Raw genomic sequence first — 144,179 nt, 5'->3', positions numbered from 1 at the left:
AAAATGAACTGTTTCCGGGTCATAGCTGTTTTCAACGAAGCAGACATCAACAAACTTTCGATTCGAATGAAAATTATTCTTTTAAATATGTATTTTGTTTTTTTATACCTAATTCTATTATTTTTGATAGTAACTGTTAACTGCAGATCGAAAATCTTCTATTGTGTATATTTTATTTCGTTTGATCACCTTGGTTTTTGGTGCCATTCATGCAAGTTTTTTAATGAACCAATTGCGAACGTTTGTGCGACATATATTTATTTTGCTTCGTCCGAATAAATATAAATCATCAATATAAATTTTTGCTAATAATTAAATAAAGCATATATGTATCTATTTGGGAAAATAAATTAACAAACTTGTTACGTTTTTTTCTGGACGCGATCATTACTTGTAAACAACTGATGTCGCCGCTTGAGGAATTGTGCAGCTAAAATCAGCTGATTGTTACGTGCTGACGTTTACTTAATAATAGCTCTTCAAAATTCCTATTCATTTTGTAATAATAAATATATATTATGCATATGTAATAATATGTAGATTAATAGATTTTTTGGTTTCTATTTTTCAACATCCTTGCCAATGATGCACGTTACAAATGTGCCACGCCCACTTCACATTGGCGCGCCCTGTTTAATTTTCAAACCGTGGAGAACCCTGCTACAGTCTTTGACACGTCAGCTATTGTCAGATTAAGTTTCCTTTCCATGTTCTGCTTGGTGTCCTGCAGATAGCATCAACATTAGTCTTGAATTGAAAACTCCATCCATGTAGTTCATGTATGTTGGAATGAGAAGTGATTCAGAAAATCTCGAACCACTTGTCTGACTGTTTTGGAACTGCATGTTGACTTGAAAACCTGCTGGCCATAAATCTTTAAATAAATGATGCAACAGTACACAGTGTTACATCCTATATTCAGTGAATTATGTTACTATAGTTACTCTGTATTTTCCTTAACAACTTTGTAGTCATAGAGGAGGTTATTCTTCTGCTGCTGCCAGTGGTCATCCTGATTATCGTATACAAGGCTACCCACAGGTAAGTTATCTTCTATTCTAGAAAGTCCTTCTTCAGGCCTACGTCAGTTCAAAAGTCGTATTCTACTTTGAGAAAGCGACAGCCGTCCAGTGTGTGTTCGAAAAGATGATGTAAACAAACATGGAATCTATATTGAAATCAGCATGCGATCAAGCCTGCTACCCAGTTGCTATTTTAAGCAAAGGCTAAATTTATTGATAAGTGGTTAAAAGCTTTACGTAAATTACTTTTGTATGGAAGGCCAGAAAAGTGTAAATGTATCTTAAGGTTGCATCATATTTTAGAATATTTTTAGGAGTATTAAATAACAGCAGTATTATCGCATTCATAATGTATGTATTCATGATACAGGACAGATCGATGGTTTGGCATTCCATACTGCCAATGTTACTCCCATTGTACATGCTACCTAGGCTTCCGGGTTTATTTATACAGTTGGATAACTGTTGATTGTGGTTCATTTTGACGTGTATAAAGCATCTTATGCTTTCATTAGTTACAGACTAAGTGTTTTGTCATTGCATGTTATGAGGGAAAGAAGTACATGCATCGTATTGAAAAAAAAAGTGTAAATTGATTTCATTTTTCTTGTTATCACTCAACTCTTGTGCTGTGGGCATTAGTGGCATAATAGTGGTAGGCCTGAACCATAGTTTTACTTGTTTGTATTTTGTTACAGCAAATTCCACCAAGACAACATTCACCAGCTGCTCCCCCTACTAGTGGAGCTCCTCATGATATGAACAAGGGTCAACCGCCACATTTGGCACAGACTCCTCCACAGTCAGCTGTGCAATCACAACAGCCCCAGCCCCAGGGTGGGGTGGTGCAGGGGACGCAACAACATACAATTATGTATCAACATCAGATGCCTCGGCAACAGCAACATCAACATCAACATCAGGTAGTGTATGGTTGGTTATTCATTTGAGGTGCATAGAACTGTTTCTTCATTTTGATATTTTGATACTGTTCTGTTTCTGTACTTCTGGTGACTGTCAAAAGATTGTTAATAAGATAAGCTGTGGATTCAATTTTTACTTCTCTATCATTTTGTTATCTCTATGGTGGCCAAAGTAAATTTGATTTGGTATTTACAAAATTACAAGGATCAGTAATGCCTTGACCAAAAATAACAATCCAATTTTGGTTCTTTCAAAGTTGCGTCACTGTATTATGTGCAGAACACTTCTCGCTGATTATTGTGATCATGATAGAAATGATAGAATCTTAAACCTGCCTGCACTTAACAAAAACAAGGCCATTGTATCTCATCAAATATTGATTTTCATTATTATCCAATGTTTGCATTTTAATGTTTGCTTAGCTTCTTCTATTTTAGGTGTTTCTAAGTTTGTCAGTGAAATGCACAGAATCCAAAGCCTTTATGAGGTTTTCTCCATGTTGGGCAAAGTGAGAATGGAACACTGAAGTTCCAGGTTGAAACATGCAGACTGATTGTCCAACTTATTGCTATTCATTTTTTGTTAGGCATATTACAATCCCAGACAAGGACCACATCAGCCTAGGCCTGGAACTAACATGCAGAGACAGGTTGCTCCCACACAGCAGATGTACTCAACAAGTCCTGCTGCCACTGCTCCACAATTTAATGTCCAACAACCAGCTCTCTTCTTGGCACAGCCCATGAATGTAAGTCATCCCAATATTCAAATCTATGTCTACTAACCCCCCCCCCCCATCCCCATCCCAGTTTCCACTCTACTTTTTCATAAAAATGTGTAAACTGCATGATTTTTAACCTTTCCTAGTTTGTTGAAATCATGCTGTCATGAGATTTTAATATTGCTAAGTCTACATTATGTGTAGTAAATGTAAATAATCAAATATCATTCAAATATCCAAATTCCATTGTTTCCATTAAAAACCTGAAGCTGGTTTCCATGGAAATGTACATAAAAATTGCATTAAAATGACATTTGTTGTATACTAATTCATTGACTTTTGACCTTGCATTTAAACAAGTGTGTATGCTTCTTGTTCTTATAAGCAAATGTCAGTTTCCAGCCTAAACAGATAATAAAAAACCTTACTAGATCATTCATTGATTTCAAATCGATTATCTTGTATATGTAATAATGTCTTAATTTAATTTCTCGATAAAATTCAGTGGATTTTTTGGGGGTAGTGTTTCCAACCAGCAAAAATGATTAATCTGATTTATTTGTGAGAAATTTTGTATAGGCGTGTCTAATACCTGCAAATTTATAAAAAATAATTTAGAGGTATTTGAAATATACATCAAACTCAAATTATAGTTAAAAACGAATCGTTTTTGTTTGTGTACGTTCAAACATTTCAATGTAATTAGTAAAATCGTTTTTGGTATATTTCGAACATCACCATAAAATAGAAAAATAAGTCTTTCTTTCCTTTGTCTATTTGCTTATTAATATTGCCAGAGTGCCGCTGGTGTCTACAGTGTGGGACCATCTGAAGATGGGTATAGTATGTATATGACCAGCAACAGTGGTCCAACACACACAGTATGGACATCGTCAAATGTACGTTTCTACGCCTCCATGCTAGATATTGTATCTGTTGTATGTGTGTATTGTCATGTTTAATGTGGTAAAAACAAGTTTTTTCAGCTAATTGTTATTCTCACTGCTATCTACTTTGTCTTTTGTTAGTGAATCAGTTGTCGGTTTCATTAGTAAACACATAGCCTGCTGACAGGCCTCAACAGATGAATGACAGGTCTTGTGTAAAAGGATGTTCTAGATCTGGCCCACTCTCTCAGAACTTTTGGTCCATGGATATATCACATGATATTAATGTTATAAATATCACTTTTCTGCTGTCACCTTATGTATGGTGAATTGAATAAAGTTTGTTTTCTCACAGCCACTGTGACAAAACATAGTTTTGTTTTGGCATATTTATTTTGATGATTATAAACTATAAACGCAGTTGTCATGCATTTTGTGTGTAGTATTTCCAGACCTTGCGGTGACACTGATGAGCTTTGTTTAATACATAGAGATGAATATCCATGGATCATTGCCATTTGATACATATAAACAGTTGTATTTGACACTGTTTATTTGTACTTTATTTGTACATTAGTCATCCCAACCATAGCGTTAGGAGCATGTGGTATGGTATATTTTGCAATTTTCTGGTAATGCATGATTTTTTTCCACGTAAGTGTAGATGTACATAATAGTTGTCATAGCGCAGCATTGGTAAGGGTGGTGTAATTTTTCTGTCTGTTCAATTTTTCAGTTCAATCAAAGTTATTTTCTGCTCAAATAATAGATACTATCAGGAAATTAATAATTATTTATTTACTGCTCAAATTGTGGATTCAAAGAATTCAGTGAATACTTGGGTCGATGTTTGGTATAATTTGCATGACTCATCTTGAAAGTCATTTCAAAAGACGTGGGATCGTACGTCTTTGACCTACTTCTATTACTTCATGAGAACTGTCCAATATTCTGTCAAGACCTTATAGATTATTGGATATATGACCATGTTGAAATGCATAAGCTAGTTGTGTTGTATGTGGTTGGTTGGGGCTAGTACCAAGTGCTTTTTATATTTTCTCATTATGGAGGTGTGTGGTTATTTAATAAGAAGCTATGTCGGAGCTTGAGTTTTATGAGGCCACTCAGTGTCACGGTCAAATTTGATGCAATTGCCTTTGCATATGGTTAGTACAGCACAAATTTGCATTTTTGAAAGGACACCGAATTAAATTCTTTGTGAATCATTTCATGTCCTTTTAAATTTCAAGCCATGGTTTATGATTGTATGCTTGCAATAAGATTTAATGATTGTTGGACAGTAGTGGTCATCAACCAAGTATTAGGACCAATGGTTATTGTTCAGTAGTTTACTATCACTGATTGTTTTATATTATCATGTGCACTTGTATTGATTTTGATAGTGCAGTTTAATAGATCATAGGTACAGTTCACCACAGAGAACTTGTTAAGAACAAGAGTCATGTGACTGTCATGGAGTCCATCGTTTCCCTGACCATGGAAACCAGGGTATTTGGAACAGTTGACATGACTAGTAAATGAAACACTGGTTGAGTTGTCAAAACAGTCACATGGCTCTCGTTCTTTCGAGATTTCGGCTGCCATTTTAATCACAATTTTATAACAAGTTTGAAACATGATCTATTATTGCATTGAAATTTTATTAAAATGAATGTACTTTGAATTTTTTCTGATCAACTAGTCGTGATAATATACTAAATGCAATCAGTTCTGTTGATATACTTTGTACCCTGAAATTTAAAACAAATTTATTCATTAGTTTCCAGCGACAAGGCCGCAGTATCAACATGTACAGCAACCTCAGCAACCTCAATACGTGGCTCAAAACACAGCACCGTATTATACACCATCACCACCAAGTCAAAATCCTGGTAAGTGACTCTACCACTCTACTCTCTAACTTTGATCTCTAAAAGAAGATTAATCTTGCTAGTTATAGATGAGTTTGTTGGCTCTTGTTCAATTTGTCTGCCGCACCACCCATCATGCTAAATAGCATGCTAAGACGTTATGGCTGTAGTGCAGGTACTACAAAGTCGCTGCAGAAAAGAGAAATTTCTAGATTGATTTGAATTTATTAGAAGGATCACTCACTATAGACAATCCTGACTGAGTTTAGGAAGATTTTTTAGTGCTTTCAAATTTTGATTGCATCATAGTACAATAAATAAGTACCAAGTGCAACAACACTGCTTAGTGGTATGATGTGGTGTTTTCATCTTCCTCATCACAGCTGTCAAACTGGTTACATGCCAATGAATCTTCTAATGTCCTAATATTGCTTTGCTTGCTTAATACATTAAACCTAGCATTGAGAGTTGTACACATGGCTGCATCCTTGTACTTGTGTGCTAGATCGTATGCTCTCCTCTAACCGATAAATTTCCTGATTTTTTTTTTTTTAACAAGTGTTCAAGGATGTTGTTTTGAGGCACGCTATACTACTCGCACTGTGTTTTGCTGTTTGTAATTTGCTTTTCTGACTAGTGACGTTTGCTGTATTCTGTGTCTTTGATATCTTCTGCTTCTTAACATGCATTGTCTTGCACATTTAGATTTGCACAATCACATGCTAAGTTTTAAGGGTTTAATTTCTGTTACACTGCAATATGGGTTCCCGCTTTACATTGTTTTACAAAGGGTGTTTGCTCTTAATATAGTACTGCATTATTATAAAAGTACATTATCTAGTCATTAGGATAAAAATCATTCCAATGCATACTACTGCAATATACTGACCCCCAATACTCCATTACTTATTGATTTTGGGGGTACTACTCTACTCACAGAGAAATCAAATATGGCTGCTACCAAACTACCGATGTGATTATTATTCGCTTAAACATCTCAAATAATCTTAAATAATTTAATATTTCCAGATTTGGCTCGTTTCAAGATTAAATAGATTTTTAGAAAGATGTTATATCATGACAATGGGAAGTTGACGACAACACTTTTTCCATATTAGTTTTTTAAGGACCATCGATAATATCACTGGGGGTGGGGGGCATACAATATTATTGGGAACTTGCTTGATATACTGGTTTTGCCTTAATTACTTACTACTACTACTGCATAAAGTCTATTTAGTAAAAATGTTATTTTAATGCTTACAAGTATTGATGAGAATGAATACAATACAGAAATCACAGTATACACATAGAATTTAATTCAATGTTTCTTTGTGGTGTTTTTCTGTTTTTCTTTTGCTATGTTTGTTTTGTTTTGTTCTGTTCTAGTTGGCCAAGCAGCCTCCCCTTCAGGCCCGACTCCTGGTAAGTGCGTGTTCCATGAAAAAACGATTAGATTTCTATTCACGCTGATGACCATTCAAAAAATAACCATATTAAGAAGGGAAAACTATGCAAAAAAAACAAAACAATGAACATGTTCATAGAATCTTCATGATAATGAACAAACCTTTTCTTATTGTCCAATGCTTTTTTAATCATTTTCAGCGTTGCTGTCTTTTTGTTTTTTCTTTACTTCAGCCTTATGCCTTTATGTTTTATCAACTTGTTCACAACTCTTTGTAATACAATATACAAGTAAATGATTTAGTAATACTTATCCCAAATAACTATTCAAAACATGCAGACATTTTGAGCAATGGACTCCTCATTTGTAGCTCACGATGTGATAGTGCATAGGTAAAACACAAGAACATGTGAACACTCGTATTGACTGCAAAACTGAACCATAAAGATTTCACAATAGGGAAGCATGCATTTTGAATAGTAAATTATCAAATCATCTCTTCTATATATACCGTACTCGACTGCATTAGCGCTCATGCCCGGGCAAGCGACAATCTGTTTGAGATTGAGATTCTAATGGTGGGTACCAGATGAAATGTTCAGAAAGTTTTTATTGCAGAACATCTACTTTTTAGCTCCGCTGTCGACTTTGTCGAGCGAAGCTTATCATATGAGTGATTGTCCGTCGTCGTCCGTGTCAATGTTTTACTTTTTCGACTTCTTCTTGAAAACTACAAGCCTGAATGCTTTGATACTTGGTGTATATGTACCTTGGGTAGACCTCTCTCAGATTTGTTCATTTCGTGATGATATCTTCAATTCTCTAATTTTGGTGAATATTTTTGTTATTTTTGGTAAAAAGTGATATTTTCGACTTCTTGTTGAAAACCGCAAGTCCAATTGCTTTGATATTACATATATAGGTACTACATGTGGACCTCTCTCATATTTGTTTGTTTTGTAATGATATCTTCAATTCTCTATTTTGGTGAATATTTTTGTAATTTTTGGTAAAAAGTGATATTTTTGACTTCTTGTTAAAAACTGCAAGTCAGATTGCTTTGATACTATTCATATTGTTCATTTTCTAATGATGTCTTCAGTTCTTTAATTGAAATGTGCATTGCTAACAACGGAGCTATCTCAGCCGATAGGCTGCTTGTTACTTTTTTTTTTACATTTTGCATCGTTATTTTGTATCCTTCCAATTATTTAATGTGAATTCTCAACAGGGCAAAGTTGTAATAGTTGCGCTATGTTTTTCCATGTCCGAGACTTCCTTGAATTTGTTGCATATTGTCTTTAGTGTGCATTAACATAGACCTTAACTTTCCTGTATATTCAAGGTCAACTTTTCAAGTGCAGGATTCCAGAGTATTGGATGAAAATGCTGTGTAAATGGCATTAATGCTAATAATGGTGTCCATGATAAGCTGTACTTTACAACTTGTATGCTTGCAATTGCTTACACTTAATAGTATTTAAATATGCTAATTTGTTACATTGTTACGTGCAGCTGCAATTTGCTAACCTACGACTCTTTCTGCTCTTTTCTTTGATTTCTTCTTTTCTTCATTAGAATATTTATACTCTGCAGGGTACTACCCTCCTCCTGCCCCCCAACAACCCATACAACAGATGCAGTATAACAGGCAGCAGCATTACAACACGGCTGCACAGCAGAACTATATGAGAACTGATAAACCAGTCCAACGAGAGAAAAAACTTATAAGAATAACTGACCCGAATAAAGGGGTCGATATCACTGAAGAAATTATGAAAATAAGTGGTGGCAGTGCGAGTACCGTTAGCAGTAGTGCTACTGTTTCAGCGCCTCTCAGTAGTGGAAATGTTGGCGCCATGACGAATATAACCGGCGGAAGTGCTAATGTTACACCACCGGTCTCCGGTAGATCAAGTGCAACAGGAACGCCACCTCAGGTATGTACAGTAGCTGTTCTCTTGTCATTAAAATGCAGAGCAAGTACGCGCATACAAGGAACGCGTAACTAGTTAATGATGAATATAGTAGCTATTATGGTATTTTGGTGAACCAAAATTTGTGGGAATTTTAACATGAATGGTATAACAATCTTTGCTTGATTTTTTACTACCTCAAGATGAAAATTCAAGACTTGCGGGACCGGATGGGAGCAGCAGCATTAAAAAAAAGTAGACTGTAATGAGTGGAAGAGTACACAAGGCTTTAAATAGCTTTCTCAGAAAACCCCTGAAGACTCATCTGTTCATGTGATTAACAATAAGTTTTACATAGTATGACCTTCAGTTTTTGTGTTAGTGCGCTTTGGAATATTCAAAAGACTGCTACAAAATGTCATTTTTTGTTTGACTCTCTTACTCAGGTCACAGCTACCCCTCCTCCTCAACCTCAACCGGTGCTGGGAAATTCTATTGCTGCTCAGTTTGCCGCTCAAGTTGCTGCAACTCTTGATAGCGATGTAAGGACTCCTACACCACCAAAATCTGTAGCAGTTGTAGCAACTGCTTCAGAAGAAACTGTGGTGGAAGTGCAGCCCTCTGCACCAGCCCCTAAGGAAGAGGAGCCAGCAGTTGCCACTGCTGCCCCTCCTGTTGTTGCTGTTTTGCCGGATAAGGATGCTACAGAAAATGTGGTTGAGGACACAAAACCAGAGGAAATTGCATCAGTATCTTCCACTCAAGAAGAAACAATTGTTTTAGACACTAATATTGCAAAACCAGATTTACAAACTGTGCAAATGGACATTAGTGAAAATCAAACCGAGAAAATTGTGTCGTCGGATTCTGTTACTGAAATTGCTGTGTTACCTGAATCTGTTCCCACATCTGTGCCTGTACCTGTTCCTGCACCAGTTTCTGTGTCTGTTCCAGAACCGGTTTCTGCGTCTGTTCCAGAACCGGTTTCTGAGTCTGTTCAAGCGCCGGTTTCTGCGTCTGTTCAAGCGCCGGTTTCTGCGTCTGTTCAAGCGCCAGTTTCTGCGTCTGTTCAAGTGCCGGTTTCTGCGTCTGTTCAAGTGCCGGTTCCTGCGTCTGTTCAAGCGCCGGTTCCTGCGTCTGTTCCAGCGCCGGTTCCTGCGTCTGTTCAAGCGCCGGTTCCTGCGTCTGTTCCAGCGCCAGTTCCTGTGTCTGTTCCAGCTCCTGCGTCTGTTCCTGCACAGGTTCCTGAGTCTATTCCTGATGTTAAGGATCAGACAAAAGTAGTTGCAGAGGTAAAAGAACAAATTGAGGACATCAAAAGTGAAGTAAAAAGTGAAAAAAATGTGGAAAATGGGGAGAAGTCTGTTGAAACTGCATCAAATGTGGTTCCAAGTGACAACATTTCCCAGATAGAAGTTACAGTTTCAAAACAGAACCTTGAATCTGAACCAGTTAAGGAACAACTGAAAGATGTTCAGGCTGAAGAAAACAAAGTCACTGATAATTCTGACAAAGCAAATACAGGTAAGAATGTCTTTAAATTACTAAGAGTTTGTCACCTTTTACAAAATAATGTTGATAACATTTGCAGGCAACAGAGAGAATTGTTTATTTGGTCCAAAATTAACAAAGAAAATATGTAAAAATGTAAAAAAAAAAAATTTGGAATGAAAAAGTATGGCATTTACAGCCTGTCTCAGCATTGCTGACAACTTTGGTTTGAATATGCAAATGACCTACATTTTAATATTTTTCTTTCATTCAATCACTACCAATTTCAAGTAATCTCTTTAAAAAAATATTTTAAACAAGTTTGAGGTTTTACAAGACTGAGCACATGTGTTGGTATGCAGTCTGCTATATCAAAATTAAAGTTGCCAGTGAATTAGTGAGAACATTTGCTAACTTGCTGTTCCTGTGCTTCTGAGTGTTTTATGTAAATAAGTCCAGCTAATATGACTGGCTCAAGTGATTAAAATACATTGAGTTTTGATTACTGACAAGGCAAGAACTAGATTCATAAAGCTGAGCCAAGGATTCTGAGTGGCTCAAATAATCCACAGAAGTAAAATGTAGCTCCTTGGACTCCAGGCCATACTGATTCATAAAGCAGTTATATGTTCAGCATGTTATGTCTTGGAGCTGCATTTTTAGTCCCAGTTTTAGGCACAGCCTGAAAAGGGAGTATAGTTTCTTGTTTCCGTCTCGCGTCTCTAACATTTTTCAGAAATTCCGCAGCAGATATTGTTGAAACTTGGGAGGTTGACGGGGATCTTGCCACGCTGGTTGGCAGTTAGCGACCACCACGGGAAATGGTTTTGACCAGGACTATTGTTAGATTGTTATTATAATTATGTACCGACCGACACGCATCCTACCAGTTCTGGATTATAATTTGTAAACAATAAACATCGCACGATCCGTAGCGGCTCGTCAATTTTGTGAAAGTAAATTGTTTGTAAGTAAATACTTTCTGCGATAGACAGTCTTTAGATTGAAAGCTAAAATTCTTTCAAAATCAATTTCATCTCGATATTACATGGTTAAACCGCAGTTCACGATCTGACAGTTTACGCTACTCAAGAAAAAAAATCAACGTGTTTATTGCGTGATTTGGAAAAATACATTTGAACTGTTATCATCGCGATTCATGTAAAAACTCTTCTTTCAAGACCTATTTTACCTTTTAAAAATTGCTAATCACTTCTTTCGAAAACCACCATGCAGTTTTCAACTGAAATCTATGTCAACACATCGTGCTATGACATCACCTCACTTCTGCAATGTAATTTTTATGATCACTACCATTCGGGAAAACTACGGATTCTACCGGCATTACTATACGGCCTTCTGATTGGTTAATGGAATTATTGACCCATCGGGTCAAAGGACACTTGCCGGACAACTAATACGTCACAAACATCACGACGGGCTGTGTTTTTGACTGAAGCGATCGAGTGATCAAAAAATGTCCACTCTCGGTAAATCTAAGTCAAATTTTACTTTTATTTCATATCAAAAAAACGAAGTAACATTTTTTTGCTTGGCATCATGACTGAGTAAGAGGAATTATTGGTATAAATCTATGTATAACATCGCGAAGTAAGTTATGTAACGTCGTAACTTTGAAAGTTGTTTGTTCATTAGGGAAGAGTAGGAAATCAAACTCGCGGTTTACCGCGGTCATTACCGCGGTGGTGGTGGGTGCTCGCCGGTCGACCGCATTTTATGCAAATTTATGCATAGATTCCATGACCCCGGTTTACCGCGGTCATGTGCGGTCGGCTCACATGGCAATTTACACCCTATTGTTAAGACTATGAATGGACACAATAGACTGGGAAACTAAAGGTTACTTGCCGCCAAGTTCAAATAATAAAATCGAGTGGTACCAGAAGATTGGAAAAATCGTCTATATTAGTTCGCAGAAGAACACTATTTTATTTTCACGAGTCTTGGTATAACATCGCAAAGCAACCCAGAATAATGTAGACCCCACATAATGTAAAATATTATCACATTATTTTGAATTTACATCATGTATAGTCTCAGGATTTATTTTAAAAGATTAATGTTTCGCGTATACCAATATTATCGGGCGAAGTATAAATTCCGAGTGTACAACACTCGATGAGAGGCCGCAGTTTACGTTACCTTGAGACCATGCACTAAGTAGGAGAAGCAAGCCGAAGTCGAAGAGGGAGTGTCACACACTTGGTGCTACAATATATACTACAACAACTGGGTGATCAGCGAAAAAAATAGCGCACTTCTTGGCGAAACTGACTAATCTAATAAACCTTAACCCCAAGTCACGCGCTGAACAAGTGGGTTGTTACCTTGGTGACCATTCGCGCTCTGCGCGTTGACCTTTTTATTATACACATCCCATTACGCAAATTTTTACTGGCTCTGCGTTGCCTACGTAAAAATTGTTACCGTTCTGGTTGTGAATATTTTACCATTGCCAACATGATAATGCGTTGCCTTCGTAATAATTACGCAAACTTATTTTCCATTGCTTACGTACTGGCTGTGAATATTTCAACTTTGCCGACTTGATAATGCGTTGCCTTTGCAATAATTACGCAAACTTATTTTTCGAGTCAGGCTGCTATCACCCTTTCTATTTCAGTAATTGACGGTCTGTAGGTGTTAAGTTGTCACCTCCAACTGATTGAGCGGGCAATTAAATACGCGATAATACCAGACTTAGTTTTTCTACTTTAAAACTGACGGCAAAACACAATACAATCGTCCGGAGCCATCGAACTACGCGACTTAGTCGAAACCGCGACTTACTGCCTCAGAGACGGGGCCACTGAATAACTGTTGTTGATAATGATATTGTAAACAAACACGCACACACAAAACATTAAAACCAGAAAAGTCAAGTCAAGAAACAACATTTCAAATAATAATTATGGTTTGACATCTATATCATTTTGAAATAAACTAAATTTCATGTAAATAAAATCCATGCGTTACAATTTACTGTAATTTCAAACTCGGGGCAGCGTACTTTGAACGCAGAGTATTCGATCGCTTACATTTCCAGTGAAAAAAAACAAAACAACGTCAGGTACTTTTGAACTACGTGCGGTTGACACAGTAACGGGCAATGACCTCAACGGTTCACACGCAATGAAATTCTAATCAAGCCAGCTAGCGTTATCGTACGGTATCATAAACTCAATAATTATTCATTCAAAATGCCTTTCACACTCACGAGTACCATGGAACACGAACATGTAACAGAAAAATAACGTCTTTTGTTTAAAAAAGATTCTGTCAACCAAGAATACATGCGCAAGGCAAGATTTGTGAAACGAAACAGAAAATAAATAATCATGTCATTGTCAGTGCAATGCAGACAGCCTGACCTGTTTTGATTAGTTCGCCCGTTTCTCGTTTGCTGGCCATTTTTTCTGGAGTGGACACAAATGGTGAACATGATACTGCCAAATAAATCAAGAACCAGGATACGGCTTGGATACGCTAAAACTTTGTAAATCGTCCTCTTTTCAATTGTAAACTTTATTCCAGTGTTACGCTAAATACATGTACTAAATACTAAACAAGCGCGCATATCGTATTCATTTACAGCATCGGATTTTAAAACAATGACTCGTGGAATCACAAAGAAACTGTTAAGTACGTATTTCACACATTACCGAGGACCGCGGTAGAGACCGGTACAGCGGTAGAGACCCCTAATTATAAGCAGTCCGCGGCTCTCCCCGGCGTTCTGCGGTACACCGCGGTAATGACCGCGGTGCACCGCCTGTTTGATTTCCTACTCTTCCCTTACTGTGAATATATACGTTTTAGAAGTTGATGGTACGAATAATAAATTACGACAATACTCTAAATAATTACGTGGTTGATTTTTTTTTGAAGGAGAATGTATTTAGAGTAAATAAGATCGGGAACATATTCCTGGCTGAAACGTTTCAAATGAGTTTTATTTAACTTTTTACAATAGACATTAATATTGCAACAATTATTTGTTTGTTTTTAGTCTGCAGCATTCGCACTTCGAATATATTTAATTTTTAAATTCAAACTCTTCTAAACTGTGAAACATAATGTCTTAATTCCAAAAATATTTGGACTGCGACCGAACTCATTAATATTCATTGCTTATTAATATTCATATAGCTCATTAATATTCATGACCGACCGGCACTTGCGTTGTGCTGGCGAGATCCCTGAGTTGATGAACAAGTCTCTGCCGAATATGCATGTAAAAGTGGGTCTTTTTCATGATTTTTATCCAAAATTACCACTCAACACCACTGACAGAACAACTGGCCATGCTCAGAATAAATAATTAGCTTAGATTGTAATGCTAGGGTTTTTAGTGATGTCTTTGATCTGAATCAGTGACAGATGGGTTGTACCATTACCATGGGAGTTATAGTGATGATACTGAAACAAACCCAGGTCCAGGTAATGTCTAAAGACCTGAATTAACAAACAAGTTTTTATTAAAGGTACATCAGGTTTACTCAGATTCATGAATACAGTTTCTTGAGTGCATGTATGAGATATAGTTTGGTTGCACTGAATGAAAGTTTTCAGTTATCAGTACAATACTAGATTAAGAGAAATCACTTTATGATGAGTTGTACCCACATAGTACATATTAATTCAACTGTTGCAGATGTATTTTATAATTAAATAACTGGGACTGTGACATTCATGTCTTGTTAGATTTTGTTTAGGGACTGTTACACAAGATTTCAAGAAATGAATTTGAGGGGAATGCGTACTAAATGCTTGCAGGTGTTCTGTACATGTTTAGCAACCATTTTGAACACTTTTAAATTATTGTATGAGATTCATGTATGGAGATCTGCTTTTGTTATAACTTTATTACTGTAAAATCAATACACAGGACTTTGACCCGGAAACTTGGGCGAGTAAGATTTAATAAATTTTTGTGCACATGTTATCCATCAGCTAAGGAGACAAAGAAGAAAACTGGAAAACAGCGAATGAAGGAACTTAATAAAAGCACAGAAGATGGTGATATCATGGCTGCCTTCAAAGACAAAGATGAGGTATTAATGTACTATAAATCAGCATTACATTTTATGAAGATACAATCCTTTATTGCAAATACAAATAGATCCAAAATTTGTTTAATACTAATGAATTGCGAATTATAACATTACAGCAAGTCTCAGAAGTATTGGGGCAGCCAATTTGCAAACTCGCTAGCGAATTGGCTATCTGCTTGGGTTTTGACTAAAACGTTGGCTTACGAATCTCACTGGCGTCAACTCGTGGTGTGTCTGAGTTGCATTAGGGACATGCTTTTACGTAGCCTGGTAGGTACATGTCTAGATTCCCCTGAATGATTTACTTTATTACGAGGCGTGATAATGTAAAAGTAGTTAACCTGGTAAGCCTGAGAATGGCCACAGTCAGCTGGCGTAAAGCGATATGATAAATGCGATTAATCCGCCGCTATTTACTATATGGGCTTGAAACTAAATAAACACATTGATAAACATTTCTACAAATCGGGAAGAAAATGACAAACTTTCACATCTAAATGACCCGTCGGTGTAACATTAGCCAACAGCTAAAAAAAATCGACCTCATTACACATAGAACACTTTCCCTGGTATATTTGAAAGCGAAATCGTCATCCAACTGTGGCTGATTAGCTCCTAAAGTATGACGGCCGTCCCCTGCTGTTATATATAGTCAAAACCCAAACAGTTAACCAATTCGCTAGCAAGTTTGCAAATTGGCTGCCCCAATACTTCTGAGACTTGCTGTAATCTTTTCTTCCTCCCCTCCTTCCTTTACACAGGTGTATTGGATTTGAGAAAAGTCTGGATGTAATATCATGGCTTTGCGTTATATTTTCTTGCCATAGAGCCATAATATTACTGTGGGGGATTCTTTGTTTAAATATGGTTCATCGTCTTGATTATTAAGCATTTTTTAGATATGCCTGGTGAATGAGTGGAAGATGTGCTTTAACACTGAATTTGCTCTATCATGTATTGGTTATTATGTAGCAATATTAGGTTTTCCGTTATTTCCTAGTGTGATTGGTACAATAGACACAATATGTTAGGGCGTGGTATAATACAATGGGTATTGTCATGAAATAGCCTTAACTACCCTGGTTACAATCAATGCTTTCTAACACACAACCTCAAATATAAGGTTGCTCAGTGTTCTCCACAATCCAAAATAGCTGGTAGGCGGCCTAATTAGCAAAATTTGCATATTAATTTGCATACAGCATTCTAGCATTTATGTCATGAACTGCAATACACATTAAGTTATTTACTATTCTCTTTTTAATTTAATTGAAGCATGTTACAGTTTTTTGAAATACAAACAGATTGGTCACTATCAATATTTACGAAATGCTAAAAGTTTGAAATCGATGATTTATACGTTCGCAAATTATTCTGCGTTCATGAAATGCAATTCGAGTAACCAAGAGCAAGTACAAAACATAACTGAGTTATAATGTAGAAAATATACGAGGTGATTTGTCCCCGAAGCCAAAATGGACGATTTGTCAAAACAAAAAACCCATAACATTTTTATTTGTGGCATGCTAACGAAAACATTGTTTGTTTTCCCACTGACTTCCTGTTCCGGTCCGTCCGTCAGTAAGAAACAGTACTCGCCCGTGCCGACAGACGGTAAGATGCATTTACGCATGTACGGTCCACAGGCGCCTGTGGTACGGTCACGATACGTTGCGTTTTCATACGTTGTTTTGGAATTCAAGAAAAAAATGCTAGCAATCGGCAAAATAACAGAATCTGTTACGTTCTCGAAAGATTAGACATAAAAATGGATAAATTGAAAAGTATGTGGATAAGATAACTAAAATATTAATCAATTACAAATACTCGCGTTAAACTAATCCGGCAGCCATGTTTGATGTTTATTACCGCTTTCCGAATTCAGTACACGAACACCCAGAATGCGCTGTTCCCCTATGCAACTTAGATACTAAATCGTTACAGCGCCAACAGCGGTGGGTGGCCGGCGGTCGTTGAATGGGGTAGGCCAAAAGGTCACTAGTTTGCCTTCTCCATGCTGTTTTCAAAATAAGTGGCAACAATGTCGGGCGACAACACATTCAGGTGATTGACACATTGCCATGAATACACTTGATAACTGCTAGGTCTAGGTTGTTTCGACTTTTACGTTAATGTTATTTACAAGCGTATCAACATACAAACATTATGGATGTGCGATTGATCGAGACAGGCATTTTGTTTAACTGTCTAATAAATGCTGTTTCCAGTACTGCACTGTGCGGCGTGCAAATTATTCAAAGTATAGATGCTGGAGTATGCAATCTTGAGTTCGTAGGGTGATGGTGGAAACATTTTCATCCATGTATTCACGGGGCTGCACTGGCAAAACATGGGACAAGTGTCACAGGAACACTAAGCAGATTGTTCACAGACTTCCGTGTAATTTGAAATAAAACTATCATCCGAACAAGGGGCATCGTCGACGATATACTCTCATCACTCACACTGGACTGATCTGAATCTTCACAGTACACCGTACTTCCCTGATCATAAGCCCGGAGGCATGAACATGCAAGGGAAAAGTAAGGGATGAGCTTGTACTCGAGGACCAACTCAGAAAAAATGATTTTGTTTTGGGGTTAAACATTGTAACCATCTTGCAAACAACGAAAAATTATCCAAAAAAGTTATTCGTTCACCACGCCGGGCTCGGGAAAATAATACTTATTTTTTTGAAAATGATTCATTGATTTGAACGACACTTACAATGAAGAAACAAACATGTTCATAAAAACACACACATTTTATTACAATACGATTTACATACCGTGTGAATTTACGGTGAAATAACGGGTAGGGTCTGTGAAGAAACAGTGGACGAAGGCACTTATCATTATCTTCGTTTTGGTATGTTTTGGATCGTACACAAACTCTCGACACAAAGCAATTTTCCACCATGAGGTTTTTCAGCACGATTTGACCTGGAACAACTTCCTTTGACATAACAGGTCATGTATTTCATTAACCAATCAAAATGATGTGTCGTAATGATGACATTTTCCGATTATTGACGATGATTTTTTAACGCAATGCGGAAGTGAATTACCGCAATGTTAAAATGCGATCTTTAGTACTGATTGCAATGAAAAAACGATGATTTTTCCCTAAAAACTGGCGGTTCGCAATTTCCGAAATATAAATGACGGTTAATAGTAACCGTGGGTAAACTGAGTGTGGAGGAAGAATTTAAACACCTTTCTCGGTCGCCAACATGTCACACCGTTCTCAAAGTAAACCATGCCCAATAACCAGGTACACGACTTAACGATCACATTTTTGGCTTTTCGAAAGCTACTACTCAAAGAAATATAGGAATGGGCTTCATACTTCAGAGGGACTTACGATCGGGGTACGGTACTTTAACGCAATTGGGCTTTCACTCTCAGAATACTGTGTTTCAAACGCATAAGGCTCTAACCCAAGTTTTAAAAAGCACATTGTGCATATAAAAGTTGAGTTTATACTAATAGTACACAATGCTTGGCAGCATGAACGGCTATGTACAATGGCGTATACGAATGCGATCAGATACTAAAACGTCATAGCTTTGAAAAGTACCCGGATGTTAAATATGTTCGTTCGTTATTTATTCCCCTCCATGAATGGCCTCCATGGTGTTTAATTGAAAGCACTTCAAATGCCTATCCAAGCTACAGTTATAATTAAAACAAAATTAAACCACTGCAATATTATTTCAAATACAGTTTAGAATATACACAACTATAAATTAAGGCTGCATTTAGGTTCGCTTTAAGCTTGGGAAGAACAATGCAAGCTTTTTACAAATAATTTCAGCTGGATGTACGTTGGTGGGCGGGTGTTGAGTTACTAGACGGCCATAAAACCCCTTGTGGAGAACACTGTTGCTTATTCTCAGCCTAACCCACCAATGCTGTAATAATATTCCGATGGAAGGTTTTTTTTTAGATAGCACTTTACTGTCAATTCAATGACGACCGTAGTAGCAAGTTGTGCCTAATCTACTTAACCCCTTATCCTGCCAGCTTCTTGTACTTTTGCTAAGATAAGGGTTAAATAAACTATTCAACAAATGAACAAATTACTGTCGATTGGGGAAATATTCACTGGAGTTAATTTTAGCAGATTTTATGCTATTTTGTGAAAGTAAAAGTAAAGGATGAATAAGTAATGAGAAATCAAATTATAGAACTGGTATAATAACTGACATTAATATCTCGTACAACTTCACACATTTTCTGAAACAGGTAGTTGTCAATGTTAGATGCACGTAACAAGTTGTAATTGTGTCTATTTCCATTGCGTAGCAAACTAATGCAGAGATTTCCTTTCGCTGTTTTATTCTTAGACGATTCGTTGCCATTGTGTTTCTGAAACCCTTATCTTTCACATATTAGTTCTGCATGAAGATGTTCCTTTGTATGATTTCTTTGTTTTCTTTGTATGGATTAAACAAAGTTCAGATTACCAGTAATTAGACAATATTGTGTATATATCATCAGTAACGTGTACCAACAATTTGGAATGAATGACACTGCACTTCTGACAAGTCATTAACTCAGGTTAACACCATATGCTTCTTGCTTGCAATACAATTCAATGTTAACGTTAAATGAGCTTAATATCACTTTGCTTTTTTTGGTGAAACATTTGTAACTGTTGGTCGCAAAACTGACATAAAATGAAAATGTGTTGTGCACGGTCAATTACATAACAAACGATTCATGCCAAAATCATTTTGGTGGTTTTCTCTGCTGCAGCCGAATACTGCAATGTATTGGTGATTTAGTCACAGTATGATAGTACGGTTGAATACGATGAGTACTGTAATACAATTGCTATGACATAATTCAAATGGTTACGGCTGAATTTGGTAACCTACAATATGATACTAGTAGGGTCGTATTAAGTTTTGCGGTCTTGACTACTTTTTAGCTCCGCTGTCGACTTGTCGAGCGGAGCTTATCATATGAGTGATTGTCCGTGTCAATGATTTACTTTTTCGACTTCTTCTTGAAAACTACAAGCCTGAATGCTTTGATACTTGGTGTATATGTACCTTGGGAAGACCTCTCTTAGGTTTGTTCATTTCATGTTGATATCTTCAATTTTCTAATTTTGGTGAATATTTTTGGTAAAAAGTGATATTTTCGACTTCTTGTTAAAAACCGCAATTGCTTTGATATTACATATATAGGTACTACATGTGGACCTCTCTCAGATTTGTTCATTTTGTAATGATATCTTCAATTCTCTAATTTTGGTGAATATTTTTGTAATTTTTGGTAAAAAGTGATATTTTCGACTTCTTGTTAAAAACTGTAAGTTCGATTGCTTTGATACTATTCATATTGTTCATTTTCTAATGATGTCTTCAGTTTTTTAATTGAAATGTGCATTGCTAACAGCGGAGCTATCTCAGCCGATAGGCTGCTTGTTTAATGTAGCAGTATTTTATCTAAATGATTCCAAATGAGTTGAATACATTTTTGAAGTGATGGTACCAACTGTGTCATTTATTTCATAGCCATCATGTCCCACTGAAAATGAAACCAAGAATGAAAATGAGAAAGAAATCAAAGAAAAAGAGGTCTCCTCTGTGGAAATCACAACACAGAAATCAAATGAAGAGAAAAAGAATGAAGAAAATGAACAGAAATCCAAAGTGGATGAGAAAGTGAACAATATCACAGATTCTAAAGATGACCCTGTTGAACTGAAATATAAATATAGGGAAGGTATGTTACTTTATCTTTCTCATCAAATTATGATTTGCTAATTTAAATTTTGGCTGCGACTAGGTTTTAGTCCCTGGTCTTAAATGGTTTGAAAAAAAGGGACTTGTAATTTAATGTTCATCTGCTTCTGTATCTGACTTTCCTCGGTCGATCATTCAAACTTGACACGTTCATCACACATCGTATCATACATAAGCACATGCATTTGCTTCATTATTCGATTCAAGACGACTGATTGGTAGCAGAATTGCATGTTGGACATGTTTCATTCATTCAACATGTGCACATTTTTTTCTCCCAGATTTGATTAAAATGGCTGATGGCCATATTGTTTTTTTAGCAAATGCTGTTTTCGGAGCATATTGCTAACATCAAAATTTGACACATACATTGGGTAACACATTTACACATGCATCTGTTTCAGAATCTGATTCAAGATGGCTTATGATCATTGCCGTGATAGAAATGTATTATAAATGTCATAGGCAGAATAAAGGATTCACACAAATAAATTGGCTCCACTTTGTATTATATTTGTCACACGAGTTTAAATAATCATTTGGCACTAATGTTGACAATCACTAAAAACTCTGCATATTGGGTTATATCCTGTCAGTCTCTGGTTTTCATGAATAATTGCCACCTTGCAAAATTAATATAGAAGATTGCTCTGTGAGAGTGATCGCATGTGTTTATTGTATATTTGCTTGGGAGCAGCAGCAATTCAATTCCATATACGTCTTCTCAAGTCTGCAATATCTGAGAGGTTTAATGACAGGTTGTGTTCTGTTTTCAGACCAGTGGAGTCCGCTTAATAAAGAGGGCAAACGACAATATGATAGGGACTTTTTACTGCAGTTTAGATTTGAGCATACAGCTGTTGAAAAACCTGAAGGGCTTCCAAAAATAGCTGATGTCATTTTAGATACGGTGAGTACAGCATTTCAGAAACTAACTTCAGTCATGACTAAAAGAAAACACTTGAGATTACAGAGTACATTCACTTGGTCATACTGGTCATAATTTATAGTGTTTCCTTCCTTACACAGTGGTTCAGTATCTGCAGTGAGACTATTAAAAAACAGACTATCACTGTATTCCTAGGTTAATGTCCTGAGTGTAAATTTCAAAGACTTCCTAGATGTGAATAAGCATTCTGGCATCAGAAAACCAAAATTTACAATATTGGGTATTATCATTTTCTGTGCTTTAGACAGTGAACATACAAAATAATTACTAAAGTGGACTTCAGATACACTAAATGTTGCTTTCTAAAGCAAGTCATACCATCGCCTTTCACTCGTCTAAATCAAGACCTAGAAGAATTTTTGACAGATTTAAATTTCAAAGCTGGCCCACTCGTCGGGGATTGTGTAGCAAGTCCTGATAAGATAATGAACTGGAACTTTCAATATATTTAGGTAGTAGGGGGGTCTCTAATATTGGGGATCTGGGAAGCATAATATGGGGTTAATGTAATTCCTGTCACTAGCATTACTGTATTTGGGAGTTATTTTTTGCTTCCAGGCTTTTATCAAAAGGCAAGAATGATTCAAATTTGGCAGAATCAGCATTGGTTGATGGGATTTAAAATCTTTGAGTGCCAAAGTTAACTTTGGTCACCATTCATATATTTTCACAATAGACAATTTTCCCCATCTATACTGAGAACATGCATTATTCATGAAATTGAACATAAGTTGGTCATTTCCACTTTCAAAATCAAATCGTTGATTACTGTGGCAGACGTTTGAGCCATGACGTACATGCATTACGCGAGGTCTCGCAGTGATTGGAAAATAATCATTTTTTTGTAAATTTGCCAATGAATATTAATGTGAACTTAGTTTTGAACCATTATTATACATGCAGGGGAAGAAATAAAAGTGTAAATGGCTGATCGTTGTTGTGTTGATGACTTTTTCTAAATATTGTTTTGTATTAAATAGGCTATGACAAGACCAAGTGTAAATACACTAGATTCAAGCATGATGAATGCTCCCAAAACAATGGATCTTTTACTCCCCAATTACATTATGAAATCAGCCAGACAGGGAGGAGGACCTTCTCCAAGTAATACTCGTCGCAGAGATTCCCGTAAAGAGCAGAGGAAGATCATTCCAAGTGCGTCGTCAGGGCGTCATGATGTGCAGCTTAAGAAAGCAGAGAATGCATGGAAACCAGGTCATAAGGCAGGTGATGACAAAGAACTCCCACAAACTATGGTAAGTGTTTTTGCTACACAATTGTAAAGGGATGCTTTGGGATAACTTGCAAACATAATCTCACCTGAATGTCTTACTCATGGCTATGTTTACAACTGCTGTATTTCAGGAACTCTACAGGAAAGTTACAAGTATTCTTAATAAGCTAACTCCACAGAAGTTTCAGACGCTCACACAGCAGGTCTTAGATCTACCCATTGATACTGAAGAGAAGCTCAAAGTGGTGATTGATCTTGTATTTGAAAAAGCACTTGGTGAACCATCTTTCAGTGTTGCCTATGCAAATATGTGTCGCTGCCTTATGTCAGTAAGTTTTCACATTACATTAGTCATGTCTTGTAGCACTACAGCAATTTGGCCTCTTTTGCCATTTGAACCTCAGCCTTTTTTTGTTGTCTTTCACAAAGTTAAAACTTTCCAAAAATGTAGCTTGTCGACCTGGTCCAAAATTATACTTATAAAAAAAAATGCATATACATGTTGCAGAACATTTTTGTTACATACAATCTTGGCTTGAAGTGGTTAATATATAACAAGCTTGAAAATATATATGCCCCGAAATATACTGCGCCCAGGGGCCTGAACATACAAAATCAGGGAAAAAATAGGGATGGGACCACCCCAAAAAAGATTTTAAGAAGTTGTTTTTGTTATCGTATGATAAGGTCAAATAAAGGAATGCTTTCGTACACTTTGTACACATACTTATTTCTTGATTTATGCGAGGTTTCAATAAACGTGAGCACTCCGTCTGTGGGACTGTGGGAACACTGACACGGGGTCGAATTTCAAGAATAAAACTTGTTTTATGTCAGTGAATGAAGTTGTATTACTCACTGAAATTGGCTACAAAGTATGGTAATTATTAAATCAATGCACGGTTACTTTTTTAGTAACCGTGATCAGTGCATGCAAGTCGAAACGGCCGGGAAAAACTACCGCTTGTAATCTAAGATGGCGATGACCTCATTAGCATAATTTTGTTCATGCACGTATTGATACATCGCATCGTAATTGCTGAAGAATAGCAGACAGGGTTATGAAACAAATAAACCTTTTATCACTGACGTGAAATGTTTACAAACTATTGTGAATACATAAACATATCCAAATGGCAATACATAAAAAACAGACTGAAAATAAACTCGACCTCATTAACATGATTTATTCACGCACCCACACACGTGACAAAATTACAAAAATAACGATGATGCAACAAGTTCCCATCGTCGGCATGCCTCATTATCGTTATCGTAATGGACTTGAGGTCGGCAAAATGTTTTTTCTTCAACGACAGAAAAATAATACACATGACTGTAATGCCATAGCTGAGATGAAGGATGGAAAGAAAGTAGCAAGTTTACGACGTGATGTCTCAAAAGTGCTACAGTACAGTTCTCGCGGAAGCTTTGGCTTTTGTGGCCTCATTGTCGCATACGCATGGCTTCATTGTCGCCTCAGCATCGCATCATTGTGGCATCAGCTTCGCGTCATTGAAAATTGAAGCTGTGTTCGCCTCGCTATTTTGTGGCATCATCGTGGCCTCAGCTTCGCAGTCTCATGGCATCAACATGGCATCAGCTTCAAAGTATTGTGACATGAGTATGACCTCATTATTTTCACATGGAAAGGCAGTAGAGAAAAACACATGTACAGAAGTTCGATATGTAATCAATTTGAAATTCAAAGCGGTAAGGGGAATAAAATAATATGACCAAGAGTAAAACGACATTTTAAAAAGATATCTTGTTTAATTATTTAATGTTGCGAGTATTGGGTACCAAAAACTATGTGAAGTACATTGCAATCTGCAAGGTGACGAGTGTCATATTGACTGCAAGGAAAAACGTGATAAATTTAAATCACACGATGCAATCGTCGTTCGGAAACAACACAATTTGCTATACAAAATGAAACTGTTCTTGTTATAAAATTACCTTATTTTCCTTAATTTTATTTGCTGGTAAGAGAACAGATTCAGATTCCTCATTTTGGTGGTATTTTTCTGTGTTTCGTTTAGTTTTAGCCGAATCCGATCCCATGCCCGGACTACTAATACATGCCAAACACGTGAACGCCGCCTGGCGTTGTCGCCTGCCATCTTGATACAAAGTTCCAAAACAAGTGCGTACTTTTCCAACTATGATTGAATGGTTGTGGTGGCGTCAGTCTGGTAAAATTTTACATCCAATTTTCAAAATTAAGTCACAATCAGTGACCTGAGCTTGATCTATACGTACTTTAAAAGTATTCTCACAAAAAAATATTTTTGAATAAAAACGAGCCACAGGCCTGGTAAAAAATTGAATAGCACTTGACATGCAGAAATAATTTATTGGGCTTCATAAAAAAGTGTTCATTTAGTTGTAGCCATAAATATTTGGTGACCAGTCGATGAACAATTTGAAACTCATTTACACACGGAAGTCCTTCGATACTGAATATCATCGACCCCAATCTGGTTTACCTTATTTCCCAACTTGCAAAACTGATATGTATCTCAGCCCAGTTTTTCTTTTTTCTTTTTTTGAACCGTGGCCAAATCCCAGCCGTTTGTCAAAATATACTGATGTTTTTCAGTGAATGATTGTGAAGCCTGTCACAGCACAGTGAATCGACGCCGGAGATTGGACAGTACGACGACCCTTCAATTAGCGTCAAATGTGCTTTGTTACAACATCATTGATTTGCTGAAAGTCGCCTGATCGGAGCACGACCTGGGTCACAGACCCATATTTGTCCGTATTATCAACGGGACTTTGCGAGAGAACCACACCCACATTTTCAACCATTTTTAGCGCAGAAGTTGCCAACAAATGTCGAAAAACTCGTGAATTTTATGGATTTGAATAAAATAAAGCTAGCGATTGGCAAGACTGGGTAATAATATATCACCCGATGCTCTTCGATTTTTTTTAAATTTTATTTCAAGGCGAGAAATGGATAATTGAAGTTCCATCGATTTCAAGGCGACTGTTTCGCCGCGACAACTCTACGCTGTGTTGTAGTTTCACGAGATAAAAAAATATATATAATAAATAGTACTTGTTTAATTATTTGGTTTTACAGCCCGCAAATTACGGGACATGATTCCCATGAATTACGATAAATAAATGCTGATTGTGTTGAATAATGGACGTCGGGACAGTTTGGAGAAACCAACGGGCATCGATATTCCAAACAAATTATTGGGACACGGTCGGTAGACATTTCAAACAAATGAAATTATTAACGAAAGACGAGATTTTTCCAGATATTTACGAACATACTGTCACACCAAATACATGCAAAATTGACAAATACACAAAGAGATATTAGGTTTTATTTTAGCCTTAGAAATATTTTCTTTCACTCAGTCCATGCGTGTGACTTCTATTTAGCTTCATGGTCCTTCGGCTTGTGTTCTCCTTGGGGGAAATAACAATAATTATACAAATCGTAAACTCAACACAGTCAGGAAAACAAACCCGGACAACCATGTCGTACTTCTGTTGAAATACATTTTGTAGCAGTGCGTCACGTCAGAATATTGTTTAAAATAAAATAGTCAATCCCAGCCAAATCTAGGTCAAAGGGTCAGATTGCGTGCATATAATTATAGATAGTTAAAACAAAAAAGTATTTGAACTTTTGACAGTTGTTCAACATCTATGCACGGTTACTAAACTAGTAACCGTGATCTATGAAAACCAGAAAATTTTTAGTAGTCCGAAGTTTTGCACAATCGAAAATAAAGCGGAACTTCAACAAGCAGTCGCAAAGGTGCGCGATTGAAAAGCGGAAGCGGGCGAGAGTAGTTCTGTACTTCTTTGTTTGATGAAGCGATGCTGATGCCACATTGTCGCCATAATGAGGCCACAATGAAGCGAAGCGAAAACCGCCTAACTTTTTAATGTCGCGACATTGATGCGATGCTGAAGCCATAACAATGCCATAATGATGCGATGCTGAAGCGAAGGTGAAGCTGAAGTGAAGCCAAAGCTTCCGCGAGAACTGTACTGTAGCTCCAGTTATGGATTCACAGTCAGCGAAATACTACGTTTTGAAACCAAGGCTAAGTGCTTCAAACCACTCACCAAGGTATGGATCGTTGCAATATTGGATTCATCGTGAATGAAGAGAAAGCAGAACGTGTGCACCACATGCTGCGTGGTTCATCTTGCATCGTTAAGTTCCAATGAGTTTTTACGTAAAAACACAAACAAAGCGGCCCTTTTCAGGGCCACCACACACTCCAAAAAGAGAACTACCGTAACAAACACACTATTATATAAATCGAACGCGATCGTTTTTGACAAATAAAACTTTATTGTTGACCCCGTTCTTGGCTAAAAATCACCCTGGGCGTTTAACCGAGGATGTCCCCAACATGTAACTTTTGTGAAAACAGGGGGTGGGCGCTTGCCCAGGGAGGGGCGGATGCCCGGGGTAATACGGTAGATATTCAAATTAAAAAAATGTGTTTTAGAACTTATTACTATTTGTGGTGTAATTTTTTGAGAGATGTGCTAGGTCAGAAGAAGTTCTGATTTTTAGTAGCCACAGTTTATTACTAATGCACACTTTTATGGCTTGTGGTTTTACATACATGAAATAAATTGCTGTTGAACCTTGTTGTAAAATGTCGCTTTCAAAAACTGGATTGGATAAAATGCATCGTTTTTTTTTGGTAATTGACACTGCTTTATGAAAATTTGATGGTGTAAAAGTTTTTTGTGCTAATAAATAAATTTTATTGGTAACTTCTACAGATGAAGGTCCCAACTGATGACGGAAAAGGCGTTGTCAATTTCAGAAAACTCCTCCTCAATCGATGTCAAAAAGAATTTGAAAAGGACAAAGATAAGGACGATGTTCTTCTTCGTATGAAGAAAGCTGTTGAGGATGCCGAGACGGTAAGTTTCCTAATCATGTGTTAAATGACATAATTCATTAGGGTATTGGTGTACTTGGCACCTGGCTGACATCTAGCTTGTGTTCTTGGATGGGCGAGACAGACATCTCATTGTGTTGTGGGGTGGGTCAGGCATATATTGAATTGGCAATGAACAAAAGTACTGATCAACAAACTTTGAAAATTTCATTTTCTACTGGCTAAAAGATAATACACTGTATTATGGCTGATTATTTTCACAATGTGCATTTTTGTTGGCCCACAGGAATCACAATTTCCTCTGAATCAAACAGGTTTTCAAAATTCTGTGATAGGTGAAAAATATGGATGCAGTGCCCTCTAGCATTTGTGGAGCAACGTCTTGTGTCCAGTATTCAACAGTTGATTGGTAATAGTGTAGGACAATACTGTAATTTTTAATTTATCCACTTTTCAACTGTATTTTTTTTTTTGTCACCTTGCTAAAACATTGTGGGAAGAAGACATCGCTATCACAAATAACCATATTTATTTTATCTTTGTAGGCCGAGGAAACGAAAAAAAAACAAGAAGAGTACAATGAATTAGAAACCAAGCTAAGGAGGAGAACGCTTGGAAATATTCGGTTTATTGGAGAGTTGTTCAAACTGAAAATGCTCACTGAGCCAATCATGCATGATTGTGTTGTGAAACTACTGAAATCACACGAGGAAGAGTCACTGGAATGTCTATGTAGACTGCTCAGTACAATTGGTAAAGACTTGGACCATGAGAAGGCCAAGGTCAGTCAATGGGTTAATGTGCAGGAATTGAATGCTCACCATTACATCGCCTTTCTTAGGAGCTTATTGTAAAAATATTCCTAGTTAAAACTATGATTACAAAAGCCTCAGGTAATAGATTGAAAAATAAAAGCTCATAACTCGATGTAGTGCTCCCTATATCCAGTTTGCAGGCCAACTGAACATAGAGGCTCTCTTCACATTTATTTGTTCCCAAATTACATGTATATAACTAGACACAAGTATGGGAATAAACAAGGGGAAGAAGCAACTAGAAGTGCTTATCATAAACAGTTCTTTTTGTGTCCCAAACTCCTATTGCAGCACTCGCATTGATTATATATGCCCCTCCTAAAGACTCCCTCCTACTAGTATACAGTTAGGAGGCATATACATTTGAATTGTGGGATTGAGGTAGGGGTAAAAAAAAGAACTATTTGCCTTATTGAACATTCCAAATTGTATAAAATCACCCATCCTATAATAATAATAAAATAATTACAAATACTGAAGTCTCTGTATGATAAGTGTCTTTTATTTACAATTATTTGTTCACTGAAAATTTGAAGGTGTGCTTAGAAACAACTATCACTTAAAAAGCAGGCCATTTATTTCACCAATCAAGATTTGTCACAACAGTCATGAAGGGCGACTTGCGGCTTAATTGTTTATGATCAATAACGATTTTTTTACAGTGACACCAATATCTCGTCTTTTCCTTTCTGTTTGCATCAATTGTCAATCATTTTGTTTTTCTCTAGCCACGAGTTGATCAGTATTTTGCACAAATGGATAAGATTATCAGAAGCAAGAAGACTTCAATACGAACAAGGTTCATGTTAAAAGATACACTTGAACTTAGACAAGTAAGACTATAATTTGTGTTTTTAGAAACATTGTACTCTTGTGTTAATGAATTGTTGTATATGGATGTTCCTTGCTGTACTTGTGTATTATACCATTGTGCAGGCGTTGTGGTTTACGATACAAAGCACTCAATATAGAAAATGTTCACTAATGTACAACTAGCGTCACGTTGTCTTATTTTCAAGAATAACTGGGTACCCAGGAGAGAGGATAATAATCCGAAGACAATTGAACAAATTCACAAAGAAGCCAAACTTGAAGAACAGCATAAACAGATGATGCTTTCAAAAGAACCATTGCCCAAGAATCGCAGTCGAGGTGGAAGAGGAGGACCACCTGACAGAGGTCAGGGTCAATCGGATGATGGCTGGAATATGGTACAAACAAACAAAAGGCCTGTTTTCGATCCAAATAAATTCAGAGTTACCAAGGTAAGGAGAATTTACCAACATGATGCATGTTTAGAGAGAACTACAAAATCATCACATCTTGCTGAGTAAAAAGAGAGAGAGGTCCATTAACTAAAACTAATAAAAACAATATGTGAATTGCTCTATTTTGAATTGAGAATTGTTTAAACCATACATAGTTCAAAAGTTTTTCTCAAGATTTCAAATTCTGTCTCAGAAATCAGTCCAATTGTTCTCCGACATTTCTAATTGAAATGCTTAATCCAGCCAACAGTTGATGAAAACATTCAATTGGGACCTGGTGGTCGTCCTGGAGTATTTGGTGGCTGGGGTCGTGGTAGTAGCGGTGGCTCTGGTAAACCACAGACAGATACCCAAGAAAGCAGTAGACCATCTACCCCTGGTAATAGATACTCTGCTTTGGCATCAGGAGAGTCACAGCCTTATGATTATGCAAGGCGAAATAGTAGGCAAGTACATTGCACACCTACCCTGTATTTACTTTAAGTAGAAAATGTTTCGAATGTTATTTGCTAGAGTTGCAAGTTAAATGTTGTGGGTCAATGTCGTTACAAATTAGCATTTTTAAGCGTGTCTATTAGGAATGAATTCTCATGCATGTGAAGACACCTTCGTTATAATCAAATATTGACAGCAGGTACATACTGCTTGCACAACTGTAAACTCATTGACAGGCATTATTATCATTTTAGGGAGCTGGGTAGAGGACGGGACAACAAGGTGCGACAGTTGGGTGGTCCACGAAGATCATCATCAAGAGAAAGTGCACGAGATGAAAGAAATCGTGGAAGGGAGCAAGCCATTGCAGCTGCTAAAAATTTGCACTCCACATCAGTGGAGAGAAGAAGAGATGAAGAAAGGGAACGAAGTGAGTAGTGTATTAGTTCATTTTAGATGTAGTATGATTTGACAAATTTTGTTCCAATTTTGCAAGGCAAGGTGTTGAACGTTAGAAAATCTGTTTGTGAAATTTGAGATGAACTGGTGATCAGTATTGTTTCTCAACAAATTTTCAGTGCGGACACCTGAACCTAAGCCTGTCGTCTCTATGCCAAGAACAGTGCCCCCTGTGCAGGATAACAAATCTGCTCTTACAGAAGAACAGATGGAGAAAAAGACCAAAGCTATTTTAGAAGAATATATGCATCTCAAGGACTCTAAGGTTAGTTGTGAGATAATAAAGAAATATTTCTGTTATCTATTTTGCACAGCCTTATGATTCCAGACAAAGCTTTGCCGCATGCAAAATTTGAATGCACAGTATGAGGTACACATGTTTACATACATTATAGAATCTTGCAAGGAAAACAAATTGTATCTATTTTTTAAGCTAACATGTTTGTGTCAATCATGATCCTGCTACTCCTAAAACAAACACATTTTAGTATCATAATGATCATTTTTATATTTTTGGGAATTTTGTCAACAGGAGGCATTAACTTGTGTTGAAGAATTGAACTCGCCAAACATGATGTACGTGCTTGTACGAGTTGGTATCGAACAGTCTCTAGATAGGAGTGAAGGTGCCAGGAAAGTTACTGGTGAACTCTTTTATGACATTCTTCAAAAGGGATCTATGACGATGGAGCAGTACGAAAAAGGGTAAGTACTTGCATCATATTGATGCATTTAAGTTTATATGATTATTTCCCGGGGCATATTGTGTGGTTAGGGGATGTAGTGTTCCCAGCATCTATTCCTACAGAGTCATATCAGGAGCATTTTTACAGATAGACATTCAGTGTTATATTAAATACATTGTGGTCTAGATCTGGCAACATAATAAATGACCATATGTGTCATGTGATCTCATTATAAAGGTATAAATATATCTGGAGCACTATTGCAGATATTCAACTAGTTCCTGCAATAAAGATACCGGGTGATCTGCTGTATTTGACGGCTTTTTGTTGGTCCCTGTTCGAAGTTCAAAACATCATGTTATGATAAAATGACAGTTAGTTCCACAATCGGATCAAAGATGGTTGACTGCCTGTAATCTTGCTTTTTGACCATACAACTATATCGCTGTACATGAGCTCACAAATATTCAATTTGAATACAAAAATGCATGAATAGCAGCATATTTCTGACCATGTATTTCAATTTGTAATTTAATACACCTAATTTCTGTTGATACTAAATCAGCCAATTATTTACTCTAAATTACTAACTATGCTTTTGGTTCGTAACATTAACAATGACTTGTTCTAAATGTGGTCGATCAGCATGGTAATAAATGCATAACCATCAATTCGTGTAATAGATTTAGAGTTGTACTCGTACAGTGCCAGGATTCAGTTTGAAGTACACAACAAAAACATGACCGGAATATCAATAGTGACTTTTAATGTCCGGAATGTGCACAATGATGTCCTAAACATTGCACATACTAATCTTCATCTTTTGTTTTTTCAAGATTGGGCGAAATCCTTGAATTTGCCGAAGATATGGCTATTGATATTCCTAAATTCTGGACGTACTTAGCTGAAATTATCTCTCCACTAATCCAGAGCGGCAAATACCCAATGACAGTGCTGAATGGACTTACAAAGCCACTGCTTAGTATTGGTAAAGCTGGTTTTCTTACAGCTGAGGTGGTATTAGTGGCTTCCAAAGTCATAGTAAGTAGTCTTGTTGGCTGGAAACTGTCATAAATCATAAAAAATGTGTTTGAATGTTCATAAGTCTCAATGCTAGCTGGATAACAGTATGATGGGGACTATGATGATTCAAAAATATTTATAATATTTCTCATTGAACCTTGCAATGTTATGATAGCCACTTCATTACTGTAAACATAGTTAGGGGAAAGCGTGAAATGCTGTCTTGTGAATGATTTTGTTACCGTAAAAACTCAATCAATTCGGCCATGTAAAAATAAATATTTTTGGAGGTGGGCCAATTGATTGAATAAATATAGAAAATATGTTTCCGAAGTGGTCGATTTTAAAACTAGGTTCGAAGTGTGTATCACCGGTAACTGAATAAATATATCGTTTTCCCGAGATTAGAGTAAAGGTGTAGTACTAGTCTGAGACTTGACCCAATTTTAAAACAAACTACAAGCGCGTTCAAGAAATCTGACGCAACCAGGCCACCTGCTGTTTTGTTGCCGTGGAGACGACAGTTTTATGTCACGCTCCCGTAAATGTAAACAAACATGGTAACGTGAAAAACTCACTGGAATAGAATAGAATAGAGTAGAATAGAATTATGCTTTATTGCTAATTGCTGTAAAAAATTTTTGAAATTATCTACAATTAAACTATACATACAATACAATAATATATTTTAAATAAACTACAATAAATAACACTGAAAAACATAATACGAGACGACACTGATATTTTGTTACGGTATCTCTTTTTGGAGGATGCGGGCGGGGCGGGGCGGGTGGTGTTGTTCGGTACATAGAAGCAGGTACAGCTGGGACCTCGGCAGTTGCCTTAGTAAAAAATGAATCGATTCGAGACATGGCTAGTGAGCGACAAAATAAGTACTAATAGCTTGTGGGAAAACTAAAAGTGAGTGTCTTTCCTCAGAGAAATCGCCACTTTTATAGCATGATACTGACCAGCCACAACATTATCACATATTCTTTTGAAATTAAAGGATGTACATCAGTCAGTACTCGGTCTGACGTACAATGTCGAAATGATAGGCCCAGGATTCACACCTCACGTCGTCTCGTCTGCCACTTTACCGTAACCACGCACTGCTACTGAAACCGCTATGAGAGCGCAGTCTTCACTTCACGGTCATGTTTTTTTACCCACAGTTAAAACAAAACAAAACAAAAAATCCACCCGACTTTTAAATGAACAACGTTGCAAGAGGAAGTTTAGAACATAACTGGGACGACTGTGTCGAAACAATCCAGCTGGTGATTTTATTTGGGTCAACCAAAAAATAAAAGATATTTTGACGTGCTGCGTGACTGTGTAAACAAAACCATGTCCAATAAAAATGACGCTTTCACGCTACACATTGGCGACTTTGTATCGACTTACTGGAAATGCCGAATATGATACAATTTGCAAGTCGGCATTAATTAATTTTTTACCCCGTTAACATTAATAATCTACTTGACTTTTAAACAAACAACTCTGCAGGACAATGTTTCGAACATTACTGAAACGACTGTGCTGAAACAATCCAGCAGATAATTTTATTTGGGTCAACCGAAAAAAAGAAGATATTTTGACGTGCTGCGTGACTGTGTAAACAAAACTACGTCCAATAATAATGACGCTTTCACGTAACACATTTGCGACTTTGTATGACTTGCTTGAAATTCCAAAGACGAGAGTCAAGTGTCGGCCTGAATTTTGTTGTCCCTAAACCATGGAGCTTCGTTTCGTCAGTGATTGCTAGCAATGACTTAAAGTATTTGTTCGTTGTCGATATTTTTGACGTCGTGATGACAATTTTCTTAGCGATTATTTACAACTGATGTACTGGGTAATTTGTAATGACAATCAACAGAGTATATTTCACCATGGACGTACTAGAGATTTCACACGTCTTTTGTACAACCACGGTTGACACCATGACAGCACATCTGGCGGATATCCCGATTGCTTATACCATGGATGTAAATGCTTATACATGTACATTGTATTTACGTGATAGATGTGTGAAAATATACCTTTGTTGAGAGAGTGACGTAAAAATCGGGCGGTGTCATCACCGGGCGAACTAATTGAATACAAACAATAGACTGACTGGACAGATGGCCGAACTAAACGGATACATTTCAAAATTAACCATGACGCAAAAAATAGGTGGCCGCACTATTTGAGTAGTCGAATTGATTGAGCTTTTACGGTAATACAAATGCTTCAACTTCCCTTACTTGTGTGATTTTGATTTTATAGTTTGTGGGGAAATCTTATCTAACAGAATCCTTAAGTCTTAAAAAACTTTACAACGAAAAGTTTTCTTTTGTCATTTCTGTGCAGACTAGCTTCAGTGTTGCCGTACCAACTTACTATACCACTTTCCAGACTGATCAAAAATTATCAGTGGGAGGTGCTCTGCATGTAATACACCAAGATATTGCTTTGACAATGTATTTTAAATATCTTGCAGGGTAAAGAAAGAGTAGCTCAACTTTGGCAATCTTCAAAGATGGATTGGAGGCCTCTCTTACCGCCGGATGAAGATGTACAAGAGTTCCTTCAAAGGAAGGTGGGTGTGACAATTATAATTGTAAATCTGACTGTAGTTTTTTCAAATTCCATCAAAAGAATGCTCTCTGACAGGAAGATACTGCATCATGAAATGTTCGTTTCTTACTTTTTTTAGCTCCGCTGTCGACGAAGTCGAGCGGAGCTTGTAGTATTACTGATTGTCCGTCGCCGTCGTCTCCTTTACATTTTCGACTTCTTCTTAAAAACCACAAACTGTATAGCTGTGAAACTTTCTAGGAAGGTACCTTGGGTGCTTCTCTCTCAGATTTGTTAATTTCGTGTGGATATGTTCAATTGTCTTATTTATAGCGAATATTTTTGTCATTTTTGGTCAAAAACACCGCTAGCCCAAATGCTTGGATGGACCTCTCTCAGATTTGTTCATTTTGTGATGATATCTTTAATTCACTAATTTTCATGAATGTTTTTGTCATTTTTGTTAAAAAGTGATATTTTCGACTTCTTGTTAAAAACCGCAGGTCCAATTGCTTTGATATTACATATCTTGATACTACATGTGGTCCTCTCTCAGGTTTGTTCATTTCGTGATGATATCTTTACGGGGTTTTTAAAAATAGTGTTTCGATTTGGTAGTTAGATGCATGAATGTAGCATTATTCGACAGTCAAACATTGAGACAAATCAGGTTGCACTCTTTATAATTTTAACCAAAATGTGATCACATTGTAACACTTCGTTTACTTGGCGTCTTTACTACAAACTACGTGGACAAGAAAGACCAATCGTGCCCGCCGTCTGTGTCAGTGTTTCAGATTCTGATGTACCGGTAATATTGGTTATAATTGTCACAACAGACCCTACCAGAAGGGAACGTTACTCAGCGATGATTTATCTCAAATAATCATAAAGGAAATCGTGGAGAGTGGTGGTAATATGAATACCAGCTAGGTACCAAGAGCAGTGTTCCCTTCAGTAGGGCGTAAGTTTTCAATAACCGCGGCCGGGGTCCGAAAAGTATGGCTGAGATACGTACGAACAAGTTCGACAAAACCATCAGTCTTGAATAGGGGGAGACCCACCAAATTACCACATGGAGATTTAAAATTTCTTGAACCTTTTAAAGCGCATAGGCCATCAAGCACTTATCGTGAGATGCAGGAGAGACTTCAAGAAGTATCGGCAACAAATGTGTGTGTTTACGTTTTTCAATGCTGTTCGCCACAGATTTACAGGTAGAGACTGGACATGGAAGAGATTAAATACTCCAGCCGCAGAAAGATTCACCGAACGTGTTGATTGTACTGAAAGTGTTGATTGTACCAAGGTACTGTCACAATGTAGCAATATGTACGAGTGCTGTAATATGTTGCAATAAATAAGGCAGTTATGGTGTTATGTAGCAATAGCATATACTTCATTCTGTATACTGCCTCGTACTTAATCGAAACACTCTTTTTAAAACCCCTGTAATTCACTAATTTTCATGAATATTTTTGTCATTTTTGGTAAAAAGTGATATTTTCGACTTCTTGTTAAAAACCGCAGGTCCAATTGCTTTGATACTACATATCTCGGTACTACATGTTGTCCTCTCTCAGATTTGTTCATTTCGTGATGATATCCTTAATTCTCTAATTTTGATGAATATTTTTGTCATTTTTGGTAAAGTGATATTAAAAAGTGGTTAAAAACCACAAGTCTAATTGCTTTGATATTATATATACTACATAGGTACTACAGGTAGACCTCTTTCACATTTGTTCATTTCGTGATGATTTTGTTCTTCAATTATCTAATTTTAATGAATATTTTTGATAAAAAGTTATAAAAAGTCTGATTGCTTTAATACTATACATATTGTTCATTTTCTAATGATATCTTCAGTTCTTTAATTGAAATGTGCATTGCTAACAGCGGAGCTATCTCAGCCAATAGGCTGCTAGTTTAAGTTTTCTCATTCTTTCATCTCACTCGCTTCTTCGCAACATTCTTCTTTATTGATCTGTTATTGCAGGGTGTTGAATTTACAGTGCCATCTGGTTCAGGTAGTGTTAGTCAGCCTACAAGCACTAGTGTTGGCATCTCAATACAGAAAATACAGAATCAGTTAGAACATTTACTACTAAGAGAAAAGGCTGTTAATGATAAAATATTTGATTGGATAGAGGTAAGTCTGATGTAGAAGTTTTGATAGTTTTTCTTCAGGGCATTAAGTGGCGCATGCTAATGCATTAATAGTAATTAGTCCCCGTTCAGGCGCAGCCTGAAAAGGGGACTACTAATTCAGGTTATGTCCATAATTCCGTCTCCAACATTTTCTCAGAAATTCTACAGCAGATATCAGTGAAACTTGGCAGGTTGATGAACATGTCCCCTCCGAGGATGCACGTAATTTTTTTTCCAGATCTGAAAATCCCAAGTGGGTCTTTTTCACGATTTTATCAAAAATTGCCTCTCCCGGCAACATTGACAAAACGTCTGCGCATGCTCAGAATAAATTAATTACTGTAAAATACTTTATTTTTGCTTGCAACATTTTTTTGCTATTTTCGCTGAAGGAATGTTTCAGTTAAAATAAAATTCAGCGAATATACCCTTTTCTTATATTTTACAGTCAACTTGTCAAAAATCAATGAAAATGAATTCAATACAAAACACCCAGAAAAAGTCTTTTCAGCGAATGATAATTCCAGCTGAAATAAAATATTTTACAGTAGATTAGATCTGTGAGTAAGGCTGCTGTTATTACGGCACGTGATTTCTCCATTGCGTGCAATTTATTATAGTACTGTTTATACATGTATTCTGTTTGGCTCAGTGGTCTCATTCACTCGTTACTAGAAGAACTAGTAACTTTATTTGATTTCAAGAACTTCAAGAAGGCGGCATAAGAGACGTGTTTGCAAAGGTAAGTTTTCCAGTTTATTGGGGTACGATTGGTGTACATTTCGTGACGTACGGACGTGAATATTATGATGATTGCCAGCTTTATATTCTTGTGAAAAACCAAAAAAAGCAAACAATTGTCTCTAATCTACGAAACTAGTTTGTGAATTGTATACCCTGTCAAATTATTGTACACGAACGATTAATTCACGAGGACATAGTTTTCAAGTACCGGTAAATCGTTTTCCGGTCTTTTGCTTGTGTAGCGATTTCCGAAATATTCACAACTCGGGGGGAGGGGAGAATTTCCCTGTGTCGATCAATTTATTCATTATATAATAGCAGGTTGCCTATGATTATATTCGTATTTTTTATGTTGTGAGCATTGAACTGTTAGTTGCAATGAAGATTTTGGCGATCTTGTGCGATTCAACATGGCGGATGTACAGTGACAACACGTGTATGGACGGTCGGTCGAGCAGTCTGCAACGGACCACAGTCTGTGAACGGACCGTGAAATCGCCCGTTTTTTCGGCAGTTTTTTTTTTTTATGTTTTGGATATTTCATTCACTCCTGATGCCTAAAAGAGTCTAATTTATATTTTACCGTAGTCATTGACACCTATTCAAGAGTATCATGTTTATTGTGAATAGCGTGAATGGGTAAGCTTCGTTTCGACAATGGGCTGTTATTTCTGTGAACAATGTTAAATTATTCTTTGAATGCTCAGTTTATTTTTTTGAAAACAACTAATTTTTCGATTTAAAAAAAATCATGCAGTTTTCCCCGTCAAAATCAAAGCATAAAGATCTTGCTAAACATCGGTGAATCCCCTGTTGCGTTCACCACGAGGTCACTGAGCAGTCATTAACATATTTAAATGACCACGTGTACTGAAATAACATGGCGGATATCGCATCGCATCGCATTTACATTCGACCGAAATCATTCGTTTACAATGAAACTAAGTTGAATATTACTTCCAATTCATAAAAATTCAACGAATTATTTTTTTGTGCGTATTATAATCATTACTGAATAATAATAAACAATTGCAATACTTCGAAAACAAGTAAGTTATTCACTTGCGAAACACAGAATGACCAGATTGTGCTACCGTGATCATTTGCTACCGGTACTAACAACTAAGCAATGTATTCGTGTTTGTATTTATTCGAAACTTCTTTTAGAAAATACTTTACTTTTCGTAAACTTTACTGAATTTTTGGGGGGATTCAATTCCAACATTTCGCGATGCCAAACCAAAGGCCTTTCACTCTTTGAGTGTGACACCTAAACCAGAAGTTTTATGGTGTATAAACTGGCACTAAATGAAAAAGCCGTTGAACCTTATTCAAATTTATAAGTACATGTTATGTAATTATGAAAACTGACTAAATTAAATGTGATCTTATTTTTAATTTGAACAGAATTATGATTTATATCGGTAATGACGTTTTCATCCAATATTAATAGTGCAATTGTTAAAATGCCTACCTACACATTTATTGTTTTTGTTTCTGTTGCCCTGAAATAGACATTTGTAAAAAAAAAAATTTAAAAATCATGCTTGATTCAAATTCAAAAAAAAAAGATGTAGCCATGTAGCCCCTTCCTGTTATCTGTTTCCAACTTCTTCCAGAGTAAAACTGGTGAAGCCATGTAATTGCCATACAATCTTATACAATGTCTTATGAACCCACATGTGTATATCTTTAACAATACTCATTTTAAACTTTTTTTTTTTTTTACAGTGGTGCTGTGAACTGCTTCAATTTTGCAAGGCAATTTTTTCTGGGTTCCTACAACATGGAGTGTCAGGGACTTTATTGAAATTTCATAGAATCCTGAATATATCTAGAAGTGAAAATTAAATGGTTTACAGTATTTTATACCCATTAATAATGATGAAATGCAATAATATCACTGCACTAAAAAGACTTCAAACAATTATTGTTACTTCTCCATTGAAGGTTATGAGCAGACCAACCTTTACTGGCTTCCTTAATTATTACATGTACTTGCTCTGAAAACATAGCTTTTACAATTGTTTAAATTAACAGATGTTGTTCTATGTACAATGAATACATTTTAAATAATAAACCTTACTGTATTAATAAAAAATTGTATTTGACAACATGAGAATGATTCTGATGCCCAGTGGTGATGTTGAAACAAACCCAGGTCCTGGTAATATACTAAGACCTGATTAACAAAGAAGTCAGGTACATCAAGGTTCACTCAGATTTATGAATGCAGTTTCTTGAGCAAGTATACATGTATGACAAATAGTTTTGTTGCACTTGTGTACTCTGAGATTCTGAACATGGGTCAGTGGAAGTTTTTAGTTGTCAGTACAAAACTAGATTATGGGAAATCACTTTATGATGAGTTGTACCCACATAGAGTACATATTCATTCACCTGTTTGCAGATGTTCCTTGTACTACTTTAAAATCAAATAACAGGGACTGTGACATTTCATGTCTTGTTATCAAATGTTTTACATCACAGTATTGCTCCTTGATCAAATTTGAATTTCTGCAAAAATCATTTCGTAGGAATTGCCTGGAATGCATTTGTTACATCACTATGAAATACTCACAAAAACGTAACGTTTGGGGAAAATGGTTAGGACACTTACACTTTCCTTAGTGAACACTTACCTTGTATTATTGTGCATGACACGAGATTGCTCGGACATGAAGTTTAAATATGCTAATACACACACCGTGCTTTACAGGATTACATATTTGTGTTCTAGTGTCATTGTAATGTAAATTTCTGGCTGTTATGAATATGAAATAGGGTTATTATAGACCCGCAAGTATATAATGCAATGTTAATTGCAGTTAGCATTAATAACTGTTGTCTTCATCGGAGTAGCTCACAGCGTATAATAATGCGATTTATTACATTTTCAGGCCTATGTAGCACCTGGGAGACGAAAAGATAAGGAGTTTATTCGTGCCTTGATGACAGTTGTGTGCCAAAGTGCTGTATCGGGTAAGTGTTTATTCAGATATCACTATTCTGATTGTCATTGTTACACATTTTAAAAGCTCTTAAACTTTAGAATGTTAAGACTCACATGTGCCGATGTTACCATTCAATTTGTAATTTGTATCTAAAGAAAATTGTAAACATGTCCCTCTGTATTGTATTTCTGTTAAAGCGGGGAGTCGTCACCTGCGCATGGGTCAAATGGAGTGTCATTGTTTACAAACAAGCGTCTATCTATGAGCCTTTGCGCTTTTAGCGTGTGTTATCGTCGATTTGGACTCCATTCCTGCGCGTGCGCAGGTGACGATTCTCTCGCTTTAAATTATGTACAGAGTTATGGTGGTGGTAATAAGTGAAATGCATAAATCAGAATTGTATGTCATTTGAAAGGACAATTTAATTTTTGTCATGCAAATATTATGTCGTGCTGTATGATTTGTATAAGATGCTTGTTGCTCTGGTCTCGTTGATAACCTGTATTTTGTGTTTACTTTATAGGGGAAGCCAGTAACTGTCGTTGTTTAATTGATGAAGTGAAGCTAAGAGCACCAATTCTTCAAAAATTTCTTGATAATGATGATAAATTAGAATTACAAGCTTTGTATGCTTTACAAGCTTTAAATTATAAACTGGATAGTCCTCCAAGTAAGTCGTGTCGTTTGTTCAATTCAGTTATGGCTACACATATCGCTATGGCTACAAGCTGTATTCAGTATTATCAAGTGTTGCACAAAATGCAGTAGAATTTAAAATTCATTACAACAAGCAATAACCTTGTGTAAAATACCAGGTATTCTCAAAGCTTAATGTGATTCGTTATTTATTTTGTGGTGATATGTTTGGGAGAATAAGTTTGATGATATGAACTTGTAGTCTCGTGTGCTTGTAGTCTGTTAAAAGCATTTTAAAACAGCCATGAATTCTCAACAGGAAAACTTGATGGGTGGAAAGGGGTTGTTTTGTTCGTTTCATGTTAGAGATATTTTGGCTTGCTGATCTGTGTCAGTATTGAGTTCTTTCAATTGTTTTTGTCCCACAGGTTTGCTACGTATATTTTTTGATAAGCTTTATGACGAAGATGTGATTTCAGAAGAGGCTTTCTATGCATGGGAATCAAGTGAAGATACAAATGAACAACATGGTAAAGGTGTTGCCCTTAAGTCAGTCACCGCTTTCTTCACATGGCTTCGTGAAGCAGATGATGACTCTGGTGACGAGTGCTGAGGAAGGAAACTAGTAATATAATATAACTTGAAGATGAACATTTCAGATTTGGAAGCTGGATGGTCCTTGCTCTAAGATTATAATTCTGATACATTGTGCAAGCCAATCTTCTGAAGCCACCTTTAAACTGAATTTCTTTGGTGCAATGCGTACTAAATAAAATTATCAAGTCTCAACGAGACTGGACTGAAATTGTTTTGTACTACTCTTTAACCATGGGAATAATGTCTTTAACGATTGGCTGGTGAATGTGCTTTAGGCATACCGGGAGGTCGCAAAGAAAATGTGACCTTACAAATAATGTAACGGTGTAAAATTCTGTAAAAATAAATAGTAAATATAAATTATGGGTTCGTGGTGGTATTAGATATGAAATCTAATAGTTAATTCATTTTGCTGTTATTTGGATGCATGTTATATTTCTGATGAACAGCAAAAAAAAAAGCTTACATATTTTTGTTTTTGAGTTGTGGGGGCTCTTTAGAAGAGCTCGATAACTCGTGCGTAATTAATGTGTAAACGAGAGGAATTTTCCTCTTGAGACAATTGCCACAAATTCTGATGTGCGCAAAAAAGCTGATTTTCATAAAAAAATAATAAAATAACGAATATATACACGTATATTTAAAAAAAAATATGGTCAGCTGAATTGTTTCCAGTCTCCAGAGGTCCCACTGTGCGTTGTAAATGGAGGGGGCGACAAGAATTTATGTTATAAACAAGAATTACGAAAAAAAACTTGCCTGCTGCTGCAAATGAGAATAAATGAAATGATTTACAACAACAACAAAAAACTTCAAATGTGTTTTATTGACTCTTTGTTTTAATCCTTTGAACTCTAATATCAACTTCAGTCGCCATCACAAATGAAAACTTTTGGTAGCGTTTTTTCTTTACCCCATATTTTTACCCAAATTGAATTGTGGTGTTCAGAGTGTTACAGTTGCTCCTCCAAGTTTATTAACTTGTGTTTTCAAGCCCTCTTCATTCATTAACATTCCTGGAATATGACTGGATAAATTTTGTCCACTAGGTACATGTACAAAGGCCAGTCATAATGCAATAAATATGCATGTATGTTTGCTTTTAATTCGACCATTGACCCCGCAATAAAGTCTATAGCGTTGCACCTGATACTACCAGTGGGTCTTGTCGCCGCCAGTTGACCCGGTGATTATGGCTAATGTTTCTAAGGCTGAGAACAATAATACGTTTGTTTCCACACCCATCATTTTTAACTATGCGCCTCAAACATTCGTTTTCCTTCTAAAGCATGCCAAATTGTGTTTGTACTCTCACTTGTCTCAAATTTCCCCCATTTTAGCTCAGTATTCAATAAAAAAAAAATCGCCTCGCCACCTTATTTCAAAATGTCCATGAAACGAGAAATGGAAATTTTTTTTTCTAGCCTAAAATCTCACTTTTTGGGAGACTTGGACTGGAAATTTGTTATCTTCTATTTAACACTTTCATTAGTGTGTCATTAAATTTAGCTATGCCTGTATTCACCAGTTTCATCAACCCTATCATCGACAAAGTTTGTAAAGTGTAGTTGCACATTTATGTTGGTTGTCAGTTTTTAAGATGGCTGACACACTAGACAGGAAAAAAGTTACCTAAGGTGGCAAAGATGTTCAAACTGTCAACAATCTGTGTAATGACTACCTACATCTGTGAATCGTTGCTCCTGCTGCAAGTTTCTGTCATTCTGTAATTTGTGCTTTCAACACAATGTAATAGTTACAGAGCTCTTTAGAGACATTCGTAACTGTTGAAGCGGCATTGTCTGATTATAACTTTGACTATTCAATTAAGAAAGGTGTGCGGTTAAACTAAGGAAACCTCGTCAGAACAGCAATTTCTCCAATCCCGTTTGTAGTTAGATAAGTACGTAAAGTTGGCTTGATGGAAATGTTTTCCTCCAGGTCTGCATCATAGCACCATTGTTGGTTATTCAGGAGGCCTTTCTCGACAAGATGAAAGTCATTAAAAGTTACTGCGAGCCAAGTTGAAGTAGTTAACTCCTGTTTTAAACAACACATTGATTGAAACCGCTCCCAGTGGTGAATAACTTTTTCGGGTGTCCCCTTTGACCCACAAGTTGATTTTTCAGTTTCTTTCAAAGTCGCCAAAAACTGTGTAATCATGATATATTCGTGACAGTTCAAAAAGGCCATATTTATATCACTCATCCGTCACGAACGTTGTTGCATCGTCTGTTCACCCAAGTGCAGCAACACAAAACCATTTTCAGGCACTGTTGTAGTTCAATCAAAAATAGAAGGAAAGGCATACCAGTTTTTGACACTGCTGTGGTCAGTTGTCATAGTGCATGAGTAACACAGCATATTTTTGTATGGAGTAGATAAATTTTATCAGAAATCACTTGCTTAGCACACATTGTCTGGAAATCATTGCCTTTAATCTTGGGTGTTGCTACTTCAACATAATTTACTATTTTTAAATAGGAAGTTGTTCTCTAGTAAACAGTCCGTTTAGAACAAGTATTTTCTTGGTAAATGTCATGTTTGGAACAATTATTTTCTTAGAACAGTTGGCACAGGGAGAGTGGCATCACTGAAACACCATAGCATATGTTAAGAGGTGGTTCTTTAGTTGTATTTGTATAGTACATGGGTAACGCTAGTAGAAATACATTATGGAATAAAAGATCTGAATTCTGTGTAAAATTATGCGAAAAAAAGGCTTTGGAAATATCTAACCCAAAGTCGGCCAATCACTAATGCGAGAATACCTCTAAGTATGCACGTAGACAGTACAGCTTGACTATCCACTAACTCGCAGCCTTATTATTATACATCTTTTCCTTGGGAATGTCGTAATTAAAAATGTTTAGAACAGATTGAACAAACTTCTTTGGAGTCCGGTCTAACTCTGGTGGCAGCCATGTATGTTTTTATTTGTAGTAGTAGTGGTGGTCGCCGCAGTCTTCGCATGGTAGGACGGAAATACCGCAAAATTACGGCACGCTGCAACTTGTAAAATAATAAAGATACTTCAATTAACAGAACCATTGTGTTTAATTACCAAATATTTACAAGTGATATTCATCTATTTGTTTTCATAGTCAAGTCATTCAGAACGTGTTCAATGCATAAGGGGCTAGTTTTTAATGTCTGAAAAAGTTTCTTCACTGATAAATTATCTAGTAACAACTGTACGAATGACACGATGGTTGCTGTCTGAACCAATAGAAAATGCATCCTTATGTGGGTATTAGCTCAAATGAAAAATGTTGGACCAAGCCTGGATCATGAATTTGCTTAATCCACAGATATATCAAAGATTCTGCTTGGTTACAAGTCCCTGCAATAGGACATTCATGGGTAAAGAAGCAATCTTTCAAATGAAATCTGGTGGAAGTAGACATCGAGGAAGGCAATTACTAATAGTAAATTTAACTGCCTGTACTGCCTTGCTTGTGTTTAACAGTTTGTTGGTCTATCCTGTTTCCTTTCTATGTAGCAGAGAAATGGAACTTTACCCTTCTTTTGAGATTATTCAATCTTTGCCAAGCTAGTATGGTGTGGAGTATGCACTGGTCAATTTAGACAACCGACTGAGTTTTCCCAGCATTGGCGACTAAAATTAATGAATGGAAATATCAATCTAATGCTCATGTTTATCTGCGATTCGTACATGATTTTTCGTTCTAAAGGTCAAACTGATGACCTGCAATCTTTTCAAGAGGGTCAGCAAGGGATATTTTCGTAAGCTGTAGTCAATTGTTTTTATTTTCGTAATAAGGTAATTTAAATAAAATAAAAACGTAAATTCGTAGACATGGGTAAGGTGTAAAATGTAATTGGATATTGCATTCGTCCGTAATTTTGGTAAGCATATCAAGCATTTTCCAAATTAAATGTCGTAATTTCGAATTTTGATTCGTAAACTCAAATTATCAAAAATATTATAAAAATGTAATTAGGAATTTGCTTTATCTGTAAAGTGTAAATACGAATTTTTATTGTAAATGGAACTTTCATTTTATTTCCTGTAAAAACGTAAAATGCCGTAATTAACCTGGACCAGCTACCCCTCCCCCTCGGACACATCGGAATATCAATAGAAGATCACGATGCGATTAACTTTCAATATATTTGATTAAAACATTTCTATATAATGTGTAAATAGCAAAGTTATGTATGGATACAGGCGATGGTATGTCTGGTGCGTTTCATTTTAACGGCGAACCCTCGTAAAGCTAGATTGAACTAACCAGTTCTAATTACAGAATGATTTTGAGACGTGAATAGCAAACCAGTCAGCAACTTAGCTGGCAAATTTATGTTGGTGTACTGTGGTATTCGGAACAGTATGCCGTTGACAGTAAAAGAATCTCGCTTAGATGATAGAAACTATGGCTAGTGTCTGAACTGGCTTTTTGTCTCCCTTTGGACACTTGTTTCGTTCTCGGTGCATCCATGTGACTAGTGGCGAGTTTAACAATTCATCAAAATCAAGCATTTTTGAAATTCAGGATCTTGGTAATGCATAGGTTTTGTTCATACTAAGTATGTTAAACTATATGCGACTTCAAAGCACATTTTTTTTTTCATAGTGAGTCTTGTTTTTGAGCCATTTCTCCGACTATGCATGTTCAAATTTTATATTTCTTCAACTATATGTCTGTTGTGAAATTACTTCAACATGTGGGTGAGAGTCGTATGCAAAATTTATCTTTGTAGAAACCCGAGTACCGATCAATGAGTGTGCATTTGATATACCCCCAGCTGTTTCATTCAAGTTTCTGTGCAAGTGGCCAAATTCGAAGAAACGTTTTATTGAGCTTTTACGGAAACTAATTTTTGACTATCATAATTGAAAATGTCATTTTTTAACACTTGTCTTTACGCTAAGGATGTATATTTTGCACAAACTATTCACCACAAAATGGGCCAAAATATGTCTCATGGATGTTTGTTTATATCTAGTCCATAAGGTTCAACGGACTATATCTCAAGAATTACGAGGCACATGAAAATTCCGAGACGCATTTTCAAAGATCTTATAAAGCAACAGTAAAAAGATCAGAAACATAGAAAAAACAGAACACCGAGAAACGGCCAATCCCGCAAAAAACTCTGTTTAGGAGGTTCACGGGAACGATTGTAACTTAATCCCCTGAGCAACTATTAACACGAAACATATATGATTGAATTCTGCTATATGTCAGCGTTCTGAAAACATATACATTGCCATAACTGCATGCTTAGTAACTGGTGATAAAAGTGCTATTCTCAATTAAACTATAACTTGTGTTTCCCCTCGTGGGAGATTAATCTCAGTAGTTTGCCGAATGAATTTTATTTTGATGGGTTAAAACAACCTGCTTCAGCAACTAACAATGAAAAACCTTTTGCTTTGCTGATGGATTTGTGGGTTTGTTTGTTTGTGAATTGCCTCTTGGCTATGCAAGTATTGTTGGGTACGGTGTTAACTTTCATAGTCGATTTTCTTGGAGGCTGAGTAGTTAGGCATAACCCGCAATGCCAGTTTACATTGTAGTCGTGTATTATCACTCACTGCAATTTTAGTAGTATTTCAGCCATGGCTGGAAAGGAAGGGATGTCCAAATTGTCCCGCAACATTGTTAGTGCTTCCCAAATCAAAGGTTGGGCAAAAATATTCAAGTCACAAACGCTTCTTGTGGTTGTGTAGCCGACAGTATGAAATGTTGGTTCCACCCATAGGCGCTTGTCACGTTTCTTAATCAGTTATCTGTATGTGTAATTTGAAAACTTTAACAAAAAAAACGAGATTATATATACGTACACGCATACGTCAAGCGCCTGTGGTTCAGTCTAGTGCAGACCACATGTTGTAAGCCCATATCTGTCAGGATAGGCTGGAACAGGTCATAATACTACTGTACATAAATTATACGACTGTATTTTGAATATAATTTGTATATTAATTATAGTATGTGTATTTTGGCAATGACGGGTATTATATATTTTACTTGCATTGGTGAAGGAACTCTCATATGTAGCACACAAATTATATATATGTACTTTAAAGGGCGGCAGTCGTCGCCCCGCGTCTTGTTCGGTGTGGGACTCATAGCGACGTATACAGCGCGTGTAAAATACATGAAATTCGAACACTCGCTGCGCGATGACCACCGCGCTTTAACACCTATTTACAGTGCACATAGGTGTGCAGGAATTCAGGTACACATAAATTAAAAATACAATTAATCAATCATTGGTCCGAGGGTATTTATTCTCAAATGACGTAATACAGTATGAGTATTACGTAATGTGGTTATCATTCCATCCAGACTAACAAAAAGAAAAGAAAAACCACAATGGCGAAAAATTGGATGTATAACTGCCATTGAAATTCTGTGAACCCCTTAAAAGGTTTGTTCGGCGCTTCTCCTAGTTAGTGTGTACCGTGTGGTTTCGTTCCTTTATGTAGTTAACCTGTGTATCATCGGTTGACATACACACTGAAACACAGGCTAAATACGACAGTTGAGTAACAGAACATCGTTATAGTCTACACACAGTATCCGACTTTTATGCGCTGTGCAATATTTTGTAGTTACTATAATACCTCATTTCGTTTTTTTGGTGCGAAAGGTGTTATTGAGAAGATTACTGTTTACGTTGCAATATGGTGTTATGGTGATGTTAATAGAAACATAAACACATCTGTTGATGATTTATTGTAAATGAATATGCAGAAATAATGTAGAAAAGTATGCAGTGAAAATACAAGAAAGATAAACCATATTATATTTTCATGTTAAATTGCCTCCTTTGATCGTTTACAAAGAAAACAGTTAAAAAAAATTGAATCATTGCAAAAGTGCCGTCTCGTACATAAGTGAACAAAATACCACAGAAGAGGTGACACTACGTTTTGTTTTACCATATAATTATCAAAACAATATCAATATTAAAGAGTTGTCCAATATCGGGCAATTATCATTTTTCCTTGACTACTAGAGGTATTAAATTATTGCAACTTCAGATAATTATCGATATTTAGATTCTACGTCTCTATTGGAGAATTACCGGTCCAAGAACAGAAAAACTTCAAAGCGAACAGTCTCTAATATCGATCTAAATACGATTTTTAGAAAGAGTTATTGAAACTCTCCCATATTACAGGAGAATTGCTGTCTCAAGAGACGAAGAACCTAATAGTCGCCACTCTCTAATATCGATCTACGTTTTGTCTCCTAAATAACGCTGTAATTTAGATAAAATGAAATGTTGTATATATGTACACAATGTTTATCTGTGTTGCAGTCGTTATATGATAATGTGTATTTACTCATATACTATACAACCTTTAAAACGTTGTAGCATTTCCGGACAATTTTAAAATTAATGACCAAACATCTGCATTGTTTTAAGAATTTAATATCAAACATGTGCAGCTAGATATAGCATAAGAGCACCTATTGTTTTAATACTGTTGTGAGCTTTAGAGTAAAATACTAACATACAGACTTTGACATTTAAAAATATACAACTTTTGAAAGCAGCACAAAATTCTGAAATCTTATGGTTTCTGGCGGCTGGTGAAAAAGTTGTAGCTCTATATTCATCCTTTAAATATTACATATATATATATATATATATATATATATATATATATAGCAGGGGCCCGGGGCATGCTCCCCCTTGAAAATGTGGAAATCTAGACCTCCTGAAACGCAATTTGATTTTCCTGCATTTTGAGGGGCGCATTTTGCTGACACAAAGGATTTTATCACGAACACGACTGTGGTTTCATTCAACATTTGTTTGCCCCCCCCCCCCCCTGTGCCGCCGCCACTGATGATGGTAAAAAAAAGTTTAAATGAACCCATATCATGCATGTTATATGTACTTTTACAATGACAGATAATGGTTAAAATAAAACCAAGCTTACATTAACAAGCTTTTTTTTTTATTGTCTTATGATTTTAAATACAGTGACGAACCGGAAGTATTATTTGTGTTATTTGAGTCTGCGAAGTACCTAACAATTATCCGACGTGCATAGTAAGGGTAAAACGGCAAACCATCTGTTTGTTTCTGGAAAGTGAACTGATTCACGCTACACGAGAGTTATTGAATATAATTCTGCTGCAAATTGTGATACCTACGATATTTTTACCCTCAAATGTCAAATCTGTCAACGTAAAAAAATACACACGAGATGACGGTCCGACACCAAATCAACTTTGTTGTTGAAAAGTTTGACAGACTATATCTTTAGACGGACCTGTTAGGTCCATATATATTTTGAGACCTGACTTATATCTGTTAAATTATTATGTTGTAATATAACAGCATTGTCGTTATATATTAAAATCATAAGAGAAGAATGACAAAAAATGACCTCGTGTCTTATCATTGCCGCATCGTCGACTGGCACATAAATGCCGGCTATATTTCTCAATACCGCGAGGCAGAAAAAAAAGTGCTGGGCGCATGTCAATAACACCAGGCTTTATAGGTCAAGTTGTAGGAAATGTCCAATGTTCCAGTAACCTATTTAGAAATGTCAAATCTTTTGTAGCTCACTGTGTGGCAATCGTTCATGATTCAGAAATTAATTAAAACGATCACTCCCATTGTGGGTATTATTACTGTGTTCCTAAATCAATCTACCAAATTTGTCATATTGCAGAGAAGTTTGGGCCATACATATGAAACAACCCTTAAGCCACTATTTATTCTACAAAAATGAGTTGTGAGGCTAATTAATTAGTCAAACTTTTATGATCATTCCAAACCACTTTTTAAAAACAGGTATATTAAATATATTTGATCGTTGTAAATTACAAACAGGAATGTAATTTTTTTATCTGAAAACTAATAATCATGCGAGATGTGTGCTAGATTATTTTGACCTAATCCAGCACTCGCACAGTACAAGATCTGTAGAAAACATAAACTTTTTTGTAGAAAGGAAACGTTTAACTCAAAGTCAACACAGTGTAATTTATAGTAGTACCTTATTCTGGAACTCATTGCCAGTGTCATTAAAAAATATTACCTCTCGATACACATTTAAACAAGGTCTTAAAAAGTATCTCTTAATAAATAACCCAGTATTGACTTATGTAATAATTGTCACTCTCATGACTTTTATGACATATTTTTGATCAGTTTTAAGTATTCCTATAAACATTATATTTGAATATTTGTAAGAATATTTCTGATAATTTGACTAGTTTATGATTAGGGTAGGAACATGATGTTTCATTAGCTCTTTTTGAACTATTTATCGCGTTCCACACCATAATTACAACGTATTATGTATTTAGCAAGTACCCTGTTGTATTTACTTTATGGTGAAATAAAATAAAATACAATATCAATACAACAACAAATGAAAACCACTAATACGCATGCGCAGTTATTGTTATTGTACGTACGACGATCGGCTGTGGTGCGTATTGATCAATAGAACGAATACTTAGATGTGTACTGCAAGAACGACGATAAATCACAATCCAATGTACTCAGTTGAGGGATCAAAACGAGGATAAATAATTTCATTGATATATACTTGTGCATTAAATGATAAAACTGTTTGCAAACACGGGGGTTAAACAATAATGTAACACAAGTCCCGATCTCTTCAGTTTATACATGGATGATTTGTCCAAATTAAATATAGTTCTCACACCTTATAAAAAAGTAAAGTTAACTATATGTAGATGTTATCGTTTACGAAGATAATCGTGTATTAAAACATTTATCTCACTACTAAAATTGCGCGAAAAAAGCTGAATAATAATTTAAATTGTACAAAATTATTACTACATAACTAATTAATATAAACCCAACACAGACAATTTGACGAATATAATCACAGACAAAGAAATCAGTATTGTATATATTATATTGGGAAAAATAAAAGCACTCAAAGACAAACACTCAAAAACACTCAAACAGCCCTATATTAAATATGGAGAATAAAATGAGAACATACTAGAAATTCAAACAAAATTTTGGCAAGGAAAAATACTAACAGCGCAAACAAATGTAACACTAATAAAATATAAAAATTATCAATACATGTAATATATACATTTAATATTATTCACCACAGAACTGTATGCATCCCTTGGCGTTCCACGCACCTTCCTTTTCATTTTTCTGCATCTTTATGCGCAAGGGGCGCCGGGAATCAGAGGATCTGTAACCTTTGACCCGTACGTGGAGATGAACTCAAAAAGGTTAACTAAAGATGGCGTCCTCGTTGCCAAGCTTTTGATTGCGTTTGTTTCTGAGTCATCACGGCATATTTTCTCCTGCTCTGACTGGGGAATCCTCAATGTGACACTATCCAGTCAAGGTAAATAACTGCACACCACTGTAATGTAAATTTGAGCTATTCAGGAATATCGATTTGTGTTTTAACTAACCTAACGATTTATTTTTTTGATTGTCGATCATCAACCTGTGTGAGTTCTGCTGCATGTACAACTTCATGTTATCGTCCTTCAATGTTGCATGTTCTAGAATCTCTCCATCGAGGCATATTTTATAGACCCATTACGTACCATTTATCATATTTTTTACCGTTTCTATTGCAATGTGTCGCTACTTGCTATATCTTGGCGTTGAAGAGAAATACCGAATTTGTAAATACTAAATTAATAATGTACACACTGTTAATTATCTATTTGGCGAATGATCAGAGGAAGGAAGCCAACCTACAGGACTGTACTCAGGGCTAGCTAGTGGTATGCAAATGAGCTGTCTGTTGTGATTACTATCATACAGTCTGGCGGTGATCAGCGGAGAGAGGCCAACCTACAGGACTGTACTCAGGGCTAGCTAGTGGTATGCAAATGAGCTGTCTGTTGTGATTACTATCATACAGTCTGGCGGTAATGATCAACACGGCGCTGTATAATGGCTGTAGTTGTATGCATTGGAGTAAATCATAAAAAAAAATAGCAGTCCTAATTAAAAATTGGTAGTAAAAATTAGATTAAATGGAAGAACCCTACATTGAAATTTAAATGACAGAAACGAAATAGGACGTCTCAGAGCTAACACATAAAATTGGCAGACAATCCCTATACAATCCTTTCTTGCCAGGGACTTAACATACTAGTATGTACAAGTATATGACATCTTTGTCTGAGAACAGCAAGACAGACCATGTAATTGGACATCAATTTTAAATCTAGTGTTTTTGCCAATGAAAAGCAAGGAGCTATTAAACCATGTTCTCATCACTCACTATGTAATGTTGTACAACTATTCTATGTATTGTCCCTGTTATGTGCTGGTCAATATTACCGTAAACATGACTTCTCCCTACATTTTGGCATATGGGGGCAATTTAGGGGGTTAAATCTAATTTGAAAATTGTATTCCATTTCTTTTTTTCATTATTTTGCAATTCTAACATTTGATTCAATTTTTGTTATTTCATTTGTTATGCAATTTCACATTTGATTTCTAATATATGAAGCTCATATTTATTTATTCAAATAGTGAGCCTCTGATTCAAAACATTGCAGCAAATAAATACTTTTGGGATACGCAAAGCAGCCAGAGATGAGCTTAAGATAATTAGGTTTATGACATTGATCCACTATAATAGCAGTTCAGGCTAGGTCAGTGACTAGGTTTTCCTGGGAGGAGGTGGCACTCAGCTCAAACCATGGAATATCATTGTTATGAATTTGTTCATAACCCTTTCAAGACCAGACTCACTTTTTAAACCACTTTGTATTCAGGATAATCAAATCATTTCATACACATTATATGGGTGTCATGTACTAATATTTACATTCCATTTAGTGAAGTCATTGCAATTATCAGACTGATAGAAGACATTGATTTTTTTATGTCCTGTTTCTGAAAATAGTTTATGTTAAGTTTCCCAAACACATAACTTAATTTTAGTTGAAGTGAAACTCTTAAGGTATTTTCTTTAAACACACATACATGTACTGTCCTTTGGGTTGAGTACTCCAGGGAATCACACTTAAAAGTCACTGAGGGTGGGGGATGTGGTAGAAGATAAATATTAAGTAATATTAAGGGGGTTGAAATGATATGAAGGCTTGCAAAGTATGAATTGATACGACAATCCAAGGATGAATTCAGCAATTACACTTTTATAAAAAAAATGCATTAAATCCAGGGAGGTATCTTATTTCATTCCATGAAACATTCCATGCATCAATAAATGGTAATTAGAACAGTCTGCTGCAGGTACTTGAATGTTTGTAACTGTTATTTAAATTTATAAATGTTCAGATTTATACAGAATATACAACGTACAGGCTTTGCTGACTTCAGTGTATTTACCACCTTTGATACTGCTCATTCAGGAAACTGATGACTGATAAGTGAATATCATGTCACTTGAAGTGCATATTTAATACTTACTTATTTATTTATTTATTTTTAGCATCATGGGTTCAGGTAGTACAAAAGGTGCCAAGACGACGTCAACCAATGAAGTTGTAGCAGATGTGATACTACCCGGTGCAACAGAGGCTTTTACGGTGCGGGGAAAAGTTGGCCGTCCTAAGCCCACACCGGAACATACTGACGACGCTGAAAGAGATTCAGTGACAAACACCCGACTCTTCACTGGAAGTGACAATCGCCCTGTGCCAGATGAAACTGAAACATCTAAAACAATTGGTAACAAACAGTATCACCAGCCGACTGGCAAAATCTCTGGTTCTCATCGTGAAGAAGTGCGGCCTAAGTCTGCTGCAGCTAAGAAGAGTAGCACCGCTACAGTGACAGAAGTGGCAAAGGATACTTACACTATTGAATATGAAAATCAGGTGAGTTTATCATCATACAATATATATATATATATCAACCCACAACATTAGAGCAGAATTAACAAAATATACTGATATATTCGAAATTCTAATTCTATCAACCCTTCAAATTTTTTATGTAATTATCCATAAAATTAATCGACCAAATTTTGGTTGGCAAGATACAATCACCACCAACACTATAGTTTTGTTTAGGTAGATGTTTTATCTATTCAATCTAATTAGAATTTCTTTATACAATTATATATACATTGCATATAACTGAATGTACTTGTATGTATATTAAAATATTGCATGCATCTTTGTTTTTCAGCGGTTTGATGTATCGGGTAGTGAATTTTCCACATTTCTGCAAGATGCAGCTGAAATGACGGTCACAGATACATTAAAAGTTTCTGATCCATTCCAAGCTGGTGGGTCTGGAAAAACCTTTCAATTTAAAGTGTTGAAACCACAATCTGGCGAAGGACCAATGAGACTGCAGGTTAGTATGTCGGTGACCATTCTGACATCACATGGAGTTTCAGTCCTGCTTATTTGTGAAATTTGTTCTTTAGCGCCAATTATGATGTATTCTAAGTTTTCTTGAGGTCAGCCACTTTGATATGTGATGCATTTTGATGGATTTTTACATAATATTATACATAATGTATACCGATCTGATTCAAGATGGCCGAATGGTGGCCATTTTTGTGCTAAATATTCATCAAAATCAAAAATTTATGGATGGATTTTGTTCAAACTTGGTTAATACGTTGGACATTATGGACATTGGACCTTGATGCACAATTTATTTTTCAGATCGACTGGTGGCCATTTTGTTTTAATGAATGCAGTTCTAGTGCCATATCTCTGCCATGCTTTGACTGATTATGTTCAGATTTTATATATTCATTATACATCATGACATAGATATACAGATATATTGGTTTGACTATCTGATTCAAAATGGCCAAATGTGCTAAAAAATCATCAAAAATCAAGCATTTTTGGCATTCCAGAACTGGATCTTTGTGTTTATGGATGGATTCTGTTCAAACTTGGTACATATAAATTAGAGATTATGGGTGCCTGATGTACGTCATTTTATTTTTTAGATTGGTTTCAAAATGGCTGACTGACATTTGTTTAAATGAATGTGCTTCTAGAGTCATATCTCTGATATACTATGACTGATTATGTTCAAATTTGATATATTCGTTTTACATCATGTTATAGATATACCGTATTTATCAGGGTAACATTCCATGGCCGGGCAACACCCCCCCACTTTTGTTACAATAAGGAAAATGAGGTCATGGACTGGCATACGCTTAACTACACTTGTAATAAAAAAATAACAAAAACCTATTATTTTTTCGTTGTATTAAGAGATGACTTAGAAACGATTCAAGCAGATCTTACAGTATGTGGAGAGCCTTGAAGCAAGTGTCGCACTTGTTCAACTTTAGCGCCCTCGACAATGAAACCAATGTTGCAATACCTGGGAGAGTGGTTGAACCCACGTTGTTTTGGCTTTATAAAATATTTGGTAGCAGCTTGCGAATCCATAACTGGGGCCAGCAATTTTGCAATATCATGCTGAAGACTGCCAACTTTTTTACCACCTTTCATGACAGGTATTGCATTTCTGTCATGAAAATTATTCTTCTGTTGTTGGACAAATAAAAATTCTTCCAATTTCAAGCCCACCGCGATATCCGGAACTTGCTGAATGATAACTTTTACCATGATTGATGGGCGTCTCTGCTGATAAGAAAGCAATGTTGACTTGACCTCTATGATAAAATGCTAGTAGTGATGTCATTATTAGCCAAAAGCATCGTGTGCCATTGCAGCAGAGTCGTTTGCCGCAACCCAATTTTTTTTGTTTCTTTATTGTGATTAGACATGAATGAATTAAAAGTGCCAAGCTGACGGACAACAGAATCCGTGGAGTAAAAGTGTGAAGTCCAAATTGTGTTCAACGGCATTGACAAACTTTATGACAAAGCTGTAGGGTTTATATTCGATGACGACAGGACTTTGAGGGTTTTGACTTTGACGAAGATGGCGATTAATGTACAAATAGAGATCTGGGAAATTTTATTTTATGAACTTTCGTAATTTTTACTGTGTAAATTTGTAAATTATTTTTGTTCTTGTATGACTGTTCATCCAGTATTTGTCAAAACCGGAAAAAGGTTTACGCAGTTTAACCCCTTACATTTTAGTTCATTTTAAGTTCACGCGTATTGAACGTGTTTGTCGACGGGGAAATCCTAAATTCGAATGCTTCTTCCCTGTCGATTTTTATTATTTCTAATTTATTTGTCACATTATAAGCAATAAATTATTTTTTTTATTTCTAATGTTGCATATTGTTCATTTATTTCTGTTGCATGTTTTCATTCGCCATTCTATCCCCTGTCGCAGTTTGATCTGTGTGTTGTCAATGTTCTCAAATTTTTTTTTTTTTTTTGCAGGGGATGTTCGGGCATAGGCCCACCCCTTTTTTTTTTGCAATTTTCCTTGTTCAGGACCCTGGGCACTTACCCGGATAAATACGGTAGATGTATTCAAAATAGCCGACTGGTGGCCATTTTGTTTTAATTAATGCTGTTCCAGAGCAATATTTCTTAATATGGACAAGTACTCGTTTGATGATCAGATACAAGATGTCAATCATTTTAATGTTAAAAAATCATATTCCTGACATGTTTATATTCCAGCTATATTACTATAAACAAAACTATATATCTTAAATTTGATAACTAACAGGGACTGTGTAAAGCGTGGCTTGTTACATGTAAGTTTAGAATACCTTGTAGAAGACAATGTCACCAACTTTCTGCATTTGATGTGTTTATGATGTTTTGTGAACAACATTTTTCAAACGTGTTTCTTGCAACAATCTAATATTCTTACGAACCTTGCCAGTGTTGTATCGACTTTGGTACCTTCAATAGTGAAACACTGTTGTTTATGGACTAATTTCACAGTCAGGTATCTCAATGAAATAGGGCACTCTGAAAGCATTTTCCTGTGTTCATTGTATTTTTTATTCATGGTATATTTTGAAGATGAAAACACAAAATTTCTGAGTGCCAGATTTCTTAGTGGGGACACTGATAGAATTATACATTTACATTGTATACCTATTCTTACTCAAAATTAAAGCAGTTAACATTATACTGTAAAACTGCAAAATGTTCACCACATTAATTTATGCCTATTTGTTTATGAGGATAAAAATATTACAGTTGTTTACAGTAAATTATTGAAGTAGACAAAGTGGTTCATGTTGTGCGTCTGTCATCTTTTGTCATATTATCAATTGACAGCTTCAGAATCGTTACATGGAAGTAGAAGATTTGGAAGAGGATGTGATTGATGAGATACTGGGTGTGCCAGTCACAAGTAACAAAGAAAATGAAAGTCCAGATGAAAAGATTTCTGAGAAAAAAGAGCAAATGAGACAGGTAAGGAACAAAACTTGAATAATTTTTTTGTTCACCATTTGAATTACCCTATTTGTCCTTTCAATAGTACATATTCAATACAGCTACAAGAATCACACAGGAATAACTAATCTTCTGAAAAGTACCCAGGCATCAACCAGGTCAGGCTCTGAAAGTACCCAGGCATCATCCAGGCCAGGCTCTGAAAGTACCCAGGCATCATCCAGGCCAGGCTCTGAAAGTACCCAGGCATCATCCAGGCCAGGCTCTGAAAGTACCCAGGCATCATCCAGGCCAGGCTCTGAAAGTACCCAGGCATCATCCAGGTCAGGCTCTGAATGTACCCAGGCATCAACCAGGCCAGGCTCTGAAAGTACCCAGGCATCAACCAGGTCAGGCTCTGAAAGTACCCAGGCATCATCCAGGCCAGGCTCTGAAAGTACCCAGGCATCAACCAGGTCAGGCTCTGAAAGTACCCAGGCATCATCCAGGCCAGGCTCTGAAAGTACCCAGGCATCAACCAGGCCAGGCTCTGAAAGTACCCAGGCATCAACTAGGCCAGGCTCTGAAAGTACCCAGGCATCAACTAGACCAGGCTCTGAAAGTACCCAGGCCTCAACTAGGCCAGGCTCTGAAAGTACCCAGGCATCAACCAGGCCAGGCTCTGAAAGTACCCAGGCATCAACTAGGCCAGGCTCTGAAAGTACCCAGGCATCAACTAGACCAGGCTCTGAAAGTACCCAGGCCTCAACTAGGCCAGGCTCTGAAAGTACCCAGGCATCAACCAGGCCAGGCTCTGAAAGTACCCAGCCATCAACCAGGCCAGGTTCTGAAAGTACTTAGGCATCAACCAGGCTAGATTCTGAAAGTACCCAGGCATCAACCAGGCCATGCTCTGAAAGTACTCGGACATCAACCAAGCCAGGCTCTGAATGTACCCAGGCATCAACCAGGCCAGGCTCTGAAAGTACCCAGACATCAACCAGGCCAGGCTCTGAAAGTACCCAGACATCAACCAGGCCAGGCTCTGAAAGTAACCAGACATCAACCAGGCTAGGCTCTGAAAGTACCCAGGCATCAACCAGGCCAGGTTCTGAAAGTACCCATGCATCAACCAGACCTGGCTCTGAAAGTACCCAGGCATCAACCAGGCCAGGCTCTGAAAGTACTCAGCCATCAACCAGGCCAGGCTCTGAAAGTACCCAGACAACAACCAGGCCAGGCTCTGAAAGTACCCAGACATCAACCAGGCCAGGCTCTGAAAGTACCCAGACATCAACCAGGCCAGGCTCTGAAAGTACCCAGGCATCAACCAGACCAGGCTCATGCATGATTGTGTGAGGAAAATATTTGACACCAGTTAAATTGAATGATCTGATTGGGCGTGCCAAGGAACTGGATGCTGGATCCATGACAACTCAAATCAAACCATTCAATTTAAACCAATAGATTATGTTGTCTAATTTCACACCATAGCTTAACTGATACTAGTGATAGAAACATGTAACTTTACATTCAATTTGCCATGGTGACGCATCACAACACATGACTTCATGTTCCATTTATCATGGGAATACATTACAGTGTATGCCGTTGACACTGAATACAGGTTTATAGTGCCAACTTAAGATGATTGAAGCGATGGTTGAATTAATAAAACTTGGCTATCAAAGATGGTTAATTCTGTATGATATTATTATTATTATTGTTACCTTCTAAAGTTTATGAAATATTGGTAAAATATTATTTTATTCCATTCACACACAATTAAGTTGGTAAATGAGATATTACTGGCATCATAGGTAAGTAATGGCATGGTGTATAGCCAGTGAAATGTCTCAAAGATGTTTAGAAAGCCACTCATATAACACAAGGAAAAAAAATTAATGATGACTTTAGTATTCTAAAGGTAGACCATAGTATAAGCCAATTATAATGATTTACTGGTGCCAAATTATGGAATTATTCTAATATTTCCCTAATTATTAAAATATAACAGGTAGAAGAAAAAGTTAAAATGTATATTTCTGCTAAAATTTATATAGAATAAAAGATATAGAGTAGCTCTGCATGCACACTTTATTTGCACATATGAGCAGAATCTAGCCATTTTGTCTTGGAAAATACTCTTTAAGTTAAGGGGTACTTGAAAACAGTCTTCAAGTTAAGGAGTTATATATGTACTCGTCTAGTTGGTGCATGATGGTTTTTTGTTTCTTTACAATTAAAATATTAATGTATTGTTTTTAATTATTTTCTTTTTTTTTTTTATTATCATTTGTATGGATTATGGAAATAAAAAAAAATCGTAAGTTACTAAAAAAAATATTTGTTGGGTTCTATTCCAAGCGCATCAACATCAACACTAAAATGTGGCAGTCAATGAGTAACCATAGTAACGCTTTGAACACCAACGTCAATTTTCGTCATCTCTCACAAAATAAAACTGCTTTATTTTTTGAAGAATTTGGATGAATTTCGAATTATGTCATTTTGTCCAAAATTATAGAAAAATGTCCCAAATATTGCAGCAAAATTTTGGTATGCAAATTCATGCAATTTGCAATTTAGTGTATCACATGATCACAAGGAGCATAAATGCATGATCCTGCAATTTTTTTTTTTTTTGGAAATTGGATTTTATTTACCTTGTAAACATTTTTTTTATGTTAAAGGCTTTACAAATGAAAAAGACACAACTCACAAAAGAACAGTATGAACAGATGATAGCCAATCACAAACAAGAAACGGAGTTAATGGAATTAATCAGGTAAAAAAAAGTTAGCGATTTAATTCCTGTTATACAACATGATATATTGAGACTGATTAGTGTTGTAATTAATATAGACACTGGTGTCCCATGATTCCATGGTGCAATCTAAGGGATTGAAATCTTCTACTTTAGCTGAAATATGTAATTGCTAATCCACTGATCTAATCTAAGCTAATCTACTGTAAATCCTCTAATTAATCCTCTATCTGCAACTATAGGAAGAAGGAGAAAAACAGACAACAGATAGCGTTGGAAGAAAAGATGAACCAACGGAGAATACGTAAAAAAAGAAAAGAGGCTGAGAAAAGGGAACAGGATTTGCTGCTTGCAGGACAGGTAAATAACCTTTTTCTGAAATGATGAACAGCTCCCTCTATGGTGGTTTCTTTTAATAATATTGTTTACATATCTCCACCCACCTGTATGATTGATCTGTTTTAATAACATCAGTTCTAACATGTGCAATATTTGGATTATAAATTTAGGTATTCTGGTGTTTTATTTATTATTTCTTTCTCAACTCTCATAATAATGGTTGTTATTATATTTCCAAAATATTCATGAAATTAATTGTAGCTTCTTTGGTTGCTAGGTTACAGAGTTCAAACAAAGAGTTAGTAGACTCCCAGTTATTTGCAGTTTTAGGCAGGGATTTCACTATAACAACTAACTTCTGTTTTGTACCGAACATGTTAATGTCATATTATAGACATACAAGTTGCCTTCTAATGTTTACAAAATGTTGAAATCTGAAAACAAATTATACTCATACTGGACAACATAAAGTTTGTGATATTTTGTTATAATACATGAATGTACATTGCAAGACAACTCTGTGGCACAAAAACCAAAGATATCTATTAAATTTGTAAAAAAACTGATAATGTATTAGAATCACATCTTCAATAGACATATAAACCAAATATCACACTTTTGTAAAATGAATAATTGAAATACTTAGAAACAAATCTAATTTATATAAGCATATACATTACTAATAAAGAAAAAATGCGATATCTGGTCTTATGACTAATTGGTAATGAAAATTTACCCCTCTCTGTACAACATTTTGTTAATTTTAATGTATTTTTAATCATTTTGAATTTCATTTATAATTTTTAATATAATAGCCATAATTTCTCACAATCCCACAGTCAAGTCAGATGTGTTTTATGAAATGACAAAAGTTGACTTTAATGTTTAAAGGGTTAAAGGTCACTGGCTTGCACTCAATATAAACTAACATACCAACCATGAACTTGAATTTCTTTAATTACTAGTAGTAGTTGTTTTTTTCACTTTATGTAATATGTACACTTCTATCCTGCTATAATTTTCTTTAAAAGGCTTCTCAGTATCAGAGTACCAAAGGTAAATCCTCACAGGTCAGTATATTGTCAACATTGTATTGTAAACTGTTTTAATTTTGCGAGAGATGATTTTGCGAGTCAGCGAAAATCAAGAAATTTTACTCTGTTCTCAAAACAACACAAAGTCACAGTGACTTTTGTACAATTTTTTCCTCAAAAATGTTATTAAATCATTAAATTGTAAAAATTAATCAGTTTACAGTATAGTACAGTATTAGTTTGTCAGTATTCTTGCTAAGTGGCTCTTCAATCAAAGACATATCACCAATGGTACATGCCTTTCATACTGAAAAACTCATTCTAACATTGTGCAACTTAAAATTGAATTTTTTGTAACTAATCATATTAACACTATATTGTACATCATTACATATAACATCTGTACTACTATACGTGCAGTAGTACATTATTTAGTATTTAATTTACATTATTAAAAATAACATGGTGTACCCATGTTTGGGTTACACTGGTACGCTTCATTACTGACAATAACTTCCATATTTGTCAGGATAAGTTTATGGGGGCTTTTATTTTACTTCACAGCAAATATAAGAAAAAAGTCTTTGTAATATCTTCTTAATATTCGATCACAAAAACAACAATTCACTACGTTCAATTACCCACCATAGACTCCAGTCAGTCAAAATGACTATTTTGAACTGTAGGCATTAATCCGCGATTCTGCCGGTGACAGAGAGATAGAATCTAGGTCAGGGGAAGCCCCATGACCCCAAGATTCTCTTTCTCTTACGTCACAAACCACGTGACCGAGCCCATATGGCGGTGTCATCAGGGCTGGATATCCACTCTTTCTTTATCTCCGCATCGACGGGGATGAAGTTTTAGTGGCTCGGCTGGATCGCTTGCTTTTTTTCCTGTCCGGGTTTCTAGCTTGGGTTGTTGCCGCTGCACGGCATTTGACATTGTAGCTGGTAGGATAAGTTTTCCTTGTCATTTTTACCCTCGTGTCGTTTTCCCCTTTGTGTGTAGTAATTTTACAAAAAAGAAATTAAAACCCGGTGCCACTACGTAACCACTTGTTAATTTCGCAGCGGCACCTTTTACAACTGTATTTCGTTTTTCCCTCATGCATGTCGTCTTTTATTTACAATGTATTTAGCAATGTATAGATGTAATGACAGCACCAGGGCTCGCTGCCATTTTTTTTTTGGTCTCCTCGTGTTTCGAGTCGACTGTGCAGTGGTTATATACAGAATTTACCAGCATAGAACCCGCATCCGAGATACTTTGTCGTAGCTGCATGCAGGGTTTTTGCCATGAAGGTGTGTGTTTTTCACTGGAGTTCTAAGGCCTGGGATTTTTATTTCCGAGCCATCAAAATCGCTGAGACTGACCGCGTCGCTCGTTTCTTCACAGCAAGGTCGCGCGACCAGTAAACAAATTGGTTAAAGTGAGTTGCGTATATGGCATGAGTGGAAAGTACTCACACTTGGCTACCGGTGCTTCATGTACCGAGTTGGAGGCCTGATGGTGGAGGTACCAATATTTTTCTTGGTCTCCCCCGCTGATCGGAGGGCATCCTCACAGTCTGTTTTTTCAGGCGGTGGTTTACCGGATTTTACCGGCTGCAGTGAGGCTGTGCCCCTGGATGCTTTCCTCCTATGGGGCCCATTGCGGGTCCCTGTGTGGACCCTTCCTCCCATGGCACCGGGTTTGCCTCCGAGTTGAGGGCTTTGGTCGAAGGACTGTCGAGGCAATTGCGTCCTTGGCAGGCCGGGTAGAACAGACGCAGTCGGAGCAAGCTGTCTCCACTGCGGCCCCTTGGTGGGCAAGCAGGAAGAAACACGAAAACATGTTTGCATTAAAACACGTCTCTTCCAGGGAACCCCCGTTCCCAGCCGCGACTCTCCCATTAATTTTGGGTGAGGCCGAGGCTCAGGCTAATTGCACCAGGCCTTTGGAGCCTCGGGCACTGAATGCCAACGGGGTGCTAGTAGCCAAGCCTCCGATTTTGGGGCAGGGCTTTCAGGGCAGGGCACACGTTGACCCACCCTACTTTCAGCCAGCTACGGTTCGTCACGCGATAACGGTACAGCGGTAACGAATTTATCCGCTGTGGTTTTTGACTTCCTTCTTACCAACCCACGGGCATCCCCAGAGGGAACCGACCCTGTCATGAGACGCACAGTCGAACACGCTCCCTCTCACATATTTAAAGTGAAAGGAGACTCAGTTCGCTTGTGTCGGATACAGCCGGTACTCCGGGCGGCCCCTCAGAATTTTCCATATGTAATGACTCGGTGAGCCACGCTTTTGGGGTGATGCGGAGTATCATCGATCCCAGTGATGCAATGTAAATACCCCCACCCTTGATCCTAAGGTGACCACCTAAGGTTGCTTCAACGCTTATGGAATCACAGGCGCCGGGATTCAAAGCAACCCCGCCGGCGCGTCTCTCCCTGTCCGTTCGAGTGCGGAGTGAGGCACAGGGCACACAAACGTTGTTGATGGACGGACGTTGGTCAGCCGCAGAGAACGTAACGCTTAAGGCCCCCGGGAGAGGAAAACATTAGGCAACACTTCCCACTGGACCAAACGCTACCTGGTCGATTAGGTTTCGGAATCAGACCCCATAGTGTGGGATGAGACCAAAATGCCCCCAACTGGATCCCAAGACTCCTTCCCCATGAATTTCCATTTGGCAATTTCCAGGCAAAGGGGGACAGCCGCGTTCCATGGGTGTTCTTGCCAGCTCAATTGGAGATGACCCATCCAGCCCTGAGGGCAGAGTTGCTTGAGCGCAATATTGTGCACGCCCAGGACTCTGGAGACCTCGGAGGCAGAACGCACCAGCCTCCTAGATCAGACGACACTTTTACAGGTGGCCCACCACACATCTACGTGCAACATCCCCTAGTGCCACCTGACTTTCTTGGCCGGGGCCACTACTGTGCTACGAGACGCGGCCTCATGTGTTCGGCAAGTGGCCAGGTCACAACTTAGTGACTACTTCAGGCCTTGGGGAACTCACCTCATGGAAGAACAGAGCACCCCCCCCCCTTCGCAACTGTCGAACCCATGGCCACTTATCCCCGTCATACACAGATTGCGCCGGTGTAGTCCGGTTTGGAGACAGTGGGTGACCGGTCCCTGGATCTTTCCAGGTGGTGACACCCTGTTACGGGATACCGCTGAAATCTCCATCTCCCCCGTCAGTGTCTCCCCTGTTGGGCACTGCCAGGGGACTCCCGTAAGAAGCAATCAGACAGGAAGTAGCAGTTTGCTGGGAAAAGGCGCCATACACAGGGTACATCAGCCGGAACCAAGTCCAGGCTTCTACCCAAAATGTGTTCGTAGTACCAAATCTACAAGTGGCGGGCGTCCAGTTCTGGATCTAGGCAGACCGAATCAGTATGTGCTCCTCGATCGGTTCCACATGGAGACACCATTCAGGGTTCTTCTCTCCATCCACCGTTTCGACTGGCTAGCACCACTAGACTTAAGCTGGGCCTACCTACACATACTGATGCACCCAGCGAGTTGCCATCTCCTTTGAATCGTCCAGCTGGGCCAAGTATTCGAATTTCGGGTGCCCCCCGTTTGGGTTATGCACAGCGCCCTACGTGTTCACCAGCGTGAAACAGGTAGTGCTGCTGCTTCACCAAATGTCGGTACACCTCAATCCGTACCTAGACTACTGGTTACTACACAACCCAGACAAGGGGTTAATAGCCAAACACATCAGGCTAACACAGGATTTACTTCACCAGTTAGGCTCGTTAGTAAATCGACAAGTCCCATCTCGACCCGACGCGCAGTTGGTATCCCTGGGCATGGAGTTTGACACAGAGGTATAGCTATTTCAAGCGTGTTGCTTAGCGCTAAGCAGCCTAGCCGAACGCCTAGTCAGCGTTCCCTCAGTGTCCCTCTGAGAACTAATGTGGATTATCGGAATGATGACCTCCGTTCGAAGGGTGGTTCCCCAGGCACTACGCAGCCGCCCGGTGCAACGCTTGTTGTTACAACGCCAAGCTCTCCTATGGGAACCAGATAGGCGGGTTTTGATCTCGGACCAAGTAAAGGAAGCCCTGCCTTAGTGGTCGTCACTGGCCAACCTCGGACAGGGGGGGCCCCCTTGGACCCGCTCGCTGCAGGTATGACTCTGGTAACAGATGCCTCCCCCCAAAGAATATGGCTCTCGCATTAGTTTCGGGACCACCATATCAACCGGCTCAAACTGAAAGCAGTGTACTTAGCACTACCACACTTTCTACCCGTAATTCGAGACCACAGAGTCCTGCTCCGCACAGACAACGCAGCGGTGGTCTCCTTCAAGAAAGAGGGGGGACGCATTCCCCATCGTTGTCAGTCCTAGCGGAGCAAATCCTTCTTTGGTGCCTGGAATACAATGTGGAGCTAATCGCACACCACCTCACCAGGGGTGAGGAACAGTCTGGCAACGCCCTTTCAGGGCGGCTCCATCTTCAGAACACAGAGTGGCTGATACCCCAGTGGGTAGCCTCCAGGCTGTTTCGGCTGTGGGACGGTCCAAGGTTAGACCGGTTTGCCGCACCCCGAAACACCAAGCTCCTGACGTACGTAACACTCCTGCTGACTCCAGGAGCCTGGGCCAGGGTCACTTTGCTAACCCCGTGAACCCACTAAGTTGTGTATGCCTTTCCTCCCTTTCTGCTAGTTCACCAGGCACTGGAGAAAACTTTGACAGGTGCACACCTGCATATTATTATTGGTCGCACCCAATTAGCCAAACAAGGCCTAGTTTCCACTTCTGTCGGAAATGCTAGTCGAAACACCAGTAGTGCTTCCGGACTTACCGGACCTGCCGTCCCAACCAGACGGCGCACTACCAACGAGCCCAGCAGGTATCTCTTGCACACATGGAGGCTCTCAGTAGACCCGCACATACGAAAGCCTTATCTGAGCGGGCTGCCAACGTCCTAGCCAGGGCGAACAGGGATTCCACCAACGCGGCCTACATTTCTAGGCTGCGAGCATACACTGATTGGTGTAGCGAAAGGGAGATTGATCCATACCATCCCTCTATTGGCCAGGTAGCAAGCTCCTTCGTCTACCTGTTTGACAAAGTGGGTTTGTCCTACGCAGCGATCGTTGGCTACAGGTAGGCCTTGTCCCCCCACCATTGAAAACATACAGGAACAACATTAGCCAATTGTCCTATTATTAGGAGACTATTTACTGCTTTCCAGACAACATACAAGGGAACCGCCCAACTGGGACTTATCGGCTGTGTTGTCTGCTCTAAGCAGACCGCCCTTTAAGCCTCTCCGATCTGCACCACTCAAATTTTTGACGTGGAAAATAGTCTTCCTACTGGCCCTCGCCTCACATAGGTGTCGACCAGAGCTGGGAGCATTGTCCTTCTCGGATGATGTACCGCCGTTATGGACAATCAAGTTGTGCTAAAGACACGATCCTCACCCGATTGTCATCCCCCAGCTGTCAAATTTTGTCTGCCCGGAGGGTTAGGAGGAATTGCTTCTCTGCCCGGTTCGAGCACGGAGTTGCCACGAAACCGTACTAAGGATTCGGGATGGGGTGCCAGGCACATATATTTGTGGCCCAGGCAGGCAGGATAGGCCGGCCTCCCCAACTTCCATAACCAGGTGGTTTACTGTGACTGTATTAGAGGTCTATAACACTTTAACTGCCTTGACACAGAGCTTGCAGAGGTCTGTGTGATTGCTAACTCACTAGTGCTAGCGTCAGCCCCCCCCCCAGCACACATGGAGGGCAGGTTTCTGGAGAACGCAGAACGTCTTTATCAACTACCACCTAAGAGACACCAAATCCATTGAAAAGGGTCTCTCCAGGTTGGGTCCCGTCGTAGCGGGTCAGTCTTGGTTTGCTGACCCAGCCCGAATGTCTGCAAGGGTCCCTGCGCATAGGCAATAAGTCAGTCTCGGCATTTTATGCGGACAAATTTCTCTACCGTCAGCACTCCCTGGAAGCTCCCAGGTCCAGCTTTGCAGCCTATGCCCTCATGCAAAATTGTTTCGGCCTTTACTTCGAAAGCTTACTACCCCCCAGAATTGGGTTGGGGTCTAGCTTTCTCGGGCACTCCGAACCCTGTCACCGTAGCAGCATTTTGGCTTCTTGCTCCGGGGACAGCACAGGCAAGGTAAGACACCACCCCTTTTTGGGTCTTGACTAGGGTGTTGAGTGATTATTATAGAGTGTTTCATCCCGGACTGGGAAAAGACTTTTCATCACTTTTCTGTTTGCTCGGAAAACCCGCCACCTATCGGTGTCTGACTGCCTACAGATCAAAATAGTCATTTTGACTGACCGGAGTCTATGGTGGGTAATTGAACGTAGTGAATTTAGGCAGAGTGTTCTCCAAACCTGCCTATTCACATAGTTCATACCCACCATAGACTCTGGGTCCCCCCCAAGCACCCCACTCTATCAGTAGCGTTGGTCTAAGTCCTTGATGTGGAGAGAAAGAAACCAGAGTGGATATCCAGCCCTGATGCATGATGGTGCCGCTCTATGGGCTCGGTCATGTGGTTCGTGACGTAAGGAAAAGAGAATCTTGGGGTCATGGGGCTCCCCGTCACAGGCAGAATCGCTGATTAATGCCTACAGTTCAAAATAGTAATTTTGACCGGAGTCTGTGGTGGGTATGAACTATGTGAATAGGCGGGTTCGGAGAACCCTCTGCCTAATTTTGGCAGAATCTTAAAGGGACATGCTTCAGTTGATCATTTTCTTTATTATTTGGTGTATGTGTGACTAGACACATAAAACCAAATGATGTTTATGTTGAAACATCTTCAAAGATTAAATTACACTGCATGCACAGTTCTCTAGTGACAGTGTGTTAAATATGCCTACCGGATTCACAGTTGAACAATTTAATATATCGGTATTACAAATATCACTTGTTGGTTTCTGCTTGACACATTCTGCTACCAAAGGTCATTTATCCTTGTACATTCTGGGAGAGACAAATTCATTGTCATTGCAAATTTCTGAATTATATTTCCTATAAAAATGCATTGAAGTTTAAAATCTATTTAACATAGAAAAAAAATAATATTAAAAATTATTGCTGTTATATTGCAATCCCCCAGAGAATTACTAGGATGTGTCATGCATGAAGTACCAGGATGTGTGACCTTTAGGGGGTCATGCATGGAGTACCAGGATGTGTAACCTTTAGGGTTCATGTATTAAGTACCAGGATGTGTGACCTTTAGGGGTCATGCATGAAGTACCAGGATATGTGATTTTTAAGGGTCATGCATGAAGTACCAGGATGTGTGACCTTTATGGGTCATGTATGAAGTACCAGGATGTGTGATCTTTAGGGGTCATGTGTGAGGTACCAGGGTGTGCAACCGTTAGGGGTCATGCATGAAGTACCAGGATGTGTAACCTTTAAGGGTCATGCATGAAGTACCAGGATGTGTGACTTTAGGGGGTCATGCATGAAGTACCAGGATGTGTGACCTTTAGGGGGTCATGCATTATATATGTACCAGGATATGTGACCTTTAGGGGTCATGCATGAAGTACCAGGATGTGTGACCTTTAAGGGTCATGCATGAAGTACCAGGATGTGTGACTTTAGGGGGTCATGCATTATATAAGTACCAGGATGTGTGACCTTTAGGGGTCATGCATAAAGTACCAGGATGTGTGACATTTAGGGGGTCATGCATTATATAAGTACCAGGATATGTGACCTTTAGAGGTCATGCATAAAGTACCAGGATGTGTGACTTTTAGGGGTCATGTATGAAGTACCAGTATGTGTGACCTTTAGGGGTCATGCATTAAGTACCAGGATATGTGACCTTTAGGGGTCATGCACAAAGTACCAGGATGTGTGACCTTTAGGGGTCATGCATGAAATACCAGGATGTGTGATCATTGAGGGTAATGCATGAAATACCAGGATGTGTGACCTTTAGGGGGTCATGTATTAAGTACCAGGATATGTGACCTTTAGGGGTCATGCATTAAGTACCAGGATGTGTGATCTTTGAGGGTAATGCATGAAATACCATTAGTTTATTGACCCCACCACTATGAGCAATGTTCTGTTTCCCAAATCTTAACATATTTGTCATATTTTTGTGTTCATATCATGTATTTATTAATTAATTCCCATTCAACATGCATGCTTTTGAGGTTGAAAGTTTTATTTTTTTTTATTGGTTACCATGGACAACTAATTGTTCATTATAAATGACAATTTACCAGTGAGTTTTTATGTTTTGAACACACACTGGTGACGTAGTACGCAATTTGTAAATTATAGATATTGAATGTAATTGTTGTTTCTCCTGACCATTTTGATTCTCAATTGTAGGAATCTGAGATGGACGAAAACAAAAAGAAGGAGATTGAAGATGAAATCGCTAAAAAAAATTCTGAATTTGAACGTGAACTACAACTGAAGAAACATCAACTGTCTGAACACGAGTACCAACTGATAATTGCTGAGCATAAGCAGCATATGATAGAAATGACCAAAGATCTAGAGATAGCGGGTGAGCGTCAGAAACAAGCACTTGCTGCTAAACTAGAGGAGCGAAAGAAAAGAAGAGCTAGGAAAGCAGAGAAAGTTAAATTACAGGTATGACTTGTGTATACGCTCAATGATTTAAACTTTTTTGTTGAAGCTATAATTTTTTCCATGAAATTCTTGTGCAATATTTTACTCAATTTCATGTGTATTTTTGTATAATTTTGTTGTTACTTTGCAGACAATGCACATAACTTGTCGTTGGCTACATGCTTCATATCAAATAGTTATGTGGGTTTATTTTACAAGACCAAGTTTTTGTGTATCCGGTGAAATGATGTTGAAACATCAAACAAAAATTGGAATTGGTGCATAACATGTAAATACTGTTCTAATACAGTACAGTGTTTTCAAACACCATTGTAGGTGCACTGGTGGTGCAGTGTGACACTTACGGTGAATTTCCATACTAGCACTAGTTTATTAAGAAAATAAAATAATATTTTAGAACTGAATCCAGCCAAGTCCTGATGTAATGTACTGTAATTGCTGTTCTGGTTGTAGAGGTTATATAACTAGTTTAGTTTAGCATGGTCTATCTAATGACTGGTTTTTGAGTAGAGTTCCACGGTCTTTGTCTAGCCCTTGAATTTTATGTAAATTATTGGAATGTAAGAATAATTTTTCACAAAATTGTGTGTATTTAATATTATTCAGTTACCCTCTTAATTGAAAATAAATATTATTAACAACATTGAAAGAATACAAATTTGTTAAAATCAATGAGATATAACATTCCTGATGCATATTTTCATGCATGACATTCAGTCTGAATCAGTTGATTTTGTTGCCAGCCAGAAATATAGGAACTGATGCATTTTCATCTTTGTCTGCAGCAAGACGTTGTCACGGATGCATCAGTTTATGTCAGCGATGATTCAGATGTGGAAATGGGTGAAGAGAACAAACTGAAAAAAATTCAGAAAGAAATTGACAAGAAAAATGGGAAATTTGCTAGAGATGTAGAACTAAGGAGAAGAAATGGAGAGATATCTGATGAAGAATATCAAAGGTTTGTTCAACATAACTAAAACCTTTTCACTGACAAATATTTTCACACCAAATGTATGACATGTGTGTAGATTTTGGTAGAAAATGTTGTGATCGGAACCGTTTATGTAAACCATTTATGCAGTTGAAAAGAACTATTTTGAGGAAGTTTACAAAAGTTGACAATGGTAGTGAAAGGGTGAATGATATGCAAATCTACTAATTAAAATGCACAGATGAACACAGTGGAAATTGACAATAGTAGTGAAAAAGTTGATGATATGTCTGCCTATGTGCAGTCTGCCTATGTGTCTGTATGTCTGTACACCTACTGCAGTCTGACCATGTGCCCGTCTGTCTGTACACCGACTGCAGTCTGTCTATGTGTCTGTCTGTCTGTACACCGACTGCAGTCTGTCTATGTGTCTGTATGTCTGTACACCTAATGCAGTCTGATCATGTGCCCATCTGTCTGTACACCTACTGCAGTCTGATCATGCACCAGTCTGTCTGTACACCTACTGCAGTCTGATCATGCACCAATCTGTCTGTACACCTACTGCAGTCTGTCCATGTGCCCATCTGTCCGTACACCTACTGCAGTCTGTCCATGTGCCCATCTGTCTGTACACCTACTGCAGTCTGTCCATATACCCATCTGTCTGTACACCTACTGCAGTCTGTCCATGTGCCCATCTGTCTGTACACCTACTGCAGTCTGATCATGTGCCCATCTGTTTGTACACCTACTGCAGTCTGATCATGCACCAGTCTGTCTGTACACCTACTGCAGTCTGTCTATGTACCTGTCTGTCTGTACACCTACTGCAGTCTGTCTATGCACCCTCTGTCTGTACACCTACTGCAGTCTGTCTATGTACCCTCTGTCTGTACACCTACTGCAGTCTGTCTATGCTATGTCTATGAATTTCTCAAATATACCAAAAATATTTTTGAAAATTGGCCAAGGTGAAATAATTACTTCTTATTGATCCATAGTAGCCACTATTGTTTACAGTCTTAATATTGGCATAAAGATATAATGTTTAATAATTGTTGTTTATGCATTACGGTATGCATAATTATTAAAATTATTATTAATAATAGGTTACAGAAAGAACATAACAGTGATATACAGCGTTTGGTTAACAAGCTTCAAGAAGAGAAAGCCAGACAGCAACAGGCAGTGCAAAACAAGTTGGGCTCTAAAAAAAGTGGGGCTTGGCAAACCAAAGAAGAACAGGAGAAAATGCTGGATGTGAGAACGCTCATTTTTTTATATTAAAATGTGGGTTTGTTTAATGAGAAGCTATATAGGATATCTGCAGAACTTACTGCAATATCTGACTAGACCACCAAATATGTAGTATTATATTATGGAGTTTGATAGTTTAATATATGGGGACCTGTTGTCCTCAGTGTGTGGTATAAAGATCACAGACATCCTTTTTTGCAAGGAGTAGCCCAGAAATGTTACTCACTGCAAGGTTTCATTGATTTTGTTATTTTACACACATGTGAACTCTTTTGAAAATTTTGTGGAACATTCAATGGCTGGTGAGAAGAATTTAGATACTGCCTACTTGTAACTGTTAACATATTTTCTGCTGACACAGTTTTTTTTCCATTCATTTCGGCTTTCCGTGTTGGCTTTCTTTGTCAGCTTTCTGTGTCGACTTTTTGTAAAGGCCTTCTGTGAAGGCTTTCTGTGAAGGCTTTCTGTGAAGGCTTTGTGTGAAGGCTTTGTGTGAAGGCTTTGTGTGAAGGCTTTGTGTGAAGGCTTTGTGTGAAGGCTTTGTGTGAAGGCTTTGTGTGAAGGCTTTGTGTGAAGGCTTTATGTGAAGGCTTTCCGTGAAGGCTCTCCCTGAAGGCTTTGTGTGAAGGCTTTGTGTGAAGGCTTTGTGTGAAGGCTTTGTGTGAAGGCTTTGTGTGAAGGCTTTGTGTGAAGGCTTTGTGTGAAGGCTCTGTGTGAAGGCTCTCTGTGAAGGCTTTGTGTGTAGGCTTTTTGTGAAGGCTTTCTGTGAAGGCTTTCTGTGAAGGCTTTCTGTGAAGGCTTTGTGTGAAGGCTTTGTGTGAAGGCTTTCTGTGAAGGCTTTCTGTGAAGGCTCTCTGTGAAGGCTCTCTGTGAAGGCTTTGTGTGAAGGCTTTCTGTGAAGGCTTTCTGTGAAGGCTTTCTGTGAAGGTTTTCTGTGAAGGCTTTCTGTGAAGGCTTTCTGTGAAGGCTTTCTGTGAAGGCTTTCTGTGAAGTCTTTCTGTAAAGGCTTTCTGTGAAGGCTTTCTGTGAAGGCTTTCTGTGAAGGCTTTCTGTGAAGGCTTTCTGTGAAGGCTTTCTGTGAAGGGTTTCTGTGAAGGGTTTCTGTGAAGGCTTTCTGTGAAGGCTTTCTGTGAAGGTTTTATGTAAAGGCTTTCTGTGATAGATTTCTGTGAAGGCTTTCTGTGAAGGCTCTCAGCAGATGACATGTTAAATAATGATTACAGTTACTGTACTTACTATATTAGAAATGCATCTCCAACACCAAGAACACATAAACCCTAAATTGTTTTTACTGTATACTGGATCATTAAAATTTAAATAGACCTGCAATTTACATTAATGTGTAAGCTACTCATAAAACAAAATATTTTGTTTCTGACTGATTACATTTTAAATAATGAATGCAATGATAAAATTACAAAGAGATACAAATGTTGCTGACACATCCTTTTCTGTTTTGAGAGATGCATGTTTGTTACCAATGAAATGGCTGCATGAATATTCCACACTTACATTCCAATTGTGATAAGTATTCTCTCTTCACAAACTATCAACTTTATGTTTATTTACTCTCAGACTCTCAGTCAATGACCATAAGCAGCATTTAAAAACAGGGTAATTGATTTCATAGTATGCATTAATGAAATGTACAATAACATTTGCATTGGAAAATGAAAGGAATGAATAAGAGTGTTCCCTGTGTGATAATACGCATGTAAATATTATTTGATTTGTTGAATCTTTTTAACCCTTTCACCATCAGAATCAACTAGCGGATGAAGTGGCTGCAACAAAATCTGAAGTAAGTGAAATAGAAATGCAGATGGCGAGAGCAAAGACTCAATTTGAGGAAGAAATGAAAAAAAAAAGAAACAAGATATCTAAAGAAGAGTATGAAAAATTGTTAGCGGAACATGAAGAGGAGATGGAGAGACTGAGGCGGAAATTGGACAGAGGAAAAGACCGACAGAGGTTGGCACTGTTGGAGAAGTTAGCTAACAGAAAGAAGAAAAGGGGGATGAAATTGACAGAGGAGGAGGAGAGAGCAAAACTTTTAGCAGCATTGGTAAGTTTATGTACTGTTTGAGTGGTGTCAGTGTTTTACGCTTGCCATTTGTCTTGTATGTCAGTCGGTTTATTCTGTATACGATGCAATTATAAGGTCTTCATCTTGAATAGTTTGTGTTTACACATCTAGCACCACTAAGTGAGTATCATGAGTGTGGCTGATTATTTACAATTCGGATATTTTCATTTTCACATGGTGGGATTTGTTGATTTGTCTGATTTTGTATGTTAGTCTGTTGCATTATGGGAAGAATTGTTTCTACCACTGATGGCAGTAGTCATTATGACATCATATGGGTCGTATATGTCAAATCGATACACATTTGTGTGAAATTACAACAATTCTCAGAGAATTGTGTCAATACAACACATTATTCTGATTAGAATAACAAACTCTACCTATTCAAAGTTCAAAGGACATAGTAGCCGTTCAAGTCATGCAAGAAAACATCATGGCATAATTTTCTTTGCATCAAGAGTTTGTGTACAATCAATTATGATGATTTTAACATGAATTCTGGGAGTACATAATTAATTAATATTGTAATAAAATCTGCATAATTTTTGTCATCATTTCTGTTTCTTCTTTATTGTAATATAGTTGTGGAAATCAATGATGATGTGACTAATTTCACAATTTTATTTTCCCAAAGCCAATATTCCCCTTCAATATCTGGCACATAGTGAACTAAAATTGTTGTTTGCACACTTTTCCGAGGGGTACATGACTAAACGTCCACCCCTAAAACACATAATTTTTAGAGCACCCTGAGTCCCCTGGGCACTGAGTTTAATAGACAAGTATTGTAATTGTGACCTGCATTTTTTATCAACACTGACTATGAGTGAATTCTGAAACTATTTGGGAACATTCTTATAAGGAATTATATGCAGTATTGCCGGGGGTGGGCAGACCCCTTGGTATATGTAATATTTACATTATGACTGAATTTGGTTAAAGGTGACTTAATATTGCTATAAAATGTGTCAAATATCTTCTCAGAAAAACAAAGAGGTTTTGAGTGAAGAACAACTGAGGCTATTACAAAAAGATATTGCACAGTATCGCAGTGAGTTTGATGAAGACATGAAGAAGAGAAGATCACAGCTCTCTCCTGAAGAGTATGAACGAATTATGGCAGATCATAAGAAAGATATGGAAGATTTGGAGAAGAAATTACAGCAGGAGAAAGAGAAGATGGGGATGAGTTTAGCTGATAAAATTGCAGCAAGGAAAATGAAAAAGAAAGGCAAGACAACTCCTGTAAGTGTAAAATTTTTGTGATACAGGTACCACAGTATCTGAGAAAGTTCAAAATTGAGTCCTGCACTGTGTGCGTAACGTGAACTTGACCAAATTATCTTGATAAATTACTTGAGTCTCACTTGTGATTTAATCTATAATTTGTAATTCATTTGTACTTAATTTTGGAAGTTTTCCGATCTGGCATGTTACACATTTAAAGTAATATATTAGATCCTGTGTGTGTGAAGCAATGAGTTCTGTCCGGATAGTTTTAGGTTCATGCTCATACATATTAAGTGGCTAATTTGCATATTATCTCATTATCTCATTATATTGGTGCTTAACATCTGCAGGCTGATGTCATTTTATTTTGATTTTGTATCAATTTCTCAGATTTCCAGGAATTCTGAAAACTTCTGAAAATAAAAATAACTGCTTGTATTTTTGTACTTTAACAAAATACTGTTTTTACGGAATCGGTTTTCCTGAGTAGAGCGGTGCCAGAAGACAGTTCTGGACTTTTTCATGTGCAAATTGCAAATGTTCACCATAATGTAGTTTGGTACCATATGACAGGGCTGTGTGACCATCTTCCTATCGTAATGACTTTTTGGTGTTTTAATGCACTATCCTGGCATCAACCAGGCCCAGTCAAATACAAGCACCTGCTGACATTAACCAAGGTTCCCCAAAGTCACAATCGTTAGTGAACGTATCTAGTGGATTTATCCTTCCTATTGCGTCTGTGGCACACTTTTTTTAGCTCCGCTGTCGACGAAGTATTAGTATTACTGATTGTCCGTTGGCGTCCGGCGTCCATCGTCGCTGTCGCCGTCATCAACTTTACATTTTCTTAAAAACCACAAACTGTATAGCTGTGAAACTTTCTAGGAAGGTACCTTGGGTGCTTCTTTCTCAGATTTGTTCATTTCGTGTGGATATGTTCAATTGTCTTATTTATAGCGAATATTTTTGTCATTTTTGGTCAAAAATGCTATTTTCGACCTCTACTTGAAAACCGCTAGCCTGAATGCTTTGATACTTGGTATGTAGGTACCTTGGGTGGACCTCTCTCAGATTTGTGCATTTTGTGAGGATATCTTTAATTCTCTAATTTTGATGAATATTTTTGTCATTTTTGGTAAAAAGTGATATTTTTGACTTCTTGGTAAAAACCGCAAGTCTGATTGCTTGGATATTACATATATAGGTACTACGTGTGGACCTCTCTCAGATTTGTTTATTTCGTGATGATATCTTTAATTCTCTAATTTTCATGAATATTTTTGTAATTTTTGGTAAAAAGTGATATTTTCGACTTCTTGTTAAAAACAGCAGGTCCAATTGCTTTGATACTGCATATCTAGGTACTACATGTGGTTCTCTATCAGGTTTGTTCATTTTGTGATGATATCTTTAATTCTCTAATTTTCATGAATATTTTGGTACTTTTTGGTAAAAAGTGATATTAAAAAGTGGTTAAAAAGTCTAATTGCTTTGATATTATATATACTTCATGGGTACTACAGGTAGACTTCTCTCAAGTTTGTTCATTTTGTGATGATTTTGTTCTTCAATTATGTAATTTTAATGAATATTTTTGTTAAAAAGTTATAAAAAGTCTGATTGCTTTAATACTATACATATTGTTCATTTTTGACTCCCATGTGCGAAGCACATAATGGGAGTCTTTGCAGTTAGTGTGTCTGTGTGTGTGTATGTGTGTATGTGTGTCCGACTGTTCCACTGCTATCTCAAGAACCATACATCGGTTTTTGATGAAACTTGGTGCATAGATGCTCTGGGCCAATGCGCAGATTTGATTAGGTTTTTGTAAAAATCCATGCTCGTTAATTACCTAATTTGCATGATAATTAGCTAATTTTTAGCTGTTCTATGACTGTTCCACTGATATCTAAAGAACCACTCATTGGATTTTGATGAAACTTGGTACATAGATGCTCTGAACATATGCGCAGATTTGATTAGTTTTTGGTAAAAATCCGTGCATATTAATTACCTAATTTGCATGATAATTAGCTGATTTTTAGCTGTTCCATGATTGTTCCACTGATATCTAAACAACCACTCATTGGATTTTGATGAAACTTGGTACATAGATGCTCTGAACATATGCGCAGATTTGATTAGTTTTTGGTAAAAATCCGTGCATATTAATTACCTAATTTGCAAGATAATTAGCTGATTTTTAGCTGTTCCATGATTGTTCCACTGATATCTAAACAACCACTCATTGGATTTTGATGAAACTTTGTACATACATGCTCTGAACTAATGCTAGGTTTTGATTAGTTTTTGGTAATAATCCGTGGATACTAATTACCTAATTTGCATAATGATTAGTCAATTTTCGGGTTTTCCACTGATATCTCAAGTACTAATCATCACATTCCAATGAAACTTGGTACATAGATGTCATTTGACACTGCACAGACCTGATAGTTTTTATGGTAATATCAGTACATATTAATTACCTAATTTGCATAATTAATTAATTTTCAGCATTTGATATAAGTACTGATCATGACATTTCAATGACACTTGGTACATAGATGTCATATGACACTGCACAGACCTGATAGTTTTTTATGGTAATATCAGTACATATTAATTACCTAATTTGCATAATTAATTAATTTTCAGCATTTGATATAAGTATTGAGCATTACATTTCAATGAAACTTGGTACTTACATACTCAAGGAATATGCAGAGATTGATTGTTTCCGATAAATAATTGTGCATATTAATCACCTAATTTGCATAATTAGTTAATTTTCAGCTTTTCCACGAGTATCTCAAGTACTAATCATCACATTTCAATGAAACTTGGTACATAGATCCTTTAGGACTATGCAGAGACCTGATTAGTTTTAGGGTAAATAATTGTGCATATTAATTACCTAATTTGCATAATTAATTTTTAGCTTTTCTACTGATATCTAAAGTACTAATCATCATATTTCAATGAATCTAGAATTATGCAGACCCAATTAGTTTCCGGTAAATATTTGTGCATATTAATCACCTAATTTGCATAATTAACCAATTTTCACACTAATATCTCAGGTAATATACATCACATATCAATGAATGTACATGGATGCTGTAGGACAATAGACAGACCTGAATAATTGTGGGTTAAAATCTGTACATATTATTTACTTAATTTGCATAATTAACGAATTTTAAGCTTTCACACTGATATCTAAAGTACTAATTATTCCATTTCAATGAAACTTAGTACAAAGATGCTCTAGGACAATGTACAAACCTAATTAGTTTGGGGTAAAAATCTGTTCATATTAATTCCCTAATAAGCATAATAATTCATAATTTTTTGGTTCTAATCACATTTCAATTAAACTTGGAAACATAGATTTTCTGTTACATTGCGCAGACCTCATTAGTTTTACACTCAAATCTGGTCATATTAATTTTCTGATTTGCATAATTAGTTTTCAGCTAAGTAATTTCCAATTATATTTAATGTGTCTCCAATACTCTCAGCACATGGGAGTTCTTTCTAAGCTTTCTTTGATCTATCTTCTGTTCTTTAATTGCAATGTGCATTGATAACATCGGAGCTATCTCAGCCAACAGGGTGCTAGTTTTTATTTTTGGTATTCTAATGACATTCACTCAAGACAATGAAAATATAGAAAAAATGACATATAATCATCAATTCAGCTTGAATCTCCTTGAATTATTATAGGTAGAGAGCACCTATGCTGAGTAGAATGCAGAAGCATATTAGTATTAAGGCCAGAGGTTACCGCATCAGATGTAAAAAATGATAATATCTAACATATTTTAGATGGATATTTTGATGGATAGTTTCTAATTATTTACACTCTTGCTGTTCATGAATTTTAAAGGAAGATGAAGTTCTAGATCAAATTGGTGAAGAAATAACCGATATTGAGGTTGAAATACAGAAGAAAGAAAAAGAATTTCAAAAGAAGATAGAAAGAGGCAAAATGTCCAATGCTGACTATGCAAAGTTGTTAGCTGAACACGATGAGGAAATGGAAAGGTTGCGAAGGAAGTTAGCATTGCAGAAAGACAGGCAGCGTCAAAAATTACTTGAGAAGATTGCCGCACGAAAGAACAAAAAGGATATGAGAGCCACTGAAGAGGAGCAGCGAGCAAAATTATTGGCGGCTTTGGTTAGTATGGGTATATATAGTTTTTGTGTAGCTGTGTTGGTTAGTATGGGGTATACATAGTTCTTGTATAGCTGTGTTGGTTAGTATGGGGTATATGTAGTTCTTGTATAGCTGTGTTGGTTAGTATGGGGTATATATAGTTCTTGTATAGCTGTGTTGGTTAGTATGGGGTATATATAGTTTTTGTGTAGCTGTGTTGGTTAGTATGGGGTATACATAGTTCTTGTATAGCTGTGTTGGTTAATATGGGGTATATGTAGTTCTTGTATAGCTGTGTTGGTTAGTATGGGGTATATGTAGTTCTTGTATAGCTGTGTTGGTTAGTATGGGGTATATGTAGTTCTTGTATAGCTGTGTTGGTTAGTATGGGGTATATGTAGTTCTTGTATAGCTGTGTTGGTTAGTATGGGGTATATGTAGTTTTTAGTAGGCTGAATCTGTGGCACACAGGGTAGTGGTTTACCCTTTTGGTGTTCAATCCCAGGAGGACGAGTCTGTGGCACACAGAATAGTGGTTTACCCTTTTGGTGTTTAATCCCAGTAGGATGAGTCTGTGGCACACAGGATAGTGGTTTACCCTTTTGGTCTTCAATCCCAGTAGGATGAGTCTGTGGCACACAGGATAGTGGTTTACCCTTTTGGTGTTCAATCCCAGTAGAATGAGTCTGTAGCACACAGGATAGTGGTTTACCCTTTTGGTGTTTAATCCCAGTAGGATGAGTCTGTGGCACACAGGATAGTGGTTTACCCTTTTGGTGTTTAATTCCAGTAGGATGAGTCTGTGGCACACAGGATAGTGGTTTACCCTTTTGGTGTTTAATCCCAGTAGGATGAGTCTGTGGCACACAGGATAGTGGTTTACCTTTTTGGTGTTCAACCCCAGTAGAATGAGTCTGTGGGACACAGAATAGTGGTTTACCCTTTTGGTGTTTTATCCCAGTAGGATGAGTCTGTGGCACACAGAATAGTGGTTTACCCTTTTGGTGTTTAATCCCAGTAGAATGAGTCTGTGGGACACAGAATAGTGGTTTACCCTTTTGGTGTTTAATCCCAGTAGAATGAGTCTGTGGGACACAGAATAGTGGTTTACCCTTTTGGTGTTTAATTCCAGTAGGATGATTCTGTGGGACACAGAATAGTGGTTTACCATTTTGGTGTTTAATCCCAGTAGAATGAGTCTGTGGCACACATAATAGTGGTTTACCCTTTTGGTGTTCAACCCCATGTAGGATGAGTCTGTGGCACACAGGATTGTAGTTTACCTTTTTGGTGTTCAACCCCAGTAGAATGAGTTTGTCTGCACATATGGTAGTGGTTTATCTTTTGGTTTTTCAATCTCCCGTAGGATGAATTTGGGGCACACATGGTAGTGGTTAATCCTTTTGGTGTTCAACCTCCAGTAGGATGAGTTTGCGGTACACAGGGTAGTATTTTACCCTTTTGGTGTTCAACCTCCAGTAGGATGAACTTGGGGCACACATGGTAGTATTTTACCCTTTTGGTGTTCAACCTCCAGTAGGATGAATTTGGGGCACACATGGTAGTATTTTACCCTTTTGGTGTTCAACCTCCAGTAGGATAAATTTGGGGCACCCATGGTAGTATTTTACCTTTTTGGTGTTCAACCTCCAGTAGGATGAATTTGGGGCACACATGGTAGTATTTTACCCTTTTGGTGTTCAACCTCCAGTAGGATGAATTTGGGGCACACATGGTAGTATTTTACCCTTTTGGTGTTCAACCTCCAGTAGGATAAATTTGGGGCACCCATGGTAGTATTTTACCCTTTTGGTGTTCAACCTCCAGTAGGATAAATTTGGGGCACCCATGGTAGTATTTTACCCTTTTGGTGTTCAACCTCCAGTAGGATGAATTTGGGGCACACATGGTAGTATTTTACCCTTTTGGTGTTCGATCTCCAGTAGGATGAATTTGGGGCACACATGGTAGTATTTTACCCTTTTGGTGTTCAACCTCCAGTAGGATAAATTTGGGGCACCCATGGTAGTATTTTACCCTTTTGGTGTTCAACCTCCAGTAGGATGAATTTGGGGCACACATGGTAGTATTTTACCCTTTTGGTGTTCAACCTCCAGTAGGATGAGTTTGCGGCACACAGGGTAGTGGTTTACCTTTTGGTGTTCAACCTCCAGTAAGATGGGTTTGGGCCACACATGGTAGTGGTTAATCCTTTTAGTGTTCAACCTCCAGTAGGATGACCTTGCGGCACACAGGGTAGTATTTTACCCTTTTGGTGTTCAACCTCCAGTAGGATGATTTTGGGGCTCACATGGTAGTATTTTACCCTTTTGGTGTTCAACCTCCAGTAGGATGAGTTTGCGGCACACAGGGTAGTGGTTTACCTTTTGGTGTTCAACCCCAGTAGGATGAGTCTGTGGCACACAGGGTAGTAATTTACCCTTTTTGTGTTCAACCCCAGTAGGATGAGTCTGTGGCACACAGGGTAGTGGTTTACCTTTTTTGACTCCCGTGTGCGAAGCACAAAAATGGAGTCTTTGCAGTTAGTTTGTCTGTATGTGTGTATGTGTGTGTGTATGTGTGTCCATCTGTTCCAATGATATCTCAAGAACCATACATCAGTTTTTGATGAAACTTGGTGCATAGATGCTCTGGACCAATGCGCAGATTTGATTAGGTTTTGGTAAAAATCCATGCATATTAATTACCTAATTTGCATGATAATTAGCTGATTTTTGGCTGTTTCATGACTGTTCCACTGATATCTAAAGAACCACTCATTGGATTTTGATGAAACTTGGCACACAGATGCTCCAAACTAATGCACAGATTTGATTAGTTTTGGGTAAAAATCTGTGCAATATTAATTACCTAATTTGCATAATGATTAATTAATTTTTGGCTTTTCCACTGATATCTCAAGTACTAATCATCACATTTCAATAAAACTTGGTACATAGATGTCATAGGACACTGCACAAACCTGAAAGTTTTTAGGGTAATATCAGTAGATATTAATTACCTAATTAGCATAATTAATTAATTTTCAGCTTTTGATATTTCAAGTAGTAATTGTCACATTTCAGTGAAACTTGGTACATAGATGTCATAGGACACTGCACAGACCTGATAGTTTTTAGGGTAATATAAGTACTTATTAATTACCTAATTTGCATAATTAATTAATTTTCAGCTTTTGATATTTCAAGTACTAATCATCACATTTCAATGACACTTGGTACATAGATGTCATAGGACACTGCACAGACCTGATAGTTTTTAGGGTAATACGAGTACATATTAATTACCTAATTAGCATAATTAATTATATTTCAGCTTTTGATATTTCAGGTAGTAATCATCACATTTCAATGAAATTTGGTATATAGATGTCATAGGACACTGCACAGACCTGATAGTTTTTTGGGTAATATCAGTAGATATTAATTACCTAATTAGCATAATTAATTAATTTTCAGCTTTTGATATTTCAAGTAGTAATCATCACATTTCAATGAAACTTGGTACATAGATGTCATAGGACACTGCACAGACCTGATAGTTTTTAAGGTAATATGAATACATATTAATTACCTAATTTGCATAATTAATTAATTTTCAGCTTTTGATATTTCAAGTAGTAATCATCACATTTCAATGACACTTGGTACATAGATGTCATAGGACACTGCACAGACCTGATAGTTTTTAAGGTAATACGAGTACATATTAATTACCTAATTTGCATAATTAATTAATTTTCAGCTTCTGATATTTCAAGTAGTAATCATCACATTTCAATGAAATTTGGTACATAGACATCATAGGACACTGCACAGACCTGATAGTTTTAGGCTAATATCAGTATATACATGTATTAATTAGCTAATTTGCATAATTAATTAATTTTCAGCTTTTGATATTTCAAGTAGTAATCATCACATTTCAATGACACTTGGTACATAGATGTCATAGGACACTGCACAAACCTTATAGTTTTTAGGGTAATATGAGTACATATTAATTATCTAATTTGCATAATTAATTAATTTTCAGCTTTTGATATATCAAGTAGTAATCATCATATTTCAATGAGACTTGCTACATAGATCTTCTAGGATTATGCAGAGACCTAATTAGTTTTAATTGGATATTAATTACCTAATTTGCATAATGTTCCACTGATATATAAAGAACCACAAATTGGATTTTAATGAAACTTTTAAAGAGAACTATGCAGAAACCCAATTAGTTTTTGGTAAATATTTATGCTTATTAATCTCCTAATTAACATAATTAATTAACACTGATATCTCAATTACTGATCATCACATTTGAATAAAATTTGGTACATAAATGCTCTAGGACAACAGACAGGCCTGATTAATTTTGGGTTAAAATTTGTTCATATTAATTCTCTAATTAGCATAATAATTCATAATTTTTTTGTTCTGTTCTGTTCATATTAGTTACCTGATGTACATAATTAGTTTTCAGCTTTTCTATCAATATCTCATGTATAAGTAATTTTGAATTAATTTTTAATGTGTCTTCAATACTCTCAGCACACAGGAGTTCTTTCTTAGCTTTCTTTGATTGTGTTCAACCCCAGTAGGATGAGTTTGGGACACACAGGGTAGTAGTTTACCCATTTGGTGTTCAACCCCAGTAGGATGAGTTTGGGGCACACAGGGTAGTAGTTTACCCTTTTGGTGTTCAACCCCAGTAGAATGAGTTTGCGGCACACAGGGTATTGGTTTACCCTTTGGTGTTCAACCCCACTAGAATAAGTCTGTGTCACGTACACAGGGTAGTGGTTTACCTTTTTGGTGTTCAACCCCAGTAGGATGAGTTTGTGGCACACAGGGTATTGGTTCACCCTTTTGGTGTTCAACCCCAGTAGGATGAGTTTGGGGCACACAGGGTATTGGTTTACCCGTTTGGTGTTCAACCCCAGTAGGATGAGTTTGGGGCACACAGGGTAGTTGTTTACCCTTGGCTATCCATTCACAATGCCTAGCTGTTGAGCTAATAAAGTAACAGAACACATACTGGGATTAAGATCTTTTGAATTTTATTGTTTCATATTTAATAATACTGTAATAATTCATTACGGTTGATTTTCTAAATAGAAAAATCAAGAAGTCTTATCAGAGGAAGAAATAAAAATGCTGGAGAAAGATATTGATAATTTTGATCAAGAGGTTGTAGAAGATGCAAGTAGACGTTTGAGTAAAGGTCAAATATCACAGGAAGAGTACGAGAGAATTTTATGCAAACATCAAAACGAAATGGAAGCATTGGAGGTTAAATTATTGGAGGAGAAATCTAGAATGGATGCAAAACTAGCAGCAAAAATAGCTGGAAGAATAGAAAAGAAACAGGTGAGGATAAACAAACAAACAAACAAAAATCAAATTTGTTATTACCATGGTAAATAGGTTTATGTATTTTGAAACTTGTTTTGACTGAGGAAGTATCAAACTTATGATTTAGGGGTTACCCATTTGAAAACTTTTTTTTTTTTAAATTTGACAGATATTTTCAGATATTTTCGTATTTATGTTTATCGTCCTATAGCTACTGTGTATTTTCTCCTTCCACTCCATTCACAGCTCTTCACTTTTCATTATAAAATTCACCAGCTCCACTGTGTATTTTCTCCTTCCACTCCATTCACAGCTCTTCACTTTTCATTATAAAATTCACCAGCTCTACTGTGTATTTTCTCCGTCCACTCCATTCACATCTCTTCACTTTTCATTATAAAATTTACCAGCTCTACTGTGTATTTTCTCCGTCCACTCCATTCACAGCTCTTCACTTTTCATTATAAAATCCACCAGCTCCACTGTGTATTTTCTCCGTCCACTCCATTCACATCTCTTCACTTTTCATTACAACATCCACCAGCTCCACTGTGTATTTTCTCCGTCCACTCCATTCACAGCTCTTCACTTTTCATTATAAAATTCACCAGCTCTACTGTGTATTTTCTCCTTCCACCCCATTCACAGCTCTTCACTTTTCATTATAAAATTCACCAGCTCTACTGTGTATTTTCTCCGTCCACTCCATTCACAGCTCTTCACTTTTCATTATAAAATTCACCAGCTCTACTGTGTATTTTCTCCGTCCACTCCATTCACAGCTCTTCACTTTTCATTATAAAATTCACCAGCTCCACTGTGTATTTTCTCCGTCCACTCCATTCACAGCTCTTCACTTTTCATTATAAAATCCACCAGCTCTACTGTGTATTTTCTCTGTCCACTCCATTCACAGCTCTTCACTTTTCATTATAAAATCCATCAGCTCTACTGTGTATTTTCTCCGTCCACTCCATTCACAGCTCTTCACTTTTCATTATAAAATTCACCAGCTCCACTGTGTATTTTCTCCCTCCACTCCATTCACATCTCTTCACTTTTCATTATAAAATTCACCAGCTCTACTGTGTATTTTCTCCGTCCACTCCATTCACATCTCTTCACTTTTCATTATAAAATTCACCAGCTCTACTGTGTATTTTCTCCGTTCACTTCATTCACAGCTCTTCACTTTTCATTATAAAATTCACGAGCTCCACTGTGTATTTTCTCCCTCCACTCCATTCACAGCTCTTCACTTTTCATTATAAAATTCACCAGCTCCACTGTGTATTTTCTCCTTCCACTCCATTCACAGCTCTTCACTTTTCATTATAAAATTCACGAGCTCCACTGTGTATTTTCTCCGTCCACTCCATTCACATCTCTTCACTTTTCATTACAAAATTCACCAGCTCTACTGTGTATTTTCCCCGTCCACTCCATTTACAGCTCTTCACTTTTCATTATAAAATCAACCAGCTCTACTGTGTATTTTCTCCGTCCACTCCATTTACAGCTCTTCACTTTTCATTATAAAATCCACCAGCTCCACTGTGTATTTTCTCCGTTCACTCCATTCACAGCTCTTCACTTTTCATTACAAAATTCACCAGCTCTACTGTGTATTTTCTCCGTCCACTCCATTCACAGCTCTTCACTTTTCATTACAAAATCCACCAGCTCAACTGTGTATTTTCTCCCTCCACTCCATTCACAGCTCTTCACTTTTCATTATAAAATCCACTAGCTCCACTGTGTATTTTCTCCGTCCACTCCATTCACAGCTCTTCACTTTTCATTATAAAATTCACCAGCTCTACTGTGTATTTTCTCCTTCCACTCCATTCACAGCTCTTCACTTTTCATTATAAAATTCACTAGCTCTACTGTGTATTTTCTCCGTCCACTCCATTCACATCTCTTCACTTTTCATTATAAAATTCACCAGCTCTACTGTGTATTTTCTCCCTCCACTCCATTCACATCTCTTCACTTTTCATTATAAAATTCACTAGCTCTACTGTGTATTTTCTCCGTCCACTCCATTCACATCTCTTCACTTTTCATTACAAAATCCACCAGCTCAACTGTGTATTTTCTCCCTCCACTCCATTCACAGCTCTTCACTTTTCATTATAAAATCCACTAGCTCCACTGTGTATTTTCTCCGTCCACTCCATTCACAGCTCTTCACTTTTCATTATAAAATTCACCAGCTCTACTGTGTATTTTCTCCTTCCACTCCATTCACAGCTCTTCACTTTTCATTATAAAATTCACTAAATCTACTGTGTATTTTCTCCCTCCACTCCATTCACAGCTCTTCACTTTTCATTACAAAATTCACCAGCTCTACTGTGTATTTTCTCCCTCCACTCCATTCACAGCTCTTCACTTTTCATTATAAAATTCACCAGCTCTACTATGTATTTTCTCTGTCCACTCCATTCACAGCTCTTCACTTTTCATTACAAAATTCACCAGCTCAACTGTGTATTTTCTCCCTCCACTCCATTCACAGCTCTTCACTTTTCATTATAAAATTCACCAGCTCCACTGTGTATTTTCTCCGTCCACTCCATTCACAGCTCTTCACTTTTCATTACAAAATTCACCAGCTCTACTGTGTATTTTCTCCGTCCACTCCATTCACATCTCTTCACTTTTCATTATAAAATCCACCAGCTCTACTGTGTATTTTCTCCCTCCACTCCATTCACAGCTCTTCACTTTTCATTACAAAATTCACCAGCTCTACTGTGTATTTTCTCCCTCCACTCCATTCACAGCTCTTCACTTTTCATTATAAAATTCACCAGCTCTACTATGTATTTTCTCTGTCCACTCCATTCACAGCTCTTCACTTTTCATTACAAAATTCACCAGCTCAACTGTGTATTTTCTCCCTCCACTCCATTCACAGCTCTTCACTTTTCATTATAAAATTCACCAGCTCCACTGTGTATTTTCTCCGTCCACTCCATTCACAGCTCTTCACTTTTCATTACAAAATTCACCAGCTCAACTGTGTATTTTCTCCCTCCACTCCATTCACATCTCTTCACTTTTCATTATAAAATCCATCAGCTCTACTGTGTATTTTCTCCGTTCACTCCATTCACAGCTCTTCACTTTTCATTATAAAATTCACCAGCTCCACTGTGTATTTTCTCCGTCCACTCCATTCACAGTTCTTCACTTTTCATTATAAAATTCACCAGCTCTACTGTGTATTTTCTCCGTCCACTCCATTCACAGCTCTTCACTTTTCATTATAAAATTCACCAGCTCTACTGTGTATTTTCACCGTCCACTCCATTCACAGCTCTTCACTTTTCATTACAAAATTCACCAGCTCAACTGTGTATTTTCTCCCTCCACTCCATTCACATCTCTTCACTTTTCATTATAAAATTCACCAGCTCTACTGTGTAATTTCTCCCTCCACTCCATTCACATCTCTTCACTTTTCATTATAAAATTCACCAGCTCTACTGTGTAATTTCTCCGTCCACTCCATTCACAGCTCTTCACTTTTCATTTTAAAATCCATCAGCTCTACTGTGTATTTTCTCCGTTCACTCCATTCACAGCTCTTCACTTTTCATTATAAAATTCACCAGCTCCACTGTGTATTTTCTCCGTCCACTCCATTCACAGTTCTTCACTTTTCATTATAAAATTCACCAGCTCTACTGTGTATTTTCTCCGTCCACTCCATTCACAGCTCTTCACTTTTCATTATAAAATTCACCAGCTCTACTGTGTATTTTCACCGTCCACTCCATTCACAGCTCTTCACTTTTCATTACAAAATCCACCAACTCCACTGTGTATTTTCTCCGTCCACTCCATTCACAGCTCTTCGCTTTTCATTATAAAATTCACCAGCTCTACTGTGTATTTTCTCCGTCCACTCCATTCACAGCTCTTCACTTTTCATTTTAAAATTCACCAGCTCTACTGTGTATTTTCTCCGTCCACTCCATTCACATCTCTTCACTTTTCATTACAAAATCCACTAGCTCTACTGTGTATTTTCTCCTTCCACTCCATTCACAGCTCTTCACTTTTCATTATAAAATTCACCAGCTCTACTATGTATTTTCTCCCTCCACTCCATTCACATATCTTCACTTTTCATTATAAAATTCACCAGCTCTACTGTGTATTTTCTCTGTCCACTCCATTCACATCTCTTCACTTTTCATTATAAAATCCACCAGCTCTACTGTGTATTTTCTCCGTCCACTCCATTCACAGCTCTTCACTTTTCATTACAAAATTCACCAGCTCTACTGTGTATTTTCTCCCTCCACTCCATTCACAGCTCTTCACTTTTCATTATAAAATCAACTAGCTCTACTGTGTATTTTCTCCTTCCACTCCATTCACAGCTCTTCACTTTTCATTATAAAATTCACCAGCTCTACTATGTATTTTCTCCCTCCACTCCATTCACAGCTCTTCACTTTTCATTATAAAATCCACCAGCTCTACTGTGTATTTTCTCCTTCCACTCCATTCACAGCTCTTCACTTTTCATTATAAAATCCACCAGCTCTACTGTGTATTTTCTCCCTCCACTCCATTCTCAGCTCTTCACTTTTCATTATAAAATTCACCAGCTCTACTGTGTATTTTCTCTGTCCACTCCATTCACATCTCTTCACTTTTCATTACAAAATCCACTAGCTCTACTGTGTATTTTCTCCTTCCACTCCATTCACAGCTCTTCACTTTTCATTATAAAATTCACCAGCTCTAGTATGTATTTTCTCCCTCCACTCCATTCACATCTCTTCACTTTTCATTATAAAATCAACTAGCTCTACTGTGTATTTTCTCCTTCCACTCCATTCACAGCTCTTCACTTTTCATTATAAAATTCACCAGCTCCACTGTGTATTTTCTCCTTCCACTCCATTCACAGCTCTTCACTTTTCATTATAAAATTCACCAGCTCTACTATGTATTTTCTCCGTCCACTCCATTCACAGCTCTTCGCTTTTCATTACAAAATTCACCAGCTCTACTGTGTATTTTCTCCGTCCACTCCATTCACAGCTCTTCACTTTTCATTATAAAATTCACCAGCTCTACTGTGTATTTTCTCCGTCCACTCCATTCACATCCCTTCACTTTTCATTATAAAATCCACCAACTCCACTGTGTATTTTCTCCCTCCACTCCATTCACAGCTCTTCACTTTTCATTATAAAATTCACCAGCTCTACTGTGTATTTTCTCCGTCCACTCCATTCACATCCCTTCACTTTTCATTATAAAATCAACTAGCTCTACTGTGTATTTTCTCCTTCCACTCCATTCACAGCTCTTCACTTTTCATTATAAAATTCACCAGCTCCACTGTGTATTTTCTCCTTCCACTCCATTCACAGCTCTTCACTTTTCATTATAAAATTCACCAGCTCTACTATGTATTTTCTCCGTCCACTCCATTCACAGCTCTTCGCTTTTCATTACAAAATTCACCAGCTCTACTGTGTATTTTCTCCGTCCACTCCATTCACAGCTCTTCACTTTTCATTATAAAATTCACCAGCTCTACTGTGTATTTTCTCCGTCCACTCCATTCACATCCCTTCACTTTTCATTATAAAATCCACCAACTCCACTGTGTATTTTCTCCCTCCACTCCATTCACAGCTCTTCACTTTTCATTATAAAATTCACCAGCTCTACTGTGTATTTTCTCCGTCCACTCCATTCACATCCCTTCACTTTTCATTATAAAATCAACTAGCTCTACTGTGTATTTTCTCCTTCCACTCCATTCACAGCTCTTCACTTTTCATTATAAAATTCACCAGCTCCACTGTGTATTTTCTCCTTCCACTCCATTCACAGCTCTTCACTTTTCATTATAAAATTCACCAGCTCTACTGTGTATTTTCTCCTTCCACTCCATTCACATCTCTTCACTTTTCATTATAAAATTCACCAGCTCTACTGTGTATTTTCTCCGTCCACTCCATTCACAGCTCTTCGCTTTTCATTACAAAATTCACCAGCTCTACTGTGTATTTTCTCCGTCCACTCCATTCACAGCTCTTCACTTTTCATTATAAAATTCACCAGCTCTACTGTGTATTTTCTCCGTCCACTCCATTCACATCCCTTCACTTTTCATTATAAAATCCACCAACTCCACTGTGTATTTTCTCCCTCCACTCCATTCACAGCTCTTCACTTTTCATTATAAAATTCACCAGCTCTACTGTGTATTTTCTCCGTCCACTCCATTCACATCCCTTCACTTTTCATTATAAAATCCACCAACTCCACTGTGTATTTTCTCCCTCCACTCCATTCACAGCTCTTCACTTTTCATTATAAAATTCACCAGCTCTACTGTGTATTTTCTCCGTCCACTCCATTCACAGCTCTTCACTTTTCATTATAAAATTCACCAGCTCTACTGTGTATTTTCTCCCTCCACTCCATTCACAGCTCTTCACTTTTCATTATAAAATTCACCAGCTCCACTGTGTATTTTCTCCGTCCACTCCATTCACAGCTCTTCGCTTTTCATTACAAAATTCACCAGCTCTACTGTGTATTTTCTCCGTCCACTCCATTCACAGCTCTTCACTTTTCATTATAAAATTCACCAGCTCTACTGTGTATTTTCTCCGTCCACTCCATTCACATCCCTTCACTTTTCATTATAAAATCCACCAACTCCACTGTGTATTTTCTCCCTCCACTCCATTCACAGCTCTTCACTTTTCATTATAAAATTCACCAGCTCTACTGTGTATTTTCTCCGTCCACTCCATTCACAGCTCTTCACTTTTCATTATAAAATTCACCAGCTCTACTGTGTATTTTCTCCGTCCACTCCATTCACAGCTCTTCACTTTTCATTATAAAATTCACCAGCTCAACTGTGTATTTTCTCCGTCCACTCCATTCACATCTCTTCACTTTTCATTATAAAATTCACCAGCTCTACTGTGTATTTTCTCCGTCCACTCCATTCACAGCTCTTCACTTTTCATTACAAAATTCACCAGCTCTACTGTGTATTTTCTCCGTCCACTCCATTCACATCTCTTCACTTTTCATTACAAAATTCACCAGCTCTACTGTGTATTTTCTCCGTCCACTCCATTCACAGCTCTTCACTTTTCATTATAAAATTCACCAGCTCTACTGTGTATTTTCTCCGTCCACTCCATTCACAGCTCTTCACTTTTCATTATAAAATCCACCAACTCCACTGTGTATTTTCTCCCTCCACTCCATTCACAGCTCTTCACTTTTCATTATAAAATTCACCAGCTCTACTGTGTATTTTCTCCGTCCACTCCATTCACAGCTCTTCACTTTTCATTATAAAATTCACCAGCTCTACTGTGTATTTTCTCCGTCCACTCCATTCACATCCCTTCACTTTTCATTATAAAATCCACCAACTCCACTGTGTATTTTCTCCCTCCACTCCATTCACAGCTCTTCACTTTTCATTATAAAATTCACCAGCTCTACTGTGTATTTTCTCCGTCCACTCCATTCACAGCTCTTCACTTTTCATTATAAAATTCACCAGCTCTACTGTGTATTTTCTCCGTCCACTCCATTCACATCTCTTCACTTTTCATTACAAAATCCACTAGCTCTACTGTGTATTTTCTCCTTCCACTCCATTCACAGCTCTTCACTTTTCATTATAAAATTCACCAGCTCTACTGTGTATTTTCTCCGTCCACTCCATTCACAGCTCTTCACTTTTCATTATAAAATTCACCAGCTCTACTGTGTATTTTCTCCGTCCACTCCATTCACATCTCTTCACTTTTCATTACAAAATTCACCAGCTCTACTGTGTATTTTCTCCTTCCACTCCATTCACAGCTCTTCACTTTTCATTATAAAATTCACCAGCTCTACTGTGTATTTTCTCCTTCCACTCCATTCACAGCTCTTCACTTTTCATTATAAAATTCACCAGCTCTACTGTGTATTTTCTCCGTCCACTCCATTCACATCTCTTCACTTTTCATTACAAAATTCACCAGCTCTACTGTGTATTTTCTCCTTCCACTCCATTCACAGCTCTTCACTTTTCATTATAAAATTCACCAGCTCTACTGTGTATTTTCTCCCTCCACTCCATTCACATCTCTTCACTTTTCATTATAAAATTCACCAGCTCTACTGTGTATTTTCTCTGTCCACTCCATTCACAGTTCTTCACTTTTCATTATAAAATTCACCAGCTCTACTGTGTATTTTCTCCGTCCACTCCATTCACATCTCTTCACTTTTCATTACAAAATCCACTAGCTCTACTGTGTATTTTCTTCCTCCACTCCATTCACAGCTCTTCACTTTTCATTATAAAATCCACCAGCTCTACTGTGTATTTTCTCCCTCCACTCCATTCACATCTCTTCACTTTTCATTATAAAATCCACTAGCTCTACTGTGTATTTTCTCCGTCCACTCCATTCTCAGCTCTTCACTTTTCATTACAAAATTCACCAGCTCTACTGTGTATTTTCTCTTTCCACTCCATTCACAGCTCTTCACTTTTCATTATAAAATCCACCAGCTCTACTGTGTATTTTCTCCTTCCACTCCATTCACAGCTCTTCACTTTTCATTATAAAATCCACCAGCTCTACTGTGTATTTTCTCTGTCCACTCCATTCACATCTCTTCACTTTTCATTATAAAATCCACCAGCTCTACTGTGTATTTTCTCCTTCCACTCCATTCACAGCTCTTCACTTTTCATTATAAAATCCACCAGCTCTACTGTGTATTTTCTCCTTCCACTCCATTCACAGCTCTTCACTTTTCATTATAAAATCCACCAGCTCTACTGTGTATTTTCTCCCTCCACTCCATTCTCAGCTCTTCACTTTTCATTACAAAATTCACCAGCTCTACTGTGTATTTTCTCTGTCCACTCCATTCACAGCTTTTCACTTTTCATTATAAAATCCACCAGCTCTACTGTGTATTTTCTCCGTCCACTCCATTCACAGCTCTTCACTTTTCATTACAAAATTCACCAGCTCTACTGTGTATTTTCTCCCTCCACTCCATTCACAGCTCTTCACTTTTCATTATAAAATCAACTAGCTCTACTGTGTATTTTCTCCTTCCACTCCATTCACAGCTCTTCACTTTTCATTATAAAATTCACCAGCTCTACTATGTATTTTCTCCCTCCACTCCATTCACAGCTCTTCACTTTTCATTATAAAATCCACCAGCTCTACTGTGTATTTTCTCCTTCCACTCCATTCACAGCTCTTCACTTTTCATTATAAAATCCACCAGCTCTACTGTGTATTTTCTCCCTCCACTCCATTCTCAGCTCTTCACTTTTCATTATAAAATTCACCAGCTCTACTGTGTATTTTCTCCATCCACTCCATTCACATCCCTTCACTTTTCATTATAAAATCCACCAACTCCACTGTGTATTTTCTCCCTCCACTCCATTCACAGCTCTTCACTTTTCATTATAAAATTCACCAGCTCTACTGTGTATTTTCTCCGTCCACTCCATTCACAGCTCTTCACTTTTCATTATAAAATTCACCAGCTCTACTGTGTATTTTCTCCGTCCACTCCATTCACATCTCTTCACTTTTCATTACAAAATCCACTAGCTCTACTGTGTATTTTCTCCTTCCACTCCATTCACAGTTCTTCACTTTTCATTATAAAATTCACCAGCTCTACTATGTATTTTCTCCCTCCACTCCATTCACATCTCTTCACTTTTCATTATAAAATTCACCAGCTCTACTGTGTATTTTCTCTGTCCACTCCATTCACAGTTCTTCACTTTTCATTATAAAATTCACCAGCTCTACTGTGTATTTTCTCCGTCCACTCCATTCACATCTCTTCACTTTTCATTACAAAATCCACTAGCTCTACTGTGTATTTTCTTCCTCCACTCCATTCACAGCTCTTCACTTTTCATTATAAAATCCACCAGCTCTACTGTGTATTTTCTCCCTCCACTCCATTCACATCTCTTCACTTTTCATTATAAAATCCACCAGCTCTACTGTGTATTTTCTCCGTCCACTCCATTCACATCTCTTCACTTTTCATTACAAAATCCACTAGCTCTACTGTGTATTTTCTCCGTCCACTCCATTCTCAGCTCTTCACTTTTCATTATAAAATTCACCAGCTCTACTGTGTATTTTCTTCCTCCACTCCATTCACAGCTCTTCACTTTTCATTATAAAATCCACTAGCTCTACTGTGTATTTTCTCCCTCCACTCCATTCACATCTCTTCACTTTTCATTATAAAATCCACTAGCTCTACTGTGTATTTTCTCCGTCCACTCCATTCTCAGCTCTTCACTTTTCATTACAAAATTCACCAGCTCTACTGTGTATTTTCTCTGTCCACTCCATTCACAGCTCTTCACTTTTCATTATAAAATCCACCAGCTCTACTGTGTATTTTCTCCCTCCACTCCATTCACAGCTCTTCTCTTTTCATTATAAAATCCACCAGCTCTACTGTGTATTTTCTCTGTCCACTCCATTCACATCTCTTCACTTTTCATTATAAAATTAACCAGCTCTACTGTGTATTTTCTCCGTCCACTCCATTCACAGCTCTTCTCTTTTCATTATAAAATCCACCAGCTCTACTGTGTATTTTCTCCTTCCACTCCATTCACAGCTCTTCACTTTTCATTACAAAATCCACCAGCTCTACTGTGTATTTTCTCCCTCCACTCCATTCACAGCTCTTCTCTTTTCATTATAAAATCCACCAGCTCTACTGTGTATTTTCTCCGTTCACTCCATTCACAGCTCTTCACTTTTCATTATAAAATTCACCAGCTCCACTGTGTATTTTCTCCGTCCACTCCATTCACAGCTCTTCACTTTTCATTACAAAATTCACCAGCTCTACTGTGTATTTTCTCCCTCCACTCCATTCACAGCTCTTCACTTTTCATTATAAAATTCACCAGCTCTACTATGTATTTTCTCTGTCCACTCCATTCACAGCTCTTCACTTTTCATTACAAAATTCACCAGCTCAACTGTGTATTTTCTCCCTCCACTCCATTCACAGCTCTTCACTTTTCATTATAAAATTCACCAGCTCTACTGTGTATTTTCTCTGTCCACTCCATTCACATCTCTTCACTTTTCATTATAAAATCCACCAGCTCTACTGTGTATTTTCTCCTTCCACCCCATTCACAGCTCTTCACTTTTCATTATAAAATTCACCAGCTCTACTGTGTATTTTCTCTGTCCACTCCATTCACAGCTCTTCACTTTTCATTATAAAATTCACCAGCTCTACTGTGTATTTTCTCCTTCCACTCCATTCTCAGCTCTTCACTTTTCATTATAAAATTCACCAGCTCTACTGTGTATTTTCCCCGTCCACTCCATTCACATCTCTTCACTTTTCATTACAAAATCCACTAGCTCTACTGTGTATTTTCTCCTTCCACTCCATTCACAGCTCTTCACTTTTCATTATAAAATTCACCAGCTCTACTATGTATTTTCTCCCTCCACTCCATTCACATCTCTTCACTTTTCATTATAAAATTCACCAGCTCTACTGTGTATTTTCTCTGTCCGCTCCATTCACAGTTCTTCACTTTTCATTATAAAATTCACCAGCTCTACTGTGTATTTTCTCCGTCCACTCCATTCACATCTCTTCACTTTTCATTACAAAATCAACTAGCTCTACTGTGTATTTTCTCCTTCCACTCCATTCACAGCTCTTCACTTTTCATTATAAAATCCACCAGCTCTACTGTGTATTTTCTCTGTCCACTCCATTCACAGTTCTTCACTTTTCATTACAAAATCAACTAGCTCTACTGTGTATTTTCTCCTTCCACTCCATTCACAGCTCTTCACTTTTCATTATAAAATTCACCAGCTCTACTGTGTATTTTCTCCGTCCACTCCATTCACAGCTCTTCACTTTTCATTATAAAATCCACCAGCTCTACTGTGTATTTTCTCCTTCCACTCCATTCTCAGCTCTTCACTTTTCATTATAAAATCCACCAGCTCTACTGTGTATTTTCTCTGTCCACTCCATTCACAGCTCTTCACTTTTCATTATCAAATCCATCAGCTCTACTGTGTATTTTCTCCTTCCACTCCATTCACAGCTCTTCACTTTTCATTATAAAATTCACCAGCTCTACTGTGTATTTGCTCCGTCCACTCCATTCACAGCTCTTCACTTTTCGTTACAAAATTCACCAGCTCTACTGTGTATTTTCTCTGTCCACTCCATTCACAGCTTTTCACTTTTCATTATAAAATCCACCAGCTCTACTGTGTATTTTCTCCGTCCACTCCATTCACAGCTCTTCACTTTTCATTACAAAATTCACCAGCTCTACTGTGTATTTTCTCTGTCCACTCCATTCACAGCTTTTCACTTTTCATTATAAAATCCACCAGCTCTACTGTGTATTTTCTCCCTCCACTCCATTCACAGCTCTTCACTTTTCATTACAAAATTCACCAGCTCTACTGTGTATTTTCTCCCTCCACTCCATTCACAGCTCTTCACTTTTCATTACAAAATTCACCAGCTCTACTGTGTATTTTCTCCCTCCACTCCATTCACAGCTTTTCACTTTTCATTATAAAATCCACCAGCTCTACTGTGTATTTTCTCCGTCCACTCCATTCACAGCTCTTCACTTTTCATTACAAAATTCACCAGCTCTACTGTGTATTTTCTCTGTCCACTCCATTCACAGCTTTTCACTTTTCATTATAAAATCCACCAGCTCTACTGTGTATTTTCTCCGTCCACTCCATTCACAGCTCTTCACTTTTCATTATAAAATTCACGAGCTCCACTGTGTATTTTCTCCTTCCACTCCATTCACAGCTCTTCACTTTTCATTATAAAATCCACCAGCTCAACTGTGTATTTTCTCTGTCCACTCCATTCACAGCTTTTCACTTTTCATTATAAAATCCACCAGCTCTACTGTGTATTTTCTCCGTCCACTCCATTCACAGCTCTTCACTTTTCATTATAAAATTCACCAGCTCTACTGTGTATTTTCTCCTTCCACCCCATTCTCAGCTCTTCACTTTTCATTATAAAATCCACCAGCTCTACTGTGTATTTTCTCTGTCCACTCCATTCACAGCTCTTCACTTTTCATTACAAAATTCACCAGCTCTACTGTGTATTTTCTCCGTCCACTCCATTCACAGCTCTTCACTTTTCATTATAAAATCCACCAGCTCCACTGTGTATTTTCTCCCTCCACTCCATTCACAGCTCTTCACTTTTCATTATAAAATCAACTAGCTCTACTGTGTATTTTCTCCTTCCACTCCATTCACAGCTCTTCACTTTTCATTATAAAATTCACCAGCTCTACTATGTATTTTCTCCCTCCACTCCATTCACAGCTCTTCACTTTTCATTATAAAATCAACTAGCTCTACTGTGTATTTTCTCCTTCCACTCCATTCACAGCTCTTCACTTTTCATTATAAAATCCACCAGCTCTACTGTGTATTTTCTCCCTCCACTCCATTCTCAGCTCTTCACTTTTCATTACAAAATTCACCAGCTCTACTGTGTATTTTCTCTGTCCACTCCATTCACAGCTCTTCGCTTTTCATTATAAAATTCACCAGCTCTACTATGTATTTTCTCCGTCCACTCCATTCACAGCTCTTCGCTTTTCATTATAAAATTCACCAGCTCTACTGTGTATTTTCTCCGTCCACTCCATTCACAGCTCTTCACTTTTCATTACAAAATCCACCAGCTCTACTGTGTATTTTCTCTGTCCACTCCATTCACAGCTCTTCGCTTTTCATTATAAAATTCACCAGCTCTACTATGTATTTTCTCCGTCCACTCCATTCACAGCTCTTCACTTTTCATTACAAAATTCACCAGCTCTACTGTGTATTTTCTCCTTCCACTCCATTCACAGCTCTTCGCTTTTCATTATAAAATTCACCAGCTCTACTATGTATTTTCTCCGTCCACTCCATTCACAGCTCTTCACTTTTCATTACAAAATTCACCAGCTCTACTGTGTATTTTCTCCTTCCACTCCATTCACAGCTCTTCGCTTTTCATTATAAAATTCACCAGCTCTACTGTGTATTTTCTCCGTCCACTCCATTCACATCTCTTCACTTTTCATTATAAAATTCACCAGCTCTACTGTGTATTTTCTCCGTCCACTCCATTCACAGCTCTTCACTTTTCATTACAAAATTCACCAGCTCTACTATGTATTTTCTCCGTCCACTCCATTCACAGCTCTTCGCTTTTCATTATAAAATTCACCAGCTCTACTGTGTATTTTCTCCGTCCACTCCATTCACATCTCTTCACTTTTCATTATAAAATTCACCAGCTCTACTGTGTATTTTCTCCTTCCACCCCATTCACAGCTCTTCACTTTTCATTATAAAATCCACCAGCTCTACTATGTATTTTCTCCGTCCACTCCATTCACAGCTCTTCGCTTTTCATTACAAAATTCACCAGCTCTACTATGTATTTTCTCCGTCCACTCCATTCACAGCTCTTCGCTTTTCATTACAAAATTCACCAGCTCTACTGTGTATTTTCTCCCTCCACTCCATTCACAGCTCTTCACTTTTCATTATAAAATTCACCAGCTCTACTGTGTATTTTCTCCGTCCACTCCATTCACAACCCTTCACTTTTCATTATAAAATCCACCAACTCCACTGTGTATTTTCTCCCTCCACTCCATTCACAGCTCTTCACTTTTCATTATAAAATTCACCAGCTCTACTGTGTATTTTCTCCGTCCACTCCATTCACAGCTCTTCACTTTTCATTATAAAATTCACCAGCTCTACTGTGTATTTTCTCTGTCCACTCCATTCACAGCTCTTCACTTTTCATTATAAAATTCACCAGCTCTACTGTGTATTTTCTCCGTCCACTCCATTCACATCTCTTCACTTTTCATTATAAAATTCACCAGCTCTACTGTGTATTTTCTCCGTCCACTCCATTCACAGCTCTTCACTTTTCATTATAAAATTCACCAGCTCTACTGTGTATTTTCTCTGTCCACTCCATTCACAGCTCTTCACTTTTCATTATAAAATTCACCAGCTCTACTGTGTATTTTCTCCGTCCACTCCATTCACAGCTCTTCACTTTTCATTATAAAATTCACCAGCTCTACTGTGTATTTTCTCTGTCCACTCCATTCACAGCTCTTCACTTTTCATTATAAAATTCACCAGCTCTAGTATGTATTTTCTCCCTCCACTCCATTCACATCTCTTCACTTTTCATTATAAAATTCACCAGCTCTACTGTGTATTTTCTCTGTCCACTCCATTCACAGCTCTTCACTTTTCATTATAAAATCCACTAGCTCCACTGTGTATTTTCTCCCTCCACTCCATTCACATCTCTTCACTTTTCATTACAAAATCCACTAGCTCTACTGTGTATTTTCTCCTTCCACTCCATTCACAGTTCTTCACTTTTCATTATAAAATTCACCAGCTCTACTATGTATTTTCTCCCTCCACTCCATTCACATCTCTTCACTTTTCATTATAAAATCCACCAGCTCTACTGTGTATTTTCTCTGTCCACTCCATTCACAGCTCTTCACTTTTCATTACAAAATCCACCAGCTCTACTGTGTATTTTCTCCCTCCACTCCATTCACATCTCTTCACTTTTCATTATAAAATTCACCAGCTCTACTGTGTATTTTCTCTGTCCACTCCATTCACAGTTCTTCACTTTTCATTATAAAATTCACCAGCTCTACTGTGTATTTTCTCCGTCCACTCCATTCACATCTCTTCACTTTTCATTACAAAATCCACTAGCTCTACTGTGTATTTTCTTCCTCCACTCCATTCACAGCTCTTCACTTTTCATTATAAAATCCACCAGCTCTACTGTGTATTTTCTCCCTCCACTCCATTCACATCTCTTCACTTTTCATTATAAAATCCACCAGCTCTACTGTGTATTTTCTCCGTCCACTCCATTCTCAGCTCTTCACTTTTCATTACAAAATTCACCAGCTCTACTGTGTATTTTCTCCCTCCACTGCATTCACAGCTCTTCACTTTTCATTATAAAATCCACCAGCTCTACTGTGTATTTTCTCCTTCCACTCCATTCACAGCTCTTCACTTTTCATTATAAAATCCACCTGCTCTACTGTGTATTTTCTCTGTCCACTCCATTCACATCTCTTCACTTTTCATTATAAAATCCACTAGCTCTACTGTGTATTTTCTCCTTCCACTCCATTCACAGCTCTTCACTTTTCATTATAAAATCCACCAGCTCTACTGTGTATTTTCTCCTTCCACTCCATTCTCAGCTCTTCACTTTTCATTATAAAATTCACCAGCTCTACTGTGTATTTTCTCTGTCCACTCCATTCACATCTCTTCACTTTTCATTACAAAATCCACTAGCTCTACTGTGTATTTTCTCCTTCCACTCCATTCACAGCTCTTCACTTTTCATTATAAAATTCACCAGCTCTACTATGTATTTTCTCCCTCCACTCCATTCACATCTCTTCACTTTTCATTATAAAATTCACCAGCTCTACTGTGTATTTTCTCTGTCCACTCCATTCACAGTTCTTCACTTTTCATTATAAAATTCACCAGCTCTACTGTGTATTTTCTCCGTCCACTCCATTCACATCTCTTCACTTTTCATTACAAAATCAACTAGCTCTACTGTGTATTTTCTCCTTCCACTCCATTCACAGCTCTTCACTTTTCATTATAAAATCCACCAGCTCTACTGTGTATTTTCTCTGTCCACTCCATTCACAGTTCTTCACTTTTCATTACAAAATCAACTAGCTCTACTGTGTATTTTCTCCTTCCACTCCATTCACAGCTCTTCACTTTTCATTATAAAATTCACCAGCTCTACTGTGTATTTTCTCCGTCCACTCCATTCACAGCTCTTCACTTTTCATTATAAAATCCACCAGCTCCACTGTATATTTTCTCCTTCCACTCCATTCACAGCTCTTCACTTTTCATTATAAAATCCACCAGCTCCACTGTGTATTTTCTCCTTCCACTCCATTCACATCTCTTCACTTTTCATTATAAAATTCACCAGCTCTACTGTGTATTTTCTCTGTCCACTCCATTCACAGTTCTTCACTTTTCATTATAAAATTCACCAGCTCTACTGTGTATTTTCTCCGTCCACTCCATTCACATCTCTTCACTTTTCATTACAAAATCAACTAGCTCTACTGTGTATTTTCTCCTTCCACTCCATTCACAGCTCTTCACTTTTCATTATAAAATCCACCAGCTCTACTGTGTATTTTCTCTGTCCACTCCATTCACAGTTCTTCACTTTTCATTACAAAATCAACTAGCTCTACTGTGTATTTTCTCCTTCCACTCCATTCACAGCTCTTCACTTTTCATTATAAAATTCACCAGCTCTACTGTGTATTTTCTCTGTCCACTCCATTCACAGTTCTTCACTTTTCATTACAAAATCAACTAGCTCTACTGTGTATTTTCTCCTTCCACTCCATTCACAGCTCTTCACTTTTCATTATAAAATTCACCAGCTCTACTGTGTATTTTCTCTGTCCACTCCATTCACAGCTCTTCACTTTTCATTACAAAATCCACCAGCTCCACTGTGTATTTTCTCCTTCCACTCCATTCACAGCTCTTCACTTTTCATTACAAAATTCACCAGCTCTACTGTGTATTTTCTCCCTCCACTCCATTCACAGCTCTTCACTTTTCATTATAAAATCCACCAGCTCTACTGTGTATTTTCTCCGTCCACTCCATTCACAGCTCTTCACTTTTCATTATAAAATCCACCAGCTCCACTGTGTATTTTCTCCTTCCACTCCATTCACAGCTCTTCACTTTTCATTACAAAATTCACCAGCTCTACTGTGTATTTTCTCCCTCCACTCCATTCACAGCTCTTCACTTTTCATTATAAAATCCACCAGCTCTACTGTGTATTTTCTCCGTCCACTCCATTCACAGCTCTTCACTTTTCATTATAAAATCCACCAGCTCCACTGTGTATTTTCTCCCTCCACTCCATTCACAGCTCTTCACTTTTCATTACAAAATTCACCAGCTCTACTGTGTATTTTCTCCGTCCACTCCATTCACAGCTCTTCACTTTTCATTATAAAATCAACTAGCTCTACTGTGTATTTTCTCCTTCCACTCCATTCACAGCTCTTCACTTTTCATTATAAAATTCACCAGCTCTACTGTGTATTTTCTCCTTCCACTCCATTCACATCTCTTCACTTTTCATTATAAAATTCACCAGCTCTACTGTGTATTTTCTCCTTCCACTCCATTCACAGCTCTTCACTTTTCATTATAAAATCCACCAGCTCTACTGTGTATTTTCTCTGTCCACTCCATTCACAGTTCTTCACTTTTCATTACAAAATCAACTAGCTCTACTGTGTATTTTCTCCTTCCACTCCATTCACAGCTCTTCACTTTTCATTATAAAATTCACCAGCTCTACTGTGTATTTTCTCCGTCCACTCCATTCACAGCTCTTCACTTTTCATTATAAAATCCACCAGCTCCACTGTGTATTTTCTCCTTCCACTCCATTCACAGCTCTTCACTTTTCATTATAAAATCCACCAGCTCCACTGTGTATTTTCTCCCTCCACTCCATTCACAGCTCTTCACTTTTCATTATAAAATCCACCAGCTCCACTGTGTATTTTCTCCTTCCACTCCATTCACATCTCTTCACTTTTCATTATAAAATTCACCAGCTCTACTGTGTATTTTCTCTGTCCACTCCATTCACAGTTCTTCACTTTTCATTATAAAATTCACCAGCTCTACTGTGTATTTTCTCCGTCCACTCCATTCACATCTCTTCACTTTTCATTACAAAATCAACTAGCTCTACTGTGTATTTTCTCCTTCCACTCCATTCACAGCTCTTCACTTTTCATTATAAAATCCACCAGCTCTACTGTGTATTTTCTCTGTCCACTCCATTCACAGTTCTTCACTTTTCATTACAAAATCAACTAGCTCTACTGTGTATTTTCTCCTTCCACTCCATTCACAGCTCTTCACTTTTCATTATAAAATTCACCAGCTCTACTGTGTATTTTCTCTGTCCACTCCATTCACAGTTCTTCACTTTTCATTACAAAATCAACTAGCTCTACTGTGTATTTTCTCCTTCCACTCCATTCACAGCTCTTCACTTTTCATTATAAAATTCACCAGCTCTACTGTGTATTTTCTCCGTCCACTCCATTCACAGCTCTTCACTTTTCATTATAAAATCCACCAGCTCCACTGTGTATTTTCTCCTTCCACTCCATTCACAGCTCTTCACTTTTCATTACAAAATTCACCAGCTCTACTGTGTATTTTCTCCCTCCACTCCATTCACAGCTCTTCACTTTTCATTATAAAATCCACCAGCTCTACTGTGTATTTTCTCCGTCCACTCCATTCACAGCTCTTCACTTTTCATTATAAAATCCACCAGCTCCACTGTGTATTTTCTCCCTCCACTCCATTCACAGCTCTTCACTTTTCATTACAAAATTCACCAGCTCTACTGTGTATTTTCTCCCTCCACTCCATTCACAGCTCTTCACTTTTCATTATAAAATCAACTAGCTCTACTGTGTATTTTCTCCTTCCACTCCATTCACAGCTCTTCACTTTTCATTATAAAATTCACCAGCTCTACTGTGTATTTTCTCCTTCCACTCCATTCACATCTCTTCACTTTTCATTATAAAATTCACCAGCTCTACTGTGTATTTTCTCCTTCCACTCCATTCACAGCTCTTCACTTTTCATTATAAAATTCACCAGCTCTACTATGTATTTTCTCCCTCCACTCCATTCACAGCTCTTCACTTTTCATTATAAAATCCACCAGCTCTACTGTGTATTTTCTCCTTCCACTCCATTCACAGCTCTTCACTTTTCATTATAAAATCCACCAGCTCTACTGTGTATTTTCTCCCTCCACTCCATTCTCAGCTCTTCACTTTTCATTACAAAATTCACCAGCTCTACTGTGTATTTTCTCTGTCCACTCCATTCACAGCTTTTCACTTTTCATTATAAAATCCACCAGCTCTACTGTGTATTTTCTCCGTCCACTCCATTCACAGCTCTTCACTTTTCATTCCAAAATTCACCAGCTCTACTGTGTATTTTCTCCCTCCACTCCATTCACAGCTCTTCACTTTTCATTATAAAATCAACTAGCTCTACTGTGTATTTTCTCCTTCCACTCCATTCACAGCTCTTCACTTTTCATTATAAAATTCACCAGCTCTACTGTGTATTTTCTCCGTCCACTCCATTCACATCTCTTCACTTTTCATTACAAAATCCACTAGCTCTACTGTGTATTTTCTCCTTCCACTCCATTCACAGCTCTTCACTTTTCATTATAAAATTCACCAGCTCTACTGTGTATTTTCCCCGTCCACTCCATTCACAGCTCTTCACTTTTCATTATAAAATTCACCAGCTCTACTATGTATTTTCCCCGTCCACTCCATTCACAGCTCTTCACTTTTCATTATAAAATCCACCAGCTCTACTGTGTATTTTCTCCTTCCACTCCATTCACATCTCTTCACTTTTCATTATAAAATCCACCAGCTCCACTGTGTATTTTCTCCCTCCACTCCATTCACAGCTCTTCACTTTTCATTATAAAATTCACCAGCTCCACTGTGTATTTTCTCTGTCCACTCCATTCACAGTTCTTCACTTTTCATTATAAAATTCACCAGCTCCACTGTGTATTTTCCCCGTCCATTCCATTCACAGCTCTTCGCTTTTCATTACAAAATTCACCAGCTCTACTGTGTATTTTCTCCGTCCACTCCATTCACAGCTCTTCACTTTTCATTATAAAATTCACCAGCTCTACTGTGTATTTTCTCCGTCCACTCCATTCACATCCCTTCACTTTTCATTATAAAATCCACCAACTCCACTGTGTATTTTCTCCCTCCACTCCATTCACAGCTCTTCACTTTTCATTATAAAATTCACCAGCTCTACTATGTATTTTCTCCCTCCACTCCATTCACATCTCTTCACTTTTCATTATAAAATTCACCAGCTCTACTGTGTATTTTCTCTGTCCACTCCATTCACAGTTCTTCACTTTTCATTATAAAATTCACCAGCTCTACTGTGTATTTTCTCCGTCCACTCCATTCACATCTCTTCACTTTTCATTACAAAATCCACTAGCTCTACTGTGTATTTTCTTCCTCCACTCCATTCACATCTCTTCACTTTTCATTATAAAATTCACCAGCTCTACTGTGTATTTTCTCTGTCCACTCCATTCACATCTCTTCACTTTTCATTATAAAATTCACCAGCTCTACTGTGTATTTTCTCCCTCCACTCCATTCACATCTCTTCACTTTTCATTATAAAATCCACCAGCTCTACTGTGTATTTTCTCCGTCCACTCCATTCTCAGCTCTTCACTTTTCATTACAAAATTCACCAGCTCTACTGTGTATTTTCTCCCTCCACTGCATTCACAGCTCTTCACTTTTCATTATAAAATCCACCAGCTCTACTGTGTATTTTCTCCTTCCACTCCATTCACAGCTCTTCACTTTTCATTATAAAATCCACCAGCTCTACTGTGTATTTTCTCTGTCCACTCCATTCACATCTCTTCACTTTTCATTACAAAATTCACCAGCTCTACTGTGTATTTTCTCCCTCCACTGCATTCACAGCTCTTCACTTTTCATTATAAAATTCACCAGCTCTACTGTGTATTTTCTCTGTCCACTCCATTCACAGTTCTTCACTTTTCATTATAAAATTCACCAGCTCTACTGTGTATTTTCTCCGTCCACTCCATTCACATCTCTTCACTTTTCATTACAAAATCCACTAGCTCTACTGTGTATTTTCTTCCTCCACTCCATTCACAGCTCTTCACTTTTCATTATAAAATCCACCAGCTCTACTGTGTATTTTCTCCCTCCACTCCATTCACATCTCTTCACTTTTCATTATAAAATCCACTAGCTCTACTGTGTATTTTCTCTGTCCACTCCATTCTCAGCTCTTCACTTTTCATTATAAAATCCACCAGCTCTACTGTGTATTTTCTCCGTCCACTCCATTCACAGCTCTTCACTTTTCATTATAAAATCCACCAGCTCTACTGTGTATTTTCTCCCTCCACTGCATTCACAGCTCTTCACTTTTCATTATAAAATCCACCAGCTCTACTGTGTATTTTCTCCTTCCACTCCATTCACAGCTCTTCACTTTTCATTATAAAATCCACCAGCTCTACTGTGTATTTTCTCTGTCCACTCCATTCACATCTCTTCACTTTTCATTATAAAATCCACCAGCTCTACTGTGTATTTTCTCCTTCCACTCCATTCACAGCTCTTCACTTTTCATTATAAAATCCACCAGCTCTACTGTGTATTTTCTCTGTCCACTCCATTCACAGCTCTTCACTTTTCATTATAAAATTCACCAGCTCTAGTATGTATTTTCTCCCTCCACTCCATTCACAGCTCTTCACTTTTCATTATAAAATCCACCAGCTCTACTGTGTATTTTCTCCTTCCACTCCATTCACATCTCTTCACTTTTCATTATAAAATCCACCAGCTCTACTGTGTATTTTCTCCTTCCACTCCATTCACATCTCTTCACTTTTCATTATAAAATTCACCAGCTCTACTGTGTATTTTCTCTGTCCACTCCATTCACATCTCTTCACTTTTCATTATAAAATCCACCAGCTCTACTGTGTATTTTCTCCTTCCACTCCATTCACAGCTCTTCACTTTTCATTATAAAATTCACCAGCTCTACTATGTATTTTCTCCCTCCACTCCATTCACATCTCTTCAGTTTTCATTATAAAATTCACCAGCTCTACTGTGTATTTTCTCTGTCCACTCCATTCACAGTTCTTCACTTTTCATTATAAAATTCACCAGCTCTACTGTGTATTTTCTCTGTCCACTCCATTCACATCTCTTCACTTTTCATTACAAAATCAACTAGCTCTACTGTGTATTTTCTCCTTCCACTCCATTCACAGCTCTTCACTTTTCATTATAAAATCCACCAGCTCTACTGTGTATTTTCTCTGTCCACTCCATTCACAGTTCTTCACTTTTCATTACAAAATCAACTAGCTCTACTGTGTATTTTCTCCTTCCACTCCATTCACAGCTCTTCACTTTTCATTATAAAATTCACCAGCTCTACTGTGTATTTTCTCCGTCCACTCCATTCACAGCTCTTCACTTTTCATTATAAAATCCACCAGCTCTACTGTGTATTTTCTCCTTCCACCCCATTCACATCTCTTCACTTTTCATTATAAAATCCACCAGCTCTACTGTGTATTTTCTCTGTCCACTCCATTCACAGCTCTTCACTTTTCATTATAAAATCCATCAGCTCTACTGTGTATTTTCTCCTTCCACTCCATTCACAGCTCTTTACTTTTCATTATAAAATTCACCAGCTCTACTGTGTATTTGCTCCGTCCACTCCATTCACAGCTCTTCACTTTTCATTACAAAATTCACCAGCTCTACTGTGTATTTTCTCTGTCCACTCCATTCACAGCTTTTCACTTTTCATTATAAAATCCACCAGCTCTACTGTGTATTTTCTCCGTCCACTCCATTCACAGCTCTTCACTTTTCATTACAAAATTCACCAGCTCTACTGTGTATTTTTTCGTCCACTCCATTCACAGCTTTTCACTTTTCATTACAAAATCCACCAGCTCTACTGTGTATTTTCTCCCTCCACTCCATTCACAGCTCTTCACTTTTCATTACAAAATTCACCAGCTCTACTGTGTATTTTCTCCCTCCACTCCATTCACAGCTCTTCACTTTTCATTACAAAATTCACCAGCTCTACTGTGTATTTTCTCTGTCCACTCCATTCACAGCTTTTCACTTTTCATTATAAAATCCACCAGCTCTACTGTGTATTTTCTCCGTCCACTCCATTCACAGCTCTTCACTTTTCATTACAAAATTCACCAGCTCTACTGTGTATTTTCTCTGTCCACTCCATTCACAGCTTTTCACTTTTCATTATAAAATCCACCAGCTCTACTGTGTATTTTCTCCGTCCACTCCATTCACAGCTCTTCACTTTTCATTATAAAATTCACGAGCTCCACTGTGTATTTTCTCCCTCCACTCCATTCACAGCTCTTCACTTTTCATTATAAAATCCACCAGCTCTACTGTGTATTTTCTCTGTCCACTCCATTCACAGCTTTTCACTTTTCATTATAAAATCCACCAGCTCTACTGTGTATTTTCTCCGTCCACTCCATTCACAGCTCTTCACTTTTCATTATAAAATTCACCAGCTCTACTGTGTATTTTCTCCTTCCACCCCATTCTCAGCTCTTCACTTTTCATTATAAAATCCACCAGCTCTACTGTGTATTTTCTCTGTCCACTCCATTCACAGCTCTTCACTTTTCATTACAAAATTCACCAGCTCTACTGTGTATTTTCTCCGTCCACTCCATTCACAGCTCTTCACTTTTCATTATAAAATCCACCAGCTCCACTGTGTATTTTCTCCCTCCACTCCATTCACAGCTCTTCACTTTTCATTATAAAATCCACCAGCTCTACTGTGTATTTTCTCCGTCCACTCCATTCACAGCTCTTCACTTTTCATTACAAAATTCACCAGCTCTACTGTGTATTTTCTCCCTCCACTCCATTCACAGCTCTTCACTTTTCATTATAAAATCCACCAGCTCTACTGTGTATTTTCTCCGTCCACTCCATTCACAGCTCTTCACTTTTCATTATAAAATTCACCAGCTCTACTGTGTATTTTCTCCGTCCACTCCATTCACAGCTCTTCACTTTTCATTATAAAATTCACCAGCTCTACTGTGTATTTTCTCCGTCCACCCCATTCTCAGCTCTTCACTTTTCATTATAAAATCCACCAGCTCTACTGTGTATTTTCTCCTTCCACTCCATTCTCAGCTTTTCACTTTTCATTATAAAATTCACCAGCTCTACTGTTTTAACCTTTTGAGTCAACTCTTGTTACCATTTACAAATTTATAAAAACCAAAACATAATTTTTCATATATTTTGATCAAAACTTGTAGCCAATAAAAAATTATTTCCATTTGATTCAAAAATATCAACAAAAACATTGAAAAATACATAAAACAATTGAAAAAATTTACCACAATTTGAGGAAAAAAAATTATAGTGCTCAAAGTGTTAAATGAGCACATAATCAGTACTTTTTTGTTGATTCTGAAGATTAACGTCATTTATTTAGATTTCTGTGGTTCATACTTTTCTATGCAACCCAGCCATACACTTTTAAAACCTTGTTTGAAGAATAAGGACTGTCTCATTGTTTTGATTCAACATAATTTTCTGAGAGTATCATTGACAGATTTTTTTAAAATTAGACAATCCAAAAGGATTTACACAATATAATCAATAAATAGAATTGAACATTGACAGATACATACAAATTTAAGCAATTTGAATAAAATGTAAATCAAACATTTTTTATTTTTCAAAACAGAATGACGCTGGCAGTAGCGATGAGTGGCCGGATCTTGATGAACAACAGCTGCAGAAAGAAATTTTCCCAACAGAGACATCACTGTGGACAACACCAGTACAGTCTAAAGATATTGTTTTGGTTCCATTATTGGATGAATATCCAGTCCGAAAAAGGAAAGAATTGTACACTGATCCTGCTATATTCAGAGAGATTGACAAACATGCAATAGAGGTATAAAATACCACATTCACAATGGATTGATTCCTGTCATCCATATATTTTATGAATATAACATTTTATAAGATTTTTGAATTAGAATCAAAGTTTCACAGGTTTCACTGTATTGGGGTATATCAACATTTTTTATCTGAAAAATGTAATGACAAATCTGCAGTATTTAGCTTACCAATTCTGATACAGAATCCTTGTTGTACATGCAGAGCAAACTGTCCTCTTGAAACACATCAGAGTCAACACCTCTTAATATTTATATTTAAAAAATCAATGAGTTATTGAAACTGTGTTATTGGTAATTCACATATCCTAAAAAAATTTCTGATAGATGTACCTGACAGCCATAATCTGTTTCAAAAAAAATTGTGTTGACTGTTTATGACAAAGATTTTGACAAATTCACTCATCATATATATTTTGCTCAGCACTTATTCCAACTCCTGTGAAACCAATCTAAACACTAAATTAATGGGAGTGAGATAATTGTTTAGTTAAAAATGTAGTAGCAATATAATGCATGATATGTTTTAGTATTCATGTGCTTCACACATATTTTTTCACAATTTAAACACGTGTTATCGGTAGTCTCTTCTGCATGCTGACACTGTAATGGCTAACTTGACTGGCTAAGCTGTGACAATTTGATAGTCCAGGCTGTAATACATTATGTTCATCTTCTCTGTCGACACTATATGCAGTTCATAACACATTATGACTGTAACATGATACATAGTGGATAATGGTTGTAAATTCATATATTTGTAGCTACCCTGTAAATGTATGTACAGGATTTGAGTATCTCTGTAAATGTATGTACAGGATTTGAGTATCTCTGTAAATGTATGAACATGATTTAAGTCTCTCTGTAAATGTGTGCACAGGATTTGAGTATCTCTGTAAATGTGTGCACAGGATTTGAGTATCTCTGTAAATGTGTGTACAGGATTTGAGTCTCTCTGTAAATGTGTGTACAGGATTTGAGTATCCCTGTAAATGTGTGTACAGGATTTGAGTATCTCTGTACATGTGTGTACAGGATTTGAGTATCACTGTAAATGTGTGTACGGCATTAGAGTATCGTAAATGTGTGTACAGGATTTGAGTATCTCTGTAAATATATGTACAAGATTTGAGTATCTCTGTAAATGTATGTCCAGGATTTGAGTATCTCTGTAAATGTGTGTATAGGATTTGAGTATCTCTGTAAATGTGTGTACAGGATTTGAGTATCGTAAATGTGTGTACAGGATTTGAGTATCTCTGTAAATGTATGTACAGGATTTGAGTATCTCTGTAAATGTGTGTACAGGATTTGAGTATCTCTGTAAATGTGTGTACAGGATTTGAGTATCTCTGTGAATGTGTGTACAGGATTTGAGTATCTCTGTAAATGTATGTACAGGATTTGAGTATCTCTGTAAATGTGTGTACAGGATTTGAGTATCTCTGTAAATGTGTGTACAGGATTTGAGTATCTCTGTAAATGTGTGTACAGGATTTGAGTATCTCTGTGAATGGGTGAACAGGATTTGAGTATCTCTGTAAATGTGTGTACAGGATTTGAGTATCTCTGTAAATGTATGTACAGGATTTGAGTATCTCCGTAAATGTGTGTACAGGATTTGAGTATCTCTGTAAATGTGTGTACAGGATTTGAGTATCTCTGTGAATGTGTGAACAGGATTTGAGTATCTCTGTAAATGTGTGAACATGATTTAAGTCTCTATGTAAATGTGTGTACAGGATTTGTGTATCTCTGTAAATGTGTGAACATGATTTAAGTCTCTCTAAATGTGTGTACAGGATTTGAGTATCTCTGTAAATGTGTGAACATGATTTAAGTCTCTCTGTAAATGTGTGTACAGGATTTGAGTATCTCTGTAAATGTGTGTACAGGATTTGAATATCTCTGTAAATGTGTGCACAGGATTTGAGAATCTCTGTAATTATGTGTACAGGATTTGAGTATCTCTGTACATGTGTGTACAGCATTTGAGTATCTCTGTAATTGTGTGTACAGGATTTGAGTATCTCTGTAATTGTGTGTACAGGATTTGAGTATCACTGTAAATGTGTGTACAGGATTTGAGTATCTCTGTAAATGTGTGAACATGATTTAAGTCTCTCTGTAAATGTGTGTACAGGATTTGAGTATCTCTGTAAATGTGTGTACAGGATTTGAGTATCTTTGTAAATGTGTGTACAGGATTCGAGTATTTCTGTAAATGTGTGTACAGGATTTGAGTCTCTCTGTAAATGTGTGTACAGGATTTGAGTATCTCTGTAAATGTGTGTAAAGAATTTGAGTCTCTCTGTAAATGTGCGTACAGGATTTGAGTATCTCTGTAAATGTGTGTACAGGATTTGAGTATCTCTGTAAATGTGTGAACAGGATTTAAGTCTCTCTGTAAATGTGTGTACAGGATTTGAGTATCTGTAAATGTGTGTACAGGATTTGAGTCTCTCTGTAAATGTGTGTACAGGATTTAAGTATCTCTGTAAATGTGTGTACAGGATTTGAGTATCTCTGTAAATGTGTGTACAGGATTTGAGTATCTCTGTAAATGTGTGAACAGGATTTAAGTCTCTGTAAATGTGTGTACAGAATTTGAGTATCTCTGTAAATGTGTGTACAGGATTTGAGTATCTCTGTAAATGTGTGTACAGGATTTGAGTATCTGTAAATGTGTGTACAGCATTTGAGTATCTGTAAATGTGTGTACAGGATTTGAGTATCCCTGTAAATGTGTGTACATGATTTGAGTCTCTCTGTAAATGTGTGTACAGGATTTGAGTATCTCTGAATGTGTGTACAGGATTTGAGTATCTCTGAATGTGTGTACAGGATTTGAGCATCTCTGTAAATATGTGTACAGGATTTGAGTATCTCTGAATGTGTGTACAGGATTTGAGTATCTGTAAATGTGTGTACAGCATTTGAGCATCTGTAAATGTGTGTACAGGATTTGAGTATCTCTGTAAATGTGTGTACAGGATTTGAGTCTCTCTGTAAATGTGTGTACAGGATTTGAGTATCTCTGTAATTGTGTGTACAGGATTTGAGTCTCTCTGTAAATGTGTGCACATGATTTGAGTATCTCTGTAAATGTGTGTACAGGATTTGAATATCTCTGTAAATGTGTGTGCAGGATTTGAGTATCTCTGTAAATGTGTGTACAGGATTTGAATATCTCTGTAAATGTGTGTACATGATTTGAGTATCTCTGTAATTGTGTGTACAGGATTTGAATATCTCTGTAAATGTGTGTACATGATTTGAATATCTCTGTAAATGTGTGTACAGGATTTGAATATCTCTGTAAATGTGTGCACAGGATTTGAGTATCTCTGTAATTGTGTGTACAGGATTTGCGTATCTCTGTACATGTGTGTACAGCATTTGAGTATCTCTGTAATTGTGTGTACAGCATTTGGTTATCTCTGTAATTGTGTGTACAGCATTTGAGTATCTCTGTAAATGTGTGTACAGGATTTGAGTATCTCTGTAAATGTGTGTACAGGATTTGAGTATCTCTGTAAATGTGTGTACAGGATTTGAGTATCTCTGTACATGTGTGTACAGGATTTGAGTATCTCTGTAAATGTGTGTACAGGATTTGAGTATCTCTGTAAATGTGTGTACAGGATTTGAGTATTTCTGTAAATGTGTGTACAGGATTTGAGTATCTCTGTAAATGTGTGTACAGGATTTGAGTATCTCTGTAAATGTGTGAACAGGATTTGAGTATCTCTGTAAATGTATGTACAGGATTTGAGTCTCTCTGTAAATGTGTGCACATGATTTGAGTATCTCTGTAAATGTGTGTACAGGATTTGAGTATCTCTGTAAATGTGTGTACAGGATTTGAGTATCTCTGTAAATGTATGTACAGGATTTGAGTATCTCTGTAAATGTGTGCACATGATTTGAGTATCTCTGTAAATGTGTGTGCAGGATTTGAGTATCCCTGTAAATGTGTGTACAGGATTTGAGTATCTCTGTAAATGTGTGTACAGGATTTGAGTCTCTCTCTAAATGTGTGTACAGGATTTGAGTATTCCTGTAAATGTGTGTACAGGATTTGAGTATCTCTGTAAATGTGTGTACAAGATTTGAGTATCTCTGTAAATGTGTGTACAAGATTTGAGTATCTCTGTAAATGTGTGTACAGATTTGAGTATCTCTGTAAATGTGTGTACAGGATTTTGAGTCTCTCTGTAAATGTATGTACAGGATTTGAGTATCTCTGTAAATGTGTGCACATGATTTGAGTATCTCTGTAAATGTGTGTGCAGGATTTGAGTATCCCTGTAAATGTGTGTACAGGATTTGAGTGTCTCTGTAAATGTGTGTACAGGATTTGAGTCTCTCTCTAAATGTGTGTACAGGATTTGAGTATCCCTGTAAATGTGTGTACAGGATTTGAGTATCTCTGTAAATGTGCGTACAGGATTTGAGTATCTCTGTAAATGTGTGTACAGGATTTGAGTATCTCTGTAAATGTGTGTACAGGATTTTGAGTATCTCTGTAAATGTGTGTACAGGATTTTGAGTATCTCTGTAAATGTGTGTACAGGATTTGAGTATCTCTGTAAATGTGTGTACAGGATTTGAGTATCTCTGTAAATGTGTGTACAGGATTTGAGTCTCTCTCTAAATGTGTGTACAGGATTTGAGTATCCCTGTAAATGTGTGTACAGGATTTGAGTCTCTGTAAATGTGTGCACAGGATTTGAGTATCTCTGTAATTGTGTGTACAGGATTTGAGTATCTCTGTAATGTGTGTACAGGATTTGAGTATCTCTGGAAATGTGTGCACAATTTTTGAGTACCTCTGTGAATGTGTGTACAGGATTTGAGTATCTCTGTAAATGTGTGTACAGGATTTGAGTATCTCTGTAAATGTGTGCTCAGGATTTGAGTATCTCTGTAATTATTGTACAGGATTTGAGTATCTCTGTAAATGTGTGTACAGGATTTGAGTATCTCTGTACATGTGTGTACAGGATTTGAATATCTCTGTAAATGTGTGTACAGTATTTGAGTATCTCTGTAAATGTGTGCACAGGATTTGAGTATCTCTGTAATTGTGTGTACAGGATTTGAGTATCTCTGTAATTGTGTGCTCAGGATTTGAGTATCTCTGTAATTGTGTGTACAGGATTTGAGTATCTCTGTAATGTGTGTACAGGATTTGAGTATCTCTGGAAATGTGTGTACAATATTTGAGTATCTCTGTAAATGTGTGTACAGGATTTGAGTATCTCTGTAAATGTGTGTACAATATTTGAGTATCTCTGTAAATGTGTGTACAATATTTGAGTATCTTTGTAAATGTGTGTACAGGATTTGAGTATCTCTGTACATGTGTGTACAGGATTTGAGTATCTCTGTAAATGTGTGTACAGGATTTGAGTATCTCTGTAATTGTGTGTACAGGATTTGAGTCTCTCTGTAAATGTGTGCACAGGATTTGAGTATCTCTGTAAATGTGTGTACAGGATTTGAGTATCTCTGTAAATGTGTGCACAGGATTTGAGTCTCTCTGTAATTGTTGTACAGGATTTGAGTATCTCTGTAAATGTGTGTACAGGATTTGAGTATCTCTGTAAAATAAGTTGTCTTCAGTAAACATGTATTTGTGAGTCCTTTTACATGCATGCATAGTTACCATGATATCTTAAGTTTCTTTGTTTCCTTCTTGCAGTGTGCTCAGACGGTAAATCTCGTTGTGCAACCAACATTTGCTTCACTGGTTGATGTTCTTGTAGATCCAGCTAAATCAGAACTGCAGAAGGTACGATTGGTCTTTCGTTGGATCACTGCTCAAAATTGTCAAGAGATGGACTTTCTTGATGTTATCGATGATACACCTTTAGGAGTGCTGAAAGGCATTTATCAAAAGAAGATTACATGGTCTACGTTATTCATGAGAATGTGCAGGTCTGTGTATTTAATTAAGTTGAATTAAATTTGAATGTGAGCTGCACAACAATGTCAGCTTTTTATTCTGATTGTAAAAGGTTTATTACTTTTTACTGACCATTTTTTTGCCAGTAGCAGTATTTATTATGAGTATTTCCTTCATTATCAGCACATGCTCAAAATAGTTTAGTTTAGTTTAGTTTAATAGTTTAGTTTAGTTTAGTTTAGTTTAGTTTAGTTTAGTTTAGTTTAGTTTAGTTTAGTTTAGTTTAGTTTAGTTTAGTTTAGTTTAGTTTAGTTTAGTTTAGTTTAGTTTAGTTTAGTTTAGATCGGATCGGATCGGATCGGATTGGATGATTCCTCATAATTTTGGTTTTATGTGTTAATAAAAATTCAATATTAAACACACATGATACACTAAAATTCAAAAAGCCATGAATTTTTTTTTATATAAAACATTTAGATACCAATATATTTTCAAATCGTGTTGAAAATTAACTGGACCTAATCACAATGTCTTAACGATTGGATTCCATCCATATAGAATTTCACAATTTGATCAATCTCAACAATTTACCTGCTACCAAAAAATAGATTTGTTATTTTTTTAATTCAAATGATCAGTACCAAATTGCAGTGAGTATACAATCTGTTGCAATTGAAATATATTGTATATGTTGCTTGTATCTATCTTTTGTGTGAATCTGAACTGGGAGAAAAATGCGAAGACTCGTGGGTAAAATATATTATTAAGTTCTTCTCTAGCCAATCAAATTGTGAGAACCTTCCAAAATGTTTTATAAATTCCCATAATAAATGTTCATGGTTTTGTGAAGTTCACTGTAAATTCCCATAATAAATGTTAATGGTTTTGTGAAATTCACTGTAAATTCCCACAATGGATGTTCATGGTTTTGTGAAATTCACTGTAAATTCCCACAATAAATGTTCATGGTTTTGTGAAATTCACCGTAAATTCCCATAATAAATGTTCATGGTTTTGTGAAATTCACTGTTAATTCCCTCAATAAATGTTCATGGTTTTGTGAAGTTCACTGTAAATTCCCATAATAAATGTTAATGGTTTTGTGAAATTCACTGTAAATTCCCACAATGGATGTTCATGGTTTTGTGAAATTCACTGTAAATTCCCACAATAAATGTTCATGGTTTTGTGAAATTCACCGTAAATTCCCATAATAAATGTTCATGGTTTTGTGAAATTCACTGTTAATTCCCTCAATAAATGTTCATGGTTTTGTGAAATTCACTGTAAATTCGCATATTAAATGTTCAGGTCTTTGTGAAATACACTATACTATAGTTTGTTAACTCACACAGGAGCATAAACAAATTTACATTTTTCTATAAATAACTATGGATTTCCTGAATGAAACCTTTAGAATGTGTTATACTCAAAACATTTATTTTCAACAGAGCCTTGCAATTTTTTTCTATTACAGGTATGTGGGTTTGAAATGTGTAGAGATTCCAGGTAGAGCCAAGAAGGCTGGATTTGTTCCTGGTCAATCCATTTCATCTGAAAATCCAGACTTTTACCATACATGGAATGCAGTATGTATCGACAGCTATTGGCATTTTGTTGACTGTAACTGGGGTGTATCCCATATCAGTAGTTCAAAAGCCTTTGATCCATTCCGGTACCAGTATGATGAACATTACTTCCTTGCTGATCCAGAGGTTATCATTCGGACACACTTTCCAAATGATCCAGCATGGCAGTTACTTGTGAATCCCTTTACGCAGCAGGATTTTATGGAAGATTTGGTTTTGAAACCCGATTTCTTCGCTTACGGGTTTGTGCCTATGTCTCATACAAAGTGTCTTATCTTAGCTGAAAATGGCGATGTTAATCTGAAAATGGCCTTCCCTAAAGGCTTCATCGTAACATGCCAGATTTTTGCACTTGATCATCAAATTGCACAAACGCAAGATGGCGTTCCTTTCAGTGCATTTATCTTCCAGCAGCAGGTAGCTGATAATGTTCTAAGTTTTTACATGAGGTTTCCTGATCCAGGAAGTTATTATTGGGTGTTTTACGCCAAGAAGCATTTCCTTGATGGTGATTTCAACATTGAGACCGCTACCGAGATTTGCTGTTACAAAGTAGACAGCCAGCATCCGTCTGCTGATAGCTATCCCCTCCCACAATGTCCATTGCAGTGGTGGGGGCCAATTGGCGTAGAGAATTTCGGCCTAACAGCACTCGCGCAAAATGCTGTAATTATGTGCAAGAAAGAGGATGCAGTTATTCAGTTCAAAGTCTCTGATGTCAACACCTTTGTCACTTCAGTCACCGCATATCAGGCTCAGGAAGGCCAATTTCAACCCTTTGTAGTTCAAAGTGAATCAGATGGTGTAGTCACATTTCGGTTCAGTCCTCCATGTCCATCTCGTTTTGGATTTCACATCTACACACCCAACACATCCAGTTCGCAAGGCGGTGTTCTGCCCATCTGTAGTTACCTAATTGTTTGCACTGAAGCAAAAATAAATATCCGTCCATACCCACATATCCAGAATCAGTGGGGCCCGACAGAAGCATTTAATAGCATGGGATTGGAGATGCTGGGTGACCCAAACCCAGTAATTCTTACAAAAGATGGTGACAGCCGACTTCAGTTCAGGTTTAATAGACAGCTGAATTTGTCTTACACATTTATGTATTATGCGGGTCCCGCAGGCCAGGATTTGACGCAAACTGTATACTGTGAACCCGGTGAAAACCAGATTACATTTTTATTGTTCATGGAACAATGTGGTAATTATCATCTATTAATTAATGCTACTGATCCAAATGATCCCTACACTGGAAAGTTACCAGTGTTTAATTATCTGATCATTAAAGAATAGAAAATACTATGCATAAGGTAGAATGCTACGCAGAAGTAAACATTTTGTAATTTTCTTCCATTTTTTACATATTTTATGTCATGTAGATGAAGAAAATAAATTTATTGTAAAATATTTTGTTTTCGCTATTTTTGCTGAAGGGATGATTCAGTGAAAATAAAATCCAGCAAATATACCTATTTTTCAATATTTTTCACTCAACTCTCCAAAAATCAGTGAAAATAAATTCCATATAAAACACCCAAAAATCCTTTTCAGCGAAAATTTATTCCAGCTAAAATAAAGTATTTTACAGTAGTTTGGAGAAAATCAATGTACAAAATGGAGTAAAAATACATGTAGGGAATTTTACCATTGTTTCTTATGGAATGAATATATCTCAATATGGTGGGGAAAAAATATATAGTGTCTTACAAGGTACTTTTTAATGTCTAGAAGTATTAGATATTGACAATATTTTTATTAGGTTTTTATTAAGGAAATATGTTTTCATTGTTGTCTATGGAAACTGCTGCTATTATTTCACATTTTTCTCAAAAAAACAAATTGACATGTAACCAAAAAGGTTTACATACATGTACTCTTGACGAATACTAAATTGAATAACTGTAGACAGATTTTGATGCAAAATATTGCTACATTTGTATATGTCATGAGGTGTTTGGATCATAACAGAAACTGTATTATTAAAAGGATACGCTTGTTATTATGTAATTCTGTATTTATTAATTTATTGTTATAGTATAAATTGATAACAGCCCAGAGGTAGGTTTTATAGCCCAGTAGGTAGCCGCATTTGTCACTCACTACACGTACAGAAAGTACCTATTACGTGACCTTGAGGTCGCACTTGGACAATGCTGGACAAGTATCCGTGTGATGAATGAACAGGTGTCGCGGACCAATTAGCGATTAACACAATTAGCCATGTGATGGCAGGGTATTTAAAGACTGGGACAGCGTGGTGCTAGATGGTTGCTGCTGGAGATCTTGACCAACATCTACACTTTGTACGACCCTGGAAGCGGCGAGCAGTACCACCACATACTACCATAGTCGAACCCGGCGTTGAACACCAGTCTGAAGTCTAACTGGGAAGGAAGCCTTGGCGCTGTGGACGAGAAGGGAGAGTTCAAGTCGCTAATTACCGTCGCTGGCTTCTTATAATTCACCGGGCGACGCTGCCGACTGACACTGTTCGACGCACGTTGGGAAACGTCAGGTACCGAACATTCCTACACACACACTAGTTAGTCTTGGGCTTTAAGTTATTATATTACCTTGTTAATTACTAGAATTGTTATTTTCCTGGCCAGTTTATTTATGTGACATTTTAAGAGTGCATGGCACTGATAAACGTGACTAGTAGGATACGCTGTTCCTCCCCTGGTCGTAGGGTAGTTACCGACTTTGCCGTGGTGTCTACAGTGCGAAATATCGTAACCCCCACCTCTTACCAACAACATAGTTGCGTTGGTGCGTAGTGAGGGCCGCGTGTTGTGCTGTACCTCTGCAAGGGCGGGGGATACCAATGGGGAGAACTGTAGCAAGCATATGTTTTGTGTACCTAATATACTATGGTTTCACATAATTCATGTGTAGTGTCGTATGTGTAAGATTGGCCGGTGTGCATTATTGCTGCTTATATGTGCATATAGTCATATTGAACTCTACTGGAGCCCATCAGTCTAAATTGTACTTGTGTTACACAAATTGTGTAATTTTATATTGGTTAAGAACCCGCACACGAGGTAGTAAACGTATTGCATACTATTTGGTATTTTGGCTAATATTTGACCCGTGACCTCGTGACAGTATATATGTGCTAAAATATGCGCATGTGTGAAAAAACTTGCGATTATCATTCTAAGGAAGTATAATCTAAAAAACTTTTGTATTAAATAAGTAAATACATGGTATATAATTTTATAAAAGCATGTCACTGATTACTGACATTCATTTAGTTTTTCTGGCTATAACCCTAATGTAGTAGTAGTTAGAATTGAAAAAAATCATGCTAATTAGGTAAATCATGATTTCTCTACTCTATCAAATTACATCCATCAGCCAATTGATGATTTAGTGAAACAGTCACTGAAGAAAATTGCGTAATAGACTTAAAAAACATAATTCAAAAATATCTTGATATTTAAAGCGTGGTGGTCGTCGTGCAGCGTGTGTTTGAATTTCATGTAAATAAACGTTGTATATGTCGCTGTGAGTCCCATATCGAACAGGACTCGGCACGACGACTGTCGCCCTTTAACCTCAATTAAAAAATGCATTTAGTTTTATATTAATTTGTTCCAATTTATATACTAATATATACTGTTTGTATACTGTAGTCTACTCTGAACATTCAGTAAATGACATCCATTTTTTAATGCTTTAACATTAACTTGTGTGGTGAAAATATTGTACTATTTACATATATAACTTTAGCAAGTGTTAATAATCTTAACACCTTGAGCACCAAATTTAACTTTTGTCAACAAACCTATGTTATTTTTTTCATAATTTTTCCAAAATTTTTATCAAGACCAAAAAAACAGGCAAAGTTTTGTACAATATTTTGCTGAAATTATGGCATTTCACTTTGCTTTAAATTATCCCAATTTTGTTTTTATAAATATAAATAAAAATATTGAAACTGATTTGCACCATACATTCTTTATCACAAAAATATAAGTTGAAATATTAACTGGTGCTCAAATGAGTGCCAGTAATTTTATTCAAAATCTGACAAATGAGGTGAAAATAATTTTGTTTTTATTACAAAATAAAGTGATATCAATTCTGGTGTAGTTTACATGCAAATCAATCAACTTATTTCATTAAATGTGTTTTTAATGATATTTTTTTTTCGAGACTGTGAATATATAAATGAATGTGATTATAATTATTACTTGAGAAAGTTCTTTTTACTTTTCATATTTTAAACTGCATGTATTGTCTATTGTTGTATTATTGAACACCATCACCAGAGTGAACACAAGGGTCTATTACTTAAGATTTGTATTCTTGTATTTGCACTATTCGAAGCATATAAATAAATTATCATATTTGCATTTGTTTGTTTAGTAAATCAACAAAATATTGACTTATGTTGGCAATAAATACACATCTGTAATTTACATAACCATAAGTGCTACTACTAATGGAGCAAATACATAGCGTGGTCACAAAATTGACAACTTTCTCTTCAAACTTTTAATATATTTGAATCAAATTGTGAATTTAAGATTTACTGTCATGTTATTAGAAAAATAAATTCACTTAATATTAATTTAATAAATTGTATTTATGTTCATTGGGGCAAGTAATTTCATCTACTCATGCAGACAATTAATCCAGTATTTTCATGATTAAAACTTTTTTCTTAAGAATCATTAAAGATTTGTATTCCAAATTATTTTTGTATGCAGAATGTTGTCACTAATTATTGTGCTCACAACAACAAAAATGAGAAAAGCAGTTAGTAATATGCACACAATGATGCTAACCACCACTCAAGGTCAGTCTTATTGTTTCATCCATGTTGTATTCACTCAAGGTCACTTTATTCTATGAACATACTTCTAAATTATATTTCAGGATTAGCCCTTATGATGCATACAATGATTTTCAACAAAGTGGCAATAACACTTCAATATTTGTGTGTGATTATAATAACATATTTCATAGGTTACATCTAGATTAACTTCAAAATAGGTGAACCAGCAATATGAATGTTTAATCTTGGAATCCAAGGTTGTTGGGAGATACATGAATGTACTGTTGATTCAGTTCTGGACATATTTTTGTAACACATGACTGGCACATATAAATATAATATAATTGACATAGATAGCATGTGGCATTTGATTTAGTTTTAGTGGAAAATGTTGACCATTGTTGTACATACCACAAGGGTAACACAAATGGGTATAGTATAAATAGGGTATAGATGCAGGTGTGTACTTTTAATTTATAAAAACATTTTTTATATGTAGACATTCTTAGCTTCACACTGATAAAACCTTATAGCTTTATTACAAGTGGAACATACTGAAACAAACAACCAGATTACCTTTAAAAGTGCATGAATGTTTTGCATATATTGCATTGCTGTGCATAAATAATGTAGTGTTTTATTAGAACACATGGTGCCACAATCAAAACAGTAATCAGTCTATGTGAATATTATTGCCACTGCAACAGAAATGTCTGTAAAAATGCCTTGGGTGAATGATCATGCAAATTAGCCATTTTCTCAACTTGAGTTTTACAGTTGAAACCTTAATAAAGTACTGCTTTGTTTTATGTGAAACTTTCGCACTATTTTATTGCCTTGTTTATCCACAAAAACTCGAATTGATTATGTGTTTTGTGATTAGCCTACGCATGTATTAACAATTGTGTCGTCATTCTCTGAGAAACACAATTTAAAAGACTTACATTCTTTTGTGAAAATAAAGTTAAATCCAAAGGATACAAACTCTTGGAGCATTTATGTTTGGAAGACAAATTGAATAACTAAAACGTAAATAATGCACATTCTTTACATAAACACTGTCCTATGCCTCGGTATTTTGATATTTAAATCGTGTTTTAGGTCCGTGGCAAACGAAGACAAAGTAAATATCTAATATTTTGGTTTTTGACGTACCTAACTTATAAATTACTAAATTTGAATTTGGCCGTCATTGGCCACGGACCAAATATTTTGTATTTGTGGTAAAGTTCTAAGATCTTAGTCAATGCGAACTCTATAAAAAAGCAAAATATATAATTGTAGGCCTTCACTCACGAGCCTTCAATGACTAAAATAATGATGGTTATCGTGTTTGTATAATTAAGCATTAAACCACCGCCGGAGGCGGGTATACCACGCGATATTGCACAATTCACGACATGTATGCACGAGTGGTAGCGTTAAATACTGTAAGTGCCAATGCTACACAGGTTTTGAAAACCTGTTGCTTGGCCATCAGTACACCAGAATCCGGCAGGACATGATGGCCCTTATAGTCACAAGCGGTAGCGAGTGCATATACGGAGTGAATTGTGCAATATCGAGTGGTATACCCGACTCCGGCGGTGGTTTATTGCTATTATATTATACCAACTTCATTTCTGTAACATTTTCGACACTCTCGACCTTTTTACAAAATAAGAAAGAGTCGTTTACGAACGACGTGTAATGGGTGACCACCGAACTCGGCCAGAATTCTACTCGGCCAGTGACCGATCACGGCCAGTGACCGTACTCGGCCAGCATATGTGTTAATGGGTTTGTCAAAGGGTGTCGATTGTTAAAAAATAAAATATGGCCACAAGGATTATCGGTTTCAGTGACGCAGTGCTTTATGGTTAAAAACGTTGGAGTTCGTGTAACCGTGGTGTAACCCTCATGGTTAATTAACACATCTTGCAAGGTGTGATTCTTGTATTTATAGACGCTTGTTATTGTTTCCGTGTCACAAGCGGCAGCAACGAGCACTGCGTTATTTATGTAAAAATAAATACTGCACGGACGGCAAGGGTTTAATCAAGAATGGTGAGAGGCATGTAGTTCTCTTCAGTGGAAATGAAATACAACAGTTTTGAAACTATGCCATGTTATTGTATATACAAACCGGAAGGCTGTTGGCGATCCACTCCACTCAAGCAAGCAACATGTTGCCATGACGATCCGGCCCTGGTTTGGACGATCCAAAACAGATTGGGTATAAATTATATTCGATATGCGTTCATATCTGAACAAACTGTTTCTTTGCACGTTGTGCTTCTGGTTGTTGAGCAATACATTTCAGGGTCCGCATTTTTGTGGTTTGTTAGGATGTGTTTTCGTGGGGGAGATTGCGTGAATAAATTGAGAACTGAAGTCGGAATGTAACAATGTAGCAAGATGTCCCACTCTGTCGCCAAGTTAAATGCCCGACTTCTTGTACTTTATACGCTAAGTTGCAAACAATGACCTGTCAATTGGCGGCAGATCATTGTTTAAAGAAAAACAATTCACGGCTTAAAGGTGTTAACAACATGAATAGAAGTGAGTACGTAATTGATGATGCCGCCTGTACTAAACTTCGACATGTCGCTTTCGAGGCATAGTTTGCAATAGAAAAGGTTACAACAAATAAATAAAATAAAACGAGGTATAAACATGAATAAACTGAACAAGCTCAAAGCTTAATTTACATATGAATAGCTGTGAATAATTTATCATCAGCAGAACATTACCGGCAGCGCGCACTGTGCGCCATTTTTGAAAACATGTGCTGTGGACTTATTATCGTTGTCGAATTTTTTATTTTGTGTTTGTTATGCTGACATTAATTGGTCCACATTAATTGGTCCACTAAAGATGCAGTTATGGAACAAAGCAGATGCTGCATGTGTACTTTGATTGTGGGTATTAGAAATAGAAGCGGTGCCGGATTCTGCGGGAGATTCTATGCACCAGAGTGTAGCTGCAGTTCTGTAGCTCGCTTGGTTTCGCTGTCGGTTATTTTGTTCGTCGTGGTGTTAACGCGAATCCAGGGAGCTACAGTTCCATCCTATGCGAGTTACCATATTTTACCGACCTGAAATCAGGTCGGGCGGTAACAGCCGTTATTTTTCATTATTTTCGCCTCAAGTTTCTACTTTTCTACTGTCGATGGGCCCCGAAACTGTTTCATCAATTATTTTGAGGGCGATTGTTCGAAATTGGTCGTTTTCACGACGAAAACTGCGTGAAATTGGAAAACTGTGACGCCTTGTGACGTCACGATAACTTATTCAAGATGGCGGCAAACGCGGGGATTTCGCTGTAGTTTTCCGCGATTTTCGTCGTGAAATCGACCAATTTCGGACAATCGCCCTCAAAATAATTGATGAAATAGTTTCGGGACCCATCGACAGTAGAAAAGTAGAAACTTGAGGCGAAAATAATGAAAAAAAAAAAACGGCTGTTACGGCCCGACCTGATTTCAGGTCGGTAAAATATGGTAACTCGCATAGGATGGAACTGTAGCTCCCTGGTTTCGCGTTAACACCACGACGAACAAAATAACCGACAGCGAAACCAAGCGAGCTACAGAACTGCAGCTAACCGGAGTGAAGTCATCCGCCAGTCAAATATTTTTTCTGTTCATACAAAATAAAAAAAGTTACCTCTTTTTATAATCGCTGGTTCATGCGGCTGTGGAAAATATTAAAAAAATTGTTTTTGTCAAAATGACGATTTTAAGATGAAATTCTGAAAACACGCTAGCATTTCTCCCGACTTCAGGCGATCCGTCACAACCACAGTTTGAAATCAATACACACCAACTAACTAGTAATAAATAATCTCCAGTATCTATATAGTATAGGAATTATTTCAGACCTTTGGCACAATCATTATTTTGGTTGCAAATTGGGGTAAAAATGACGCTTTTTAGTACAAATTTATAAAACACGATAACATTCCTCCCGAAGTCAGGCGATCACAACCACAGTTTGAAAATCGATACAACCGAACTAACTAGTAATAAATAATCTCCAGTATCTATATAGTATAGGAATTATTTCAGACCTTTGGCACAATCATTATTTTGGTTGCAATTTGGGGTAAAAATGACGCTTTTTAGTACAAATTTATAAAACACGATAACATTCCTCTTGAAGTCAGGCGATCACAACCACAGTTTGAAAATCGATACAACCGAACTAACTAGTAATAAATAATCTCCAGTATCTATATACATGTAGTATAGAAGTTATTTCAAACCTTTGGCACAATCATTATTTTGGTTCCAATTGGGGGTCAGATTGATGATTTTTAGATCAAATTCATAAAACACGCTAACATTCCTCCTGACTTCAGGCGATCACAACCACAGTTTGAAAATTGATACACACCAACTAACTTGTAATAAATAATCTCCAGTATCTATATAGTACATAAAATATTTCAGACCCTTGGCACAATCATTATTTTGGTTGCAATTTGGGGTCAAAATGACATTTTTTAGTACAAATTTAAAAAAAAACCGCTAACATTCCTCCCAACTCCAGGGGATCACAACCACAATTTGAAAATCGATACAACCACACTAACTAGTAATAAATAATCTCCAGTATCTATATACATGTAGTATAGAAATTATTTCAGACCTTTGGCACAATCATTATTTTGGTTGCAATTTGGGGTCAAAATGACGATTTTCAGTACAAATTCATAAAACACGCTAACATTCCTCCCGACTTCAGGCGATCACAACAACAGTTTGAAAATCGATACAACCAAACTAACTAGTAAGAAATAATCCCCAGTATCTATATAGTATAGAAATTATTTCAGACCTTTGGCACAATCATTATTTTGGTTGCAATTTGGGGTCAAAATGACGATTTTCAGTACAAATTCATAAAACACACTAACATTCCTCCCGACTTCAGGCGATCACAACAACAGTTTGAAAATCAATACAACCGAACTAACTAACTAGTAATAAATAATCTCCAGTATCTATATAGTATAGACATTATTTCAGACCTTTGGCACAATCATTAATTTGGTTGCAATTTGGGGTCAAAATGACATTTTTTAGATCAAATTCATAAAACACGCTAACATTCCTCCCGACTTCAGGCGATCACAACCACAGTTTCAAAATGGATACACACCAACTAACTTGTAATAAAAAATCTCCAGCATCTATATAGTACAGAAAATATTTCAGACCTTTGGCACAATCATTATTTTGGTTGCAATTTGGGGCCAAACTGACGCTTTTTAGTACAAATTCATAAAACTGTGATGATTTATATTTCAGTCAGTTTGACAGTGGTTGCCATGGCATATACTGATAAAGGTTAATGACAAGACCAGATGGCGAGCTGGTCGAAATCAACCAAAAACATCTTATGACTCTGCAGTTTTTAAGATACAATACAGTAGCTGTAATCCTAAACCAATTTTGTTTGCAATTCTAACTAAGGCGGTATCTTTGTGGAATGTTAGTGCAAGACTATTACCCCATAAATATTAGTTAGTGTTGACAATATATAGTAGTGTTTTTCTAGAAAGCTTGACGAGTAATTAATTGATTATGATGTGTAAAACTTTCATGTGATTGGTTGTTTGTTTGAAGGCAAGGCCTTGGAGTCTCTTATACTGATTGAAATTGGTTAAGGAGTGACAAGAAATAAAGAGTGATTTAATGCTGTCTCGGGTGAAAACCAGGGACTAGGCAGAGAATCTTTGGGGAACATGAACAAAGCTTGTGTGTGTCTTTTGTCAGCCTAGCGTGGAAACGACCGAATCCCGGTTACCTAAGTGAAAGGTTTTTAACCATCAAAAATACCTATCACACGTGGTGGATAACCCTTGGGCATTGTGTTCAACACAAAAATCATCCTGTGAGGAAAAGTGATATGACGAAGAGGTGTCTTTCTTGTGAACCGAACTAACAGCTCCATGGCAGAGACGACTCAGAAACCGCGCTTGACGACTAACACCATTAACAGTATGGCACCGATGTACAACGCTGAAGACATGAAGATTTCAGAACCCCTTTGGAAGGACGAATATCGTATAGGACTGTATAATTACGAATTGTGCGACATTAAAGACAAGAAGAAGAGAAAGAACGACCCAGACTAACGCGACGAAAGAAGAAGACGCTTATAGACTTTGATTAGAACTTTAGCTATCTGTGTATTGCTTAGAGAACCGCTCGTTGGACACTGTAACTGACACTGTGTAACTCAGGACGTTGAACTCTTTTCCACAATCCCAACACTATTGCTCAGTAATGTAATGTATTGCTGTTTTTTTCTATTGTTTTTACCGTTTTTTGTGTGATGTTTAATTGTATGTATGTGAGCGCCCAGATTTTTGTTTTGAAATGATATTTAGTGACGTGCGAGGTCCTTTATAACGATTTAAGCGCGCCTCAGTGGACAAGTATTTGCAACGCGTATGTGATAGGAAAATATTTAAGAATATAGTTCATGTGAACAGACTGAAACGCGGAGCTTTACGTGAGGAACAAAATGAAGGGGATATATTTGGGGAAGCCCCTGAGTTTGAAATCGTGAATGCTGATGAGAGGGGTACGGAAATGCAAAGTGAACCCCCACCCACTCAAACGGAAATTCCTGGAGAAAATGTTCCTAATTTAGATGATATACCCGAAGGAGAAAATGATTCGGTAGGACCCAGAGACACAGAGATGAATAGTAAGAATAGCGGATATTTTGGTATCGAAAAGTTTATTAAGGGGAGGCTGAGGAACGGTAGAAAAGAGTATCTTATTAAATGGGTGGGGTACCCGAAAGATCAAAATTCTTGGGAATGTTATGAGAATTTAAACGAACAGGCGAGATTATTTTTAGAAGACCATCCGATACCCCTTATGGGGTCGACAAAAGCGAATAAGAGGAGGCGGGAAAAGTTGATTAATGGTTTAGAAGTATATTAAAAAGAGATTAGTGTGTGACAAGACGAGTGTTATTTAGGCCCTGGGACACACATCATTCATTACTAACGATAATACTTAACGAATTCATTCATACAAGATCATTTCTCAAAGAGCGTGGAAAGAATCCATGATAAAGCCTAAGTTTAAATTACATGGAGGTGTGATGCCCGCACTGTAGCTGCGTACGGGTTTGGTGTTGGGGGGTCACACTTTCATGAAGACGCCGGGCGGTGACGCCGTGGACAATTTGATGAGAACATAGGAAACGCTTTAGGTGGGTACTTAATTCTACCATTCGACCACGCAAATTGAGAATTGGCCACTGATTTTTCATTTATCATGTGTCATACCCCTTTCTTTTCATTTCATTACTAATTTATAGTGCGTCTCCCGAGAAATTGATGTCAAGATGAGAATAGCGTTGATATTTATTAGTGTATTACTGGTCGTACGATGGAAACCGTCTGTGCAGATGAGAGATTATGTTCTGCGCCCCAATTATGGAGTATTGTTTGAACGGGTAGCAAACATCGATAACAGCTTAACGTACTGGCATCATACGTTCGCAGTACCTTATTTAGATATTCCTATGATGAGTGTGAATGGGTCATTATGTTCGAACGAAACAGTTCACCTCATTCTGAAGTTTTGTGAGGAATACGGGGAAACTTTGAAGTTAGTCGAGCAACAGAATAAGTTCTATATGTATCATATTTCGAGAGATGAGCGAGTGATTCGTGTGTTATTTCCAAAGATAGAGAAAAAGAATTTGGGTAATGAACGACAGAAAAGGGGATTATTAGACTTTGTAGGGAAGGTATCGAAATCTTTATTCGGAACGGCCACGTCGAACGACGTAAATATTTTGAGACGACATGTAGCGACATTGGAAAGTTCCACCGAGGTTATGACAGATCAAATTGTTGCATATGAAGATGATTTAAATTCATATGTTTTCACAACGAATAAAAGAATAGAGAATGCTCTGAATGGGATTAAGGAAAATCATGAGGCCATTTATTCGATCGTATCTGATTTATCGCAATGGAGAGAGCGCTTGAACAGAATGGAACTAAATCAAGAGGTGTTAGAAAAAGAATTAAATTATGAACGGCGATCCACACATTTAATGTTTCGATATGCTATTCAACGGCTGTAAGCGTTACAGTTACTTGAAAGGAAGACACAACGTAGGGTGAGTTCGATTGACGTGTTATTACAAGAAAGGTTACCTTTGCAGTTGGTAGGACCGAGAGTGTTAGGGGATGCTTTAAGGGCAGTGCGAAAGAAACTACGAAAGAAATATCCTAATTTTGATATAGCATACACGAATTTGAATTATTATTACCATAATGCGAGAGTGACATTTCGGCGTACAGACAATAATGTGTACATAAAGGTTGGAATCCCCATTACAATAAAAAACGACATATTCGAAGTGTATAAAGTGATAGTCATGCCTATGCCCCTCCCTTATGATTTAGGTGATAAACCTCAGCATTTCGACAATAATACAGCAAAGAACGGGCGCACGAAGGTAACGTCAGTTGCAGAGTATTTTGGGGTTAATGAAGATGAAACTTACTACATTGAAATGAGTACAGACCAAATTTCGTCTTGTACTGGTCTGACAGTAAAAGATTGTCCCTCTGTAATTACCATGATAAATATGCGTAAGTCGTCGTGTACGAAGGCCTTGTTCTATGATAATAAAGAGGAAATTCATAACACATGTAAAATAGATTTAATACTTAACCCAGTATACGACCCTAAGATTCTCGAAATCGGACAGGGGAATATTTTGGTGAATAGCAATGATACAAAATGGTTAATAGCATGCGGGGATAAAAACCCAGAGCCTATTGAAGGTTGTACAATGTGTATAATTAAATTGCCATGTGGATGCGCTGTACATTCAGACAATTACTATATATCGCCATTGTTAACTAGTTGCACAGAAGACGAGGCCCCCACGTTTCTGCATCCGGTAAATTTGCCATTTTTAATACCCTTTTATGACCCAGATGATTTGACTGAAATTACGGGGGAATTGATGTATGAAAACCCGTGGCGAGTACAACTCCCTAACATCACCATTAACAGAGGGAATTTCGAGGAAATTGTACGTTCTGACGCACGTTTGGTGGTAGATTTAAACAGAACGGCAGATTTATTAAGGAAAAACAAACCAATTTATTATTCTATGGCGGACAAGTTGTTTAGCGACACAATTGATGAAACCCCTGCCTTACCGTTTTTGGAAGTCAAAACTATTACTATAATTGAAACCATTCTGGCTATTATATGCACAGGGTCACTGATTTTGTCAGTATATACAATTTGTAAGGTGAGAACTTTGAGCATATTGATTGCAACCCTTCCCAGGGCCCGGGCTAAAACGTTATATTTGCCAGTAGACGAGTTAATTACGGACCATCCCTTGCGAGATTTGAAGAGTTCCATGATCCAACTTCGAAATGAAACTTTAATTCTGATTTTAATGTGTTCAGGATTCTTATTGATATTGGCGGTTATTCAATTGTGCAAGTGTTATCGTAATCGCTCTATAATGTATCGTGCACCTAAATTGCCCCGTACTAAGTTAATTTTAGAGATATCCAATGACAAGCTGTATGTCTTGGTAAATGTTATGACCCTGTACGTGTCTCCGAGTCATTTGGCCTTTGCAAAGCGACCCGTGATCGAGAATTTAACAGTTGAACGTGGTATAATTTCGTCTGTGTTGAATATCGAATGGGGTGATTTAAAATACAAATTTCATGGTGTAGAACATGTAATTCCTTTGCCCAAAGCCGTTAAGATACCAAAGTGGAAAGATAGTAAGTGCATGGCTGTGGAAAGGGTAGGGAATCATTATAAATTATTGGTAGGTCTATCTGAAGTATATACTGAGATCCCCAGGGATATTACTAGTATGCAGTAGATAGGGAACCCAATACTGAATAATTGGGATAGCAAGTGAAGTGCTGGCACCTCTCCTTGATATAGTAGGATATTCGAAAATATAGCCTATGTATTTAACCTCATAATCTTTTTATTTCAATATATATAACTATTGTATTTTAGAATCATAACAGTAGTGTTTAAATTCATAGCTTTTTATTTGAAATTATAATTACCATATGTAAAATCATTGTATTTACTCATTTGAAACTATGTATTTTGTTATATTAGAGTGTATTTTACTTGCATAACAATTGTTGATGTATTTGACGTGAGAAATATAAATGTGATGACATTCTTGGTATTGGAACGGTATGTTCGGAGAACATGCAGAATTTAAAACAGGGGGTTGTGTCATGATTTATATTTCAGTCAGTTTGACAGTGGTTGCCATGACATATACTGATAAAGGTTAATGACAAGACCAGATGGCGAGCTGGTCGAAATCAACCAAAAACATCTTATGACTCTGCAGTTTTTAAGATACAATACAGTAGCTGTAATCCTAAACCAATTTTGTTTGCGATTCTAACTAAGGCGGTATCTTTGTGGAATGTTAGTGCAAGACTATTACCCCATAAATATTAGTTAGTGTTGACAATATATAGTAGTATTTTTCTAGACAGCTTGACGAGTAATTAATTGATTATGATGTGTAAAACTTTCATGTGATTGGTTGTTTGTTTGAAGGCAAGGCCTTGGAGTCTCTTATACTGATTGAAATTGGTTAAGGAGTGACAAGAAATAAAGAGTGATTTAATGCTATCTCGGGTGAAAACCAGGGACTAGGCAGAGAATCGTTGGGGAACATGAACGAAGCTTGTGTGTGTCTTTTGTCAGCCTAGCGTGGAAACGACCGAATCCCGGTTACCTCAGTGAAAGGTTTTTAACCATCAAAAATACCTATCACAAAACACGCTAACATTCCTCCCAACTTCAGGCGATCACAACAACAGTTTGAAAATCAATACAACCGAACTAACTAGTAATAAATAATCTCCAGTATCTATATAGTATAGAAATTATTTCAGACCTTTGGCACAATCATTATTTTGGTTGCAATTTGGGGTCAAAATGACATTTTTTAGATCAAATTCATAAAACACGCTTACATTCCTGCCGAACTCAGGCGATCACAACTACAGTTTGAAAATTGATACACACGAACTAACTAGTAATAAATTATCACCAGTATCTATATAGCAAGAAAATATTTCAGACCTTTGGCACAATCATTATTTTGGTTGCAATTTGGGGTCAAAATGATGCTTTTTAGATCAAATTTATAAAACACGATAACATTTCTCTCGAATTCAGGCGATAATAACCACAGTTTGAAAATCGAAACAACCGAACTAACTAGTAAAAGATAATCTCCAGTATCTATATAGTATATAAATTATTTCAGACCTTTGGCACAATCATTACTTTTGGTTGCAATTTTGGGTCAAAATGACGATTTTTAGATCAAATTCATAAAACACGCTAACATTCCTCTCCAATTGAGGCGATAGCAACCACAGTTTGAAAATCGATACACACCAACTAACTAGTAATAAATAATCTCCAGGATCTATATAGTATAGAACATATTTCAGACCTTTGGCACAATCATTATTTTGGTTGCAATTTGGGGCCAAACTGACGCTTTTTAGTACAAATTCATAAAACACGCTAACATTCCTCCCGACTTCAAGCGATCACAACCACAGTTTGAAAATCGATAAAACCGAAATAACGAGTAAAAGATAATCTCCAGTATCTATATAGTATAGAAATTATTTCAGACCTTTGGCACAATCATTATTTTGGTTCCAATTTGGGGTCAAAATGACGATTTTTAGATCAAATTCATAAAACACGCTAACATTCCTCCCGAATTCAAGCGATCACAACCACAGTTTGAAAATCAATACACACGAACTATCTAAACTACCGGGTAGTAATAAACAACCACAGCAATATTTGAACACTAGAATATTTGTGTTAGCAGATAGTACCACTACCCAAGTGCAAAGTGATTACCAAATTGCATACAAAGTGACCAATAGTTAAAATTCACGAAAAGGAATAAATATGTCATTAAAGGCCGTTTGAATATCGTAGTGCCCGTCGAAAGATGTAGAAATTTGAAACATTTCCAAACATTAAATGGCCGCAAATTACACTAAATTTCAAATAACTCTGACATATGAGTGGCCTGGTGGTCGATCGATCAGGTACGTAAAGTTCAATCGGCTGTGGTTAGTACTTGCATTGGAGACAACCTTAGAAAACCAGCCGGTGAGTTTTTTTATTTTTGCAGTGTGCATCCATTCGGTCTAAGCTGTCAAAACAGCGTGCAAAGTTGTCCAAAGCGATTGCAAAGTTGGTAGATTTGCCTGTTTGTTTGACCTAAGTTGTTGTTATATCGAACCCAGGACTTATAAAGTATGAAAATGAAATAAAATCCATTTGAAGCCTCCAATGTTAGCAGACTGTCATATAAACCGACCGAAAAATGCAATAAAAAATACCCTAAAAATGTGAAACCCGATTGAAAAGTTGGAGGATTTGCGTGTATATTTCACATAAATCATTTCATGCAGAACCCCGCAGTTAAATTTAGAACAAAAATATGTAAAAGTCTAAAACAGCTATTTGTATTAACAGATAGTACCACTACCCAAGCGCAAAGTGATTAACAAAGTGCTTACAAAGTTGTGAAAAGCTTGTGCAAAGTTGGCAGATTTACATGGAAATGTTATCTATGTTGTTACATTATCGTGACCAGTAGTTAAAAGTTCACGAAAGTGAATAAATATGTCATTTAAGGCCGTTTGAATATCGTAGTGGCCGTCGAAAGATGTAGAAATTTCAAACATCTTCAAACATTAAATGGTCGCCAATTAAGGAAAATTTCAAATGACCCTGATAGATGAGTGGTCAGGTGATCGACTGATAAAGGAAGTAAAGTTCAATCGGTCGTGGTTAGTACTTGCATGGGAGACAACCTGAGAAAACCAGCGGATGATACTTTTTTGAGTTTTTGCAGTCGGCACCTATTTGGTCTAAGTTGTTAAAACAGCGTGCAAAGTTCTCGAAAACGATTCCAAAGTTGCTAGATTTGTTTGTTTATTTGACCTAAGTTGTTGTTATATCCAACTCTGCAGTTATAAAGTATGAAAAATGAATAAAATCCATTTGAAACCTCCCATGTTAGCAGACTGTCATATGAGCCGGCCGTAAAATGAACAAACACATACTAAAAATGTTAAAAGCGAGAAAAGTTGGTGGATTTGCGTGTATATTCCCCTAAGTCATTTCATATAGAACCCCGCCGTTAAATTTAGAACAAAATAATGTTAAAGTCTAAAAAGGCTATTTATGTTGGTACATAGTACCACTACCCAAGCGCAAAGTGATTAACAAAGTGCTTGCAAAGTTGTGAAAAGCTTGTGCAAAGTTGGCAGATTTACATGGAAATGTTACCTATTCTGTTACATTATCGAGTCCAATTGCTAAAAGTTTGCGAAAGTAAATGAATATGTCATTAAAGGCCGTTTGAATATCGTAGTGGCCCTCGAAGGATGTAGAATTTTTAAACATTTCCATACATTAAATGGCCGCCAATTACGAAAATTATCAAATGACCCTGATAGATGAGTTGTCAGGTGATCGGCCGATAATGGAATTAAAGTTCAATGGGTCGTGGTTAGTACTTGCATGGGAGACAACCTGAGAAAACCAGCGGTTGACACTTTTTTTAGTTTTTGCAGTCTGCACCTATTTGGTCTACGTTGTTAAAACAGCGTGCAAAGTTCTCTAAAATGATTCCAAAGTTGCTAGATTTGTTTGTTTATTTGACCTAAGTTGTTGTTATATCCAACTTTGCAGTTATAAAGTATGAAAAATGAATAAAATCCATTTGAAACCTCCCATGTTAACAGACTGTCATATGAGCCGGCCGTAAAATGAACAAAGACATACTAAAAATGTTAAAAGCGATTAAAAATTTGGCGGATTTGCGTGTATATTCCCCCTAAGTCATTTCATATAGAACCCCGCAGTTAAATTTAGAACCAAATTATGTAAAAGTCTAAAAGGGCTTTTTATGTTGGTACATTGTACCACTTCCCAAGCGCAAAGTGATTAATAAAGTGCTTACAAAGTTGTGAAAAGCTTGTGCAAAGTTGGCAGATTTACATGGAAATGTTACCTATTCTGTTACATTATCGGGTCCAGTTGTTAAAAGTTCGCGAAAGTGAATGAATATGTCATTAAAGGCCGTTTGAATATCATAGTGGCCCTGGAAGGATGTAGAATTTTTAAATATTTCAATACATTAAATGGCCGCCAATTACGAAAATTTTCGAATGACCCTGATAGATGAGTGGTCAGGTGATCGACTGATAATGGAAGTAAATTTCAATCGGTCGTGGTTAGTACTTGCATGGGAGACAACCTGAGAAAACCAGCGGTTGACACTTTTTTTAGTTTTTGCACCTATTTGGTCCAAGCTGTTAAAACAGCGTGCAAATTCACCAAAGCGATTCCAAAGTTGCTTGATTTGTTTGTTTATTTGACCTAAGTTGTTGTTATATCCAACTCTGCAGTTATAATATATGAAAAATGAATAAAATCCATTTGAAACCTCCCATGTTAGCAGACTGTCATAAGAACCGGCCGTAAAATGAACAAACACATACTAAAAATGTTAAAAGCGATTGAAAATTTGGCGGATTTGCGTGTATATTCCCCCTAAGTCATTTCATATAGAACCCCGCAGTTAAATTTAGAACCAAATTATGTAAAAGTCTAAAAGGGCTATTTATGTTGGTATATTGTACCACTAACTAAGCTCAAAGTGATTAACAAAGTGCTTACAAAGTTGTGAAAAGCAAAGTTGTGCAAAGTTGGCAGATTTACACGGAAATGTTACCTATTCTGTTACATTATCGGGTCCAGTTGTTAAAAGTTCGCGAAAGTGAATGAATATGTCATTAAAGACCGTTTGAATATCATAGTGGCCCTCGAAGGATGTAGAATTTTTAAACATTTCCATGCATTAAATGGCCGCCAATTACGATAATTTTCAAATGACCCTGATAGATGAGTGGTCAGGTGATCGGCCGATAATGGAATTAAAGTTCAATGGGTCGTGGTTAGTACTTGCATGGGAGACAACCTGAGAAAACCAGCGGTTGACACTTTTTTTAGTTTTTGCAGTCTGCACCCATTTGGTCCAAGCTGTTAAAACAGCGTGCAAAGTTCTCGAAAACGATTGCAAAGTTGCTAGATTTGTTTGTTTATTTGACCTAAGTTGTTGTTATATCCAACTCTGCAGTTATAAAGTATGAAAAATGAATAAAATCCATTTGAAACCTCCCATGTTAGCAGACTGTCATATGAGCCGGCCGTAAAATGAACAAACACATACTAAAAATGTTAAAAGCGAGAAAAGTTGGTGGATTTGTGTGTATATTCCCCTAAGTCATTTCATATAGAACCCCGCCGTTAAATTTAGAACAAAATAATGTAAAAGTCTAAAAAGGCTATTTATGTTGGTACATTGTACCACTACCCAAGCGCAAAGTGATTAACAAAGTGCTTACAAAGTTGTGAAAAGCTTGTGCAAAGTTGGCAGATTTACATGGAAATGTTACCTATTCTGTTACATTATCGAGTCCAGTTGTTAAAAGTTCGCGAAAGTGAATGAATATGTCATAAATTACCGTTTGAATATCGTAGTGGCCCTCGAAGGATGTAGAATTTTTAAACATTTCCATACATTAAATGGCCGCCAATTACGAAAATTATCAAATGACCCTGATAGATGAGTTGTCAGGTGATCGGCCGATAATGGAATTAAAGTTCAATGGATCGTGGTTAGTACTTGCATGGGAGACAACCTGAGAAAACCAGCGGTTGACACTTTTTTTAGTTTTTGCAGTCTGCACCTATTTGGTCTACGTTGTTAAAACAGCGTGCAAAGTTCTCTAAAATGATTCTAAAGTTGCTAGATTTGTTTGTTTATTTGACCTAAGTTGTTGTTATATCCAACTTTGCAGTTATAAAGTATGAAAAATGAATAAAATCCATTTGAAACCTCACATGTTAGCAGACTGTCATATGAGCCGGCCGTAAAATGAACAAACACATACTAAAAATGTTAAAAGCGATTAAAAATTTGGCGGATTTGCGTGTATATTCCCCCTAAGTCATTTCATATAGAACCCCGCAGTTAAATTTAGAACCAAATTATGTAAAAGTCTAAAAGGGCTATTGATGTTGGTACATTGTACCACTAACCAAGCGCAAAGTGATTAACAAAGTGCTTACAAAGTTGTGAAACGCTTGTGCAAAGTTGGCAGATTTACATGGAAATGTTACCTATTCTGTTACATTATCGGGTCCAGTTGTTAAAAGTTCGCGAAAGTGAATGAATATGTCATAAAAGACCGTTTGAATATCATAGTGGCCCTCGAAGGATGTAGAATTTTTAAATATTTCAATACATTAAATGGCCGCCAATTACGATAATTTTCGAATGACCCTGATAGATGAGTGGTCAGGTGATCGACTGATAATGGAAGTAAATTTCAATCGGTCGTGGTTAGTACTTGCATGGGAGACAACCTGAGAAAACCAGCGGTTGACACTTTTTTTAGTTTTTGCACCTATTTGGTCCAAGCTGTTAAAACAGCGTGCAAAGTTCTCGAAAACGATTCCAAAGTTGCTAGATTTGTTTGTTTATTTGACCTAAGTTGTTGTTATATCCAACTCTGCAGTTATAAAGTATGAAAAATGAATAAAATCCATTTGAAACCTCCCATGTTAGCAGACTGTCATATGAGCCGACCGTAAAATGAACAAACACATACTAAAAATGTTAAAAGCGAGAAAAGTTGGTGGATTTGCGTGTATATTCCCCTAAGTCATTTCATATAGAACCCCGCCGTTAAATTTAGAACAAAATAATGTTAAAGTCTAAAAAGGCTATTTATGTTGGTACATTGTACCACTACCCAAGCGCAAAGTGATTAACAAAGTGCTTACAAAGTTGTGAAAAGCTTGTGCAAAGTTGGCAGATTTACATGGAAATGTTACCTATTCTGTTACATTATCGGGTCCAGTTGTTAAAAGTTCGCGAAAGTGAATGAATATGTCATAAAAGACCGTTTGAATATCATAGTGGCCCTGGAAGGATGTAGAATTTTTAAATATTTCAATACATTAAATGGCCGCCAATTACGATAATTTTCGAATGACCCTGATAGATGAGTGGTCAGGTGATCGACTGATAATGGAAGTAAATTTCAATCGGTCGTGGTTAGTACTTGCATGGGAGACAACCTGAGAAAACCAGCGGTTGACACTTTTTTTAGTTTTTGCACCTATTTGGTCCAAGCTGTTAAAACAGCGTGCAAATTCACCAAAGCGATTCCAAAGTTGCTTGATTTGTTTGTTTATTTGACCTAAGTTGTTGTTATATCCAACTCTGCAGTTATAATATATGAAAAATGAATAAAATCCATTTGAAACCTCCCATGTTAGCAGACTGTCATAAGAACCGGCCGTAAAATGAACAAACACATACTAAAAATGTTAAAAGCGATTGAAAAGTTGGTGGATTTGCGTGTATATTCCCCCTAAGTCATTTCATATAGAACCCCGCAGTTAAATTTAGAACCAAATTATGTAAAAGTCTAAAAGGGCTATTTATGTTGGTATATCGTACCACTAACTAAGCTCAAAGTGATTAACAAAGTGCTTACAAAGTTGTGAAAAGCATGTGCAAAGTTGGCAGATTTACACGGAAATGTTACCTATTCTGTTACGTTATCGGGTCCAGTTGTTAAAAGTTCGCGAAAGTGAATGAATATGTCATTAAAGACCGTTTGAATATCATAGTGGCCCTCGAAGGATGTAGAATTTTTAAACATTTCCATACATTAAATGGCCGCCAATTACGATAATTTTCAAATGACCCTGATAGATGAGTGGTCAGGTGATCGACTGATAATGGAAGTAAAGTTCAATCGGCCGTGGTTAGTACTTGCATGGGAGACAACCTGAGAAAACCAGCGGTTGACACTTTTTTTAGTTTTTGCAGTCTGCACCCATTTGGTCCAAGCTGTTAAAACAGCGTGCAAAGTTCTCGAAAACGATTCCAAAGTTGCTAGATTTGTTTGTTTATTTGACCTAAGTTGTTGTTATATCCAACTCTGCAGTTATAAAGTATGAAAAATGAATAAAATCCATTTGAAACCTCCCATGTTAGCAGACTGTCATATGAGCCGGCCGTAAAATGAACAAACACATACTAAAAATGTTAAAAGCGAGAAAAGTTGGTGGATTTGCGTGTATATTCCCCCTAAGTCATTTCATATAGAACCCCGCAGTTAAATTTACAACAAAATTATGTAAAAGTCTAAAAGGGCAATTTATGTTGGTACATTGTACCACTATCCAAGAGCAAAGTGATTAATAAAGTGCTCACAGAGTGGTGAAAAGCTTGTGCAAAGTTGGTAGATTTACATGGAAATGTTACCTATTCTGTTACATTATCGGGTCCAGTTTTTAAAAGTTCGCGAAAGTGAATGAATATGTCATTAAAGGCCAATTGAATATCGTAGTGGCCCTCGAAGGATGTAGAATTTTTAAATATTTCAATACATTAAATGGCCGCCAATTACGATAATTATCGAATGACACTGATAGATGAGTGGTCAGGTGATCGACTGATAATGGAAGTAAATTTCAATCGGTCGTGGTTAGTACTTGCATGGGAGACAACCTGAGAAAACCAGCGGTTGACACTTTTTTTAGTTTTTGCATTCTGCACCTATTTGGTCTAAGTTGTTAAAACAGCGTGCAAAGTTCTCCAAAACGATTCCAAAGTTGCTAGATTTGTTTGTTTATTTGACCTAAGTTGTTGCTATATCCAACTCTGCAGTTATAAAGTATGTAAAATGAATAAAATCCATATGAAACCTCCCATGTTAGCAGACTGTCATATGAGCCGGCCGTAAAATGAACAAACGCATACCAAAAATGTTAAAAGCGAGAAAAGTTGGTGGATTTGCGTGTATATTCCCCCTAAGTCATTTCATATAGAACCCCGCAGTTAAATTTAAAAAAAATAATGTAATAGTCTAAAAAGTCTATTTATGTTGGTACATTGTACCACTACCCAAGCGCAAAGTGATTAACAAAGTGCTTACAAAGTTGTGAAAAGCTTGTGCAAAGTTGATAGATTTACATGGAAATGTTACCTATTCTGTTACATTATCGGGTCCAGTTTTTAAAAGTTCGCGAAAGTGAATGAATATGTCATTAAAGGCCAATTGAATATCGTAGTGGCCCTCGAAGGATGTAGAATTTTTAAACATTTCCATACATTAAAAGGCTGCCAATTACGATAATTATCGAATGACACTGATAGATGAGTGGTCAGGTGATCGGCCGATAATGGAATTGAAGTTCAATGGGTCGTGGTTAGTACTTGCATGGGGGACAACCTGAGAAAACCAGCGGTTGACACTTTTTTTAGTTTTTGCATTCTGCACCTATTTGGTCTAAGTTGTTAAAACAGCGTGCAAAG

General features: G+C 37.1%; 2 protein-coding genes across 8 annotated transcripts in view; both read left to right on the top strand.

The window, feature by feature from the left end:
• LOC100370788 (eukaryotic translation initiation factor 4 gamma 1-like) overlaps window positions 1-42,692 on the top strand; it is a 59,007-nt gene extending 16,315 nt beyond the window's left edge. The window contains exons 2-28 of one of the 6 annotated variants that reach the window (XM_085508624.1): window positions 972-1,041; window positions 1,721-1,945; window positions 2,533-2,694; window positions 3,465-3,566; window positions 5,335-5,446; window positions 6,815-6,850; window positions 8,430-8,773; window positions 9,196-10,273; window positions 15,215-15,315; window positions 20,843-21,053; window positions 21,850-21,983; window positions 23,003-23,278; window positions 23,388-23,585; window positions 28,030-28,173; window positions 28,697-28,933; window positions 29,695-29,799; window positions 29,986-30,231; window positions 30,478-30,680; window positions 30,924-31,099; window positions 31,248-31,393; window positions 31,661-31,833; window positions 32,651-32,855; window positions 35,326-35,424; window positions 37,402-37,554; window positions 41,198-41,279; window positions 41,775-41,921; window positions 42,316-42,692. In XM_085508624.1, the coding sequence (XP_085364750.1) occupies window positions 972-1,041; window positions 1,721-1,945; window positions 2,533-2,694; window positions 3,465-3,566; window positions 5,335-5,446; window positions 6,815-6,850; window positions 8,430-8,773; window positions 9,196-10,273; window positions 15,215-15,315; window positions 20,843-21,053; window positions 21,850-21,983; window positions 23,003-23,278; window positions 23,388-23,585; window positions 28,030-28,173; window positions 28,697-28,933; window positions 29,695-29,799; window positions 29,986-30,231; window positions 30,478-30,680; window positions 30,924-31,099; window positions 31,248-31,393; window positions 31,661-31,833; window positions 32,651-32,855; window positions 35,326-35,424; window positions 37,402-37,554; window positions 41,198-41,279; window positions 41,775-41,921; window positions 42,316-42,500 (5,350 nt within the window). In that variant the 3' untranslated portion in view covers window positions 42,501-42,692. Of the gene's footprint in view, window positions 1-971; window positions 1,042-1,720; window positions 1,946-2,532; window positions 2,695-3,464; window positions 3,567-5,334; window positions 5,447-6,814; window positions 6,851-8,411; window positions 8,774-9,195; window positions 10,274-15,214; window positions 15,316-20,842; window positions 21,054-21,849; window positions 21,984-23,002; window positions 23,279-23,387; window positions 23,586-28,029; window positions 28,174-28,696; window positions 28,934-29,694; window positions 29,800-29,985; window positions 30,232-30,477; window positions 30,681-30,923; window positions 31,100-31,247; window positions 31,394-31,660; window positions 31,834-32,650; window positions 32,856-35,325; window positions 35,425-37,401; window positions 37,555-41,197; window positions 41,280-41,774; window positions 41,922-42,315 lie in introns of all 6 variants that reach the window. The other 5 variants (XM_085508623.1, XM_085508627.1, XM_085508626.1 and 2 more) reach the window with 5 other exon arrangements.
• Window positions 42,693-52,726: 10,034 nt separating this feature from the next.
• LOC100370935 (uncharacterized) lies at window positions 52,727-124,587 on the top strand. Of its 2 annotated transcripts, XM_085508621.1 has the most exons (17): window positions 52,727-52,832; window positions 54,912-55,299; window positions 55,613-55,783; window positions 58,623-58,760; window positions 61,415-61,509; window positions 61,731-61,848; window positions 62,859-62,897; window positions 71,203-71,469; window positions 72,255-72,430; window positions 73,516-73,666; window positions 75,426-75,728; window positions 76,734-76,994; window positions 80,875-81,165; window positions 86,277-86,528; window positions 112,178-112,390; window positions 118,102-118,337; window positions 119,783-124,587. In XM_085508621.1, exons 2-17 carry the CDS (start codon window positions 54,916-54,918, stop codon window positions 121,191-121,193), a joined length of 4,506 nt encoding a protein of 1,501 aa, XP_085364747.1. In that variant the 5' UTR covers window positions 52,727-52,832; window positions 54,912-54,915; the 3' UTR covers window positions 121,194-124,587. The 2 variants fall into 2 exon arrangements, with proteins under 2 accessions (XP_085364747.1, XP_085364748.1); XM_085508622.1 differs by lacking the exon at window positions 62,859-62,897.
• The last annotated feature ends 19,592 nt before the right edge of the window (window positions 124,588-144,179 follow it).

Source organism: Saccoglossus kowalevskii, chromosome 15 (assembly GCF_978046115.1).
Source record: "Saccoglossus kowalevskii chromosome 15, keSacKowa6.1, whole genome shotgun sequence".
Lineage (NCBI taxonomy): Eukaryota > Metazoa > Hemichordata > Enteropneusta > Harrimaniidae > Saccoglossus > Saccoglossus kowalevskii.
The sequence above is the reverse complement of the archived record's forward strand: the minus strand, read 5'-3'. Positions and strand labels throughout refer to the sequence as shown.

What these genes read in the sequence shown, in the direction of transcription:
- LOC100370935 (XM_085508621.1), top strand. Translation starts at nt 54,916, where the DNA reads ATGGGTTCAGGTAGTACAAAAGGTGCCAAGACGACGTCAACCAATGAA. An exon ending in AAGGACCAATGAGACTGCAG is followed by an intron (nt 55,784 to 58,622) that starts GTTAGTATGTCG and finishes ATCAATTGACAG; the next exon opens with CTTCAGAATCGTTACATGGA. An exon ending in AAAAAGAGCAAATGAGACAG is followed by an intron (nt 58,761 to 61,414) that starts GTAAGGAACAAA and finishes TTTATGTTAAAG; the next exon opens with GCTTTACAAATGAAAAAGAC.